This window comes from Girardinichthys multiradiatus, chromosome 7, assembly GCF_021462225.1.
Source record: "Girardinichthys multiradiatus isolate DD_20200921_A chromosome 7, DD_fGirMul_XY1, whole genome shotgun sequence".
Taxonomy (NCBI): Eukaryota; Metazoa; Chordata; class Actinopteri; order Cyprinodontiformes; family Goodeidae; genus Girardinichthys; species Girardinichthys multiradiatus.
This window is the reverse complement of record NC_061800.1, coordinates 49449732-49593420: the sequence shown is the minus strand read 5'-3', so window position 1 is coordinate 49593420 and position 143689 is coordinate 49449732. Positions and strand designations below refer to the sequence as shown.

At 43.2% G+C, this 143689-nt stretch overlaps 5 protein-coding genes and 2 non-coding genes across 41 annotated transcripts in view; 1 reads left to right on the top strand and 6 right to left on the bottom strand.

The window, feature by feature from the left end:
- The window catches only part of LOC124871560 (sterile alpha motif domain-containing protein 9-like), a 15565-nt gene extending 12757 nt beyond the window's left edge, over positions 1-2808 (bottom strand). The window contains exon 1 of the mRNA XM_047370957.1: positions 2523-2808. The gene's annotated coding sequence lies outside the window, so the exon portion shown is untranslated. The remainder of the gene's footprint in view (positions 1-2522) is intronic.
- A 473-nt stretch (positions 2809-3281) lies between these two features.
- On the bottom strand, positions 3282-21255 carry tfcp2l1 (transcription factor CP2-like 1). 8 transcript variants are annotated; one of them, XM_047370964.1, is made up of 14 exons: positions 19605-19745; positions 19400-19500; positions 16697-16778; positions 14811-14917; positions 14588-14740; positions 14404-14514; positions 13307-13410; positions 11595-11646; positions 11368-11461; positions 9688-9778; positions 9341-9438; positions 8591-8733; positions 5019-5070; positions 3282-4087 (listed from the first exon to the last, which is right to left on the bottom strand). In XM_047370964.1, exons 3-14 carry the CDS (start codon positions 16743-16745, stop codon positions 3756-3758), a joined length of 1386 nt encoding a protein of 461 aa, XP_047226920.1. In that variant the 5' UTR covers positions 16746-16778; positions 19400-19500; positions 19605-19745; the 3' UTR covers positions 3282-3755. The 8 variants fall into 8 exon arrangements, with proteins under 8 accessions (XP_047226920.1, XP_047226916.1, XP_047226917.1 ...); XM_047370967.1 differs by lacking the exons at positions 16697-16778; positions 19400-19500 and adding exons at positions 4846-4919; positions 20227-21255 and having other exon boundaries at positions 3962-4087; positions 19605-19753; XM_047370960.1 differs by lacking the exons at positions 16697-16778; positions 19400-19500 and adding an exon at positions 20227-21248 and having other exon boundaries at positions 19605-19753.
- A 2571-nt stretch (positions 21256-23826) lies between these two features.
- Positions 23827-122076, bottom strand: clasp1a (cytoplasmic linker associated protein 1a). 25 transcript variants are annotated; one of them, XM_047371313.1, is made up of 45 exons: positions 121938-122076; positions 115912-116541; positions 100818-100896; positions 99108-99211; positions 98273-98364; positions 98116-98191; positions 88232-88329; positions 87598-87668; positions 70501-70632; positions 70338-70411; positions 69886-69978; positions 69662-69807; positions 67541-67676; positions 67394-67464; positions 67102-67161; positions 66610-66687; positions 66361-66528; positions 66106-66152; positions 65851-66021; positions 64470-64493; positions 61650-61757; positions 61354-61380; positions 60799-60963; positions 59038-59142; positions 49746-49808; positions 49067-49170; positions 48899-48922; positions 48275-48519; positions 47235-47298; positions 47094-47096; positions 46851-47014; positions 45743-45821; positions 45517-45660; positions 43966-44061; positions 40984-41133; positions 40774-40880; positions 39236-39361; positions 38833-38980; positions 37461-37707; positions 34161-34217; positions 33638-33828; positions 33239-33367; positions 29516-29722; positions 29045-29161; positions 23827-25709 (listed from the first exon to the last, which is right to left on the bottom strand). In XM_047371313.1, the coding sequence occupies exons 2-45, from the start codon at positions 116107-116109 to the stop codon at positions 25623-25625; spliced, it is 4875 nt and encodes a 1624-aa protein (XP_047227269.1). In that variant the 5' UTR covers positions 116110-116541; positions 121938-122076; the 3' UTR covers positions 23827-25622. The 25 variants fall into 25 exon arrangements, with proteins under 25 accessions (XP_047227269.1, XP_047227273.1, XP_047227277.1 ...); XM_047371317.1 differs by lacking the exon at positions 34161-34217; XM_047371321.1 differs by lacking the exon at positions 39236-39361.
- Positions 122077-124294: 2218 nt separating this feature from the next.
- nifk (nucleolar protein interacting with the FHA domain of MKI67) lies at positions 124295-130161 on the bottom strand. 4 transcript variants are annotated; one of them, XM_047371641.1, is made up of 7 exons: positions 129727-129814; positions 129469-129604; positions 128036-128164; positions 126869-126977; positions 126507-126718; positions 126031-126093; positions 124295-125794 (listed from the first exon to the last, which is right to left on the bottom strand). In XM_047371641.1, the coding sequence occupies exons 2-7, from the start codon at positions 129487-129489 to the stop codon at positions 125633-125635; spliced, it is 696 nt and encodes a 231-aa protein (XP_047227597.1). In that variant the 5' UTR covers positions 129490-129604; positions 129727-129814; the 3' UTR covers positions 124295-125632. The 4 variants fall into 4 exon arrangements, with proteins under 4 accessions (XP_047227597.1, XP_047227599.1, XP_047227595.1 ...); XM_047371643.1 differs by having other exon boundaries at positions 129469-129600; positions 129727-129755; XM_047371639.1 differs by lacking the exons at positions 129469-129604; positions 129727-129814 and adding an exon at positions 129830-130161.
- On the bottom strand, positions 125873-126003 carry LOC124872005. The gene has a single exon (XR_007039178.1). It is a non-coding gene; the product is annotated as a small nucleolar RNA ACA64 (small nucleolar RNA).
- LOC124872008 lies at positions 127827-127958 on the bottom strand. The gene has a single exon (XR_007039181.1). It is a non-coding gene; the product is annotated as a small nucleolar RNA ACA64 (small nucleolar RNA).
- Positions 130162-130452: 291 nt separating the features above from the next.
- Positions 130453-140802, top strand: si:dkey-219c10.4 (high affinity cGMP-specific 3',5'-cyclic phosphodiesterase 9A). Its single transcript, XM_047371164.1, has 14 exons — positions 130453-130923; positions 134781-134942; positions 135023-135074; positions 135215-135317; positions 135784-135926; positions 136009-136068; positions 137550-137727; positions 137898-138020; positions 138432-138524; positions 138620-138687; positions 138768-138870; positions 139434-139538; positions 140066-140212; positions 140331-140802. Exons 1-14 carry the CDS (start codon positions 130632-130634, stop codon positions 140505-140507), a joined length of 1806 nt encoding a protein of 601 aa, XP_047227120.1. The 5' UTR covers positions 130453-130631; the 3' UTR covers positions 140508-140802.
- Positions 140803-143689: the final 2887 nt, after the last annotated feature.

Below are 143689 nucleotides of genomic sequence, written 5' to 3'. Positions count from 1 at the left end.
GGCAAAAAATGGCTGTTTGTCATTTCCTTTTCGGTTCTATTTGGTTCTGTTCGGTTTGTATTGACCATGAGTCAAACTATATTTACCTTCAAATATATTTTATTTCAACAACTTCAACAATTGACTAAGATCATTGTTACCAATAGAAACTGTTAGATCCAATATCCACTTAACTTAGAGTTGCTATTGCTGTCTGTCACTGTGGAGGTTCTGCCATTTTATGGGCTCAGTAAAAATGTCCTCAGTGCGTATTTCCATGACGATGAAGACCCGATTTAGCTGATGCTGAACAGAACAAGCAGAACATGCAGCTGCAGCAGAGAGACTACTGCACTGGGACACCATAATTAACTAGTTGAGATTCTGAATTTATGGAATAAAAGAAGTTGAACGATATTTACATATCGAGGGAGCGGCTGCAGCATTATTAGGAAACTATGTGAATGAAGATAAACTAAGAAAATCTGAGTCTGAACATAAAACCAGAACAGAGCTGCAGCATGTTCCACAGCCAATAAGCACTAATATCCTGACAAAGAAGGAGATGTTCCACCAAACACCATTTAGAGCAGCTATGTTCTTCACCAGCAATAAAGACATGGTCCAATTATTTGATCTGCATTTATATGGTGGAAGAAAAGATGTTCTTTACTCTTTCACTAAAAGTTACTCTGTTCTGTTATCAATAAGAAAATAACAATCAGATAAATTAGTGAAATATATTTAAAGAGATATTTGACTGTTTTATCTTTTCCATTCATATAAAACCGGGCTTTAGTGTTCCCATTATTCCAGGGGCCGATTCATTTCTATGTGTAACCAGCGCCACCTGCTGGTGCTCCAGCCCTCCGCCTGAGACAGGCAGATAACGGAGGTGGGTGTGATGCTTGTGTGTGTTCCTGTGTGTGTTCCTGTGTGTGTGTGTGTTCCTGTGTGTGTGTGTGTGTGTTCCTGTGTGTGTTCCTGTGTGTGTGTGTGTGTGTGTGTGATTTTAGGAAGATGCTTGTCTTCAGGTGCACTTGGGCGAGACGACGCGTCCGTCTCAGATGTCTACCTGGGCTGGTGTCCTGTAGACCAGAAGACCTGGAACAGCATCTTCTCAGGGGGACTAAATTCGTTCTTATGTCTTCAGTTCGTTCTCAGTTAAAACATAAAACGTCTTCTTGTTTCTGAAGCAGCTTCGTGATCTTGTTTAATACTGACATAAAAAACTGGAAACTCCAAGGCGCGGCGTTGGTGGTTTAGGGGTCAAGTGGCGACCTTATGTAGAGGCTATAATCATCGATGCGGCCGCGGAGGATTCCAGTCCAGGTGTTGCACCATATTCTGTGACCACAGTATGTTGTGACCATAGGGGGCGCTGTTGCATTTTACACCGTATCTTGTTCTAAAGTAGAGCGTTCTACGCCAACTGCGTAAGCTTAGCCGAAGAGAGTGGGGCAAACAAACGCAAAAAAATCCGAGCAAGCCCTGTCGTTTTTTGAAGAGGTGATTTACGTAGAAAATTATAAACTCAACTCTCACATGATGAGAGAACAACAGGACCAGTGCACAGAATATTGTGACCGTGTATATTTCAATAATAATCAGGATGTTTGTGGTTAAATGTTACTTTTCATTCATTATAGTAAGCAAAGAGCCACCAGAAACAGTTTGGTTCAATTATTTAGTCTTTTATTATAAGTTACAGTAACTATGGTTACAAGTAGAGATATCAGCTGTCATTATCTGACCGTCTGTATTTAATGTTACCTATTATGTCAGCACAAAACAACTACTGTAATACGTTTTAATAATAATAATAATACTAATGTAGATGAGCACTGGTCCTAAAACGCAACAGCGCCTCCTATGGTCATAACATACGAGGGTCACAGAATATGGTGCAACACCTTTACCGAATCTCTGCCCCTCTTTCCTGTGTGCCCACTGTTGAAAAATAAATGGCTCTAATGCCGAAAAAAACTAGAAACTCCTACAAATAAAGATCAGAGTTTCATCTTACTCTAGTAAATCATGTTTCTAATGTAAAATATAAGCGATTACTGAATAAATGAGAGATTTATCATGACTTTGAACCATTGTCACTTCATAAGCTTTTGATCGTAAAATCATCTGATCTGGAAGATGTTTTATTAATAATAAAAAATAAACGAAAACACGAAACTGGGTCAAAACAAACAACACGTTTTATTTATGGTTCTTTGTTATATTAGTGAAGATCCATGAATATGTTTAGGTATTAATGTGTAGCCTACTAACTACCGGCCTAGTTAGTAGTATTAACTAGTTTGTAGACGCAGTGAGCTGCTGGGTGATCAGAAAAACAGGAAGACGTTCAGATTTGTTTAAACTCATTTCCTTTAACTCACTTCAGTCATCAGTATATGAATCAGATCCAGATATTTATTCTGCTCCGGAACCATTTTCTGGCTTATTAAGCAGTTAGAACGGTTCGGAATAAAACGGAAACAGAAAGTTTAAGAGTAAAAGTTAAAAAGTGAGATAACTCGGTAACTTACCGACTGCAGATCACTTCCTGATCAACGCGGTCTTTCCTCCGGGTGTGGAGCTTTCCAAAAGTGTTTACAGCTAGAGGAAGGCCAGTCAGAAGGTCTTCTCCAGAAGAAAGTCTGCAGACATCAGCCTCCATGCAGATACAGTTCGGACTGCAGGAATCATTATTAAGGAAACGAAACCTAAGCAGTCCAGATCCCAGCCCTGCTTCCTGTCAGATGGTGCTTTGATTCAGCAACTGGACCAGAAGCTTTTCATCACTCTTAGCTTTTCCTTTCCACCTCAAGCTGTTTTTATTTGGGAAGTTATAGATGGACAACAGTCAGTGGAAATATGAAATGAAATGACTTCAACTAAATTAGGACAGATCTATATACAGGTTAGGTGTTTTAGTCTTGGTGGTGGTCCTGTTCATCATTAGATAGAAAGAATAAACAGAGGATCATCGGTTTATTACAGCAGAAAAGTCGTAGAAAACTTTAAGGCTCATTTCTAGACTTCCTGCTGTGTTCTTTGCCCTGCTTCAACCAAATCATTAGAACCCACATCTGTTTAAACAGGGTTCTAATGGGTTCTAACGGATCAGTTTATTATAGTGTTGTGTTCCTGACAAAAAGCAGCACAGTGAACAGTTTTTTATACAATATGCGCAGTTTATATGAATCATAAATGATTCAAATGAAAATAAGTCTTTAAACAGAGGAGCTAGTTGATGGATGTGGTCGGCATCTAATTTTATAATTAACAAAGAAAAACAACTGATAAACTGATTGTTCTTTAAATTTATTACATTCCTAAATATTCAATTGTTCAAATATTAAATGGAAACTGTAGATGCTAACAATGAGCCTACTTTCTTCCTAGCTTCCCTCCAAATGAAAGACTTGTACACATCTCCAGCACTCAAAATCAAGACATATTACAATAAATGAAGGAATCAAAATAAACTACAATCATGTACACAAATAATTGGTGTAAACCCTGAAGTTTTAAGAAACCGAGCAGAAATGGAGTTTTCCCACCATGTCTTTTAATGAGGTTTCCCGAGTTGTTTGGAACTATTGACATGAACTCGTAACCAAAGTGGTCCTAGCTCTCCTCACACTGCTGGGACTGTCGAGACGAGTCCCTCTGACCAGAGATTTCCCCCCAGCTCAGTTTTCATGGTGCATTCAAGAACATCTGCTAAATATCAAAACAACTCCAAGGAGATTTTACATTTTTTCAACCTCAAATGTCTAAACAGTCTTGTTTAAGAAAGTCATAAATGACAAAACCATTGGGCTGAGCGGTGGTGCAGTTGGTAGAACTGTTACTTTGCAGCAAGAAGGTCCTGGGTTCGATTCCCGGCTGGGGGTCTTTCTGCATGGAGTTTGCATGTTCTCCGCGTGCATGCCTGGGTTCTCTCTGGGTACTCCGGCTTCCTCCCACAGTCCAAAGACATGATTATTAGGTATGTGTGCTTGGTTGTGTGTCTCTGTGTGGCCCTGCGATGGACTGGTGACCTGTCCAGGGAGAACCCACCTCCCGCCCGTTGACTGCTGGAGGGCACCAGCTCCACCACAACCCACTATGGAAGAAGCAGTATAGAAGATGAATGAATGAATCAACTGACCTTTTCAAGTGGATTTATTGCTGTATCTTTCATTTATTCATCCATCCAGATCACAGTGGAACCAGTGTGTTTGAGCTGATTTAACTGGAATCTGTCGCTCCAACCAAATAATCTTTTTCACTTTAAAATAATAGACATAGGGTCACACCAGTGGTGAACATGAACAGAAATGGTTTTATTTTTGCCGTACATTCTTACATGACCAAAGATTTTTATTTTTATTTTATTAAATTTGTTACTTTTTGTTTTAATCCCTTTTGTTAAATTTAATAAAACTTCAGCATCAATTTCAGCAAAATAAAATAAAAATCATATTTCTAAAGTCATGCAAAATACAGCAAAAAAAACCCCTAAAAAACAGGCTAAATATTTGATTCAAAGTAAATAAAGGTCAGCAAATTCAAACAAGAGCAATTCCCTCGACTGGCCTGAAAATAAATACATGTTATGTTTCGGTACATTAATAAGAACCAAACAGAACACAAAGATCAGGGGATTAAAAACACACCAGCAGCTTTGTTCATCCATGTTTTCATTCTATTAGCATGATTATCATCATAAAATGCATTACGTTTTATTAAAATGTGAATATATGAAAGGATGAGGAGGAGTAATACAAAGCAGAACAACTGAAGCTGAACAGAAGCCTAAAATGAACATGAAACGTGTTTCACTGTAAAACCTAAATTTCAGGGTTTATGACATTTATTTACAGCCTGTACAGCTCCTCTGATGGACGTTCCTGCTGCTTATTTCAACACAACATGGTAACCATCAGAGTTTTCATCTGTTTAAAGGAGAACAGTGTCAGCTCATTTCAAAACATCAGTAGTTATCAGAAAGGTCTGAAGGTGGCGCTATTGAACGTCAACAGGAACATATTTACCTCTTATGGTGCTGATGATAAAACTTGCTTCTTCTCCTAAGTTCTGCACCATCTGAAACAAAACTAGTTATTTCCTCTATCATTAAGACATCTCAGCAAAAAAGAACCAAGAGGCCCACAGGCCCATAATTTGGAACCTCTTCATGTGAAAACTTTATGACTCTATGAACTGCAGTGAAACTATGGATCAGAACCCGCAAGCATAACAGCGTTCTTGTGAGGTAATTATTACCAACTAGGGCTGCAACTAAAAAAGTGTTTGTTAGAATCCATCTCTGCTTTCTGTGGGCCCGTCTCCTGTTCTCAGTAGCAGTACCAGTACATATTTACCGGACCATAAAAGGCTGCAAGTGTGTGCTGGCCTCTTTTATTTCTTCACTCCTGACCTGGAACTCCCATGAACTCACATGAATATCATGCATTCCCTGGTGGAAACAGAGGCTGGGGACTAGGGGTTGGATGAGATCCGCCCTGAGTACCTCAAGTCTCTGGATGTTGTAGGGCTGTCATGGTTGACACGCCTCTTCAACATTGCGTGGCGGTCGGGTGCCTCTGGACTGGCAGACTGGGGTGGTGGTCCCCATTCATAAGAAGGGGGACCGGAGGGTGTGTTCCAACTACAGGGAGATCACACTCCTCAGCCTCCCTGGTAAGGCCTACGCCAGGGTATTGGAGAGGAGAGTCCGACCGATAGTCAAACCTCGGATTCAGGAGGAGCAGTGTGGTTTTCGTCCCGGCCGTGGAACACAGGACGCTTCGGGGCCAACCGGTAGTCCTTCTCCAAGTCCGAGGCCATGGTTCTCGACCGGAAAAGGGTGGCTTGTCCTCTTCAGGTTGGAGGGGAGTTCCTGCCTCAAGTGGAGGAGTTTAAGTATCTCGGGGTCTTGTTCACGAGTGAGGGAAGAATGGAGCGGGAGATCAACAGACGGATTGGTGCGGCTGCCGCAGTAAAGGGGGCGCTGTGCCGGTCCGTTGTGGTGAAGAGAGAGCTGAGCCGAAAAGCAAAGCTCTCGATTTACGTTCCTACCCTCACCTATGGCCATGAACTTTGGGTCATGACCTAAAGTTCAATCAAACAAAAAACTAATCTCAATCAAAAAATATTAAGTTGTGATCAAAACTTTCAGAGTTTTTTCTCACAAAGAGAAAAAAGTTATTTGCAAAACATAAACTTTTATTTGCGCATGTCAAAAATCTTTGGTTACGAGTCTCTTGGTTTTGACGCTCTCTGTTTTTGGTTGAACTCAAAGAATTTTGAGTTCTGGAAACATGAACATCCTGGGCGGGGCCTAAAGATGAACGCTGTAAGACGTTTCCCTATTGGTTAGCGCTGACTAAAGCAGCAGACTCTGATCCCTCCACCTCTGAACTTCTGCTCCAACTGCAGGGTTTGCAGCGTCGCTTCAGTGAGGAGACATCAACTGTACAGAAGAAAACTGAGCCGACAGTCAGAAATACGCGGTGACGTCAGCTGACACCAGCTCTCTCTTAAAGATTAGCGTCACGCATAGAAGGTGTATTAATGGAGCAGAAAGGACCCGATCCTGGCAACGGTTGAGAAAATAAGAGGAAAACAGAAAAGTAACCTACAGAACATTTATATTAATTACATTTTTACAACTTTCACATTCATGTTTTATGTAAAAGAATAAATATTTAATATTTTACTGTACAGTTTTGGAGAAATATCTTGTCAAAATACCTCAAAATGCTCAACCATTATATGCATTGGTCCCACTTTCAGGAATTTATTTCTCCAAAACCAAGAGAGGTGACAACACAATCTCTTCAGATTATATTAGAGGGTCATCTATATTATAACCAGAATTAATATTTCATAATTTTACTGTAAAGGTTTGGAGAAATACACAACTACCCCAAGTGTAGTATAAAACAGAGTCCATGTCGGGCAGATGGCATCCCATAATCCTGTGTGTTGTCCTCACAACCCGTGAATCTTCCTGTCCTGTGCAGTTCCCACACCACACTGTCCTCCTGAGACACAGAGTGCTTTCCACCGTGGCCTGTAGATATCTGTAAGCAGCTGAGGAGATGAAGAAGAGCTGTTGTTGTACCTTCTTCAACAGGTGAGGGGCGTTTCTAGTCCAGGAGAGGTCAGAGGAGATCTGGATGCTCTTGAACTTTAACCTGTCCAGACCACTTCCCAGGACCTCATCGACCTCACCAAAAAGAAGCGTTTGTGGTACTTTGTTGGGGTAGTTGTGTATTTGACCAGAAACCTACAGTGAAATTATGAAATACTAATTCTGGTTATAATATAGATGACCCTCTAATATAATCTGAAGAGATTGTGTTGTCACCTCTCTTGGTTTTGGAGAAATAAATTCCTGAAAGTGGGACCAATGCATATAATGGTTGAGCATTTTGAGGTATTTTGACAAGATATTTCTCCAAAACTGTACAGTAAAATATTAAATATTTATTCTTTTACATAAAACATGAATGTGAAAGTTGTAAAAATGTAATTAATATAAATGTTCTGTAGGTTACTTTTCTGTTTTCCTCTTATTTTCTCAACCGTTGCCAGGATCTGGTCCTTTCTGCTCCATTAATACACCTTCTATGCGTGACGCTAATCTTTAAGAGAGAGCTGGTGTCAGCTGACGTCACCACGTATTTCTGACTGTCGGCTCAGTTTTCTTCTGTACAGTTGATGTCTCCTCACTGAAGCGACGCTGCAAACCCTGCAGTTGGAGCAGAAGTTCAGAGGTGGAGGGATCAGAGTCTGCTGCTTTAGTCAGCGCTAACCAATAGGGAAACGTCTTACAGCGTTCATCTTTAGGCCCCGCCCAGGATGTTCATGTTTCCAGAACTCAAAATTCTTTGAGTTCAACCAAAAACAGAGATCGTCAAAACCAAGAGAGTCGTAACCAAAGATTTTTGACATGCGCAAATAAAAGTTTATGTTTTGCAAATAACTTTTTTCTCTTTGTGAGAAAAAACTCTGAAAGTTTTGATCACAACTTAATATTTTTTGATTGAGATTAGTTTTTTGTTTGATTGAATAATATTGAGACAAATTGAACTCCATATTTTTATCCTTGTTTTTTTTTTCCTCCAAGTTTTATATATTTATACTTAATGTCCGGAAGATGTTCACACAATCTTGGCCAAAAAGCTGGTTATGATTCTGATTCTGAACAAGATCTTTGTTTCCTTAATAGTGCTTGCAGACAATACTGCCCACACAACTTCACTGCAGTTCTAAGAACAATGATGACGTGGTTCTGTATAACGAGCCAACATTGAAATCTGGGTTGATCATTAGTTGACCTCATCATCTGATCCTTGCAGTCAGAGAAGCTGCTGGTCTGCAGACATTGAAACAAGGAATATGACAGACAAACCACAGCACTCTGCTCTCCAAGGAGAAAGTTCTGGGATTAGCTTTTTGATCCATGAACTTTACTAAATGAAGGCAGCACACTGGTTAGTTTTCCCCAGCTGCTGAGGATTGGTTCTGTATATCAGAACTTATTCTGAATAAATCCATTTCTTCAGGTCTCACAGGCCTTTACAAAGGTCACTCTGGGTGCATGCTTGATAGGTACCTCATCAGATACCAAGATGTGGATGCCGGTGGTTTTTTGTCTGTAGATCTGTGTGATTTGTTGTGGAGTGATGTTGTAGAACCCAGCGATCTTCTCAGACAGGTCCAGTAGTGTCCGTTCCTCCAGGTACAGAGCGTGGTAGACTGCAGAGAAAACAGAGGGCAGAGTTATGGTAGAGCTTCATGTGTCATGAGAGCTTTCACATTTCATCACCTCATCAGTTTATGCTTCTCATATTAATATCACGACCATTACATGGATCCATTTAGAGGCATTCTTGTGACAAATCTATGTTTTAGGTCCAGTTGGGGAAACAGCTGAAGACAACTAATAAAGTAATAACAGGCAGGTGTGTCGACACCACTGTTTGTGCTCTTCGGTCTATCGCTTCCTTTAATGGTCACATGTTCATGTTCAACTAGCGTGGAGCTGTGGAGCATCATCAGCTGCTTGCAGAAACTTTGATTTGAAGAGCTGAACTTCATAGAGAAAATGTGGGTCGGTGGGTGGAGGGGTTGGATTTATGAATAGCAAGCAGTCTACTGTTGCTATGTGTGTTGCTGGGTAGATTCTGGTTAAACTGGCGGTTCCTCTGGCCCGATCCTAGCCATGTGCAGCGGATTAGTCTGAAACATTCCTGCTCTGCAGGTCCTTCAGCTGAGAAAATAGTAATGAGGAGTAAAAGTTCTGGGTTTTAGACTGTAACAAAGAATAAAATAAAATGTGTTTTATGAGTACGCTGAAAAATACAGCATGAGCTTTCACCGTCTCCACCGCCAGGTTTCATGGCAGCTTGGATTTGGGTCGGCTGCTGACACACATAGATGGTCAGACGGGGCTGGATACTCCTGGAAAACAGAGGCAACATGTTTATTTGTCGGGATGGACCAAATGGACTTCTAGCACAATGTTTTCTGGTATGTATTGTGACGCTAGTATAAGTGACACAACAGATGTCAGTTTGGCCATTCTGACAGGATCACTGAACACAATCTGGAACCTCACAAACAAACATGAAGCTCTCAAGATCAATGGTCTCGGTTCTTGGCTGTTTCACTGCTGCTACTGTTGCTTAGCTTAGCATTATGAAACCTCACCTTCCCTTCATCGCGTTGAAGAGCCGAATGCCGTCTGCTGGACCACAGATCTGGATCAGATCCTCCCTGCTCATCCTCAAGAGATCAGCTCCTGCAAAAGGAGCAAAGCTTCTAGCTCTGCCTGCAGCCCGGCTCAGTCTTTAAATGCTGACCTGCCCTGGACTTGGACGTGATCACCGTACAAACTACCTTTATTCTTCAGATTTTACAGAGAGATCCAGGGGAGATGCACCGATCAGGCTTTCCTGACTGATACCGATTTCTGGTTTTCTTTGATATCTGAACTGACGGTTCTCTTTCTGACTAGTTCTGATTTCTTTTTCTGTGGCTAAAACACAAAAATCAGATCAAATGTGCTGCAGGTTCTTTGAAAAAGGTTGCTGGTTTGAATCCAAGTGAAAATGAAGAAATGATCCTATTTATTCATCAAAGCCGATGTTCTCCTAGACTTAATCTGATATTTAAAAACTGAAAACGCATCAAAGCATGATTGTTGGTAGATACTGTATGTTTAAAATGGCAGCAGCTCTTTTCGTTTTTAACAAAAAGCAGAAAGAAGTATTTTAAATTTGACCTGCATATTGCCAATCAGAAGAGATCACGGTAGAACTGGCCCGTTGATTGGTGCATCTGCAACATTCAGGTTTTCTTGTGAAGCCCAGCTCCTGCCTGGTGGAAAATAAAGTGGAAATCTATTTGTTGGATTTCATATTTTGTGCTCTCAGGTTTGCAAAACTTTAAGCAAGGATTCCTAGACACAGTGGGTTCTGTATGAGAGCATGAAATGGACCGTTTCAGGCTCCACAGCTACATTTGGGAGGATTTTAAGTACAGGGGTCCTTTAGTTCCTACCTGAAGCATCAATTTCCTCTTCGCCAGAGAAAAGTAGATATTAGACTACAGGCTAAGTGGATTAAAAATAGGACACATTACATTGGTGTCTGTCCTCCTGACCTTTCGGGTCTAAAAGAACAGGTCCAGAAAGGGACACCAGACAGCTTTCTCCACAGGGATTTATCTGGCTCCTTGGTGTTCCTCACAAAATTTATGACAGGGAAGCCAAAAGAACAATGAGAAGAGTTGTCCAAGAGCCAAAGAGGTCCACAATGGCCTCTTTGCTCAGTTACTACGCAAGACTCCACTAATGAAGAAAGATTATGTTGAAGCTTGTTTAAAGTTTGTTGCAGAACATTTGGAGAAGGCTGTAAAACACTGGGACAAAAATGAAACTCTTTGGGTGAAACTGGATGCACCATGTTTAAAGGAGGAGCATCACACACCATACAGAGAGGCATGGAAGGGGGAATATTATGGCAGACTTCATATAACTGAAGAAACTGAAGAGACTTTTTGATCCAATCTGAGGATAAAACGCAGGTGGATGTTTCAGTAAGACAACGACAGCCCATGAGACTATAAGTTGGTTTCAGAGAAATAAAAATGGAGCTGCTTGTGTGGGAAGACGTGAACAATAGAGTGCAGAGATGCCCTCAGAACCTTCAAGATCTCAGAGTCCTTTGTGTGGAAGAATGGCTAAAAATCCTTGTTAGAGTTTGCAAAACCAAAAGTGCAGATTATAAAGTGATTGAATTAATTTGATTTCCACTTTTATTTTCCAGCCAGGCTCTCCAGTTTCCCACACTGTCCTGCACGTGCTTCCACATTTTACCTCCATTTTACCTGAGAAGCTGGAGAAGAGCCTAGAGAAAGGTGAGAACCTGCGACGGTGCAGCCACTGCTGAGTGTCCTGTGGTGAGGACAATGGCAGAAGATGCTACATGTCAAAAAGAAGAAGAGTCCTTGAAATGAGTATTGCTGCACAGCATCCACTGTCTCCAAATATTGGCCTAAAGGAGATAAGAGAGCAAGATTAGCACTTTAACACTGCACCGCTCCCCTTCACTTACATCTGAGCAGGCAGGCATGGACACCTCCGCGTGCCGGTTTGGAGAACAGTTGCTACAGAACATGCATGAGGAAGAAAAACACAGGGTGATGATTTACTTTTCCTGCTTTTGGCATAAAGGCTAACCTCTCCTAAAACTCTCCTGACATTCACATTGTAGACTTTAAAATCACAGGTCTAACTCCAGTTTAGTTGTTCAATAACTGCATGAAAATGAGAATAGTTTTGGGTTTTTACCTTTGGACAACCTTTAATAAGGACTGGACACGCCCCCTTGTGGCTCTGCAAGGTATTACTACATGAGCCGAGGAGGGAAAAATCAAATATTGACACTAAAAAGCTGTTCAGACATCAGGCTTCAGGTGTTCTAAACTAAATCTTTCGTTTACCAGTCATGTTAAATATCATGCATTATCTTTAAATAGTCAGTCAGTCATTTTCTACCGCTTATTCCATAGTGGGTCACGGGGGAGCTGGTGCCTATCTCCAGCAGTCTACGGGCGAGAGGCAGGGTCACCCTGAACAGGTCGCCAGTCCGTCACAGGGCAATCTTTAAATAGACTAAAGAAATTCTGATTACAAAGTACTGCAAACTTATTTATTTGATAGCCTTCAATAAAATCCACTGGAAAAAAACTGCCTTGAAAAGTCACCTAATCAGTGATCAGAGTCCAGCTGCGTGTCATTTAATCTGCAGAAGGCATGTTTCTGGCTTCTGAGGTTCCTTAGGGAACATTAGAGAACAACCAACTTCATGAAGACCAAGGAACCCAGCATACAGGTCAGACAGAAAGCTATGGAGAAGTTTAAAGCAGGGTTAGGTTCTACAACATCTCAAGCTTTGAACATCTCCCAGAGCTCTGATCAACCCATCATCTGAACATGGAGAGAGGATGGACCACCTGTAAAGCCAACAACCATAAACACACGGCAAAAGCTACAATGCAGTGCTTTAAATCAAAGTCTATTTATTTAAGTGTTAGAATGGCCTAGTCAAAGTCCTGATCATACATTGAGCTGTTTTGCAAAGAAGAATGCAAAGTAGCTGGGCTGCAGCGAAACGAGGTTTTAAAGGGACTGACTCGGGTGGCCTGAATATAAATGCAAGCCACACGTTTCAGATTTTTACAGGTGAACATTTTTCAAAATTAAGAATCTTTTTCTTCTTCAAAATTCTGCAAAACTTTGCCTGCCACCTAAAACTCAATAAAATATACTGAGGTTGGTTGTTTAAGGCAGTGAATTGAACCGTTCTTCACAACATCTAAAAAATGAAACATTAATGTTCATATTTAAACAAATATCATGTTCAGCAAAGCTGTTAAATCAAACTGAACCAGTTTCACCTTTTATTGGGCCTAAAACCTGAACACTGTCGGCTGATGGCAGTGAAGAAACACCCTAAAGTGCAGATCACTATTTTACAAGCAACACGGGCTCTAAGACAACCAAGTTAAAGAGAAAACCTCTTTCAGGAACACCGAGTCAGTACCATGTAGGTTCCACGGGTCAGCGTGGTTTGATACTAAACAATGGCATCATAAAAACTTGTGGGTAACGGGTCAGTGGATGGGTCCATTCTTTCAATACCGTCTACTTCTGACATGAAGCAAACAATTCAAAATCTGTTTGCAGAGACAAACACAGATCAAGGCCAACCTGGAGAAGAGAAGGTCCAAACTAAGGAGACACATAGTGTAAATGGAGACCTACCTCTCTGTGAAAAAACATGGTGTTGGTGAGCTGTGGTAAATGGGAGATGGAGTCCTGGCGTTGCTGTGGCTGCTGAGGCTTAAGGCATCAGGCCACGTGGAGCACTGAGACAGAAAACAAGGTTGAAAACATTTCAGAGATATCTGGACTCACAGTTTAAATCCCAAATGAAACAGCAATTAAAGAAATCCTGCATCTAAATCTTAATACTTGACTTTTAATATTATTTATTAAATATTGCAAGATATGTCTTTTTATGTCTAAGTTGAGTTCTGATTGGTTAACACCCTGCTGTTAGCTAGCTCAGGATAAGCACAATAAGTTTTACCAAGAAGGACTTCAGAGTAAAAGCTCATAGTAACAATAAGCCGGCATCAGTAATAATGGTGAAAATGATGTGATCTGGGTTATGTTCTGATAAGATGTTCCTCCTGTTAGATGGAGGCCATGGTCACAGCTGATCCAGGAGATGATGCTGAAGGTCACAGTCTAATCCATGCAGACGTATTTATTTGAAGGTCCCATCAGGCGGATGTTCTCAGGGCTCATCGGACCAAACAGTGAAACACAAGAACCTGCAGAACTAGTTTTCTACAAGACAATTATTTACGGTGTAGTTCCCCCAATCCATTGTGACCCAGTAAGGCCTGGTGCACAGTACTGAAGAGAAACTGGTGCCGCTCTGAATCCAGTACTGAAATCTCCATAACAATACCAGTTACATTGTTAAGAAGGTGATCATTCCTGAGCAACCCAGTTTCAGGACCAAAGGTTACTGCTGGTTTTACTGGTCCAGTCTAACATTACATAACATCCATCTCTGATCCAGTTAAATCTTAACCAGATTAACGGACTGATCCACTGCATGTCCAGAGACAGCAAAACATTTATGTGATGTGCAACAAAAGGTCCAATTATTGATGAACATGAGCCACAGTTGGGCTCAAGTGATCCATTAACATGATGATGATGCAATCCTGGTTTAAACTGAGACAAAACGGAGAGCGATCACTCTGACCCGCTGGTTCTGATCCGATAAAACATCCCAGGAGCAAAAGAATGTACTGCTGGGATCAATAAAGTTCAGCACACCTCACCTCCCTCAGCAAGGTGGTCTCATGAGACGGCTGGTACTTCTCCCTGTCCTGAGGCGTCTTTTTCTCCATCTTCTCCCTGTCGGTCTTCAGTTTGCGATCTGCTCCTTTAGGCTTTACAAACAGGACATTAAAGTTGGATGAACAGAGCTTGCATGTTCTTGCTCAGCAGGTAAAAAGGTCCTACCTTGAAGACCTTGACCTGGCAGCTGGATGAATGAACATGCTCCACATGTTCACCATGTTCATTGGAGCTGAAAGTGTCCACCTGGATTCGAAACGGTACCCCCTTCTCACCGCCGTGCTTCCTGGGGGTGAACTCGGTGCTAATGCAGTTGACCTGAGAAGACAAATAAAAAATGAAACCAAACCAAGAACACGGATGGCATTCGGTGAAAATCCATCTGTACCTGGATGGAGACAGAAGCATTCTTCAGGGGATCCCAGAGGAACTCAATGGTATTGAGGTGCAGAGGGTCTGAACGAGGTTCGATTATCCCCACTGAGAGTGGCACATCTGCAGGAATGACAGTCGACTCAGCTGTGCTTTAACAGCAGTTTAATAATCGCTCATTTTAAAGGTTTTATTTATCAGGTGAGAAATCTGATTCCTGACAGGCCTGAAGATCAGTCCCAAACATCATCATCACTGAGCACCTCAATGAAAGCAGAACACAGATAGCTTTGCTGCTCTGGAGCATGCAAGTATGTGTTAACACAAGGCCAGGGCAGAAAGACATCAGCAATGTCCTCAGGGGCACAACTACTGCTGCTCATCAATCTGGGCAGGGTTAGAAGGTCCAAACTATCTGAAGTCCATCATTCTGCAGAGAGAAAGCTCATTCCAAAGAGGAAAACATCTTCCAATCTTCCCAGGAGTGGACGCCCCAGCATGGACCATGACCTCCTCTGTACACCAAAGGATCTTGGGTGGGTCCTTCAGAGAGCTGTGCAGAAACCTCAATGAACTGAAGCAACGTTGCAAAGAAGACTGGACCAAAGTTCTTTCAAAGATGATGTTAGGGCCTGATAAAGTCAGACAGAACCACCTCTGATGGTTCTTGCTACTGAAGGAGGTTCTACAGGCTGATGGGTCAACATGTTGTGTGTCCATGTGAAGCTAGACTGACCTTATTTTGAAACCTGCAGAGAACCAAAGGAACCTGCTATTTATTGAGATTATTTTCCTACTTCTGACTGACGGCATCCAGGATGAACAAGAACATCTCTGTGTGTTGAAGCAGTAAGCTTTCAGGCAGTTTAACACGTTATTGTAGTGAACTGACCTATATCTAGGATCCGATCTCCAGGTCTGTTCCACCTCCATCCCTCCAGCTGCTGGTGCTCCATGTACTGCAGCAGACGGTCATGAAACACTATGCACACAATGCTCTGCAGAGAAGCAGGAGAAGGTTTCAGGCTGAAGAGCATCTGGCATCGACTGAAACAGGCTACATGTTTTCATTTAATTAAAATGCAACTAGAAGGCCTGCAAGAATGAAACAATGACAAGAACTTTCTTCATGTCTAACAGAGCTGCCATATTCATTCGTTATTAGGATTTCATCATCAATGATCTGATGGCTTCAAAGAGAAACCAGGCCTGAATACATCCAGTCAGGTTCTTAGAGCAAACATCAAACCTTCACCCAGATTTATCTGCAGCTTCTCTCTGAGGAAGCTCTGAACAGAGAAAGTCTTTGTCTTATTTCCTTGAACCACATCTGCTCTGAAAGGTGACTAACACAACCAGCTAAAGATTTGCTGCAGAGATGATCAAACAAATCAACAAATGAACTGATCAGCCTGCAAAAGCAAGCATCATGGAGATATTTATGGAAGAAGGCTTCATGCATGACTGAGAACCAGAAGTCAAACATCTCCTGATCCATCACGTCATATGTTTGCAAAGATGCCACCTGCCACATTTTTACAGTCCTAGAATGCTACAGCGAAAAGATCAGGGTGTGTGCAGCGGCGGCCTGGCGACGGAGGCACGTTGGGATGATCCACCCATACAGAAACCACCGAGCTGGACCTCCACTCACTCGTCAGGGTGGACCGACTAAAACCTCATCACTTTAACACAGTTTCAACACAAAGCAAGAACTGAAGAGCTGCTACTGGGTTTTATCCTCACACTGGCATCAAATGTTCTGAAGCTTTTAGAAATTCATTTATCTGATATCAATTAAGGAAACATTTGGTTGAACGTGTTGCTGAAGAAATCCCAGTAAGGCAGAGCAGAGCAGGATGAACCACAGACAGGCTGAAAGCTAAGTTTAGGTGATAGTACCGAGCTGTCCGAGGCTGGCACCCCACCCCCCGCAGGGGGAATGGTGCATTCAGGGACCTGCGACAAACCAGGAAAGTGGAGACTTGAAAACAGATGAGAGAAGAAAGGGAAGCAAAGAGAAGAAGATATGAAGGTCAACAAACAGACAAACATGATACCTTACACCTACCTTTACATATTTGCTGCTTATATCTGAATACTCCACTAGCTTTCTGTTAAGCATACGGATTTCGTAGGTCTGCCCTACATTTTAAAACATTAAAGAAAACCTGATAAAAATTTAGAAAACTGGAAATCAGTCAATCAGAAAACAGGGGCAGCGGAGATGGAAACTCAATCAATGATATGAAGGCCAGCCAACATTTTTATAACAGGTATGCTACATAAACCCCTAAACCCTGATATAAGGCCCCTTTCACACTGAACTGGGACCACTCTAAGGTCTCATGGACCTCCAAAATTGTTTAAACGTCACTGGATTGTCGCAGATAGGGAGACCTTCAGCGTAAAGGCAGTCATGACCTTACTGCCATCTTAGGTTAACATAGGTTTTGCCCTTCTGACCTTGCCACCCAGTTATCTGCAGTGGGATGTTGCCAACAATCTGGGCCGTTTCCCTTTGAATTTAAAAGGTTTCTGCACCTCCACCATCAGTGAAGGGGGAAACACCATCACTAACCTCATTAGCTTATTCATCAACATCAGAAGATCAGCTGAGCAATTGTGGAGAGCAGAACGTTGCACATGCTGAGCACAACAAGCACAATAATTGCACAAACATCTCGGTAAATGTAGTCAGGAGGCAACACAAAATCCTTTTTTACACTGATTTCTCTGAGCTGATCGCACCAAGACTTTCAAGTCTGATGTCGTGCTGCGACTATTTTAAAGTCCTTTTTGAAACCTTACGAGCTGCTTCTCATCCTCACCTCTGACCATGATGCCAGGGCTACTTTCTGCACATGACAAATGCATTTTGCAATACCAAAGTCTGAAAAACTCACAGCTTCTCTCTGTCTCCCTTCCAACAGCCTTTGCACAATTTGGAGGAGTGCGAGCTTCTGCCCAGCTAGGAGACCAATTCCCCTGGGGGTCCACTGCTGCATGGAGACAATGAGGGCTTGTTTCACCTGCTTTACGTTGCAGGCAGAGCAGTGCCTGGACCCAATTCACACAACTGAACCGGGCTCAAAATGAATGAGGTTAGTTGGAGTGCTGTCTGCCCAGTGTGGGGTGCCATTACTTTTTTGATGACTAAATCTTGCTGGTGCACACGGGGCCACACATCATGGATAAGCACTGCACTCCTGAGCCCAGGACCCAGATATAAGCTACCCTATAAGTTCTGGGTTCTGTTTTCATTGAGTTTTCTGTTCAAACTTATGAGGCTGCAGTACAGAATACTAACAGCGACAGAAACAATCACAAGTTCAGGAAACGACATAAAGTAGAAAATGGAAAAGTACAAAAATACAAAAACATCAAAAGCTTGAATTAGATTTTAAAATATCAATAAACAAACAAGCTCATGGTGCCTCCAAAAAGTTCTGGAGAACAAGGACTTAAAAGCGTCATGTAAATTAATCTGTAGATGTCTTGTAAGTTTTAGAAATGAACAAACAGCTGTAAAGATTTTCAAAACTGGGTGACAAGGTCAAAATTATACATAGTGTAGAGGCCAGATATTTATATCCCCCCCCCCACACACACACACTGATATTTGTTAAATGTCTGTTAATGAGTTGGACCTCAACCACCTGGCTCTGTAACTTCTTCTCTTTTATTAATTAGCGAGTTTTTTATCCACAGTTCACAAAATGTCCTCCTTGATCCATCTAAAAACCAGTTTGGACCGTTGTTCTGTTGCAACACCCAACTGTGTCAAAGTCAGGTCTAAATTAGGCTTCTGGATCAGCTCCGACGACAAGCTAGTTGGAATTTTATGGACCATGATTAAAGGTCGGTTCTGGCCCAGTAAACCCGCCAGTTTAAATGGTGTGAAATATCAGTGATGCCAGAAGGTTGTTGGAGGTTACAGAAGGAGAGGCGTCTCTCTGAAGCTTATTGAAGGACGTCAAAGCAGAAGTCAGTGGAGGTGTATGTATATATTTGGACCTCTAAGTAGACTTTCACATGTTGATCATTTGAGCCTCAAAACATCATTTGAAAGACTGAAGTTCATGCAGAACATATTCATATTTCATCAGGAACTAAAACTATTTTAACTCATTACAGGAACTTTATTCATTGGCAAAAGTTAAAGTTCAGATTTTTCTAAAATATATATTTTTTTTCACTAAAATGTATTTTTTGTTTAAAGTTGCATATTTTGCTATAAAGGCTAGACTGAAGTGCTTCCATATTAAATCACCATTAATATTATTAAATAATGATGAATTGTTGTTTTCAGAGCAAAGTATTAATTACATATTTAAAATGTGGCCTATTGGGAGCTGCAGCTGTTCATTAGTTGTGTTTCCTGTGATCTGTCTATAATTTTCATCAAGGGTTTAGAAGAGCAATTTGTTGCAGCTCAGAGTTCATTTGCAGCATCAGTGAACTGCTGACTGAGGCTGCAGGAAGTTGACCTTTAACCTGCTTCAGAGTAAAGCAGAGAGGCACCATATAAACATATAAGTTTAATAAAAAACAAAGTGGAACATATAATTTTACAGAATGAAACAAACATGTTTTTATTATTACTCTCAGCTGATCTTCATTTTGGATCATCATGATGCGTTTAATGATGGAAGATCAGAATCATCCAGCTGCCAACATCTCTAGTTTGATCAGCTCTGGGAATCCTGACCAGAGTTGAGTTCAAAAAGGTTTCATGTAACATTCCTGCAGCTAAAGTTCAATGAGTCCATCCAGCCACAGAAGGTCCTCAGGCAGGACAGACAGGTACCTTGGTTCAGGTAAGACAGCGTCTCCTCCTGCTGTTTGACAGCTGGCGACGTGGCTGCACACAGGACATACTGGAAGGGTGACCTCTGCACGCCGCTCGCCGCCCTGAGACGGGCTTCTTCGTTCTTCAGGAAAGGTGCCAGGGCCTCCCTGGAGGGGAGGACAGAGGAGACACACATCCTAACTGACTCATCTGAAGGCTTTCTCTGCTTGATCTGTGAATCATTATTGAGCTTTTAATCATCACTGTGGTTCCTATTTCCACATGCCAGATGGTCTGGTTCTGAATGCTGCGGTAACTGTTGGGTTGTTGAGGCGTAGTGGAGAGAACAGAGTCAGCCTGTGGGAACTTTGAGCAGATCGTTAGCTAAATCATGCTCCAATAACAGAAGGATAGTAAAGAGCAGATTAGGGCTATTGTCCAAGTATCTAATCAGCTCATCAAAGGAACAAAGGACCCAAATTCCAACATTCTCATGCAGAACAAATAAAACTGAAAACTTTGCTTGTTTTTAAATGAAATTCTTCTTTAAAGCACAGCTGAGAAATATTACATTCAAATCATTTCATCCATGAGAGTTCCTGCTACAGAAGCGTGAGGCCTCCACCCTCTGAGCCTTTACCTGATGTAGTTGGTTGAGTGCTGGTGGTAGGACTCGGGCTGAGGGTGGCAGAACAGCATGTTTTCCAGCTCTGTGTCAGCCTGTATGAAGGCAGAGACAAGCTTGGTCCCAGGCGGCTCCCTCCGGTTTCATAACTCACTGCCCGCCTCTTATACCGTCCAGCTGATGTCACCGCTGTCCTGCCTTAGTGACCTCTGAGAGGCGGGGTATGCTCACACACCTCCTGTTACGTCTGTCCTGCTCCTGCATGAGTTAAGTGGACATCCCCGGCTGCTAGGGGGCGAAGCATATCCATCCTGCCAGCAGCTATCTGACATTCTTACATGTTCTTGTTGTAATGTGTGACCTGAAACTCCTGCAGCAGCTGCTCTCAGGTCACTGACAGGACAGAGATGTCAAAGTCTACCCAGGTTAATGTTTATCTGCAGCCACTCAGCCTCCTGGACAACTGGTGCTCCTGAAAAAGGGACATGTCCAAAAAGGAAAATGCCTCCATGTTTTAACTCCTTTGAAAATATGACATTTATTTCAGAGCCAGACAAGGTTATCTTTGTCTGCTGTTAACAGCAGACAAAGATAACCTGAGGAAATACAAAAAGCAGTTTTCAAAAGATGATAACTATGTAACCCAAGCTGGTTCTGTGAAAAAGAATAACTCTCTAAACCCAAAACGTAGTTGTTCCTCCCTTGGCAGCAGCAGGTTCTATCAAGTGTTTCTGATACCTGGTAATGAGTCTTTAACATCACTGTAGACCAGTGGCGGATGCTGGTCTTTCAAAGAGAGGAAGCTCAATTTCAAGATCTCCGATTCGCTCATTTCACTGTCAATCAAAAAGGGATTCAGCCTCAGACAGATCATCCAATCATCATGCTGAAGCTGAGCGTCCGGGCCAGCCGAGGCCCGCCCACTGCCCCATAGACCCCCAGAGACGCTGAGCGTCTGATGGGCGGGACGAAGCCCAGCATTTCTGCTTCACTATTGAACTCACTGTGAAGCTGCGGGAATGAGTGAGAGGAAACCCACGTCGTTACCAGAGATAAGAAGCTGATTCTGAACAAACGTTGAGCACGTTGTAGCGCATATTTAGTCAATGACATGAACACACAACAGTTTATATTTGATCACTTATTTTTTGACATTTTAGGGGACACTGAGCTTCCCTTGCAGTCTTAGAGCAATCACCACAGCTGTAGACAAATCTGGACCCGCTCTGCTTTGCTGAATTGTTTTAATTCAGATACATTGGAGGGTTTTCCTGCAGGAATGGCCTGTTTAAAGTCACGCAGCAGCATCTCAATCAGATGTAGGTCTGGACATTCAGACGTGGACTTGCTGTTCGTTGGCTCATTGTTCTGCTGCAGAACCCAAGTCAGTCGTCCAGGTCCTGGAGCAGCAAAGCACCTGAACCGTAAATGCATCACCATATATGTAGATAATGTGTTGTCTGAATGCCTATTGTTGTAAACAATAAAGCGATTCCTTGACACAAACAACCTTCCTAATAGAAACAAGTCAAACATACATATGGCCATCTACTGGCAGCACAGGAAAACAACAGGGTGAGCACTCCTACTGTTCCCAAATGTCCAACATGCAGGAAATGTGGTGAAGGTTCATAAAAAGTAAGGGAGTGCAGAGCGAGGACTTCTTACACCCCACAATTAGCCTCTCTGTTGGAAACACTTTTCCCTTTAAGACAACACAGTTTATGCCACAACTAATCAGACTCGGCAGCCAGACCATCAAGGGGACTGCAGGTGTCTGTCAGCATGAGGCTTCTCTGGTAAGAGAACATGTGGTTTTACTGTGGGTTTTAGTTTTATCTGTTCACATCTGTGGATCATGTTATTAAATTAAATAAATAGTTCCTCCTGCATGTTTATGCACACTTATTAGCTGCTGCAGCAGCTTATTTTCTCTTATTCTGAGCCAAATGAACAACACTATCAGAACATTTGTTGCATTACCATGAATTCCTGTTTCATAGCCAAACTACATGCTGTTGGGAGAAAACGGACAGCCTTACACAGCACTGAGGTGTCCCCAGAAGAGTGTTAAACAGCTACATTACTGTAGTGCAGTTAAACGCTCATAAGTAAAACATACTGATTATGTGGAGAAAAGTGGGACTTTCAGCTGCTTCCATTCACTACCGCTGTGTTTTATGCTGTCACTACATGGCTCACTGATATATCAGCATGGAGAAATTAATTGGTACCTCTGCATGCCTTGAGAATGTAATAAAGTGAATAAATAAAAAGGTGAAAATAAGTTTTACTCAGGTGTGCTTGAACAGTTAGGACAGGTTTATTGGACCTCATTAAAGACCATTAATCCTGCATCAGTCATGTTTCATTCGCCGTATTTAAGGGGAACAAACATGCTGCTGGGTGGTTAGAACATGAAGAACAGAAAGGAGAGAACTGTCTGAGGAGCTCAGAAAGAAGGTCATAGATGAATCTAAAGTTTGGTGGTTGAGACTGAGACCCAGCATGTGGACCAACCCTAGGTTGATCCACCGGATCATGACAGGAGTTCATCCAAACCCATTTTAGCTGAACTCTAAGGTCACAGTACACCACCTTCTGATTAAACCATCAGTCGCACTACAATGGATCCTCCAAGTGGAAATTTACCTGAAGTAATTGATTCCAGCACCACAGCTGGGAGTGGACCTTATGACTCTGAAGGACAGAACATTTCCCTTGAAGAATCTGGATGTTCCGCTCCGTTTCTTATTGTTCATGTGTTTTCCTTTATTGCTGGTGCTGAGGGGTTCCTCTGGACTGGAAGAGATGCACCCTTGTGTGCAGCATCCCTGGAGACAGGAGGTTCTGATTGGGCAATACCAAGTGCTGCTTTATCAAGGGGAGTCGCTCCAAATGCCACATATTTTCTTCATTATATTGTGAGCAGACCGTTAGCTAGCTGGGAGTGTTTAGTTTACTACTAATTGTGTCCCATTTTGTGAGAGCGGTCTGATCAGCCAGAATTTAAATGCTCCTTTGTTGTTTAGGTCAGCTTTGTTCTGTGGACCAGTTAGTCTGATGTGAAGTTGCTGTTAAAGCTACACTTGAACCTCTCTGACATTTGATTTTTCAGTGTTTTGGGTAATTAAAGCCGACTGGGTCCATTGTGATGTTGCAGTCAGGGATCAAGTTAACCTGTGCTTCTGGGGGTATTTGTTTGCCAGGTGTTCTGTCTCCTGATTGGCTCAGCATTTGATGAACAAACATCAAAACTCGACTACCTTAACGTTCATCAGCAGCAGCAGGACTCTTTATGGTGAACACGAGGGTAAATGCTCTGCACCCTGCAGCATCTGAGACAAAGGTGAGGAAGTATATTCCCTGGTTCCAGCTGCAGGCTGATGTAAAACAGCTGATCTTACCTGCAGCCGTCAGCCGGAGGACCATCGAGTTCCACCCAACTCTGAGAAGAAGAGAGCTGCTTACAGCTTTCACACCATCCCATCGAGGGCTCCGTCTGAATCAAACACTACTTCCACACAACTACATTATCACAGATCTGACTTGCTGCTTCCATCATTTTAGAAATCTCTTTGGATCATAAACAGGAAACAGGAGGAAAACTTTAGATTCATTTCTCAATCTGTTTATTTCTGAGTAAACAGTTTCTTCACATCGCGGCAAATCTGTCACAGGTGGATGTTAACGAAAGAACTTCTGTACAGTTCAACGTAAGGACCACGTGAAATAAAACCTGATCAAATAAAATATATAAATACAAGTCTGAATATTGCATGAGTGCAGCAACAGGAAGCAATGAACAGGTTCAGCATAACGTCCCTTCTGCTGCCAGCAGGACTGCGAGAGTACAGATCTTCTTCTTCCTCCAAAATAACAAATAAATTAGGCCAGAATGAAGAGCAGTGAGGCGGTGCGCGTAGAGCTAAGAGCTGAAGTCCATTTCAGTACCGAACCAAAAGTTAACAATTCATTTCCTGTACAGTCATTCCTTAAATAAAAAGATCTGGTCCAACTCATTGACAACAAGAACTAAAACATGATGGACATCCTGAAATAAAATCTGATTATTAATCCGCAGCAAAAAGGTTTCTACTAAATCCTGGAGCTGGAGCTCGCAGCAGGTTCCAATGTTTCTCCAAATTAAACTACAAAACCGGGCTCGAGTCATTCTTCTGGAACTAGAACGTGGCCAATGTGATGAAGTGCACTTTATAGGAGACGGAGCCCACATGTGCTGCTGCTCACATGCAAGGTTACTTACTGACGTGCAAAAGTTAGTTAACACCATCGATGTTTATGTACAGAAGAGCTGTGAAGTCCAGAGATTGACCTTCTCTGAGCTGCTGTGTGGTTCCAGTCCTGGTTTCCAAACAGAAGCTGAACATGGTCACCAGTTAGAGTCAGATGAAGATGACCCGGCGTGGTTCTTCTAAACAAAACCATGAAAACAGCTCAACAGACTTTTTATGGTCACCATAATGAAGCTGGACCAGAACAAGCTGCAGATGATCTAACCAGGGATGGACCAATCAGAGAGCTTTCCTTCTGATGTTGTCGAGGTACAACCTACTGGGAGGAGACTCCAAGGGCGACCCAGAACTTCCTGGAAGGGCTGTATATCCCAGCTGTTCTGGGAACTCTGGGATCAATCTCTGGATCACCTTCACAACCCAGATGCTGTCTATTCCCCAAGTTAAGGCAACCAAACCATCTGCTCAGTGATTGGACAGTTTGATTTGTGACTCAGCTCGTATTGTCCAATCAGAGGGTCCAGAGATCTTCTGAACAAATAACTGCTTGATTTTTCCTAGAAGTCTTTCTTTTAAATAAAAGATTTTTGCTCGTGTCTTAATTTACGTCTCTAAACCCTGGAGTCAACACAGACTTTAAAAATTTTAAACTGTAATTTCAGTCCAGATCAGCTGATTTTCCCTGCTCTGGAAACAAAGTCACACTGAGCATGCTCAGACTAGCAGCACTTAGTTACTGACAGAGAAACGGAGCTTCAGCTCCAACTTTGTGTCCTGATTGTAAATTTGGGGACAGATGAGGATGGTCTGTCACTGCGCAGCGTCTCGTTTATGGGATTGTCCGTTCTGAAGCTCAGACCTTCCTGTCTGAGTGGAACCGACTGACTTCGTCTTTCTAACAAGTAAAAAACACAATCAATGCAGCGGCTTCAGGAAGCCAAATGGTGTATCACATGATGACAACGGTTCAGGGCATGGTGTGGCTCTAAGGGCAGATCTCCAGAGAATCTCCTGCTTCCCTCCAGGTGACACGGCTGATGGGGAAACTGCAGGAGGACCAACAGGCGGATGGGGTTGGTTCCACTTCAGGGGTAAAGCACAGCAGAAGGTGGGTTATGTTGGCGAGGAGACAGGAAACCCACCAACGTTCCCACATTAACTGTGTGATGAAACATCTGAGGAGCTGCTGCTGTTGCTGTTGGTGGTTTGGGCTCGCTTGATGTAGAGGTTCAGCAGCTTCATCTGCAAACACACAGAGACAAAACCAAAGTCCGACTCAGATCCAGACTGGACTCATCCCTCAGGTCTACAAACAGAGCAATTAAAGTATTTACCCCCCTACAGATTTATTCTGTTTTTCCATTTTTCTTGCCTACATGTTTCAGATCAAATCTTTTAATCAGACAAAGACAACCTGACTAAACACAAGAGGCCTCTGCCAGACCTGTAGAATTAAGAAATCACTTAAACAGAACCTGTCAGACAACACGAAGTAGGCTAACAGATCTCAGAGAGCAACACAGCATGCTTTGATTTGAAAGACAGATGAGGAGCAAAGTCTCTGACATCTATTAGTCTAGAGAGGGTTAAAAGTCCCGTCTAAGGCTTCAGGTCTCCAGAGGTGCAGAGAACCAATCAATGAGTGGATGAGCCACAACTTTCTTCAGCTGAGTGATGAAGAGTCAGCACGCAGCTTCAGGTTCTACAGCTAGAAACCACTGATCAGGCCTGAACTCTGGGTGTAGTGATGGACTCAGACCAGAACCTCCAGAACCACGTAAAGACAGTCACTGTTAGTTTCTAAGACACTGAATGACTTAGCACCAAAATACACTGAAGATCTATTGCTGTTGTATCAACCTTCTAGACCAGTCAGGTCTTCAGTCTACTCTGCAGAACCAGAACCAGAACCAAACATAGAGAAGCAGCATTTAATTCTTCTGCTCCACTGATCTAGAACAAACTTCCAGAAAACTGCAGAGATGCTGAATCCCTGAATTCTTTAAATCAAGGTTAAAGCCCATTATTTTCTACTGGGGTTAAAGGTTAATCAGGATCTTCCACCTTGGAACAGACAGCATAAAGGACCTCGCTGTCCACAGTGAGAAGCAGTCCACTGTAGAAGACCCCTGGATGAGCTGGGCTCTCCTAGAAGAAGCTACGAGGAAGGTACCAGGAAGTCTCTGACTCTTGGTCCAGACGTGGACCCCTTTTAAAAGGAATCTTCCCCCATTACTGAGATGCAGATTGGGTCAGAACAGTTCCGAGGAGTTGCCTCCTCCCCAAGGAGAACGTTTCATTTTATGGGCCTAAAAGCATGGTGTGCATTCATTAAGTTCAGTCTGTAGTCCAGCCTTTGTTCATCTGCATCATGTGAAGCACTGAATTACCTTGTTGCTGAAATGTGATGTATAAATAAAGTTGCTTTGCCACAGAACCTCAGGGAGAACCATCATCCACACATGGAGAAAACAAGGAACAGTGGAGAACCTTCCCAGGAGATGCCGACCTACCAAAATTACTCCAAGATCTCATCAATCACTTATCCAGGAGGTTCCAGAAGAACCTAGATCATCATCTAAAGCTTTGACAACCTCATTGAGCTAGTTAAGGTCGGAGGTCATGATTCAACAATAAGAAAGAGAGACTGGGCAAAAACGGTCTCCATGGGAGACCAGAACCACTGCTGACCCCCCCCAAAAAACCATCTGACGTTTACTTAAAAACATTGTGATGATCCTCAGGACATCTGGGAAAATATTCTGTGGACTGACGAGACAAAGTGGACCTTTCTGGAAGGTGTGTGTGTCCCATTACATCTGATGTAAAACTAACGCCGTTTCAGAACCAGAACATCACACCTAGGGTCAAGCATAGAGGTGGTAGTGTTATGGTCTGGGAGGCTTTGCTGTTCAATGACCTGAAGCTCACCAGAAAGTTCACCTCTGAATGGCTAAAAGGTCTGCGGTGGTCTAGTCAAAGTCTGGACTTAAATCTGATTGAGGTGCTGCAGCATGATCTGAAAGAGGCTTCTCTAGCCCCTGCTGGAGTGGGTCCAAACTCCTCCACAGTTTGTTAAAGAGTCGTTAGGAGTTATCAGCTGTTGCTGCAGAAGGTGGAACCAGGTATCAGATTTAGGGGGTAATTACTTTTTTCAAAGCTCTGTATTTTCCATCATCTGCAGCAGAAATCTACAGCTGCCTCAGTCTGAATGTACTGACAATGGTCCTTCTGTTCTGAAGACAGTCAGAACCTCTGGTGGAGATGAACAATGAGATCCAAACTCAACTGGATTATGGACTCACTGAAGGACACTGTGGTATAAAGGAGTGATGAACTCTGACCATACATCTATGGTCCATTCTGTCCCGCTTCAACCAAAAACATCAACGTGTCCAGACCAAAACAGCTCCAGATCAGTCAGCTTGGAAGTAGAACATCAGTGAAGATCACTTTGTAAGTCAGGCCACACATCATGGCAGCTTTAGGTAGACATCCATGTCTTGGTAGGTCTGCAGGTGGTCCATCCTCTCTCCATGTTCAGATGATGGATTGAACAGAGCTCTGGGAGATGTTCAAAGCTTGGGATGTTGTTGTAGAACCTGACCCTGCTTTAAACATCTCCAGAACCTCCTGCCTGGCCTGTCTGCTGTGGTCTCCTCTTCCTCCTCAGTTAGCTGCTACTTCCACCAAGGCAGGTTTAACACGACAAAATGTGAATTTGCTCCAGCCTGCTTCTGCAAGGCTCTATAATTACACAAAATGCAGAAGTAATCGGTAAAAAACTAAGTACACCCCCTGATCCAGCAGCTTGTAGAAGCTCGTCAAGCAGCAGAACAGAGCTGATGGAGGAACCTTGGTCCACTCATCTCTTCAATGCTGCTTCAGTTCAATATTGTTTGTGCTCAGCTCTCTGAAGGTCCCACTACAGCATTTCCATCAAGCTGAGGTCTGGACTTTAACTAGGCCATTGCAGCATTGTGATTCTTAGCATTTCCAGCCATTCAGTTGTGCATCAGCTGCTGTTTTTAAGATCATTGTTCTGCTGATGACCCAGTTTGGGTCACACTTCAGAGGACAGATGGACTCCCATATGACTCCACAATACTTTGGTGCAAAGTGGAGATCATGGCCCACTGCAAGGTGCCGAAATCATCCCCCCTCCACCACCGTGCTCGATCTGCTTTGTTTGGTTTTCTCTAACATGGTCCAGTCCAATCATCTCTACTTTGGTCTCATCTGTCCAGACATTGTCCCAGAGGTCTTGTGGTACCATTTTCTACATGATATTTCTGCATTTCAGTTGAATTTTTCCACTTTGCTTCCCTGAATACATGAGAGGTTTGGACAATTAGAACCTGACTATGGACCTGGATCTCAGGTGGACAGTAGGAGTGGTTGGGGGGAGGTGGACCTAACCTTAACAGCTAAACTTTTGACAACTGTAGAGAAAATGGGGGAAATCGGACCTTGACTTTTATTATTGGCTGTCTTGTTGGAACCAGCTGAGAAATAACAACATGGGAAGAAGATAAGGCTTTGCGTCTGTTCACAACATCCGCTCGTGTGTGTGTTACCTTGCTGCCTGTGAGCTGTGCCAGGTGGGGTTTGAGCTCCTCTCCAATGACAGAGTAGATGGCCACCAGACAGAACACGCTGGCCTTGCGAACGCTGCTCTCTGTGTTGTCATAGCCCTGCAGCAGAAACACAGCAGCATCAGGCGCCGAGCGCGCCAACACATGCACACACACACATGCACACACACACACATGCACACACACACACATGCACACACACGCAGGAGGTCGGCGGGAACGTGGGAGGAGAGCAGAGCAGAGAGCATGCAAACATTTACAGGGACAAATAAGGCAAATAATTCCCACTGTCCAAATAAGCCTTTCAGGAGGCGTCATGGAAGTTTCTACTCCCACTGACTCTTCTGACACCCAACAAACGATTGAAGAAACATTTTACACTTCAGTCTGCATGACCTAATTATGGTTACCCTGGAAACGGGTCAGCTTGCAGTGAAATAACTAAAACCCGACCTGCAGCAGTCCGGGGATGATGTCCGGCAGCAGCTGCAGCAGGGAGTCCTTGGTGATGCGTTCGATCACTTTGGTTTGCATCTTGATGGCGGCAAGGTTGATGGGATAGTCCGCGGTTTGGACGATGGGACACAGAACCTTGATGCACTGCTCTGGGTGGATGGACCCAGCCAGCGTGGATGCCGCCTCCTCGGCCGCTCGGACCACCTGAAACAGGAAGAGAACATTAGAATCTTTCAAAGATGTGGAGAAAGGCCAGATCTCCACTCAGGGTGCCAACCAATCACTGAGAGTTCTCATCTTAAGGTTCCTACTTAGTTTGTGGATGCATCAAGGCCCAAATTTCTCTCAAAGTTCCTTTTTTTCCAGATTTCTTTCCAGACTTCTACCGGCAAACTGGGATTTTCTTTGGGTTCTCTTTTTCCAAAGACCCAGATATCCGTTTGAATACGTTCCAGTTGATTCCATGTGTCAGTGTGATTGTTTCCTGTATACTGGACCAAGGTCAGGTTGGTATCTTCTACATCATCAGAACCACTAAACACACCAACAGACTGGATTTATTCAGGGCTGCAACAATGTTGCAACGATGTTTGCTTTGTAAGAACATATTTGGAGCAGATGGAGGATCTGCTAATCCAGACCAAACTCCAATCTAAAAGGAGGTAACTCTGGCATCCTTTTCCTACAATTAACCAGGCCTTGAAAATCCCAAAACCAAACTATTGCAATCTTTTCAAGACTTTAGAAGAACCGGAACATCTCGATGGATCAAAACAACATGAACAAAACAACAAAACCTGTTTTGTTGTTTTTACACACAGAACAGGAGGTGAGAAATAAAATTAGTCTGAAGTTTAAACAGGTGTTTTTTGGATGCCCCAGACCACACCACAGAACAGTACTCCAGGTGGGATAATAGCAACGACTGAACCACCAGGACTCTGGAAGCAGGGGTCAGCAGTGAGCTACATCTCTTTATATAAGACACATTTCTACCCATTTTCTTTAACATTGAACTTGTAGCAGCTGTAGATCAGACTGCAGTGTAAGTCTTAGCTCTGCCATATTCCTTGCAGCATAATAGACTATAGCGTCATCTGCATACAGAGTTGTACTACACCTTTTAAAAGACATGTGACATATCATTTATAAAAAGTGTGAAAAGTAATGGCCCTAAGCAGCTGCCCTGTGGCACACCACACTGTAAATATTCAGGAGAAGAAGAACTACCATGGAAAAATACAGATTGATACCTACAGGTTAAGTAACCTGTTCAGTGGTGTGTAAGAGAAACTATATGCAGAAAAGCAGCACTAAAATCTAGAAAAACTGCACCCACTATCGTTCTGTTGTCAACATTGGTCACCCACCAATCAATCATCTCTGCCAATGCAGTAGCTACTAGTTGAGTGACTTTTTCTTATATCCATGCTGTGATTCAAAAGCTATAGGAAGGATTAGCTCAAAATCGATGAGTGTAAACCAGACAAAATGGCAAATTTGATTAAAAATTACCAACTTTCTGTGAGGTTTGGACCATGGCTCCAAGAAATGTTTTTATAGGTCCTGATAAGTTACACACGTGTACCAGATTTCATAACCAAGGATGGCCAGGGGCTGATTTTTTTTTTTTACTTTTAGGGGGCACTGTGGAGAAATTAGGCCACGTCCACCAAATGATTCACTATATGTATTTAGGGAGGTGGACTAAGATCGATCATATTGAATTTGGTGAAGATCCGATGAGAAATTAGAAAATCAGAGGCAAACGTAGGGAAATTTCATGACGTCTCACATCGCCACGCTGCCACGGCCACACCATCCAGTGAAAACTCCCACTGTTAAAATCCAACTTAGACCTTTCCTTGTAGAAACTATAACAATTTCGATTTTCTTGGCGAGACGTCAAGTTTTGAGGTCTGGCCCCGCCCCTTTAGCATTCTCAAAAGCTCACGATTTTGATCACTTTTAACCCCCCATGACTTTAGGACCTACTGACCAAATTTGAAGTTGATAGCTGAAAACCCCTAGGAGGAGTTCGTCAAAGCTCGACATGTATGAAATGTCAAAAATGACCTTTTAACCCAAAATGGCCAACTTCCTGTTGGTTTTGGGCATGGGCGCTGCAACTGTGGGGATGTAAGATGGTTGAAAACCCTCACTTTTCCCACGGCGTTCCCAGTCTCTTCCTCCGTATTGCACTCACTGTATTCCCCCCTCCACCCCGTCCCTCTCCCTCCTATTGAAACCTGACACCTGCTGCTGATTGGCTGTCCCATTTTAAGTCGCCAGGCTTGTGTTTGTCTTACATTCAGTTCCTGCTGAGGAAACACTAGTATGTATGCTAACATATTGTTTCTATGGACCTGCAGCCTCTCTCTGTCCGTCAGATTCATGACTCCTTTTTGTCACTTAGTATAATTAAGATGCAGAAACGAAAGACAAGAGAAGATTAACAACTTTTTCAAGATTAACCATGTAAGTGATATTACTGTAAAAAGCTAAAACCCCATTTAGATGAAAAAATAACAAATCCATTTTTTTGGATTAAGCTTTTTTGTGTAAACTGAGCCTTAAAGTATTTAAATCATCCTGAGCCCAATCTGTACCACTGCAGCCTTCTTGTTCAGGACAGGTTAATTGCAGGAGGCATACGTCTCAGAGAGAGCACATGAAAGGTCAGAGGTCAGAAATTCAATAAATGTAGGTTTAAACTATTCTTTGTTTTAGTTACAGTTCGTGAAAGAGTCTAATTAGAAGCAGAGTGTGTGTGTGATGCTTGTTTCCATCCCAGGTGCATGTGTGTAAGGGTTTATAAAGGTCCCAGTTTTAAATGTTTTTAGGATGGATTTTAAGATGTGGCCAGGAGTGATGACGACAAAGAAGCACAGGGAATCACGTAAAAATAAAAATAGAAAACACCGAGCCATTAAGAATCTCAATTCACAGCCGATGCCCCCCCACAGACAAACATCCCCCACACTTTGGAAAAGCTTGCAACACTTCTGGTTTTAGGACACACCTGACTTTCCACTGACTTTTTTGCTTGGTTTGGAGTGTCCTACCTGTGTGCCACATTTCAAATCTACGTTATACTTGTAGGCCACAGTTCAGTTTAGGGGGCGCTGTTGAGCTATTTTTAATTGTAACTTTTTCAAAACCCTTAAAATATGTAATTTTACAGGTCAGAGGGCCCGGCGGGGCCGCTTCTGCCAGTCTGCCCCAGGGCAGCTGTGGCTACTATGTAACGTCCTACTGTCAGTGCCATACAACCATCCAGGTTCCCAACCCTCACTGATGGTCCTGAGGTATAGATAATGACTGAGAGAATGAGATTCTGGATGATGGATGAACAGATGGATGGATGGATGTCTTTACCCTACGTTCATTAGTAAGACAGGAGAGTTTCTGCAGCTCATGGTTAAACTGACTGATCAGCATTTATTGCGGACCTTCCTGGTTGGTGGACCAGTGGCCTAGTGGTTAGAGAGCAGGGCATTTGCATCCTGGAGAGGCCACAAGTACCATGGTTTGAATCCCACAGCCTGCCTCTCTGGGTCCCCTGACTGCTCCCCGGGCAGCAGCACAATGGCAGCCCACTGCCCCCTAAGGGATGGGTTCATTGCAGAGGATCATTTCTCCATTTTTAGATCAATTAAGTCTAAATTCTAAGTTTGATTATTTCACATAAAGTCACTCAAAGCTACTGCACCTGATTACCTCTTTATGAGAGTCTTTGTGGGCCTCCAAGGTCTTCATGATGGTCAGCTCAGCGTAGTTCCTGAAGCGAGCTGGCTGATTCCTCAGGATTTCCTTCAGCACGCGCAGAGCCAGAGCCCGGATGGTGTGCTGCTCGGAGACAGCAACAGAAATGTCCTTCCTCAGCACAAACACACACACCAAGAACTGGCCCAGAGAACTGATCCAGTCCTCATTTCTTTAGGGTTTCCCTCTGACAGGCTTTCTGAGAATGAGGGAAACTTTAGAGAGCCTGGACAGCTACTCCAAACCCAGAAAGGAGAACTGGATCAGGATCTCAGTTTCTTTAGTGTGGATTCAGCTTGAACCTTTAAGGATCAGCAGGAACCACCATTCAGGGACAGAAACCAGTTAACCTACATCTTTATCACACAGCGTCTCCAGCAGCAGCAGGAGGATGGTTTTAAAGTGTTCGTCCCACACCGCTGCACTGTCCTCTCGTGTGATCTTCAGCAGCTCCACCAGGGCTCCTTTACGCTCTTCCGAACGCTCGTTGTGATTGGACAGCTCCTTCAGCAGGTCGGCCACCAGGTCGGAGTGGTCCGGACCGACTGCTCGGAAAAACGGGAGGAGAGAGTAGAGTTACAGTTCGAGGTGGAAACAGTCATTCAAGGTGGATTTAAACACTGAAACTTCACTAAGATTGGAGTCCACTGAGTCAAAAATGTCCTGAAATGATTAAAGATCTCATGTCAGATGGTGGGAACACATCATCACTGAGTTAACGCAGAAATAATCTGATCCAACTGTTAGTAAAAACATCAACACAGCAGACAAATGTGCAGCGATGGAGGAAGTGGGTGGAGTCACAGGACCATGGAGAGATAAATGAGGGAAAACGGTGGAGGACCCAGGGAGCATCATTCAGGGAAAGTATGTTTACCCGGAGCAAAGCCTTTGGGAAGACTCGTCTTGTTTTCACCAGATTCCTGCCGCCGGCCTGCAGAGGAGGAGGAGGGTGGAAGAGAGATGAAGGTGGAGGATGGAGGTGGGGGAATGGGAGGGTGCAGAAAGAACAATGTGATGAATGCAACAGAAACACAAACTGGTAGATGTAGTAAACACTGGGAGCTTCCACACAAAACTGGAGGAGTTGAATGGAGACATCTTGTTTGGGTTTCAACATCTGGACTTTGTGTTGCCATAACGACAGAGATGCATCCCTGCTCAACCACACCTGAACCAAATGAATGGGTCAATACCAGGCCTCTGCAGAACTGCTGAGGAAGTAATTCAGTCATTTGATTCAGGTGTGTTGGAGCAGGGATGCATCTAAAAGCTGCAGGACTGGAGCAGGAGACCCCTGGTCTGAGGTCTAAATCTAAAACCAGCACATGTTCTTCACAGAATCAGCTGAGACCCAGCTGGCAGTCCATGGGACAGCTGAGCTTATCCTACCAGACCTGTTACATGGCTCCAAACATGAGAGATGAAGGAACATCATCTTGTCTTTGAAGTGTGATCTAAACGTCTTTGTTTTCCTACGAAAGGATCATCTGAGAATGAAATGTCAGTCCATGACTGCCCCCAGGTGGTCAGGTAAACATCACTGAGGAACCAGTTTCAACATTCCCAAGTTGGAGGTGAGTACAGCGTCTGTGTAGCGTAGCGTGAAATCACATTTTTGGGACATTGCTGCCACTTCTGAGTCACATGTGCTGACTGTAAAGGAGACAAGTCCACAAATCCCTGGTAGCCTGGCTTATCTGGAGTCATCTGGGCCTCACACTGTTCATGCTACAGTGATAAATGAACAGGGAGGTACATCCTCCACTGGACTTCTCAGTAGACAAGAGCTGCTGTTCCACATCTTCATCCAAGCAGACCCACCTAGGGTATGGTCTTACAGGTCCAGTTAAGGTCCCTGTGATGGTAGGACAGGATAGGCTTTTTCCAGACATGCCTCCTAAACAACCAGTTAGCATGTAGCTGGCATGTAATGGTTGTCATGGTGACGCTGCAGCAGATGCTTTCAGGTCTCTGATGGTCGTCCTCCCTGTGTTTGGTGGACCTCGTCTGGCCTGGTTTGTCCATGTTCCAGTTGGTACAGAACTCTGACTGCAGATGCGGGTCAGTTTAGGGCTGCAGCTTTTATATCAGTGGCTGAAGAGATTTTCAGCAGGTGAATAATCCACATCATGGAATACATTTTATAATTAACAAAGCAAAGATTAATTCAGATTAGTGTGCGATTTAAGATCCTGCTACATTGTGGTTGCCATGAACACACAGAACCAGCTGAGTGGGCCACATTTACAGCACTGTGCCAGGGATAAAGATGGCTCCCTTTGAGGTTGTAGGGTCAGAACTTAAGGGTTTTATGTTGCAGGTATGATAAGTAAAGCTACAAGGGGACCTGTTTAATAACACTGTTCTGTCTCTCAGCAGCTTCGCCATGACTATCAAATCTACAGTTATGGCTCCTGCCTACAGAAGGTCCAAAACTCTGCTACAGGAACGCTCAGCAAGATCTCACCTCTCCCAGGTCTGGACTTTCACCTGCCAGTCCTATTCAAGGTTCAGTCCAAAATCCTCCTTCTGATCTCCTGCTTACATCAGGTGACCTGGTAACTCCAAAGCTCCCATCAGACCTTGCAGGTCTTAAAATCAACATATTCTTCCTCTAAAATTTGGGTCGTTTCACTTTACATTGTGTGCAGCGCCTCCACATGGAGCCACGGAGTAGTGATTCTGGGCCCACCTTAACCTGTTAGGAGCAGCTACAGTGTGGAGAACAAGTATTTGATACGCTGCTCATTCTGCAGGTTTTCCACCTCCAAAGTTTCTAGAAGTCTTTCATTTTTTATCATAGATGCTCTTCAACTGTGAGCAACAGAATCTAAAACTAAAATCCAGAAAATTACATTGTGTGATTATTAAGTAATTAATGATCATTTTATTGCATGACCTCAGTAATGGATCCCCTAACAACCAGTAAGAATCCCAGCTCTCTCAGGCCTGTTGGTTCTTCTTCAAGAGGTCCTCCTGGTCTCCAGTTATTACCTGGATTAACTGCACCTGTTTGAACTCGTTATCTGTGTAAAAGACACCTGTCCACACACTCAATCAAACTCCAACCTCTCCACCATGACCAAGACCAGAGACCTGTGTGAGGACATCAGAGATAAAATAGTGGACCTGCACAAGAATGGGATGGACTACAGGAAAACAGTCCAGCAGCTTGTTGAGAAGACAACAACTGTTGGAGCAATTATAAGAAAATGGAAGAATCTCCCTCAGTCTGGGTCTCCATGCAAGATCTCACCTGGTGGGGCATCAATGATCATGAGGAAGGTGATGGATCAGACAAGAACTACATGGCAGGACCGGGTCAATGACCTGAAGAGAGCTGGGACCACAGTCTCAAAGAAGACCATCAGTAACACACTACGCCACCATGGATTAAAATCCTTGCGCTGCAAGGTCCTCCTGCTCAAGTCAGCGCAGGTCCAGGCCCGTCTGAAGTTAGCCAAGGACCATCTGGATGATCCAGAGGAGGAAGGGGAGAAGGTCAAGTGGTCTGAGGAGACAAAAATTGAGCTTTTTGGTCTAAACTCCCCTCACCGTGTTTGGAGGAAGAAGGATGAGGACAACCCCAAGGACACCATCCCTACCGTGAAGCACGGAGGTGGAAACGTCATTCTTTGGAGATACTTTTCTGCAAAGGGGACAGGACGACTGCATCGTACTGAGGGGAGGATGGATGGAGCCATGTCTCAGGAGATCTTAGGCAGCAACCTCCATCCCTCAATGAGGGCATTGAAGATGGGCCATGGCTGGGTCTTCCAGCAGGACAACGACCCGAAGCACACAGCTAGGGCAGCTAAGAAGTGGGTCCATAAGAAGCATCTCAAGGTCCTGGAGGGGCCTAGCCAGTCTCCAGGCCTGAACCCAATAAAAAACCAGAAGGATCTGGAGAAGATCTGTATGGAGGAGAGGCCCAAAATCCCTGCTGCAGTGTGTGACATCTACATACTTTGCAAGAGGGAATACCTGCAAACAGGGTATCAAACACTTTATAATGACCTCTTTGCCATATTAATAATCTGTGTGACTCCTGATTACAGGTAAAACCTGAAGACGGACCTGAGTCCAGGTCTGGACAGAGTTTGGAACTCTGCAGCAGGCCGTAATGTGTGGAAACCCTCTCTGTGACGTGCGTTTAGTGTTTGCAGAGACTCACAGTCCCGGAACTGCTCCACGTCGTCGTCGAACACGGCCTCCTTCAGCGCGCTCTTGTCATACGTGCAGATGGTGTCTCCGTATCCAAACGGGGAGAACTCGCGGCTCCTCGGCCCGGAGAAGGAGCGTGGTGACGGCGTGTTGAGCAAAGAGGTCTTATTGTCCAAAGCTGTGCGTCCGCCTTCCACCACGTCTAAACCCAGACGGGCATCAGAACCTGGAGACAATGCTACGCCTTCTCTTCCCACCTAATGGACGAGAAAGGAGGAAGTTCAGAAAGACTCCAAACCCGATCTCCAAGCTGTGAACAGAACCAGAACCATGAGAAAACAGACGTGAAGCACAAATGATCATTTATTTATCTGAGTAACGTCCAATAAAGGATTCTAAGACATGAGGAACACTGGGTTTTAACAATTTATTTCAATTTTTAAATAACGGGTTCATTTTTTCCACCTTTTACATATGAAGCAGTGTGAAACTTTCCTATCATGAGTTTCAGCAGCAGTGTTGGCATTTTCACTGGTAGCTGCAGCAGCTGTAATGTTTGTCATGATTCATCAGTCTGAATGTTTCTGGAGGAGATGTCTGAACACACATCCAGCACCACACCGGGGTTAATCAACACAGACGTTTTAATTATCTAACTGAAGGTCGGAGCATGGCTGAGGCTTTTATTGTGAAGGTTTGCTGAGTGGAGTCAGACCCTCAGATAAATCTGCTGGTAACCAGTTAAACCAGTTAACACCAGGGCTTCCCTGCTGAATGCAGAATCAGCTCCTCTGAACATCAGCCGTTTCTGCTGTGCGGAGAAAAGCCCAAACGCAGTGACGCTTCCACCTCTACGTCTCAGTAGAGCTTAGTTGCATCCAGGTTAAAGTTGAAATCCGTTGAACTTTGACCTTCCTATACTGTGAGTCGTGCAGCCAATAGAGACAAGATATGTTTCAAATTGCTCCAGGCTGAGCAGAAAGCAGGTGGGTGAACGTAGCCCAACACAGCAGGTGTATTTTACAGCTTAGCTCCACAGGGTTCAGCAGACTCCTGTCCCAGTACTCACCAGCTGCTGGAGGAGAGGGACACTCCTGTCCTTCCATCTGGACCCAGTGAGGACAGATGTTCCGTAAAAAACAATCTTTGGACTGTTGTAAAGTCCAAAATACAGCTAGATGTACCACTTGGTCCTCTGTGACGGTTTAGCTGGTTCTGCTCTACCTCACCGCCTCCTGCTCACATCTGCTGCAACGCGTCAGTAACGATCAACAAGCCTGCTTCTTTTTAAAAGCAGTTATTAAATATGGTTTTATGGGAATTCCCTTTTGAAATGATATCACAAGAGCATAAAGCTGCATTCTTCCAACTCAAAGACTTACGGCATCGTCCCTCTTGCCGTCCCGTCTGAGAGGCTCGTTCAGATCCTCCTGGCTCCGGTAGCTGAAGCTCTGGATGGCCTCGGTGACTCCTCGGAGGGAGCTGTAGATTTCCTCAGCGTTCATGTTCTCCGTGTCGTACTCCATCATGCTGCCGGATACAGAGAAGCAGAACATCGGGTCATAAAATGAATCTGAAGCAGAAACACAGTCACTCATCTGCATGCATGTGCAGTGTTTCTGCCTGCAGGTCAGATCTGAGCGTGCCAAACATGAGGCTGACGTGTTGCTGAATGATGTTTGCTTCCATCAGAAACGATGGAGAAAGGATCACTCAGCAAGAAACAGAAAAAAACTGGACTCAGGTGAGGCTTCATTGAGCTAATAATCTCAGGCTGCCTGTTACCTGGGTGAAAAGGCTCTGCGCAGGGCCCTGAGGCACGGGGCAGCAGGGGTGGAGTGAGGCAGAGGGGGTGGAGGAGGGGCGGGGGGGTGCTTTGACAGCCCTTCGACCCCCAAACCCCACAATCGACTGTTGCAACAGGAAGGAAGGATGGGCGGGTACAGGTGAAAGAGGGGGGCGGGAAAGTGGACGGAAACCAACGAGACGGGAAGAGAAACATGAGAGGGTGAAGAGAAGGAGGGACAACAGGAATGAAAGAGAAGAGACAAAAAGAAAGGAGTCTGAGCTGTGAGGTTCAGGGAAAGTGTTCGTACAAAGGACAGAAACTGATTTATAACACTGTTGTTGAACATTCAGGCTCACTGAGATCTGGCAGTTCTGACCAGAAACCTTTTAGTTAAGACCAGCAGCAAGAAAAGTCCAAATCAAATTCCCAACAAACCAACTGCTTCGAAGGGAAGGTTTTGGAGACCCTATTAGAAACTTCCAGGACAGTAAGGAAAACTTTTCCTGACCAGGAGTGTAGTTTATTTCATCAGTTCTGACCCGGTACTGACACCTGGTTCTCCTTCCTTTAGGATTTCTTGTACTGCAGGTTCTCTGATACGGGTCGTACTTTGAATAGTATAGAATTATGGAAAGATTATCCTCATAAAGCATAAATCCCCCTAACCTGTCTGATTATTAAAATGGTCAATTAATTATAATTCACTCTGAAAAAACATGTCAGTTTATTATCATTATCGTCATTAATAGGAAATCTAACACTCTAAGGAAGCAGCCTTATCAGTGATCTCTGATCCCTCAGAAGGTCCTACATCCAAAACCATGATCCAGCACCAGCTGATAGAACCTCATGGAGCAGGGATTACTTTGAAGAACCTTTGTCCAGAGTTAGCTTCACAGACTACACTGAGCAGAGAAGAAACCTGACGTTAACCTCAGAGGAGTCAACTTGTCTGGGACGGACCATCACCAGTGGGAACATGGATCAGATGCATCAGTTCTCCAGGTGTTTACTGGAAAAGGAGCATCTAGCCTGTTGTCAGGAACCAGCCCAATCAGCCAGGCTCAGATGGAAGGAGGTTCCATCATGGTATGGACTTGAACCATCTCGTCTTTTCTGATGGCAGCACTGATGCAGATAGTTTAGAGAAACATCAATGGAAAGCCACTTTAAAAAAGGCCTGGTGGAGGAAGAGGAGGGTACAGCTGCTGGGCTGACCTGATCCCAACAGAGAATGCTGGAGATATTAGAACTGGAAGTCCAGAGCAGTGGGCACCAGAAGATGTTTTTGTAGCAGGAACACCTCTTTGAGGGTTGCTATCTAAATGCCAGAAGGAAGTGTAGGAAGGAGGAGGAGGAAGGGGAACATTACAAAGTGAGGAAATCTGCAGCGAAACATCATTTTTCTGGAATGGGTTGCAGCCTGAAATGCTTCAGAACCAGTTGATTTGTTTGAGGTTCAGTCTGACTCAGCAGCAGCTGTTAAACCACAGTTATGCTGAGCAGAACCAGTTCTTATGTCATAGCTACCTACCTCGGGGACAGTCCTACATGGGAACAGTTGGTTGGAGAGGTCAGGGGGCTCGTTCTGCTGGCGGTGTGGCGCGGTGCCGTCCGTACGATGGTGTTACTTGGAGACCCCTGCAGAAACAGAACATCAGCTTTGGATCGGACAAACTCTTCAAGCATTGACTGGACCACAGCCCTGGATGGGTGCAAGGCTGTTCCATCTGGAAGGACTCACCACGTTGCTGCTGGTGTTGCTTGAGTTCTTCAGGTGGTTGTGCAGCAGTTTGGTGGCTCCATCCTGGAACGTTTTGGGCAGCGCTCCGAGCAGCATGGTAAACTCTGGCGTATTGAGTTCAAAAAGGGCGATCAGCACCACCTGGGCCGCCTGCAGACAGGGCAGTAGAACGGGTTAAAGAAGTCCAGAGCAACCGAAGAGACAGTTCAGATGGTTTGCCTGGTTTCAGAGACACCTGTAGTGATTGAGGCTGAGTGTTACATCTGCCAGCACCTATAAAAGCCCAGGAGAGAACCGTAGGTCAGAAACCAGGAAAACCACCTTTTCATCTCCACAGAGGGAAGTAACAGAACGAACCAAACCTGTGGAGAAACATTTGTTGGAAGGAGTGTTCACAGCTACATGCAAGGGAGCTCAGTAAGACAAGTCTGCAGAAAGAACCCAACAAAGAAGATTGATGTTCAGTAGAACCTCAGTAAGTTTAGTTAATTATTGTCGGAATTTATTTAGCAAGAGAATATCCTAAAACGTGTCTTTCTATTTTCCTCCAAAGCAGAAAGATCTACTTTTCTCCAGGAATCTGCTCATATCCCAACATCCTCCTGACACACCAACCCCCTGCATTTCTTCCTTCACTGGCAGAATCTCCAATCCTGTCTGGTCTGCCTTTCCTGGAGAAAATTGCTCAACGGACACATGAATCACCCTCCTGAGAAACGGCTTTATCATCAGCAAACCTGCTCTGGATTCAGGTGGAGAAAAGAGTCTAAAAGCCCAGAGTCTGTGTCTGCAGAGCTAATGACTGGAAATGTGCTCCTTCCCCAAGAAAAACGTTACAGCATCATCTCGTCGACCAGATTTAGGATTCGTGGCTGAAAACCACTTTCATGTCCATGATGGCTTCTCTGCAGGCCAGAGGGAGCTGGTTCTAGTTTGGTCTATTGTCCTCCAGCTGATTCCCTGCAGTTTGTTCACACTGACTGCTGTTTCTGCCTGTTTGTTCTGGATTTCTGCAGTTACGTGGTTTCTGTCCTGATTTCAATGTCTTCCTTGTTCTAATTGGATCCTTCATTTGAATATATGTGCAATTCCTCCGCTGTCCCTCCTCTGCACATGTCCAAACTATTTCAGAAGACCTCTCCAACAGATCAATGTTCTGAAAACACAACAAGTAATGCTAACATTGAGCTTAATGTAGTTCTTTATGGGCAAGACTACAGGTTCTGTAAAAACCACGCTGGGAACTTCATCTTTGTGCATGTGTAGATAGGAATGTAATTCACAGTGTGGTTTACAAGCACTAAATATTTATGACTGGAGTTTGTTCCCATAGTTCTTTATTGCTGATGTGGGACACCTGGTAAGGCTCTGCTTCTGACAGCCAGCTAACTTCTCTGCTCTCCTCCACAAGTATGCTGCTGTTTGCTTTCTAGGTTGTTACAACACTATATTCTCCTCTCATGCTCACTGATTTAACTGACTTTTGATTTACACCTTAGTTTGCATTGAATAAAACTATATTTTAGAACTTTTATTTGTGGTGTGACATCTAGAAGGGTCAGACTGAGCAGGCACATCTGTGGTGAAAACTAATACATCTGTAAACATCTGGGACTCCTGGTGCTTTTGAGGCTGAATGTGTTGGAAAATGATTTCTTCCACCATAGAAACAGATAAACAAGCATCAACATGCAGGGTTGTGATTGGACGGCAGGTTGTTAGTTGTGTCACACAGCAGTAACATAAACAGCATTCATATCCATGTCGAGCAGTGAAACACAGGTTTGCAGAAGTATTCACAGTCATTCAAACGTTTTCCCATTTTGTTAGGTTCCCGCCACTAACTAAGCTCTGGCTGTATGTTCTCAGCTGGAAGGTGAACCTCCAACCCAGTGTCAGGTCTTCGGCAGCCTCTAACAGGTTTTCTTCCAGGATTGTCCTGGATGTAGCTCCATCTATCATCCCATCAACTCTGACCATCTTCTCTGTCCCACAGCATGATTCTGCCACCATATGGGATGGAAGGGACAGGGTGTTGGTTTTCTACCAGACATAATGCTGTGCCTGTGCTCCCCTACTCTCAGAGCTCCTTCTTCCACATGTTTGCTGCATCTCCAACATGGCTTGTAGCAAAATGCAAACAAGACTTCTTCTGGTTTTCTTCTTGTCACTCCTTCACGAAGGTCAGATACACCACCAATATTTCTCCTGTGGGCAGATTGTCCCAACCTGAGTTTGAGGGATCTACATCTCCAGAGTTACCTTGGGTCTCTTGGCTGCTTCTCTGATTAATGCTCTCCTTGCCCAGCCTGTCAGTCTAGGTGGACCTTCATGTCTTGGTGGGTCTGCAGGTGGTCCATCCACTCTCCATGTTCAGATGATAGATTGAACAGAACTCTGGGAGGTTCTAAGCTCAGGATGTTGTTGCAGAACCTAACCTTGCTTTAAACTAAACCAGAACCTTCTCCCTGACCTGTCTGCTGTGGTCCTTGGTCTTCATGATGCTGGTTGTTCTCTAAGGAACCTCTGAGGCCAGAACCAGAACATCTGCAGATGAATGACACACAGCTGGACTCTGATTACTGATGACCTCTGCTCTAGACTGTATTTGGAGTTGTCAGAGTAAAGGGGGCTGGATCCACACACACAACCCCCTTTCGCACTACTTTGTGTTGTTCTATCAAATAAAAACCCAATAAAACACATTGAGGTTTGCAGTTGGAATGTGACAAAATGTGAAAAGGGGTGTAAATACTTAGCAAGACTCTGTGCCTCATGCATCATTTAAAGAACCAGCAAAGTGAAACATCAGTCCCTTCTGGTTGCATTAGAAGCCTGATCTGCATGGTGATGTGTTATTACAGTCAAACAGCAGCAGAACGGCGGTGAGTGACAGAACTCCCTGCAGCTCGGTGGTTAGGCTCCGACAGGCAAGCGTTGCGTGCTTGTTGTGTTGTGATTGGCTATCGGAGCGGGCTCTACCTGCTTACACCTTTCTTCCAGGTTACCCTCGGTGGGCAGAAGTGCTGCAGAGCTGGACCAGCCAGCCAGCTCCTCACTCACCCAGCTGTGAAGGGTCTGGGGCACATTACAATACGGCAGAGCAGGAGTTATGGGACGAAGCGGGTCGGTCACATGTAAACACAGAGGCAAACACTCAGAACGTTTAGTCCGGAGGGCCTGGAGATCCCGATTCACTGAGGAAGGAACAGCAGTGGAAAAACAAACAGCCGGGGCCACAGAGGCAGAACATGTTACCTTCTTTAGACACGGCAGAGATGATGGGCCGTGGACACAGAGAGAGCTCAGCAAACAGAACCGGCTGAGCAGTGGGACTGACAGAGATTAGAGCGTAAAGTGGTCATTTTAGCAACAGGCTTCCATTATTTATAAGTGAATCCGTCCAAGGAGCCACTTTGCATTTAATCTGTTTAAATGCTACTAACTTTTACGCAAGCATCATTTTTCAGATGTTCATATCAACCATTCCTGCATTTAGGCTGCAGCACATTCCAGAAAACGCTGCTTCGGTAAAACCTTCCCAGCTCTATAATGGTTTTATTCACTCACTCGGCCCCTCCACCAACATCTAGGATCCATCAGGCCAGGATGGGTTTAAGGCGACCTACTGTTCCATTCGCCCCGCAAACACATCTTCAGGTGTCCCACAGAACCATGTTGGAGACAGGTCGGGACTGCAGCTCTACCCTCCTCTTCCTCAGCCAGACCTTTGGAATGTGGTTTTCCATCATCTTGGTGAAATAAGGATGGATGTCCCTGGAGAAGATGTGGTGCTGAAAGCAGTAGATGTTTCTCTACAAGGTCTGCTGGACGTTCCTGCATCAATGCTGCCGTCAGAGCCCCATACCATGGTGCAGCAAGGTTAACATGAAGTGGACTTCAGCCCTGGATAGTTCCATCAAAAGCAACTGTTGGGTAGAGCCTAGCAATCCGTTTTGGCCCTGTTCTACTCAGGGGCACCAAATCTTCTGATGAAAGTATCTAGGGCAGCAGCTCCGTAGGCTGTGCTGTCTTGGTGCTCTTCCTATGTGCTAACGGTGCAAACGGACACAGTTCGGTAGGCGGGACGCACTGCAGCGTCCTTCTTAAGGCTTTTCTCTGCTCATTAATGTCTGGATGTAATCAAAGTTCTTCACAGTAATCCCTGCTCCATGTGGTTCCTTCAGCTGCTCATGAATGATGGTTCTTGATGTAGAACCATCTCAGAAATCACTGCTGTTCAACTAAAACTTGCTCCCTGAAATGTTCCAGATTCTTTGGATGGTTTCATGATGTTAGGGTTAGGGGTCCAATTGGAGAGCTTCAGAACATCTTTGATCCTGACACTAATTTCCAGGGATTCTGGTTTAGTAAGCATTTATCCTTAGATTAACCAGCTGGGAAAAACGATCTGCTATTGAAACTCTAATTTCAGCTTCGGTGGAAATGAGCTTCAGGCCAACAATGCAGGAATGGCTGAAAAGCAACAAACATTAATTATCTTCCAGCGTCTCAAAGTCAATGTTCTCTTACCTTCCTCACATCAGAGCTTTTGGGTTCAGTGGTCCATGTTATGATGCGAGAAACCGCAAGTCGGGTCTCGCTGGAGTTCACAAAGTCCGTTGGATCCATTTGTCGAGCCAGAGACTCGATGTACTTCAGTATGGCCACCTTCACCTGAGGACAACATGTCATTCATTTAATGCACTTCTGGCTGATAAAACCAGCAGCTGCTCAACAGAAACTCTTTCTGTTTCACCTTGAGGTTCGGTGTCTGCGTCTGGTCCACAATGAACCTCATCAAGATGTTGAACTGTTGGTCGAATGGGAACGACTCCCTAACACGAAGCAAGCAAAGAGATATGAGCTGTTACCATAAGATGCCCTCGTATCCAAACAGTGAAGCTGTGATCTGATTCACAGCACCTCGGTAAAGGGCTATTTCACCTTTTTTAAGAACGTACCTCTAGTTCAAAGGTTAAATTCTAAACTGGTCAAAGCTGGAGATCATTCTGCCGTCCTCACAGTTTAATTTTTATGAAGCCTTTATTACTTTACTGTTTTCACAGATAAGAAATGATATTTTTGGGAGAATATATTCAGAGTAGAATAATCCAGATCAGGTTTGATGAGTGTTTTAGTAAAGAAAACCTGCTCTAGGTTCTTCACTGCAGTCCAGATCCACCTGAAGCAGTGAAACAGCCCTTCACTGAAGCTCCAGTTCTGATACCAACTGACCCATTTATGTTTTTTCTTTGTATAGTTTATGCTCTCTCTGATCTCCCTTACAAGGCTTTTAATTAGGCTAATTTATTTAGTGGACCCCTGGGCGAAGTAGCCGGCTGCCTTCTATTCTCATTTAAATGGTCCTTTTTGTCCAGTTTATCTAGAACCACGGAGAACTACACCAACATTTCTGCACGAATGATACTTTGCTTTGCATGCCTGTAGAACCAACAACACCAGGAGCTCTACTGATCTTCCTAACAACTTGTTTGTCTGAAGTTAAATGCTGGATGACCAAGACTGTTTTCAAATAACGATCAAAAAGGAATTAGTCGTTTTGGCTCCGCAAACTCTCTGAGCACGTTGGTTTTAGGCTTGGTGGCATCTCCCAGGCCTTAGGAACCTAAAACCAACGATGGATCGTAAACTTTTCATGCCAGTATTGCGCATAATGTTCAGTCTGGGTGTTGAGCTTCAACAAATCTAAGAAAGTCATGTATTTGTTCCAGCTGCTCACCTCAGGGTCATCAGATCCACTTTAAAACTAACGTTCAGACTCTAATTTATATAAAAACGCAAGTGAAACACCGAATTGAACATATGTTCTCAGAGATGATTCATCATCATGTCTTATTTCTGACCTTGTGACATCCAGAGCCTTCTGGACTTTGGCCTGGACTGAGCCAAGCAGGTCTGCACCCATCTTCTTCAGAAGCTGTGTGAGCAGGAGAAAAAGCCAGTCCTGCAGGTCCTCCTTGTGCACCGTGACGAAGTCCACCAGAGTCTCCAAGAACATGCTGAACACCTGAGAGCAAAGGCACAGCTGTCAGCTTGTGATCTCTGTCTGATGGTGAAGAAAATTGAGTGAAAAACCAAACACTTACCCTCTGGTGTTAAAGCCACAGCAAGGCAGGCCATGCAACAGAAGACACACAATTAGTTCTAGAAACGTCACTCGTGTTCATGCATTTACAATGTAGGCGTGTGGACAAACTGCTTTTACTCTGGTGGTCAGTGTTGTCTACCTTACTGTGAGGATCTGCAAACATTCTTGTGAAGATCTCACAGAGTCTCTTCAGCTCCACTCGGCTGCACAGACAAGAATAATCAGCTCATCAGAACACATCCAGCAGGGACACCAACATTAGAAGCACTGGCAGTTCTTCTAACTAGTTGGTCTACATGCCAACTGTTTGTCAGGAAACAGGCTGTTCTGTCCTACCATCACAAACGTAAACTTTCCTGGGAATGACTGAGTTTCTGAGTAAAAGGACTCCTCAGCAGACATGAAATTAGCAATCCTCACTGAATAAATGGACTGAAATTATGCCTCGTTTCCATTCACGTTGCCAGCACCACACGGCCTCCCTCCGCTCGACCTCGCTCTGCTCAGCACCAAACTTGTTGGGTTTCTATTGACTCGCCCACGGCTGGATGTGTGGCCTGAAGCCCCGCCTCCAGCCATCAGCGTCGTGAGTTGTGCTTCCTAATCATGTGACCAACATGCGTTTGCCATTTTCCCGAGCCTTGAGACGACATGTGTTGTGAATTGGCGCTAAATAAATAAACTGAATTGAATTGAAAGTTTAAGTGGAGTGCAGATGTTGCTCTTACATTTTGTAATGTAAGACTATTTTGTGCCACTGCCTTCACTGCTGCTGAATACTGATGCCTCCTACGATGCACAGAAAAGCCTGGACCTCATCGTTACGCCGAGGTTTAGACGTGCAGGTTATGGCCTGTAGTGTAGCCAGTTCGGTTGTTTTTCTGCTCAGTGACTCATACAGCTGACCAGAGAGCAGTAGTCTGTTCACGTCAGATTTTGGGCCTGCTTATCCCCAATGAGACCTGGTGCTGAGGAGGTACCAAAAAATCCCAGTACTGAAAAAGCTAGTAATGAAAACGGTCGGAAAACAGGCTGAGAGGAATGCTAAACAAGAACCCGTGCAAAAGGGTCTTTGAAGGCTGGACTTTTCAAAGTAAAATCATGTTGCTGTAATCAATGATTTTAAGTCTTTTTCAACATCTTTATCCCTAAAAGCATGAGAGTGAAACCTGCTCCCACCTTAGGATTCTCTGGCTCTTCAGGAGGTTCTGCAGACCCAGCAGGCCCTCCTTCCTCTCCGACCAGTTGGAGCTGGCGCAGTGGTTCAGGACCTCAGCCACGTCCTCCGTCTGGCGGAGATAGTGAGGGATCCCTCCGTTCCTGGAGCTGTACGAGCGCTCTGAGCAGGCGCTGGAAGCATCGCTGTTGGCGTCGTCGTCAGAGTACATGCCAGGCGACTCGTAACGCCGCCTCAACGGCTTCCTCTGCAGCAAAGAAGAGAACAACGATCAGGCAGCATCGCACAAAAATCAGAAGTCAGCAATGAGAAATGAATCTTTAAAACAACATGCAGCACATTTCTACTAATAAATCCTGTTCTTTGGATGCTAAAGAATTTATCTGCAAAACAATAAACTTGTTTTCATTTGTTTTAATCTTAAACAGCAGGCAAGCAGCGCCACAATGAGGGACACATATAAAACTTGAACTATTGCGGAGAGGACGCAAAGGGAACTGTGAAATAAGACAGACAGACTGGAGGACAGTCATGAGCCAACGGGAGTGAAGCAGCCACAGACATTCCTGTGTTTTTATTAGTGTGTGACGGCATGGATACACAAACAACATGATTAATCAATCTACCTTGTTCCTGGAGTCTCCTAACAGCTGAAACAGGACCCAAAACATCCAGAAGGATGAGGAGACAGCGGATGTTTAAGAAAGGAACAGAAAACCAAACCATCAAGGATGTTTTCTCTATTTTTTCTTAATGTTACGCTTAACCTCATCTGGAAGCAACAGGTAACTCACCAGAGCATCTGCCACAGCTGCCTCCACCTCGGTACCGGTGTTCAGGACCCTCATGGCGTTCACTGACGCAGAAATTCTCGCTTGGTGAATCAAACTGTACCGATCTGGGAAAAGAACAAGGAAGCAGTAGGGAAAGCTGATTAATGAGGGAGAAAGGCTTCCTGAAACGTACCTTTCCTACTTTAGTGGCCAAAGTTAGACTTCTTGTTGGTTCACCGACCAACAAGGACAACCAGGAAGACCCAAATAGAAGAACATGAATCCCTCAGGCGAAAACCAAACATGCACTGAGTCTCTTTTCCTTGTTTTCCAAAAACAGGAACAATCCAGGCATAAAACACAGATAAAAACAACAAACATCACGTTCTGCATGAAATATGGCACATTTACAATAACCAAAAGTTTACTGCAACCAGTAACTAAATAAAAACTAAATATTTTTATTAGGAAGAAAGAAAAGTCAGAACAAACAGCCATGCTGGAATGAAAACTTCCTGCTTCTTACCTTCTCTGCTGGATAAAACTAAAAGACTGTTAAACGGTGCATCAAGAACAGAAAATAGCAAACGGATGGATTCTAGCTGCAGCCATGTTGGGATGAACATAACAGAAGCTTACTGGTTCACCTCTAAGACACAAACTGGTGGGACAATGAGTGGGGACGAGGCATGCAGGTCACCTGACTGGCCGTGGGGTTCTGGTGTGGAGAGAGCGCTGGTTGAACGGGAGTGACGTCGGGAGGCTGCAGGAGGACAACATCCGGACCAGGAAGTCAATGGTCCACACAAGACTACGGGTCTTCCTACTTCCTACTGTTAAGCCAAAACTCTGACTGGCTTGTAAACAATGATGATAACCCTAACCCAATTACCGGGTCAAATAGGATGGCAGCACATAAGATAGGACTAAGAGAGCCTGATAACCTTTAACCTCCTCCACTCTGAGTTGTGACATATTAGTTTCCTCCACTCTTGCTCTAGAGACTCTGATGTATAATTGTAGAAGCTGCTGACGATGATGATGGTGTCACCTCTTTACTAAACGTGTCAGTTTCATTAATTAGGGCAGCAATTTCAAATCAGCTTCTCTAAAGCCAGACAAGCATCATTAGAGCACACAGAGGACCACAGATTAGGTGGAGTCAGGGTCAAAGAAGATACAGCCCCTTTTCGTTCTAAGGTTTTACTCGGAGAGCGGCCGAAACTACAGAGGAGGTCATACCACATACCCCTTTTTCCACCAGCGCGGTTCGGAGCCCGTTCCGGTTCCCTAACGTGATTCCGTGGGCCGGTGACATCACGGTTCCCGCACAAAAAACAAGTATTCTGCAGTACCAGAGTTGGACCAGAGCTCGCAGCCTGGAACCTTTTTTTTGTATTGTTAAAGCTTTATTTATACAAGTAAAAGTTTATTTATATAGCACCTTTCACAGACATTAAAGGTCACAAGGTGCTTTACAGAAGTGCACAATTATACATTAAGATAAAACAATAAAAGCACAAAACATTTTATAAAAACCATCACTATGAGGGTAGTTGTGAATATAATAGTCACAAGCCTATAGTAGCATAACTACATCCAACGCACTGGAACCTTTAAAAAGACTTGGAAAAGACCTAGGTTTTAAGTTTGCTCTTAAAAACGTCCACAGAATCAAGAGAACGTAACGAGAGCGGGAGATCATTCCAAAGCTTTGGCGCAACGGCCTGGAAGGAACGATCTCCTCTAGTCTTAAAACGGGTGTAAGAGACATTAAGAAGATTCTGATCCAATGACCTTGGCCTTCGAGAAGGGATATACGGACACAACGGGGCTCTAATATATAAGGGAGCCTGACCATGGAGAGCTTTTAAAGTCAGAACCAGGATTTTGAAGTTAAAGCAAAAAACCACTGGAAGCCAATGGAGAGATTTTAAAATTGGGGTAATATGAGCCCTTCTGTTGGTGCGAGTCAGCACCCTAGCCACCGCATTTTGGACCTGCTGCAGAAGAGACAGCTCCTTTTTGTTAAAACAAGAAAAAAGGCTATTGCAATAGTCTAAACGAGAAGACACAAAAGCATGAATGATCATCTTTGGAAACAAATCTTAGTTTCAAAATATTCCTGAGTTGGAAAAAATCAGTTCCTAGTGAGCTGCTTTGAATGATGCTCAAGTGACATCTCTATCAAAAATCACGCCCAGATTTCTTATGCTTGGTTTAGCAGACGACCTCAAGTCACCCAAATACTGGTTGATTCCAGGAATGACATCGTCTGGAGCAATCACCAGCCCCTCAGTCTTATCGGAGTTTAACTGCAGAGAGTTATCGCCAAGCCACTGTTTAATTTTCACAAGGCAGTTCTTTAAAGAGTCCAGTTTATGAATCCCAGTGGGCTTAAAGGAGCAATATAGCTGGATATCATCTACATAAAGATGATAGGAGACATCAGCAAACTCTTGAAAAATATTACCCAGGGGAAAAACATATAACAAATATAGAATAGGTCCCAACATAGAACCCCGGGGCACTCCACACACCAAATCTGCAGAGTCAGAAATAAACTGATTAGTCGAGACACTAAAACTCCTACCAGACAAATAAGACGAGAACCATGCTAGTACAGATCCTGTTAGACCGACCAGATCAAGCAATCTTCTCAACAGGATTTCATGAACTACAGTGTCAAATGCCGAAGAGAGGTCCAGCAAGACCAAAACAGTGCATTTCCCAGCATCCGCAGCCATCATAATGTCACTTGATACTTTGATCAGGACAGTTTCTGTAGAATGGTGCTTACGGAAACCAGATTGAAAATGGTCAAAAATCTTAGAACACAATAAATTGTTCAGAGACACCTTCTCCAAAAGTTTGGACAAAAACGGAAGTTTTGAAATAGGGCGGAAATTACCTAACACAGTAGGGTCCAAATTGGGTTTTTTAAGAAGAGGTTCCACGAAGGCATGCTTAAAAAAGCTGGGAAATACGCCAGAACATAATGACAAATTTATTAACTTGGTAACCCAGGGGTCAGCAACATCAAATACTTTTAAAAATAGTCCAAAATGAAGAGCATCTGAAGGACAAGAAGAAGGCTTCATCTTGGCTACCAGGCCTAAGATATCAGCCTGAGATACAGGCTTAAAAGAGGATCAGTTATGACAAGCAGGCTCAACAGCAGCAGTGCTAAGCATAGACTGAGTTGGAGGTGAAAATGTAATATTCTGGCTTTTGGAGACAAAAAACCTTAAAAGTCCATTACTGTCTACTTTGCAAAAAACGGGGGTAACAGGAACAATGGGACACACAATAGAGCTGATGGTATCAAACAAAACCTGTGGTCTCCTCTTATTCAAAATGATCAGCTGGTGAAAATAATCAGATCTAGAGTTTTTAATGGTTTCATTTAAAGAAGACATAAGTTCCTTAAGGTGCAATCTGTGGACCTTAAGTCTAGTGGACTTCCACAAACGCTCGGTTCTACGGCATAAACGCTTTAGCTCCCGAATGGTGTCATTGGTCCAAGTGCGTATGGTCTTCCTAGTCGCCAAATTAGATCTAACAGGAGCAACTTGATCCAAAATGGCCTCACAATGACTGTTAAAAGTAAGAAGAAAACTGTCCACATCATGACATTCCACAAACAATTTTGGATCAAATATAGAAGAAAACCTAGTAGCTGAATTGTCAGAGATAATACACCTCTGCGACCTAATTAAAGTAGGCTTAGGATCTGGAGAAAAGAATACATCAAACAAAACACAACAATGATCCCTTATAAGGACATCATCCACAGATAGATCGGCAATATTTAGGCCAAGAGAAAAAACTAAATCAAGGGTATGGCCTTTTTGGTGGGTGGGACCAGAGACATGTTGCACAAAATTAAACGTTTCAGTCAATGTTAAAAATTCCAATGCTTCACTAGAAGCACTATTATCAATATGAATATTAAAATCACCAATTAATACAACATTATCCAACTTAATTATCGAGGATAAAAAGTCACTAAAATCCTTTAAAAAGACAGCTGCATGACCAGGAGGGCGATAGACCAGCACACAGTGGAAATAGTCTTTGGAGCCCACGTTGACCATCATGAATTCAAACGAAGAAAAGGACTGCATATTCATCATCTTACAGGTGAAACTGTCTCTGAATACCACCGCAAGACCCCCTCCACGGCGCGAGGGGCGGGGTAACCCGAAGACTGAGCATCCATCAGGACAGAGTCCCCTTCTCTCTGCCAAGTCTCCGTAAGAAACAAGAAATCAAGGTCTCTTCTGCTAATAAGTGCATTCAATAAAAATGATTTATTTGCAACTGAACGGACATTTAGAAGACCAATGCGAGGCGATGATGACGTCACAATCTTCGCATCAACAGGACACAGCGGGATCGGTCGAAGGCACGTGGCACTGTCACACAGTCTCCAGCTGGGTCGGGAAAACAGCTGTTGTATGGCTGCCATGGACACGGGAAAGCACGTCCCCGGAGCATCCCACCAGTCGCAATCCCAGCATTTCACTGGCTCCTGAGCATCAGCTGCGGGTCTCCCAGATGACAGCGGTGAGGGTGTGCCACCACAACACACATCGAGGAGAGGAATCCACCGCAGCCACCTGGCACGTTGGTAGGGACCGGGACTAAAGCATGTCTGCATTTTACCTGGACGCCGGACCTGGAGCCACGTTTCCTCCCAGGTGCCCGAAACAGCAACAAGTACTCAGGTGAGTCGGGCGAAACAACAAAAGGAGGAGGAAAGGTTTGATTGTACTTTCCCCAATCACTGAAAAGAGATTCCATAGACTCTTTTATACCAAAAAGAGAGCTACGATCATAGAAATGTAGAGCAGAAACATATCCAGGTGAAAATCGTGCTAATGTGACCACAAATATTGCTGTAACAGTACAAAAAACTTGCAAAGGAGACGAGCAACGACAGTGGCGTGGCCAAACACAGGCGGCATCTTGCCAATTCTAAGGAAACCCTGCAGATTGAAACAAGTCAGTGAACCAAGTCGAGAGAAGAGTTTGTGTTTATTTTGTGCAAGAATTATTTATCTATCAAAACAAGGTCGAAGTTCTCCCACCTTTGGTGAAGCGGTTGAATAAACAGTGACATTTCGTGGTTCTGGTTAATAATTATCAATTATTAATGACGAATAGCTAATTGAAATTATTAAGAGCTTTGAGCCCATAATCACAACACCTGAGGACATCTCTGATTTCTATTTGTAAGTAATGATTTTGGTTAAGAAATTATTTTCCTGAATTCTGATTTTAAATTATAATTTTTGATAAATATTAATTAATCAATAATCATAATCCTTACACTCTCCTGTCATGACCTTTAACCTGCTATCTGAGGCCTGTAGAGTCTTTAGGTTGTTTCTGCCTCCCTCATCTGTTCATCCAGAGTTCTTATTACTGACATTTTGTGTACAGTGGGATGTTCTGATGTCCAGGGTCATCTCTTCTTCATGTGTGACTTAGATTTTTCCTCCATCATCCATGATGTTGAGATAATCTGTTTTCCATTGTGGGTGTCCTTATTTGAATTTATTCAGGATATCATCAACATATTGCTTCCATGGGGTTAGTCGGCAGCGCTCTGGTGCAGATGATTGCTTTTTTTCTCCAGACTTTCCATGAAAAAAATGGCAAATAATGGCTGATAACGCATCCCCCATTCTGTCAGTACATGGTGTTTCTGAATTGGAAGCATGTGGATGTCGCCACAAGTTGAAGTAACTGAGAAATGTCCTGTGCAGTGAGATTGTGCGTTTCTTAAGAGTTTTAAACATGTCAGGTATGTCCTCAGAGACAAAACAATCGAGTGAATTCCTCATCCAACTTGCAAAGCACTAAAACCACTTCTGTTTGTTGTTTTGTACCGTCCACCAGGCCCTTACTCTCAATTTTTAGATCAGTTTTCACACCTTTTATCTGATTTAGTGTTAAATACAGATAAAGTTATTATAGTGGGGGATTTTAACATTCATGTTGACACTGAAAGTGATAGCCTAAATATAGCATTTAATGCTATCTTAGACTCAATTGGCTTTGCTCAAAACATTAACAAACCTACCCACCTTTGTCTTCATTCTCTGGACCTTGTGCTGACATATGGCATTGAGTGTAAAGACATAACAATTTTCTCTCATAACCCTGTCCTGTCTGACCATTTCTTAATAACCTTTGAGTTTAATTTAACCGAGTACTCCACACCTGAAAGAAAATGTCATTATAGTAGATCATTATCAGACAATCCTGTAACAACCTTTAAAGAATCTGTTCCATTTTTTATTTTCTCATCACAGAAAAACACAGTGGAGGGCAATAATTTTGTTTCTGCCCCTTCACAAATTGATTCTTTTGTTCATAGTGTTTCTTCATCATTGCGTGATGCATTAGACAATGCAGCCCCCTTGAAAAAGAAGGTAATCATTCATAGGAGGCTAGCTCCTTGGTTTAATTCAGAGCTGCGTACTTTAAAGCACAATGTTAGAAAATTGGAGAGAAAATGGCGCTCTACACACGTAGAGGATTCCTACTTAATCTGGAAAAATAGCCTACTGTTGTATAAAAAGACACTTCGCAAAGCTAGAACAGCTTATTTCTCATCATTAATAGAAGAGAACAAGAATAATCCTAGGTTTCTCTTTAGTACAGTTGCTAAACTTACACAGAGTCATAGCTCTGTTGAGCCATCCATTCCCTTAGCTCTCAGCAGTCATGACTTTATGGGATTCTTCTTAAATAAAATTGATTCTATTAAAAAGAAAATCTTTGACATACTCCTGAAGATGATTACTTCATCCTCAGCAAGTGAGACAACATTGGAAATAACTGTAGAACCTGATCTGTGTTTGGACTGTTTTGATCCTGTGGAGCTTCCTGAGTTATCAGAAATATTAGCTTCATCTAAACCTTCAACTTGTATGTTAGACCCAATCCCAACCAAATTATTTAAGGAAGTGTTCCCTCTGATTACCAGCCCCATTTTAGATATGATTAATCTATCTTTAGTAAATGGATCAGAACCACAGGCTTTTAAGTTAGCTGTAATTAAACCTTTACTTAAGAAACCTTCGGTGATCGAGATGACTTGAAAAATTACAGACCTATATCCAATCTTCCATTCTTATCTAAAATTCTTGAGAAAATAGTTGCTAATCAAATATGTGAACATTTATACAGCAATGACCTGTTTGAAGAGTTTCAGTCAGGTTTCAGAGCTCATCATAGCACTGAAACAGCTCTGCTGAAAGTCACTAATGATATTCTTATAGCCTCAGATAATGGACTTGTGTCTGTTCTGGTTCTGTTAGATCTCAGTGTTGCATTTGATCCAGTCGACCATAATATTCTCTTAGAAAGGCTGGAATATGCTGTAGGGATCAGGGGAATAGCGCTAGGCTGGTTTAAATCTTATCTGTCTGACAGATTCCACTTTGTTCATGTAAATGATAAATCATCTTTAAACTCCAGGGTTAATTGTGGAGTACCACAGGGTTCAGTACTTGGGCCAATTCTCTTTACTATATATATGCTTCCAATAGGTCAAATTATCAGGCAGCATAGAATAGATTTTCACTGTTACGCTGAAGATACTCAACTTTACTTATCCATGAATCCTGATGAACCCAACCAGTTAGATAGACTACAAGCATGTCTTGAAGATATAAAAACTTGGATGACGTTAAATTTTTTGCTTCTAAATTCAGACAAGACAGAAGTTGTCGTCTTTGGACCGGAGTCTTTAAAAAAGAAACTTCTTAGTCAATCACTTAACCTGGATGGCATTAAATTGACCTCTGATAATAAAGTAAAAAACCTTGGTGTTATTTTTGACTAGGACATGTCATTTAAATCCCATATTAAACAGGTTTCTAGGATTTCCTTCTTTCATCTCCAGAACATCTCACAAAATTAGAAATATCCTGTCCAGGAGTGACGCTGAAAAACTAGACCATGCATTTGTTACTTCAAGGCTGGACTATTGTAATTCTTTACTATCAGGATGTCCACAAAATGCAGTTAAAAACCTTCAGCTGATTCAAAATGCTGCAGCAAGAGTTCTGATAAAAATTAAAAAGAGAGATCATATTTCTCCTATTTTAGCTTCCCTTCATTGACTCCCTGTTAAATCCAGAATATAATTTAAAATTCTCCTCCTCACATATAAAGCCCTTAATGATCTAGCTCCATCATACATCAGAGATCTGATTGTTCCATATGTTCCTAACAGAGCACTTGGTTCTCAGACTGCAGGTTTACTGGTGGTTCCTAGAGTCTCTAGAAGTAGAATGGGAGGCAGATCCTTTAGTTATCAGGCTCCTCTCCTGTGGAACCAGCTCCCAGTTTTAGTCCGTGAGGCAGACACCCTGTCTACTTTTAAGGCTAGGCTTAAAACTTTCCTTTTTGATAAAGCTTATAGTTAGAGTGGCTTAGGTTATCAGGGTGGGAGCCTTCCTTCCTCCCTGTTGGTTGGAGTAAAGGGGAGTCAGGTTTAGCCTAAACTGCTCAGTTATGGATGAGGTGCAAACACACCCTCCATTTCTGCTACCTGTATGACCTCCTTCTCTTTTCCAATGGTTATAATCAGTCTGACAGAGAGAGGTATCCCAATCCTTGTGGTTTTTAGTATAACAATGACCATCAGTGGGACCCTTTGTGAGGTTCCTTGAGACAACATTGTTGTAAATAAGCGCCGTTTAACTAAATAATCTGAACTGAAACTATCTCTGTAGTTATGCTGCTATAGGCTTAGGCTGCTGGAGGACATAATGACCACTTTCACCCTCTTCGCTACATTCTCATACTACTCTCCAATTCTGCATTATTTGCTGTTATTTCAGCTTCTAACTTTATGTTCTCTCTTTTCTCTTCCTAGAAGCTACACCTGGCCTGACTCTGTGTCTACCTGTGACACCTTTCTGGAGAGGGGCATCATCCGAGCTTCTGCAACAACTTAATGCTCACCTTCTACAGATGATCCACATGGCCCTGTCTTTCAGTGTTTAACCCTTTCTCTCTCCTAGACATGGCTACTGACTGAGCTTCTACTGTAACTAACTCTATGTTCTCTCTTTCAGACTCTAACCTTGAAAACTGGATCAGAGTTTATCTGTTCTTTCTTTCTAGATGAAACGACTAAAGGAGCTACATCCATTAACATTTACTTTTCCTTCCCATAGAAAGTACTCCTGGATCAGTGCTTCTTTGTTCTCTTTGTGTCTCTGCTCTGTTCTCTCAAACCCCCAGTCGGTCGTGGCAGATGGCCGCTCACACTGAGCCTGGTTCTGGTTCTGCTGGAGGTTTCTTCTTGTTAAAAGGGAGTTTTTCCTCTCCACTGTCGCTACATGCATGCTCAGTATGAGGGATTGCTGCAAAGTCAACGCCAGTGACTGTCCACTGTCTCTACGTGCTCATCCAGGAGGAGGGAATGCTGCAAGTCACTGACTGGATGCAATCTGCTGGGTTTCCTTAGATAGAAAAACTTTTTATCCAGTTTGAATAAATAACTGAATCTGACTGTTTAATAGTTAGGATTAACTGGAATGGATGAACCTGACTTTTGTGAAGTTGCTTGAGACGACATGTGTTGTGAATTGGCGCTATATAAATAAATTGAATTGAATTGAACTTAAAGACCATGTTGTATACAGACACAATGAACATTTTTGGAATATGAGGCCTGCAGAGCCTGTAATGGAGCTCTTTGGTTTTCGGTCACAGCTTCTGTGGTTTGGTTGAGTTAAATAATGACACATGCATAATGTAGTTTGCTGTTTATCTAGGAAACAGTTTTGAATATGTTCTGGGTAAAACCTTTAAAATGAAATGGTGTGCAACTTCTTTTTACCCCAAAGAACAACAAGGGCAGGCATTAGATGAAGCTGCATGCTAATGTAAGCAGGTTGGATAAATTTTCTCGGCTCAATGGGAAAGACAGTTGGCACAGCGATCATCTCAGCCGTACTCACCCAGAGAAGCGAAGCCCCGAGCGGGGCTAGTGTCGCGGCTGCTCTCACGACTCGTGTCGCGACTGCAGCCCTGACTCATGCTGGGACGGGGAATGCGGCTCCGGGCTAGCGTGCAGTAGGGAAGAACAGCAGGAAGAAGAGCTTTACCACACAGGCTGGCAGTCAGAACAACAAGTTAGGTGTGAACATCAGCATGCAGTTGAAGAGGATGGAGGTGAGATCCAGACAGTTAGCAGAGACATGACAATGTTAGAGAATGGGAGTTAAGCTAATAACAAAGCCCTGGTTCTGGAAGGTTTTCCCTGAGCTCCAGACAGACTGTACCAGGAAACAGACTGGACATCGTCAGTTCTTCTGACTGGTCCAGTAAATAACCACCGTGCTACTCTAAAAGGCCACCTTGGAAGATGCTAAAATGTGTTGATGTGAGCAGAATAGCTGACAGAATGGTCACTAAAAGCTTTTTCACTGAGGAGTAAAAATATTCTTTCCAGAAAACTTTCTGAATAACCTGATAACATTCCTCTGAACTGACGAAGAGTTTCCTGCAGCATGTACGAAGAAAGAACTGTTGGTAGACATGAGCTGTTAACCCTTGATGAGTGACAAATAAATCCTGTCTAGAAAGAAACGACCCCAAATATGGACCAAAATATGGACGAGACGTCAGAAAAACACACGGAGGGACTCATTCTGATGCACACTGCTGGTCAGCTGACTGAAAGAAGGCCATGACACTCCTCTGACAAATGCAGCTGTCTGTAGTTTTTTCTAGTGTGGACATTACCGGAGAACTTCATTAGATCTTTAAGATGTTCTGTTAATATGATTGAACAGTAATATGTTCCTGCAAGTTATCATAGTGTAAGAATCTGGGGCTGGACCGAGCTGGAGAACAACTACAGAGAGCAAAATGGCCTCCAGCATCTGGAAAATGGCTGCAGGAAATCTGAGCTTTGCAGCATAACACAAACCTTCATGTCTGCATCAGGAAACTGAGACAGAAAAATCCAGTTTGATACGCTGACCCGAACCTTTTTAATGACTGGTTGGTCTTGCTTTGCACACTGGCTGCACTTCTGCTCTCTGTAATAAGGTTCCTAAACAGTTCTGGTGGCAATGTTAAAGAACTCTACAAATGTACATTTCCAGAGTTCTCAGTCATAAATAGAAAACTTCAACCTGATGGTACATACTTTGGATAGGCTGTAAAAATGGACCTGGAAAAATCAGAAAGAGACAGACAGCGGTTCGGATGAATAAGAGATCATATTTCTCCTATTTCAGCTTCCCTTCATTGGCTCCCTGTTAAATCCAGAATAGAATTTAAAATTCTCCTCCTCACATATAAAGCCCTTAATGATCTAGCTCCATCATACATCAGAGATCTGATTGGTCCATATGTTCCTAACAGAGCACTTTGTTCTCAGACTGCAGGTTTACTGGTGGTTCCTAGAGTCTCTAGAAGTAGAATGGGAGGCAGATCCTTTAGTTATCAGGCTCCTCTCCTGTGGAACCAGCTCCCAGTTTTAGTCCGTGAGGCAGACACCCTGTCTACTTTTAAGGCTAGGCTTAAAACTTTCCTTTTTGATAAAGCTTTTAGTTAGAGTGGCTTAGTTTATCCTGAACTATCTCTGTAGTTATGCTGCTATAGGCTTAGACTGCTGGATGGATGGGTGGATGGATGACGCTTCTCCGGGTTGTTGTTGTTCCAGGAGAAGCAAACATGGCGGCTGTGTTATGTGAGAGCTCTGGTCCTACCGAGGCCAAGGCGGCTGGGGCTGGTCTCTCGGCTGCAGCCCTGGCTGCGAGGGATTCTGTTGCGTTTGTCTGCCGGCGTGCTGGAAGCCGATGCCATGGCTCTGGGGATCCGACCGTAGCTGCTCTGCCCCAGCAGCTTTCCTGGAGAACTGGAGCGACTGCCGGCTGTTGGGGCGACACAACAAATACTCAGCTGTTTGACAGTAGATGGATGCTTTAAATCTCAGGGCTGTGCAGCAACACTAAGGCAGACAGACTGTTTTGTCTTCTCCTTTAGAGAAACACCCAGTGACAGTGTGGAGATACATGGAACTCTAAGTATGCAGTGGAACCAGTGTGAACATAAAATGGCTGCAACAACAAGAAAAGAAGAACTGAACTCTTGTCTCAGACTGAAGGAACGTAATCCTAAACAAGCATGTGAACAGTGACTGAATCATGCAGCTGCTGGTGACACAAACAGCTAGAGGAGCAGGAAGACGTGCACAGTTTGGTTTATGTGAGGGCAGGTTTAAGGATGAGGCTCTAGCTGATTGGATGAAGCTGAGGCCTTACCGATGATGGGATTGGCTGATCTGGATCCTGGATGATGAAGGCAACAGGCAGGAGGACAGGATGGAAATTGAGAATGGTCAAAAAGAGACAAAGGGTCTTATGTTTGTTGAGTTTTACCCAGCATGCAGACTGGGTTGGTGTGGTGCTGTTCATCACCCAGACTTTAATAAAACACACACACACACATGAAGTGCTGTGCATGCATGGTGCATAAATAAATAAGAATCAGGTGAGAAACATGTTCAGTAAAAGATAGAGAGAACATCAGAGCAGATCTTTATTTTATACAGACTTACGTTGAGACTGGGAGACCACTTTAGCTCGACTTCGCCCCCTGCTGTCCACCACTGACGGACTAGCTCCGCCCACGCTGCCAGAGCTTTGTCTTCTCGTACGAACACGACCTAGATGACGAACCAGGAGACACACAAGAGAAGAGCTTTTCACCTTTGACCTGTAAGAGATGCTGGACCAGACTAGAGACATCTTGGGAGGCAGGATGAGAAAGACCTTCATGAGGAGAGGAAGACAGACAAACCTGGGGCTTTGTGTACTAAAACAGCTTTCATGAAAACATCCAACCAGAGATGGATCTCAGGCATACAACCACAGACTGACTGAAACAGATTTGATGTTTTATCCAACAGCTCAACATTCTGGCTGCGAAAAATACAAGAAAATATATTTAAGATTCAGTAAAAAGGAAAAAACGGAGTTCAGCTTCTAGTCGACCAAGCTGTAAGATGTAAGCAGCTGACTGACGGGAAACGAGCCCTGAGCAGAGAGGAGAAGAACACCCAGAGTCCAGAGACATCTGGAGCATCTTCTACCAAAACTTTCAGCTTGTAACGAGGAACATCTGCTGGATCTAAACAAGCTGAGATAGGGGAACCTGAAGAAGAACACGTGATATCTGTGGGTGAGGCAAAGAAAGAGCGCTGCCACCTCACCTTTGTATCGAAATTACCCTGAACTGCAAGCAGGAAGTGAAAACTAGACAATAAGATTAGTGTTATCCTGCTAAACTACATTCACCGGCCACTTTATGAGGTACACCTTGCTTGTACCGGATTGGACCCCCTTTTGCCTTCAGAACCGCCTTAATCCTTGGTGGCATAGATTCAACAAGGTACTGGAAACATTCCTCAGAGAGTTTGGTCCATATTGACATGATAGCATCACACAGATGCTGCAGATTTGTCGGCTGCATCCATGATGTGAATCTCCCGTACCACCACATCCTAAAGCTGCTCTATTGGATTGAGATCTGGTGACTGGAGACCATTTGAGTCCAGTGAACTCATTGTCATGTTCAAGAAACCAGTCTGAGATGATTCGTGCTTTATGATATGGTGGGTTATCCTGCTGGAAGTAACCATCAGAAGATGGTTACACTGTGGTCATAAAGGGATGGACATGGTCAGCAACAATACTCAGGTAGACTGTGGCGTTGACACGATGCTCAATTGGTACCAAGGGGCCCAAAGTGTGCCAAGAAAATATCCCCCACACCATTACACCACCACCACCAGCCTGAACCGTTGATACAAGGCAGGATGGATCCATGCTTTCATGTTGCTGACACCAGATTCTGACCCTACCATCCGAATGTTGCAGCAGAAATCAAGACTCATCAGACCAGGCCACGTTTTTCCAATCTTCCATTGTCCAGTTTTGGTGAGTCTGTGTGAATTGTAGCCTCAGTTTCCTGTTCTTAGCTGACAGGAGTGGTACCCGGTGTGGCCTTCTGCTGCTGTAGCCCATCCACCTCAAGGTTCAACGTGTTGTGTGTTCAGAGATGCTCTTCTGCATGCCTTGGTTGTAACGAGAGGTTATTTGAATTACTGTTGCCTTTCTATCAGCTCAAACCAGTCTGGCCATTCTCCTCTGACCTCTGGCATCAACAAGGCATTTGTGTCCACAGAACTGGATCACTGGATATTTTCTCTTTTTCAGACCATTCTCTGTAAACCCTAGAGATGGTAGTGGGTTAAAATCCCAGTAGATCAGCAGTTTCTGAAATACTCAGACCAGCCCGTCTGGCACCAACAACCATGCCACGTTCAAAGTCACTTAAATCACCTTTCTTCCCCATTCTGATGCTCGGTGTGAACTGCAGCAGATCGTCTTGACCATGTCTACATGCCTAAATGCATTGAGTTGCTGCCATGTGATTGGATGATTAGAAATCTGCGTTAACGAGCAGTTGGACAGGTGTACCTAATAAAGTGGCCGGTGAGTGTATGAGACTACAACCAGCTCACAGTGCAGAACTACTTTCTTCATGAGCATCCCCCTTAGAGATGTAGCAGGAGGTCTGACATCTAAACGCTCAGGTCCGTCATCAGACTCTCACTTCCTGTCGTGGTGTCACTAAACACAGATACAAAACTGCATTATTATAGCTTCAGATCAGAGGAATATTAGAGTAGGAAATAAAACAGAGTTCAAACTGTTCTGTTCTGGGCTCAGCCTAATCAATGTGCTTGATTCACCTCACTGTTCAGGTCTGATCCTAGATTAGGAACGAGCTGCTGCAGCCAGAACATTTAAGGTGGACTGGAGGAGGTCACCTTACCCGGAACACCTAAGGCAGAATACTGCACAACAAGCCAGGAATAGCTTCTGGTGACAGAGATAATGGCTTGTAGAGCCAAAAATAAGTCACATTGAGGCGAAAATGGAGCAATTACAGCAGCGTTTTATCAGCTCAATAGAAGCTGCTGCGGGTTGTCGGTCTGTCCTAATCCAATCCTTATTTATTGAAACTTTTAGGTTTCTCTGGACCTTGGCTGTTTTAATTAAACAGAATCCATCCAGATGACGCCGCTGTGAGGATTGAAGGCACCAAACACCATCCTCACGGCGTCAAACAACATCACTGGACCCCATCGCTGTGCGAGGAACAGAACTGGAAAGGTTACAGAGGAGGAAATCCATGCAGACAGTCCATGCAGAGGTCCACAGAACCAACAACAGCTTTGAGGGATCAAAAGGGGTGAAGAGAAGACAAATGAAGTGAACACAGAAGGTTAGAATGTTCAACAAAGACAGACTAGTACGTCTCTACGTTCATGCTCTCTCCGCCTCCAAACACACAGACACAGGATCCTTACCATCACTTTTACCAGGAGCGCCGTCTTTTTAAGAAGGCAGAGCAGCAGAGAGCAGGAGAAGAGGTGTAGAGGCGAGATGTTAGCAGCAGTTGAAGCAGAATTGGAGGAAGTGGGTAAGCAAGAGGTGTAATGGTTATTATCAATCCACTGCAGGGAAACGGGAGGGAGACAGGCATCTTAATGGGAAAACTGGGAGCTTCATTAGCTTAGACTGCTGCTAGAAACCATCCTGAACAGTTTTATGGGTTTCCATCACTCCAAGGAGGCCACGCAGACTCATTAAATGTATTTATCAAATGTGTCAGTGTGGGATTTAAACAGTTCCTGTTGACAGAGCAGTCTAATAACGCCAAGAATCATTAATATTCCAAGTCAGGCCCATAAAAGCCACTGATTACGGGAGAAATGTCCTCATACTTCATGGTGACCAGGAGTTAAGGTGAGCAGGCATGGCCCAAAGTTCTGCAGTTCCAGTTACCATTGTTTTACATGAATGTGCAGAATGATCAGATGAATCTGCTGCAAGGCGTTTATGAGCTACAAGGTTTAGGTCATAGAAAAACATGCAGCTTTCATCACTTTGCATCAAAGTGGGAACTTTAGCTGCAGTGAATGAAGGCTTCAGGACATCCAAAAGGATCCAGCAAGCTCTAAGACTAAAATCAGATTACCACCAGTGCAGAGCTTGCTCAACGCTGGCAGCAGGCAGGTGGGTGTGAGTTCATCTACAGGATGTAGAGCAAGATGGTCAGAAATGAATCCACTTCTGCCCAAGATAACCTTCAAGGATAAAGTCTGCAGGAAGAAGGACAGCAGGACCAAAGCCAACGTCTTATGTCTGATGATTCCTCCAGAGTGCTTGGGACTTTCTGGAGAAGAGAAGCTAAGAGCTGCCATGAGTTCTTTGTGGAGCCAACAGGGAAGCATCCTGATCCAATCCATATGCTGGGTTGGTTCATCTCCAAGAGGGCGGTCTTCTGTGGTTCAAAGGTCAGAAGATTTAAAGGAAATATTCTGATAGCTGCTCATCCTTCTAGCCGTGTCTGCAGTTTCCAACCATTCTGATACAATAGATTCAGTGACATCGGGAACCAGGACGTCAGGAAAATTTTGAACAAAAATGACAAACACTGAGCAGGAAGCGTTCCTTTCTTCAGAATACTTCAGAGTTTTCAAATAATCAGAGCAACACATTTAATTAGATCCTTTGGCTAGGATTAACAACTAAAAGGCCTAAATCAGCACCGTTTATTGCAACTGATCCCAGGTCCCTTAATATAACAACACACTATTAATTCTAGGAGTGGTCAGGCCGGCTGATTTTGCACAAATCCCAGCATCTGGTCAGAGATGGCTGTAGGGAAAAAGATGGACGGTTTACCTAAAGAGGCGTAGGATCCTGGGGGGAGGGCGGCAGCAGAACTGAACGGCGAGGAGGCGGGAACGCTGGAGAGGCGAGACTTGGCACTGGAGGCGGCGTTCACGTCGATGTCGCTACGGGAACGCTGGAGGGAGCCTGGTGTGGTGGAAACCCTGGTGCTCACCAGTTTACCTGGACAGGGACAGAGAGGAGACACTTAAAGCCACTGCTGTGGAAGACACCGTTCTGGACAGGTTCTAGTCCAAACAGACGTACTTCTTGTTATGCTGCCTCCAATGACGCTCCTCACAGATAAAGGTCGGCTGGAATAAAGCAAAATGGAAGTTTATTAACATGGAAAAATATGAGGGAATGTCTGGATTTACTTTGCAGAAATCAAACTGTAAATATATCTGAGTTATCAGGAAACAATATTAATAATAAAAAACTGTAATGACTTTATAAAAACCAGAAGGGACGGGGGGAGGAAAACAAACAGGACAGATAGAACCTGGACCTCTTGGTTCTTACTTTAGGCTCTCCTGTGAAGATGAGGAGGACCGGTCCGACTGTGGCAGAGACACAATGCTGTCCGAGCTCTTCAGGTGAGACTGGAGCGCCTTCTGATAGGTCGACTCCAGCGCGTGGAACAGATGCTCGGCCTCCCGGCTGTAGTGACCATGAAAACCCCAGTAACACCTGAGACGGAAAACAGATGAGTAAGAGGCTTCCTCCATCTTCTTACACCAAACACCAAACTCACGCTGGAAACGCACATACCTCCTTGCAATGGATCTTGCCTCTGAGTCAGCATCGTGTATTCCTTTCCTGATAGTCTCCGTCAGAACAGCAACATGTCTGGGATAATAGGGAAACATGATGAGGAAATCCGTAAAGATCAAATCTCAGTTTAGGATCAAAATAAATGGAGTAAAACACCAAATCCTGCAGAATCCCACTTTATTCCCACCATGATCTGCAGTCAGTGTGGCCACCCTCTGGGCTTTCTTCGTGCTTTTTAATGTCTCCCCTCCCGTTGTCATGGTTACGGGAATGGTTACGGCTGGAAGACCCAATGATGAAGGCTCCCGCAGGATTCAGAAATAAATCTTGGCTCATCAGGAGCTCACTGAATCGATGCTTAACTGACTCAAATGTCATCATGGGAGAGGAGGGAGGAGAGGGGGCCAAAAGCCTCCACTCCCTTTAATCCAAACTCCTGAAGGATGTGAATATATGGAGCATTATTCCAAAAGCTCATGCAGAACTTACCTCTCCAGCGTGTTTGTGTGCCATTCCTGCAGCATGAGATCTAGGAACTCATAACAGCGCCTGGAAGGAGGATAAAAGCAAACATGAAGACCTCCAGAGCAGATGAGGAGCTGAATACTTTGTTTAACCCAACACCAGTTAATTAGAAAGCTGGGTCACCACACAGTTACAGCTACTAAGAGCTTCCAAGTAAGTAAGTAAGGAAGGAAGGAGAAAAACGTATGGAATGCTCCAGGGAGTGCTGATGAGAAGATCGTTTATTGAAAGGAAGGCAGTGAAAAGGAGCTCTTACCTCCTGACCGCCACAGACTTGGAGGTGCAGTTACTGGTGATGATGGGGATGAGACGTGGGTAGTGGGTGTGCTGGAAGAGAACAACACAGGTGTAAGTGTCCACATCTACAGGCTTGACACTGCCTCCTGGTGGACCGGAGTCTCACCCTGAGGATGAGGCGGATGGCAGCCATTCCTGACGTGGCCATGACTTTGGCGCTGTTGGGTACCAGGTTCAGCAGGATCGGCATGACGCTCTCCGCTCCATGGTCAAACTTGTTCTGCAGGACTGAAGACAAATGTCTGATGGAGACAGAAACACAACAGTGTTTAATAACATCAGTGCTGCAGTGCAGGTCGGGATTTACCGGGGAAATTAAAGTTGGGATGAATCCTAAAAGTCTATAATTACAATGCAATAAACTGGACTTAATAACAGAATGAATGAAGCAGCACGATCCAAACACACATGAACCCATCACCTGGCTAATCAAAGCAAAGGCTGCAGGTTTCCCTTAAGGCTGGATTGATTCTAGCTCCAGTCCTCATGATCCGACACAAAGCTGCAGACATCTGTGAGCTGTTACTTTACTCAGCTGAGGCAGATTCAAAAAGCACTCTGAGAGAGACTCTGCTTCTCTAAAGTCCCTCTCAGTCCTTCCATCTGTGGTCTGCAAATGTTGTGGATCAGCGAGACGAGATACAGCATCCAAGCTGACCCACTGCTGTTAGGCTAGACTGAGATGTTACGTGAGCTGAATCGCAGACTGGATGTGATCCTTATACAGGATCGCAGACAGGTTGCGGTTCCTGGACTCAGTGGAAATGGGATAAATCTTGGAGAAAGTTGTTCGCTCGGATCTGGCGAAAGACCAGGAATTTGGCTGTTTGGATTCGCCTTTGAGAAGAACCAGCGAGACTCTCAAGGCTGATGGAAAATTAAGAGTCAGTTTAACCCAAATAATTATTGTTTTTCTGAATCTGGCTCCCCTGCACGGCCTTGATGGCTGGCTATCTTCAACTTCTCCTAGAAGTTATGTAACCATGACGCTCTGCTCCCTCTGCCCCCTCCCTTCCCTGAGAACCTCTGTGGACCTGCTCAGAACTTTGTGGCCAGTTGATGAACATTCCAACGTACCATCAAGGACAATGGCCTCTGGGACAGTGCTTCATGGACTTACTTGCACACACACACTTACACACACACACATGCTCAAGATAAACATATGCACCCCTCACACCACCTTCACCGTTCCCAGCATGATGTTGTTTTGTCAACTTGTTGCTTCTTTGTTCTGAGGTTTTTTACAATCTCAAACTGTATCCTGCTAAGGATAAAGTGTGAAATATGATTTATTTCCTCTACTTTCCTAATGTGGTCTCTTTTCTCATCTAGCAAGGGCAGCGCCTGTGAGTGGGCAGCAAAGCCTCGGTGACCCGTCTCCCATTGTCTTATGTCATGATGTCTGTTTGGATGGGTTCTACTGGACTTCTAATGTCCCCTCGGGGATCAATAAAGTATCTTTGAATTGAATTGAATTCAGAACAGAACCGTCTGTGGGTGGAACCAGACAGCAGAGCAACCTGCAGATCTGAGAAACCCGTGGATCAGCAGAATCTGACAGAACATGAGGGAGATGCACCGCCAGTCTGCAAGAATGCATTCAGAGCCAGATGAGGAGATCAGTCAGGTATACCAGCTACAGGAGTTCCAGCCACACCCAGGTGGTTCCTCAACTCCAGCTGCATGCTCTGAAAGCACACTCCTGTGATCTCTCTGGATGGATGGGTGGGTGACAGGAAGGAAAGCAAGAGGAATCAGGAAAAGTGAACTCTTGACTTGTTTTCAGAGTGAATTCCTAGTTTTCTTTGTGATGCAGCTAGCATTCTGTACGTCTGCAGATTCTTCATACCCAGTCTGGACCCAGTCCAGTCTGTAATGTTTCTAGATGACTTAAACATGAAGCTGTGGTGATAGCAGGATACATGTAGCTGATCAATTCATCAAGCAGCTGCTCTTTAGATGCATATCTGCTCGGTTCCACCTCATCTGGGTTCTATTAGAATCTTGATGATGGATGCATTTAGGTTGTTTGACTCGCGAGCAGCACGAATTTTCAAGCAAAGCAAAACCTAATCAGTTCCAGACCCCTGGTTAATGTCAGCCCTGGCACAAAAGGAACATCAATTAATGACACATGATAATCCATTCATCAGATAGTTCATTTCTCCGGCTGAAATCATTTTAATGCAGCAGAGTCTGTTTAAAGGTGCCCCCCTCTTCTTACCCCAGGGTGATGCAGGCTTCACGGACCACCTGGGAGCGCAGGTCTTTAGCAGACAGCTTTAAGGACCCCTCCAGCAGCCGCAGCTGCTGAGGAAAGCCTTCATAGTCAGTAGCTCCGGCCAAGATGAGTGAACGAACCTTCTTCAGCTGCAACAGAGAAGAATGTAACTCAGCTGTGGATTCATCAACACAAGGTGTATGCTGGATGAAGAAGAGCTGCCTTACTGCAACCACCCGGTGCTCCCAGTCGTGTTTATCATCAGACAGAACTTCTCTGATCTTGGTCAGCTGATCCTCCATCTCTCTGTTGGAGTAGATCTGCACAGCAAACAGAACCAGAAGGCCCACAGATTGTCATTTATCTCAAATATCTTGTTGACTTTCAGCTTTCAGTGGACTTTCTGTCCACCATATTAACACTGAATAAAATGGGTTGTTTTAAGGTCACTGGGTTGGACCAGTGACCTCAAAACAGTTGAAATATGCTGGACTTCAGATCTCCGTAGGATGTAACAGGTATTAGGTCCCTCTGAATCATTGCTGAATCAATGCTCTCAACATGGTAACATATTTTATTACATCATTTCAGGTCAGGATTGCCCATAAAATCAACCAATTCCATATTTAAAAGTACCAGACAAAAGTATGAAGTAGGTCACTATCATTGGTCAACATACCTGGATTGATGGCACATCTTCAAACGCTTTAATGAAATCCTCTTCATCAACAGCTCCAGCGCCTGCTTCTTTACCTTCACATACAAGATGTTTGAAAGAATGATCCTTAGCTTCTTTTTCCTGAGCCTAATTTACAAAGTGCAGCCCTGAGCCTGTCCCTCACCTGTGGGCTTTGTAGACGAAGCAGAACTGGGTCTTTTTACAGAGCTTATCACCGTCCTCCTCCCACCAGGAGGCGCTTTGGAAGAGGAGGAGGAGGACCTGCCTCCATCGTCTTCATCCTCAAAGTTTTTATCTGCAGAAGAAGAAGCTGATTTAGAGGTAGAATAACTGATGATTAGGGTGATGGTTCCATTTCACAGACCTGACTGCTCCATGATCCATCTGACTTTAATCAGGACTGACTATGTTCATTGTTGGGATTATGATTATTGATTGGATAATCTTGATCAATAATTATAATTACAAATCATAATCTGACAAAATCAATTTCTTAACCATAAATCCTCATTTACGAATCGAGACCAGAGAGGTTTCTGGTGTTGTAATTGTGGCTCGACGCCTCTGACAATTACAACCGTTAAATACTCCGTAATAGTTAATAACTATTAACGGAGATGTCACTGTTTAATCGACCGTTTCTGCCGAAACGTGTGGAACTTGAACCTTATTTTGACTGACACATCACTTTTTGCACACAATGAAACACCAAACGCTCTCTCTTTATCTATGTGAATATTTATTAATTTTCACCTACTCAACATGCAAAATTCTACAAACACAGGGGTAAACAACATCTAAATAAGCAAAATCAACAAACGGTAGTGGGTATGTATGGAGTCAACCAGCAGTTTATGGCACAACAGAGGAAAGGAGAAGATATGAAAAGGGGGGTGTGGTGATGACTGGTGGGGGGTTGGAGTGCAGCTTAGAGTCTTTTTTTATGATCTTCTGATCATAAAACTTCCCCCCTTTACTCCTGAAACAAAGGATTGATAACTTTTGGCGGCAAGCTAGCACAGTGAGATTGAAGACAAAGGTAAAATGGAAAATTTTACCATGAGGTCGTTTTAACAGTCCAGTCTTGCAACGCACCTGCGTTCAGATAGTAAACACAGACAGCTCTGGGGAACACGGCGGATCCCGATATTACATAACACATCAAAGTTTCAAACAAGCAAGGTTACATGCACATATTATTCAGAACACATGAGATCCTAACCAGCGATTCTGATCGCTTCTACAACCTCTGACCCTGCCCAGGCCTTCTAATAAAGAAATAAAAAAAAGAAATGGGTTTTACTTGTGTCGTCTTCTTTCTGAGTGAGGGAATTCGAGCGAGGAAACGTGGGGTTGAGTTAATTGTGCGTCCACAATTAACTTCAGGGGAACAGTCAGTCTTTGTCCTTTGGTCTTCTTGACAAAAAGGAAAAATATGATCTGACCATCAAAGTCGACTTGAAAATGAAACACGGTAGCGGTTCGTCTCTCCGAAACTCCGTGTCTCCAGTTACGTGTTAACTCACGTCTTCGATCGGCAAAAGTGAAATCTCTGGCCTTCTTAGTCCAAAAACTTCAGTTATGAATAGTTCGTTGTCCAACGAGAGAGAATGAATGAAACTCTGGACAGAGTTCTTCTCTTAAAGTGACGCTCTTCGATCCCTGGATGTGGTTTCCAGCAGAAGGCAGTGTTTCAAACATGAGCGCCTCCTATATAGCATCCTGTGACGTCAGACTGGGGATGCCCAGTCATATCAGTCGCAATGCTTGATGGGATATGTAGGAGTGGGCTGTCCTGGGTACAAAATGGCCGATGCCATTGGAGGGGCACAGTGACGTCCAACAACGGGCAGATAATCCAATACTCAGCAAACAAGTGGTCCAACATTCCCCCCTAGGTTCAAAGGGTGAGATGAATCGCAGTCTTTGAAGCTACTGGGACCATTCTGTCCTTTGCTGAGCAATCAGTGATCCGTGGCGAAGCAGAACAAAACAAAATTGTCTCTGTGTTACTCAAAACCTACGACTGGGCAGGATAGAGGTTAGCCTGGGCAGGACTAACTCTGACTAAACTCATTCCTTTCTACATTGTTCAATGAGACAAATACAGGACAATACATTCACATTATCATTACATTCTTTGGTCATCAGCTTTGGTAATCCTGAGACAAAGTGAAACAATAACAGATATCGTACATATATATGTATATATAAGAATAAAAGGAACAAACAAAATCATGGTTCATAGCTTATTCATCCAACTTCTATTAGGCACTGGACCCTGGCTGTGTCGTTGGCAAAGGCGGTGCTATGAACCGTGAGGGAATGAATGTGAGGGCATCAATCCTGACCTGTAAACGCTTAACCTGCTGGTATGCGGTGTATAATCTAAAACGAATGGTTAAAACAGGTTTAGGCTTAAACCATTGGCTCTTCCGGATGATGATGGGTTTTAATAGGACTCCTGTCTCTAAACTATCTAGATGTGGAAAGAGGGAGAAAAGAATAAACGAATTGCAGTATTTAGGCTATAAGCCAGGTGTGTTTGTGGAGGTTGCAAGGTGTCTGTCGTGGTGGACTTAGGATTTCTCTACTAAGTTCAGCAGAACTAGGTCAATGGGTATCTGTGCCTCGGTGGGACTGTCTATAGATGAACCAACCTCCTTTAACACGATTTTGTATGAAATCTCGGGCAGCATGGGTGTGTCCATTACATCATTCTTAAACACTTTTGTGAGGTCTGCTGTGCATACAGTGTTATGGAAAATTATCGTTTCAACTTACAGTTTAAGACTGTGTCCTAGAAGGTAGTTATATGTTTAACTGTTTCTGTTGAAGAAAGTTGTTAGTGATTAGTGCATGTTAGTGTGAGTTAATGAAACATGCACCTATTTAACTAGTCCTACGCACTGGCCTCTCCTTTCCCGGACATTGAGACAAGCTCTGTTCTTGGGGAGGAGAGTTCGATGTAGGACTTCATCTGGTTCAGCTAAAGAGCAGCAGCTGGGATGATGGTGTCAACCTTTTCTGACAAGCATCCAACCCACTTGATGAAGCTGCATGTCGCAGTTAGGAGGAATTTGTTACCTCCTGTTAATTTTGGAGCTGGTTCGACCCAGTTGGTCTGAAGGTGGAACCAAGGTAATGTAACCCCCCTTTGCTGAAGCGGAGGTTTACTGGTTGGCTGGGATGGCTGAAACTGGCAGCAGGTTAAACATCCTTTGATGTAGACCTGGGTGTCGTGAGACCTTGGAGGCCAGTGCGCCATCTGCTGGAGGGTGTGGAGTGTGGCTTTGTAGCTCCTATGGCACCCTACAGGAGAGTAATGGGCGTCGGATAACGTGACCCCCCTTTGGTCTGTTGGAACAATGTCCACAGCATGGGAGAGCTGTTTGATGCCAATCTGCACACTGGCTGTCTTGAGGAGAGGGCGGAGCCCGTCTACTAAAAGGAGTGTGTGGCTGTGTTGTGCCTCAGTTACAAAGGGGTCTTTTTGGCACAAACGGTCATACAGCTCTCTAATGGTTGACGGATGTCCCAGCCAGAATGCTAGTAGCACTTCTGGTGTGAACCTGGTTTCCAGGTGTACATCTTCCACCACTTTGGGGTTGTAAGTGTCCACACCTGGGTTCTTTAAAGAGCCAAGCAATGCATGACCGCCTATGATGGGAGTTTCCTGGATGGCTGGGTGCAGCTGTGTCTCGGAGGTGCACATGACCGGCTCTGATGAGGGCCTGAGAGGTCCTTCGGGCTCCTCTAAGCTGCTGACCTGATTGGTCACAACGAATCGTTCGCTGCGTGCACCCCATGGGTTTTGCACCTCCGCCTGGACCCAGAGTTGGTCCTGGTAGCCGTCAATGAGTGGGGCCAGCCTGTCCAGCAGGTCCTGGCCACCAAGACAAAGGTCTTTGTTTAATGTGCACCTATAGATGGGGTGCACCAGAGCCGTGTCTTCGGGTGTAATGTCCAGCTCCACCCAATTAGTGATGCATGATCGGTTTTGGGTGCAGCTGGTGATACTTACATCACGAAATTCAGCCTGAAGTGGTTTACTGAGGGAGAGCATGGCTCTACTCGCCTCCTCAAACGAGACCGAGAACCACAGGCTGATCTCTGATCCTGTTTTAAAATGGAACCTCAGTTTGACCTGTCCTCCTATACTAGTGAGATAGTGTAGGTAACCTATATGTTCATTATGGTTCAGTTTACCTAAGAACCTTGGAGCAATGATTTGTGGTGTTTCTCCTGGAGAAGTCCCAAGGGGTTCTTGGAGTTTCCCACGTTTGTCTCCCCATCCGATCAGGTAGACTCTGATGGCTGTGGAGACTGGGTCCACGCCTAGTCATGCTGACGGGAAGTTTGGGTCTGGTTTAACTAGGTCCGCTTCCTGTTTCAAGGGTTGTGGGGGCATGGTGGCCTGACGCACCGCTTCCATCACCATCTTACGCAAGGCCTCCTCCATCTCTTTCCCCATAATTCCCTCTGCAGGTCGGTCCCACCCCTTTCCATCAGTCTTACCTTTCGGCCTCGCTTGGTAGTCAGGGCGCCTGTTGGACCTAGGGTTATCAGATTTACCAGGCTTTGGGTACCGTTCATTGCCACCCCCCCGGTCCTGCGGACTAACCCTACGTTGTTCCCTGAACCGGTTCTTGGCGTGGGTTACTGCTGGAGGTATTTCCTGACCTTCTAACGCGAGGCTGTTTCTGTCAGTTTGGACCCGTAAAACCCTAGCCTCGCTCTCCGATCCCTTGGTCGGGCGAGCACGTGTTTCCCACGCCATCTGAGCATATTTGCGGATCTCTTGCATGCTCATGGCCTTGGTCCTGCAATACATAGTAACTTCGTGTCGCACACTTTCATGAAGGCTGTGGAGGAACAGGGATTTAAAAGCATGTTCCTCCTCAATGCCTGGCGCATTGCGTCCTTGGAAGTAAACGGCTCTCAAGCGCCGGTAATACTCCCTGGGTGCTTCGCTTTTCTTTTGCTGGATCGTGAAAGCACCAAGTGTGGCTGAGGCCCGGTCCGTGTACACAGAATATTCCTCCCTTAAAGCTTCGCAAAGGGTTGAATAACGGTCTCGGACTGCGGGTGTCAGGCTCTCCAAGAAAACATGGACGCTCCTGGACGTTGTCTTCCAGATGAGCTTCAGTTTCTCCCGTGCTGATGGGCAGTACAAATCTAGAAGACAGCGTTCCACTTCCCTAAGGTAATCATCAATGTTTGATTCTGCCTTATTAGGGTCGAAACGCTCTATGTCTTTAGCAAGGGACTCAAGCTGGCGGGTGCGCAATCCACTTTCAGGGATTGGTCCTGGCCCATCTGAGTCATCATCGGAGAGTTCACTCCGGTTGCACTCAGAGGGTATCGGTGCATCACGCCTCATCCTCGGAGGAGGCAGTGGAGGCTGCTCCCGGTATAACTGTGGGCCCTGTGCTTCCCGGACTTCCCTTAATTAGCTGCACACAACAGGCTAAGCTGTTCAGTGATTAAGGATTGCTAAACTTAATTAGCTGCACACAACAGGCTAAGCTGTTCAGTGATTAGGGATTGCTAAACTTAATTAGCTGCCCACAACAGGCCAAGCTGTTCAGCTAGCTGTCTGATTCATACCTGTCTCTTCCAGGTGTATGGGTTTGCTTAAAATGGGCACACAGGTTTGACCGTTCAAACTGTGGCTTACCCAAGTCTATGCATTCATGGGGTTAATCAAGCAAACATGCAAAAAAAAAAAAAAAAAAAAAGGAAAAAGGGAAAGAATGTTTTTGAAATAACCCAGATGAGCTTCAGAAACAACTGTAATTACGCTCAGTGGCCACTGGGGCAGGTCTGCTGCTTATCAGCGCTGGTTTTTACAGCTGCAGCAGCAGGCTGGCGACTGGAAATTAACTTTAACTTTTCCACAAGATAAACCAACTTTCACCTTGCATCCACAACAAACACCTCTGAAAGCTAATGTTATCCTTTGCAGTAGAACTGAGCACAACCTAATCGAAATCCCCTAATTCACAAACGTTCTGTGCGAAACTCAAGTCTCCCAATAACGTCTAGTTAACGGGGATCACAACTGTTCGTTCATTCTGTGCAACAGTGATTTGATGTCTGTCTTTTTAAGGCCCACCCAGGGACGCCATATGTTGGGAGTATGATTATTGATTGGATAATCTTGATCAATAATTATAATTACAAATCATAATCTGACAAAATCAATTTCTTAACCATAAATCCTCATTTACGAATCGAGACCAGAGAGGTTTCTGGTGTTGTAATTGTGGCTCGACGCCTCTGACAATTACAACCGTTAAATACTCTATAATAGTTAATAACTATTAACGGAGATGTCACTGTTTAATCGACCGTTTCTGCCGAAACGTGTGGAACTTGAACCTTATTTTGACTGACACATCACTTTTTGCACACAATGAAACACCAAACGCTCTCTCTTTATCTATGTGAATATTTATTAATTTTCACCTACTCAACATGCAAAATTCTACATACACAGGGGTAAACAACATCTAAATAAACAAAATCAACAAACGGTAGTGGGTATGTATGGAGTCAACCAGCAGTTTATGGCACAACAGAGGAAAGGACAAGATATGAAAAGGGGGGTGTGGTGATGACTGGTGGGGGGTTGAAGTGCAGCTTAGAGTATTTTTTTATGATCTTCTGATCATAAAACTTCCCCCCTTTACTCCTGAAACAAAGGATTGATAACTTTTGGCGGCAAGCTAGCACAGTGAGATTGAAGACAAAAGTAAAATGGAGAATTTTACCATGAGGTCGTTTTAACAGTCCAGTTTTGCAACGCACCTGCGTTCAGATAGTAAACACAGACAGCTCTGGGGAACACGGCGGATCCCGATATTACATAACACATCAAAGTTTCAAACAAGCAAGGTTACATGCACATATTATTCAGAACACATGAGATCCTAACCAGCGATTCTGATCGCTTCTACAACCTCTGACCCTGCCCAGGCCTTCTAATAAAGAAATTAAAAAAAAGAAATGGATTTTACTTGTGTCGTCTTCTTCCTGAGCGAGGGAATTCGAGCGAGGAAAAGTGGGGTTAAGTTAATGTGCGTCCACAATTAACTTCAGGGGAACAGTCAGTCTTTGTCCTTTGGTCTTCTTGACAAAAAGGAAAAATATGATCTGACCATCAAAGTCGACTTGAAAATGAAACACGGTAGCGGTTCGTCTCTCCGAAACTCCGTGTCTCCAGTTACGTGTTAACTCACGTCTTCGATCGGCAAGTGAAAAAAAGTGAAATCTCTGGCCTTCTTAGTCCAAAAACTTCAGTTATGAATAGTTCGTTGTCCAACGAGAGAGAATGAATGAAACTCTGGACAGAGTTCTTCTCTTAAAGTGACGCTCTTCGATCCCTGGGTGTGGTTTCCAGCAGAAGGCAGTGTTTCAAACATGAGCGCCTCCTATATAGCATCCTGTGACGTCAGACTGGGGACGCCCAGTCATATCAGTTGCAATGCTTGATGGGATATGTAGGAGCGGGCTGTCCTGGGTACAAAATGGCCGATGCCATTGGAGGGGCACAGTGACGTCCAACAACGGGCAGATAATCCAATATTCAGCAAACAAGTGGTCCAACATCATGGATACACATCACCTGCCCAACGTGACCATTCACACGAGGGATCACCCAGAGAAACATCTAACACTACAGGATGGTTTCCACCAGCTGACTCACAGAGGCAAAGGAAAAGCTCTCAGCTGCAACTACCCTGTAAATCTGAGGACGTTCCTGACCAGCCTGACTGAAGAAACGCTCCTCTCTGAAAAGCCCAGCTGACAAGAATAAAGAAACAGCACCTCTGATGACTCTGCACGAGACAGAGATGCAAAGAGCAGAAATTACAGGTCCAGACAGGAGGACATGATGGGAACACATGGAGAGAGGAAGGAGAGACTGAAACATTGTTCTTACGAGGGCAGAGTCTCCTGCACATCAGCTTCTTCAGCATGTCTCCGCTGCACCGTCTGACATCGCTGTCAGACAGGGTGTGTGTGAGTGTGGTCCGTCGCAGATTAGCCAAAGTTTCAGCCTCCTCTGTGTGTGTGTGTGTGATGATGATGATGATGAAGCAGCAGAGTGAGTGGACTGATGCTGTTGGACGGTAAAGACTCTCCTGATGAGAACAGGGCGGGGTCTATTGCTCTGAGGTCACCTGATTCATCTCTTCTGTGAACGTCTACAGCAGCTCAATGTCTCCAATATATGAAATAAACATGATTTCACATAAATATCCCACAACAAATCAACATTTACCAGGGTTTAATCTCCTTCTCAGCAGGGAGTGACTGTCTCTCACGTCCTTCAGGAGTTTTGGTCCACTCTTCTGTCCAACGTTGCCTACATACATTTGTTTCTGCGCAGATCTCTGAAGGTTTTCCAAGGCCTCGGAGGATCTGAAGTTCCTCCACTGGGTTCTGGCCTCACAGGTTCTCTTTTCAATGAGAAGTACCTTGAGAGGCAGCTGATCTCAGATACAGAGCTCAGCCACCCTGCAGAGGAATTCACTCTAGATTATTTTTGGTAAAAAGAAGATATCCTGGTCCAATCAGACTGCACAGGTCCTTCAGCTGCAGAACAAGCCCATATCATCATCCCTCCATCGCTGTGCTAGGCAGTTGGTATGAGGTGCTTCTGCTAATATTCTGTGTTTGGTTTTCTCCAAACATGGAGCTGGTCAGACATCTCTACTTTGGTCTCAGCTGTACAGAGGACATCGTCCAGAAGGGTTGTCCTTCATCCAGATGCAGCTTTGCAACCTAAGGCCCGCTGCCATCTTGTTTTTAGAGAGAAGAGGCTTACTCCTTCCAGGCAGATGGAATCAGTAACGATGGATTTAATTTTCTTATCAGACTTGAGTTCAGACTGCAGAGAGCTGGGAGAAGGTCAGTATTACATCACCATTACTTTAGTTGAATAGCCAACTGGTTTGGACTGGTTTGGCTTTCATTCATGCAGCCTTCAAGCAGCTTCTGCATGAAGAATCAAGCTAAACATGAACAAACATGTAAACAGTCGAGAGAAAACGACTGTGCTTCATCTGCTTTAAAGCTTGTGGAAAGACATGAGGAGACTCAGAGGAGACATGTGAGGAGGATATGAACTGACTTTAACATGGAGCATAAAGAAGTATTGATCACAGCTGTTGTCAGCTGCAGCGGTACTGACAACCCTAAATTACATCCAACTAGAACCAGTGACCCATGTTTTAGAACTTGATCCTGTTTGGGATTGGTCAGGTTTCCCTCGCTCGCCTTCAGCAGGATGAAGAGGAATTTCCCCACTAATGTGGGAACATTTCCATGAAATTAAATTTAACCAGGTACTTTAAAGAGGTTCTGATGCTGGGGGACGGTGTCATTAATTGTGTGGGTTAATACACCTAACAACTGACCCGAACTTCTCCTCTTTCAGTTTTGGCATACTTGAGCGTGGACTACAAAATCACAGTGAGAAATAAATATGGCGGACACATGAAATTGATCAGCCCGAGGTCCATGACCTTGGTTAGCAGCAAACACTGAGACATAACAGATGAAAAATGTAACAGATGAGAGAGAGAACTGACCAGACTGAAAAATACGACCCAAACAGAAAATAATGACATCTGCAGCACCTGGAGGCTAAATTCAGCTCTTCTGCTCTCCTACAGACTCCACGTACACAACAACATGGATTTAAAGGATAAATACAAAAGTGGATTTTGCACCAAATGTTCCCTTTAATGTATCACAACACTGAACTGTCCCTCCAACTTCAGTAGTGCTGCTCTATACTACAGCAACGGCTTGAACTTCATCTGGTCGTCCAAATAAAACACAAAGGCTCACAGAAAAACATTTTATTGGTTTGACCTGAATTACAAACAGCTCCTGGATCCAAGTACAGGTCCTTCTCAAAATATTAGCATATTGTGATAAAGTTCATTATTTTCCATAATGTCATGATGAAAATTTAACATTCATATATTTTAGATTCATTGCACACTAACTGAAATATTTCAGGTCTTTTATTGTCTTAATACGGATGATTTTGGCATACAGCTCATGAAAACCCAAAATTCATATCTCACAAAATTAGCATATCATGAAAAGGGTCTCTAAACGAGCTATGAACCTAATCATCTGAATCAACGAGTTAACTCTAAACACCTGCAAAAGATTCCTGAAGCCTTTAAAACTCCCAGCCTGGTTCATCACTCAAAACCCCAATCATGGGTAAGACTGCCGACCTGACTGCTGTCCAGAAGGCCACTATTGACACCCTCAAGCAAGAGGGTAAGACACAGAAAGAAATTTCTGAACGAATAGGCTGTTCCCAGAGTGCTGTATCAAGGCACCTCAGTGGGAAGTCTGTGGGAAGGAAAAAGTGTGGCAGAAAACGCTGCACAACGAGAAGAGGTGACCGGACCCTGAAGAAGATTGTGGAGAAGGGCCGATTCCAGACGTTGGGGGACCTGCGGAAGCAGTGGACTGAGTCTGGAGTAGAAACATCCAGAACCACCGTGCACAGGCGTGTGCAGGAAATGGGCTACAGGTGCCGCATTCCCCAGACCTGGGCTACAGAGAAGCAGCACTGGACTGTTGCTCAGTGGTCCAAAGTACTTTTATCGGATGAAAGCAAATTCTGCATGTCATTCAGAAATCAAGGTGCCAGAGTCTGGAGGAAGACTGGGGAGAAGGAAATGCCAAAATGCCAGAAGTCCAGTGTCAAGTACCCACAGTCAGTGATGGTCTGGGGTGCCGTGTCAGCTGCTGGTGTTGGTCCACTGTGTTTTATCAAGGGCAGGGTCAATGCAGCTAGCTATCAGGAGATTTTGGAGCACTTCATGCTTCCATCTGCTGAAAAGCTTTATGGAGATGAAGATTTCATTTTTCAGCACGACCTGGCACCTGCTCACAGTGCCAAAACCACTGGTAAATGGTTTACTGACCATGGTATCACTGTGCTCAATTGGCCTGCCAACTCTCCTGACCTGAACCCCATAGAGAATCTGTGGGATATTGTGAAGAGAACGTTGAGAGACTCAAGACCCAACACTCTGGATGAGCTAAAGGCCGCTATCGAAGCATCCTGAACCTCCATAAGACCTCAGCAGTGCCACAGGCTGATTGCCTCCATGCCACGCCGCATTGAAGCAGTCATTTCTGCCAAAGGATTCCCGACCAAGTATTGAGTGCATAACTGTACATGATTATTTGAAGGTTGACGTTTTTTGTATTAAAAACACTTTTCTTTTATTGGTCGGATGAAATATGCTAATTTTGTGAGATAGGAATTTTGGGTTTTCATGAGCTGTATGCCAAAATCATCCGTATTAAGACAATAAAAGACCTGAAATATTTCAGTTAGTGTGCAATGAATCTAAAATATATGAATGTTAAATTTTCATCATGACATTATGGAAAATAATGAACTTTATCACAATATGCTAATATTTTGAGAAGGACCTGTAAAAGACCAGCTGTTATAAGCGCTGAGAGAACTCCAGACCCAAACTGTTCCTGAACACACCAGTTCATGACCTCAGTAAACTGGGAGCCATTCTAAAACCAGGGGAAGTCAATGTTAGATTGTATTCTCTTTTCATGCCTAAAGATTCTTTCAGATAATAAAACAAATTTTTCATAAATGTGCCAGTATTGCTACAAACCGGAGTGATTGATCCATCTCGGCTGTGCTACAGTTTATGTTCACCAGGTGTCAGGATTCACAAGGAAACACTGGAAATGTTCTGAAGCTGCTCTGGAATCTGCAAAGTCATCAAGGTTCTGATTCTGCAAACACATTTATATAACGAGCAGGATTTTCTCTCCACTGAGATGCATGAAGGTGTAGAAGAGGTTTCTATTGTCCGCTCTGATTCTGCCATGTCTGCTGGCTCGGTGTTCCCCTGAAGCTCCCAGGAATGTGGTGCACGTTTCCTTCAGACTGCTGAGGTTCCTGCTGTATATTTTCTGTCAGCTTCTGCTTTACTAACACAAATTTAATAGAGAAATAACTTATTTAAGACTCACTGAGTAGCAGGAGAGCATCTCTGTAGAGTAACAGGAAGTAACCGGCAACACTGCTGAAGGTAAAAATCACTACGGTGCATCAGCTCCTCAGCTGCTGCTGCTATGTTAGACGTTAATGTGGAACGATGCAGCTCAGCAGGAACATGTTAGAGGAAACGTCTGAAAATGCTGCAGCTTCTAACCTACAGTACAGACCAAAGGTTTGGACACACCTTCTCATTCAAAGAGTTTCCTTTATTTTCATGACTATGAATATTGTAGCTTCACACTGAAGGCATGAAAACTATGAATTAACACATGTGGAATTATATACTGAACAAAAAAGTGTGAAACAACTGAAAATATGTCTTATATTCTAGGTTCTTCAAAGTAGCCACTTTTTACTTTGATTGCTGCTCCGCACACTCTTGGTATTCTGTTGATGAGCTTCAAGAGGTAGTCACCTGAAATGGTTTTCCAACAGTCTTGAAGGAGTTCCCAGAGATGCTTAGCACTTGTTGGACCTTTTTGCCTTCACTCTGCGGTCCAGCTCACCCCAAACCATCTCGATTGGGTTCAGGTCCGGTGACTGTGGAGGCCAGGTCATCTGGCGCAGCATCCCATCACTCTCCTTCTTGGTCAAATAACCCTTACACAGCCTGGAGGTGTGTTTGGGGTCATTGTTCTGTTGAAAAATAAATGATGGTCCAACTAAACGCAAACCGGATAGAATAGCATGCTGCTGCAAGATGCTGTGGTAGCCATGCTGGTTCAGTATGCCTTCAATTTTGAATAAATCCCCAACAGTGTCACCAGCAAAGCACCCCCACACCATCACACCTCCTCCTCCATGTTTCACGGTGGGAACCAGGCATGTAGAGTCTATCCGTTCACCTCTTCTGTGCCGCACAAAGACATGGTGGTTGGAACCAAAGATCTCAAACTTGGACTCATCAGACCAAAGCACAGATTTCCACTGGTCTAATGTCCATTCCTTGTGTTCTTTAGCCCAAACAAGTCTCTTCTGCTTGTTGCCTGTCCTCAGCAGTGGTTTCCTAGCAGCTATTTGACCATGAAGGCCTGATTCACACAGTCTCCTCTTAACAGTTGTTCTAGAGATGTGTCTGCTGCTAGAACTCTGTGTGGCATTGACCTGTTCTCTAATCAGAGCTGCTGTTAACCTGCGATTTCTGAGGCTGGTGACTCGGATGAACTTATCGTCTGCAGCAGAGGTGACTCTTGGTCTTCCTTTCCTGGGGCGGTCCTCATGTGAGCCAGTTTCTTTGTAGCGCTTGATGGTTTTTGCGACTGCACTTGGGGACACTTTCAAAGTTTTCCCAATTGTTTGGACTGACTGACCTTCATTTCTTAAAGTAATGATGGCCACTCGTTTTTCTTTACTTAGCTGCTTTTTTCTTGCCATAATACAAATTGTAACAGTCTATTCAGTAGGACTATCAGCTGTGTACTGTATCCACCTTCTGCACAACACAACTGATGGTCCCAACCCCATTTATAAGGCTTGAAATCCCACTTATTAAACCTGACAGGGCACACCTGTGAAGTGAAAACCATTTCAGGTGACTACCTCTTGAAGCTCATCAACAGAATACCAAGAGTGTGTGGAGCAGTAATCAAAGCAAAAGGTGGCTACTTTGAAGAACCTAGAATATAAGACATATTTTCAGTTGTTTCACACTTTTTTGTTCAGTATATAATTCCACATGTGTTAATTCATAGTTTTGATGCCTTCAGTGTGAAGCTACAATATTCATAGTCATGAAAATAAAGACAACTCTTTGAATGAGAAGGTGTGTCCAACCTTTTGGTCTGTACTGTATATGCCTAGATAATGACTCCAGAGGCAGGAGTGCGATCACGCTTGCTGACGTCACACTGAAGAACGAAGCAGATTCTAACACTGGTTGGCTCCTCTTCCCTGTAAAAACATCTAAAACTGATCCGGTTCTGCTAATTAAGGGGAAAAACCAACAAACTCCAGCGTTGTGAGAATTTACTGAATGTGTTGATGAGGAACACTGAGCGAAATGGAAGGAATAAAACGCCCTGGTTGGTGAGAGTACAGAACAACATCCCTGTTCGTTATGTTGCAGGAGAAACATCTTAAATAATGTGGTTTAATGTCCCTCTTGCATGAGAGCTGATAGAGGACGAGTCGCCAGTCTTACCTTCCTCAGCCGTCATGTCTCTGCAGTCAGCCGCTCTGAGCAGGAGGAACAGTGCTGCCTCACTGTTAAATCTCTGTTTACCTCTGGCTGCTGCGACAGAGACGGCTGTTTGGTTCTGATCCCAATCCCTCCCACCCTCTGCTCCAATGGCCACTCTCCAAACCGAACGTCTCACCATCCTCCAGCTCTCTCTGTCCTTACTGCCAGAACCCTCCCACTGCTTCCATTCAAACTGGAAGAGCTGAACTCAGCTGCAGAACGTGTGCCTTCAGCTGATCCTTGAACAAACTGGGTTTCTGAGGGTTTCAGCCCGGATATGAAAGTCGGGTCGCTTCCAAGCAGAAAAAAGGGGAATAATTCCCCCCCCGCTGGGATCACTGGGAAGAAGATGCAGACTAAATTCTCATCACCCACAACACTCGTACATGTGTTCACGTGTTATTAAAGGCAGAAACATACAGAACCATCAGTGCTGTGGGTCAGAGATGTAGAACCACGAACATTTCATATCTGCAGACTCATTGCAGATATTACACCTAACATTATGAGAAGAAATGTCAGCCTGCAGGTAAGGATGAGATCAGCGTGCATCGCCACTTTTACCCATGAGTCAGTTTTCTGTCCAAAGAAGTAGACAGGAAACTGCAGCTATAGAAACCTGCGCTGAGTGCTGCTCTGGGCTCAGTTAGCTGAGGCTGACTTATGGGTAAATACTGATGGTTCTGTTTAAGGGTCAGCTGGAGAACCTTGGAACAACCAGATCAGTTGTCATAAAAAAGAGCCCTAAAGTCAGGTCTGAAAACAGAGCCTTGGTGCTGCAAACACCAACCAAACTAAGTCAGAGAACTTTCCACATGTTCATCTCTCTGAACAGAAGAAGTTGTCCACAACACTTTATTATCTGAGGAAAAAGGATTCCAGCTCATACGAGCCATCGGCCGCAAATCAGCTTCAGAGCAGCTTGTGAGAGATCCAGTTGGAGCCAGAGGGCAGATCATGACTGCTCTACACCTTCCTGCCAGATGTCTATTCCTATATGACCTCACAGGAGCTTCCAGCAGCTCCATGAGGATAAACAGGAAAAAAAACAAAGTTCAAGAGATCTTCTGCTGTGGCAAAATCAGTCAAAGTTCATAAAGGAACCACTGGAAGGAATCTGTAGATTTCTCCCTCAGCAAAGAAGAACATCATGAAACCTTTGAAGGGATCTAGAGGAATTTCATGGAGAAGCTTCAGCTGGACATCAGTGATCTCTGGTCTCTAAAACGTTCTGTATCTAGAACCATGATCCATCACCAGCTGATAGAACTTTGAAGAACCTTTGTCCAGCTCTATAATCCAGAGTTAGCTCCACAGACTTCACTGAGCAGAGAAGAAACCTGACGTTAACCTCAGAGGAGGAGTCAGCTTGTCTGGGACGGACCACCACCCAGTGGGAACATGGATCAGATGCATCAGTTCTCCAGATGTTTACTGGATAAGGAGCATCCAGCCTGTTGTCAGGAACCAGCCCGTGCAGGTGGGCTCTGATGGTAGGAGGTTCCATCATGGAATAGGCTTGGATCATCTCCTTTTCTCTGATGGCAGCACTGATACAGAAACATCCAGCAGAAATTTTAGACAAACATCTGGTATCTTCAGGACCACATCTTTTCCAGGGACCTCCATCATTTTCCTCCAAAACGATGGAAAACCACATTAAAAAGGCCTGGCTGAGAAGAAGAGGGTACAGCCGCTGGACCGGCCTGATCCCCAGGATGTTTGCCTTCTGCAGCATGTGTTGCTGCAGCAGTAACAACAGTGCCGACCCTGTCAGGAGGAGGCGCGTCCAACTAACTAACCAGTCCATAACCAGGTTGAGTTAGGACAGGGATTACACTACAAGCCTCCAAACATCTCCTCCTTTCTCAGCTGGTTGCTTTTCGGAGAAAATCAGGATTTGCAGACATAAAATCTGAAAGAAAAACCCCTAATGGAGAATTTAAGCATAGGTGAACATCTAAGCATACTTCAATCAGGTTGCATAATCTGGCCAACCTGGCGAGCACAGCTGAGACTAAATGAAAGTCACTGTGTCTCAAAGTTTCATTTAAAAATAAATCTCTCAAGTAAAGTTGACTCTTACCACATAATAAAGATCCAACAGAAGAGACATTTCTAAATCATTCCAGTTAGCTTGGCTTCATCATAAATGTTCATGTAATTATTCGCAGCATGTCCTCCATACTAGATTATTATTATCATTTTTAGACCTTATCAGGGATAAATTACTGTGTTTCAGCCTGATTATGGGATTAAAGCTCAGAAAGCTCTTATTATGAAGGTACTGACCCAATGAAACGCAGCAGTCGAGGAGAAGGCTGCTGGTTTATGATCTGAACTTTCTCTGCTTCCATCTGAGCCAAAATGTTCAATGGTCAATCCAAAAACTCTGGTTTCAAGAGCGCCATGACCAAATAAGGTCTTATAGTTCATTTCATCTTTAATACTAATTAAACATTAAGACTAAATTTGACCAAGGTAATCATTAAAGCCAGTAATCATTTCTTCACTGCAGCCTAAAGGTTAATTCAAGGAGCTGAAGGAACAAAACATGGGAACGTGTCTGCAGCTCCATCCTGCTTTCATGCTTTTTCTATTTTTAGCTGGTTTTGGCTCCAAAGAGGAGCATCTGATAGATCCAGTGGACGTCTATGTCCTGCAGGGAAAACTCATCTCCTCCAGCCACAGGCTCTCCGTCTGGCCTGAGGCCAAGCTTCTCATCTAGACATCTAGATCCAAACACACAGGCTTAAAGGAGCTGATGAAGGTGATGGAAAAAAGGAGAAACTTGGACTGAAAGACACAATGAAAGTAAAGCCCTGAAAGAACAGACTAGAGTCCTAAACTCAGGCCTGCAGCTGTCCTCTCTGCCCCCCACTGAAGCTTTCCACATTTCACCAATCTGCTGCAGGGACATGATCAGAGACTCGTCTCCATACCACAGGAAACAACAGGCAGCGGCGCTGAGCAATGAGGGGCAAACCCAAACAGGAACTCACCTGAGCCAGAACATGGGATCATGTTCCCAGATCTTTGGACTTCATCAAATTTGCAGAAGATAACATTCAACCTATCAAAGAGAACAGAGACAAGAAAACAGATAAATTGTCTGATAAAGGGACGGATACAGAGAGAAAATACTGATTTCTGCTCGTCTTTGTAAACTTGATTCTGTTTCCAACCAGATCACAAAGATCAATATTTTCCTGTTTTATTCCTGAGGGACGCAGGCACCTAAACCTGGAAACATCTTCTCCCTTCATATGCTAAAGTGAAGTGAGAAAAATGAAACCTGAAATATCCAGAACCTCACAAAAGTATTCACACCCTTTGGCATTTTCCACAGTTTGTCCCATTCCAACCACAAACCTCTTTAGGATTTAATGTGACAGACCAACAGAGCAGAGCGTTGAAATGCAACAAAGGGGATTCTCTGTAGTTCATTCAGACCCAAACTGCTTCTTTTTGCTGCAGTATACAATACTTCCACTAGGGGGAGCCTGAATATGGGGACTGGCCTTTCAGAGCACCATCAGGTTATAGAGCGATGTGAGAGAACAAGCTGAAGCCCAACAGGAAGGAGAGAAAACCTGACAACATAGAGAGACAGACGGCAACCCGCCTGTACCGTACCGTGACTGAGGAAGACCCTTCTTGCTGAGGTCCAGTCTCACCCTCTCCCCCACATGTCTGTAGATCTCCACCAAACAGCACATGGCTCCATCTCGGACCTGATGATCAAGCCCAAAGGACATCCATGAGATCAGGCTACTATAATGTACTAGCAGGTGTTAGTTCTGATCTTCCTGCTAACCCCTTCATGTTCTCTGTGAATGTTCTTCAAGACAGAAACCAGAGGTTAGGCTTTAAGGCTGCAGAACTTCACATTTACAGGAAAATCTCAGAAAGTTAGCAAACCATGAAAAAGTTCTGCATTTTTGTCCCTCATTTCAGAAAGAGAAACTCTTATTATATAGATTTATTCCACATAGAAAGATTCTGGCTGACAGATAACTAAAACACAAATTTCAGTGTTTCAGAACATTCGAATATTGTGAAAAAGTGAAACATTAGAAACTCATGGTGTCCCACTCTAATCAGCTAATTAACTCCAAGCACCTGCAAAAGCTTCACGAGCCTGCAGATGGTCTCTCAGTCCGGGTCAATAGACCACACAACCATGAGAAGGCCTGCTGACTGGACAGATGTCCAGAAGACAGTCATAGACACCCTCCACAAGGAGAGGAAGCTATAAAAGGTCATTGCTAAAAAAGCTTGTTGTTCACAGAATGTTGTATCCAAGCATATTCATAGAAAGTTGAGTGAAAGGAAAAAGTGTGGTAGAATTTGGTGGAGCTTCACAAGGACTGAACTGAGGCTGGAGTCAGCGCATCAGGATCCACTACACACAGATGGGTGCTACTCATGGGCTACGACCATCTTACCCAAATCATCACAGTGAGTGATGATTTGGGGTGCCATGTCATCTGCTGGTTCTGATCCACTGGGTTTTATCAGGTCCAAAGTCAGCACAGCCATCTACCAGGACATTTTAGAGCATATCATGCCTCCTTCTGCTGACAAGCTCTGTGGAAATACAGACTTAGCACCAGCGGGTATTGGTACCAAGGTACCAATACAAGCTGTAATTGCCATGGTAACACAAGCAAGCTGGCCTGACCCAAACCCCAGAGAGAATCTATGGGCTGTTGCCAAGAGGAAGGTGAGACACCAGAACCAATAATGCACACAAAGCTGAAGGCTCAGCTGAAACAGGGGCAGAACCACAGACTGATCTCCTCCATGCCACGACGCAATCATGCAGTAATTCAAGCAAAACGAGCCCAGACAAGGTACTGAGTTCATAGAAATGAGCATAGTTTTCAGAACCCTGACATTTCTGTTTAAAAGATCCCTTTCATGGTTCTGATGTAATATTCTGATGTTCTGAGATTTTAGGGGTTATTTTCTCTGGAAGCCCCCTCCTTGAACCGCCACCTTAACGTGGTGGAGGGGTTTGAGTGCTCGAATGATCCTAGAGGCTATGTTGTCTGGGGCTTAAATGCCCCTGGTAGGGTCTCCCATGGCAAACAGGCTCTAGGTGATGGGTCAGACAAAGAGCGGTTCAAGACACCCTCAGGAGGACCATTATATTGAGGCACGTGATGTGGCTTGTCCTCTTCAGGTTGGATGGGAGTTCGAGTATCTCTGGGTCTTTTTCACAAGTGAGTGAAGAATGGAGCAGGAGATCGACAGACGGATCGGTGCGGCTGCCACATTAATGGGGACTCTGTGCCGGTCCGTTGTGGTGAAGAGAGAGCTGAGCCGAAAAGCGAAGCTCTCAATTTACCGGTCGGTCTACGTTCATACCCTCATCTATGGCCATGAACTTTGGGTCATGACCGAAAGAACGAGATCCCGGATACAAGCGGCTGAAATGAGCTTCTTCCGTAGGGTGGCCGGGCACTCCCTTAGAGATAGGGTGAGGAGCTCAGAGTAGAACCGCTGCTCCTCCACATCGAGAGGAGCCAGTTGAGGTGGCTCGGGGATCTATACCGGATGCCTCCTGGACGCCTTCCTCTGGAAGTGTTCCAGGCACGTCCCACTGGGAGGAGGCCCAGGGGACGGCCCAGGACATGCTGGAGGGACTATGTCTCTCGGCTGGCCTGGGAACGCCTTGGGCTCCACCCGGAGGAGCTGCGCTTTTTTTTTTCTCTTGCTCTCGGTGGAAGACACGCGTTTTCTCCCCCTCCCTCCCTGCTGATCCCTGCTTCTTGTCTGTATTTTTGTCAGAGCCTCGCTTTGCATATCCTCCAAACTTGTAAATTGTGGATTTTACTATCAGGATGTCCACAAAATGCAGTTAAAAGCCTTCAGCTGATTCAAAATGCTGCAGCAAGAGTTCTGATGAAAATTAAAAAGAGAGATCATATTTCTCCTATTTTAGCTTCCCTTCATTGGCTCCCTGTTAAATCCAGAATAGAATTTAAAATTCTCCTCCTCACATATAAAGCCCTTAATGATCTAGCTCCATCATACATCAGAGATCTGATTGGTCCATATGTTCCTAACAGAGCACTTTGTTCTCAGACTGCAGGTTTACTGGTGGTTCCTAGAGTCTCTAGAAGTAGAATGGGAGGCAGATCCTTTAGTTATCAGGCTCCTCTCCTGTGGAACCAGCTCCCAGTTTTAGTCCGTGAGGCAGACACCCTGTCTACTTTTAAGGCTAGGCTTAAAACTTTCCTTTTTGATAAAGCTTATAGTTAGAGTGGCTTAGTTTATCCTGAGCTATCTCTGTAGTTATGCTGCTATAGGCTTAGGCTGCTGGAGGACATAATGACCTCTTTCACCCTCTTTGCTACATTCTCATACTACTCTCCAATTTTGCATTGTTTGCTGTTATTTCAGCTTCTAACTTTATGTTGTCTCTCTTTTCTCTTCCTAGAAGCTACACCTGGCCTGACTCTGTGTCTACCTGTGACACCTTCCTGGAGAGGGGCATCATCCGAGCTTCTGCAACAACTTAATGCTCACCTTCTACAGATGATCCACATGGTCCTGTCTTTCAGTGTTTAACCCTTTCTCTCTCCTAGACATGGATACTGACTGAGCTTCTACTGTAACTAACTCTATGTTCTCTCTTTCAGACTCTAACCTTGAAAACTGGATCAGAGTTTATCTGTTCTTTCTTTCTAGATGAAACGACTAAAGGAGCTACATCCATTAACATTTACTTTTCCTTCCCATAGAAAGTACTCCTGGATCAGTGCTTCTTTGTTCTCTTTGTGTCTCTGCTCTGTTCTCTCAAACCTCCAGTCGGTCGTGGCAGATGGCCGCTCACACTGAGCCTGGTTCTGGTTCTGCTGGAGGTTTCTTCCTGTTAAAAGGGAGTTTTTCCTCTCCACTGTCGCTACATGCATGCTCAGTATGAGGGATTGCTGCAAAGTCAACACCAGTGACTGTCCACTGTCTCTACCTGCTCATCCAGGAGGAGTGAATGCTGCAAGTCACTGACTGGATGCAATCTGCTGGGTTTCCTTAGATAGAAAAACTTTTTATCCAATTTGAATAAATAACTGAATCTGACTGAACTGTTCAATGGTTACGATTAATTGGAATGTATGAACCTGACTGTTGTGAAGAGCCTTGAGACAACATGTGTTGTGAATTGGTGCTATATAAATAAAACTGAATTGAATTGATTTGGTCAGCTGGTCTCTCAGCGTAATTGATCACATTTTTTCTTTTCAACGGGTAAAGACTGGGTAAAGGAGACCCTCTAGTCCAGGCGAGACGTTCTTCTGTGGATACAGAATAGATTCTTGGCAGCAGTGGAAGATTGTGTTCCCGACTACGATGTCGATCGAGGACGTAGAAAATGCCTACATATTTGGACTTTTGACAACAGGATTTCTGCTTTTTGGAGTTGGTGGTTACCTGGCTTATCGAGTGATTCACAAAACGTGGGCGGCTGTTCAAAGCATTCGAAAGCTTCCTGCGATGTTAGATGGAGTCTGTAGAGCGATCAACATTCGGACTGAAATGTTAAGAGAGCAGAATCACAAGCTGGACACGATTCTTGAACAGAATCGCAGCCTGGCAGCGGTTGGACTCAGAGGTTAAAGGATATAATCTTGGAGAAGTTGTACGCTCCAGATCTGCGGAAAATACCAGAAATTTGGCTATTTGGATTTGCAATTGAGACATACCAGTAAAACTCTTAAGGTGGTTGGAAATTCACAACTGCCTGAACCACAACATTTATTGTTTTTCTAAATCTGGCATCCCATGTGGCCTTGGCAACTTCTGCTAAATGGCTATCGACAAAATATCTCCTGGATGTTATATAAACACGTCGCTCTTCCCCAGCACTCCCCTACCAGCTGTATGCTGATAGGACTATGATTGATAAAACTTCCACCTCTCTTCTCAAGGACAATGGTGCTTCTATCAGCGTTGACAGACTAATTCTTGAAAACACACTCAGACTTATATATATTCACACCCTCAAGATTCCACCGTACCCTTGCTGAATCTTTATTTATGTGTGTGTTGATTACCCCCTGCTGAGGTTTTTTTGTATTGTTTCAGACTCTATTCTGCTAAGAATACAGTCTGAAATATGATTTTTTTTTTCTCCCATCTTACTTTACCTAAATGTGTGATTTCATTACTTTTCATAGATTTTCAGATTTCTCAGAAGGATTACCAGCAAAAGCCAAATATTATTAGTATTTGAAAATTTGAACTAAAGCTGTTTTTATACCAATGACCAAAGATTTTTAGATTTCTTAGAAGGATTGTATTACAACTATTTCATACCAGTGACAGCCAAACATTATTAGTATTAAAAAGTTTGGACCTACCAGTGACCCAGCTTCTCTACTTGGACTTCAGTGAGTGCCCATGACAGTTACTATTTGAATGATGGGACCACAGCTGCCTCATACCAGCAACCTCAAGGATTAATATTATAATTTTTCTTCTAGCACCAGATGAATTCCTACCACAGAGGACTTAATGAGCTAATTACCTCTATTAGAAAGATTGGATTAGAACCAGCTCTTACCAGCAAAATCCCAAGGATTATTAATGTCATTTGATTTATTTTTCTGTGTTTGACTTTCTGCCTCATTGTAATGTTTTTCCTCATGTACAACGCTTTGAGTGCCTTGTTGCTGAAAAGCGCTATATAAATAAACTTGACTTGGAGGAGGTGTCTAGGGGTCTCTGCTAAGTCTCCTGCCCCCGCGACCCGGTCCCGGATAAAGCGGAAGACGATGAGTACGAGTATTCTCTGGAAGCCATAACCGTCAAAATGCCAAGAAATAAAGGTCTGAAAGATTTCCTCTAGGGGGCACTGTGCCGGTCCATTGTGGTGAAGAGAGAGATGAGCCGAAAAGCAAAGCTCTCGATTTACCGGTCGGTCTACCTTCCTACCCTCACCTATGGCCATGAACTTTGGGTCATGACCTAAAGAACGAGATCCCGGATACAAGCGGCTGAAATGAGCTTCCTCTGTAGGGTGGCCGGGCACTCCCTTAGAGATAGGGTGAGGAGCTCGGAGTAGAGCCGCTGCTCCTACACATCAAGAGGAGCCAGTTGAGGTGGCTCGGGCATCTATACCGGATGCCCTCTGGACGCCTTCCTTGGGAGGTGTTCCAGGCACGTCCCACCAGGAGGAGGCCCAGGACAGGCTGGAGGGACTATGTCTCTCGGCTGGCCTGGGAATGCCTTGGGCTCCCCCCAGAGGAGCTGGAGGAAGTGTCTGGGGAGAGGGACGTCTGGGCGTCTCTGCTGAGTCTCTAATTGTTATTCTATGTGGGACAAATCTATATCATATATATAATCTAGACTCTAATATTTATTCTATGTGGGATAAATCTATATCATGTATATAATCTAGACTCTAATATTTATTCTATGTGGGATTAATCTATATCATATTTATAATCTAGACTCTAATATTTATTCTATGTGGGATTAATCTATATCATATATATAATCTAGACTCTAATATTTATTCTATGTGGGATTAATCTATATCATATATATAATCTAGACTCTAATATTTATTCTATGTGGGATTAATCTATATCATATATATAATCTAGACTCTAATATTTATTCTATGTGGGATTAATCTATATCATATATATAATCTAGACTCTAATATTTATTCTATGTGGGATTAATCTATATCATATATATAATCTAGACTCTAATATGTATTCTATGTGGGATTAATCTATATCATATATATAATCTAGACTCTAATATTTATTCTATGTGGGATTAATCTATATCATATATATAATCTAGACTCTAATATTTATTCTATGTGGGATTAATCTATATCATATATATAATCTAGACTCTAATATGTATTCTATGTGGGATTAATCTATATCATATATATAATCTAGACTCTAATATTTATTCTATGTGGGATTAATCTATATCATATATATAATCTAGACTCTAATATTTATTCTATGTGGGATTAATCTACATCATATATATAATCTAGACGCTAATAATTATTCTATGTGGGATTAATCTATATCAAATATATAATCTAGACTCTAATATGTATTCTATGTGGGATTAATCTATATCATATATATAATCTAGACTCTAATATTTATTCTATGTGGGATAAATCTATATCATATATATAATCTAGACTCTAATATGTATTCTATGTGGGATTAATCTATATCATATATATAATCTAGACTCTAATATTTATTCTATGTGGGATTAATCTATATCATGTATATAATCTAGACTCTAATATTTATTCTATGTGGGATTAATCTATATCATATATATAATCTAGACTCTAATATTTATTCTATGTGGGATTAATCTATATCATATATATAATCTAGACTCTAATATTTATTCTATGTGGGATAAATCTATATCATATATATAATCTAGACTCTAATATTTATTCTATGTGGGATTAATCTATATCATATATATAATCTAGACTCTAATATTTATTCTATGTGGGATTAATCTATATCATATATATAATCTAGACTCTAATATTTATTCTATGTGGGATTAATCTATATCATATATATAATCTAGACTCTAATATTTATTCTATGTGGGATTAATCTATATCATATATATAATCTAGACTCTAATATGTATTCTATGTGGGATTAATCTATATCATATATATAATCTAGACTCTAATATTTATTCTATGTGGGATTAATCTATATCATATATATAATCTAGACTCTAATATTTATTCTATGTGGGATTAATCTATATCATATATATAATCTAGACTCTAATATTTATTCTATGTGGGATTAATCTATATCATATATATAATCTAGACTCTAATATGTATTCTATGTGGGATTAATCTATATCATATATATAATCTAGACTCTAATATTTATTCTATGTGGGATTAATCTATATCATATATAATCTAGACTCTAATATTTATTCTATGTGGGATTAATCTATATCATATATATAATCTAGACGCTAATATGTATTCTATGTGGGATTAATCTATATCATATATATAATCTAGACTCTAATATTTATTCTATGTGGGATTAATCTATATCATATATATAATCTAGACTCTAATATTTATTCTATGTGGGATTAATCTATATCATATATATAATCTAGACTCTAATATTTATTCTATGTGGGATTAATCTACATCATATATATAATCTAGACGCTAATAATTATTCTATGTGGGATTAATCTATATCAAATATATAATCTAGACTCTAATATGTATTCTATGTGGGATTAATCTATATCATATATATAATCTAGACTCTAATATTTATTCTATGTGGGATTAATCTATATCATATATATAATCTAGACTCTAATATTTATTCTATGTGGGATAAATCTATATCATATATATAATCTAGACTCTAATATTTATTCTATGTGGGATTAATCTATATCATATATATAATCTAGACTCTAATATTTATTCTATGTGGGATTAATCTATATCATGTATATAATCTAGACTCTAATATTTATTCTATGTGGGATTAATCTATATCATATATATAATCTAGACTCTAATATGTATTCTATGTGGGATTAATCTATATCATGTATATAATCTAGACTCTAATATGTATTCTATGTGGGATTAATCTATATCATATATATAATCTAGACTCTAATATTTATTCTATGTGGGATTAATCTATATCATATATATAATCTAGACTCTAATATTTATTCTATGTGGGATTAATCTATATCATATATATAATCTAGACTCTAATATTTATTCTATGTGGGATTAATCTATATCAAATATATAATCTAGACGCTAATATTTATTCTATGTGGGATTAATCTATATCAAATATATAATCTAGACTCTAATATTTATTCTATGTGGGATTAATCTATATCATGTATATAATCTAGACTCTAATATTTATTCTATGTGGGATTAATCTATATCATATATATAATCTAGACTCTAATATTTATTCTATGTGGGATTAATCTATATCATATATATAATCTAGACTCTAATATTTATTCTATGTGGGATAAATCTATATCATATATATAATCTAGACTCTAATATTTATTCTATGTGGGATTAATCTATATCATATATAATCTAGACTCTAATATTTATTCTATGTGGGATTAATCTATATCATATATATAATCTAGACGCTAATATTTATTCTATGTGGGATTAATCTATATCAAATATATAATCTAGACTCTAATATGTATTCTATGTGGGATTAATCTATATCATATATATAATCTAGACTCTAATATTTATTCTATGTGGGATTAATCTATATCATATATATAATCTAGACGCTAATATGTATTCTATGTGGGATTAATCTATATCATATATATAATCTAGACTCTAATATTTATTCTATGTGGGATTAATCTATATCATATATATAATCTAGACGCTAATATGTATTCTATGTGGGATTAATCTATATCATGTATATAATCTAGACTCTAATATGTATTCTATGTGGGATTAATCTATATCATGTATATAATCTAGACTCTAATATGTATTCTATGTGGGATTAATCTATATCAAATATATAATCTAGACTCTAATATGTATTCTATGTGGGATTAATCTATATCATATATATAATCTAGACTCTAATATTTATTCTATGTGGGATTAATCTATATCATATATATAATCTAGACGCTAATATGTATTCTATGTGGGATTAATCTATATCATGTATATAATCTAGACTCTAATATGTATTCTATGTGGGATTAATCTATATCATGTATATAATCTAGACTCTAATATGTATTCTATGTGGGATTAATCTATATCATATATATAATCTAGACTCTAATATTTATTCTATGTGGGATTAATCTATATCATATATATAATCTAGACTAATATTTATTCTATGTGGGATTAATCTATATCATGTATATAATCTAGACTCTAATATGTATTCTATGTGGGATTAATCTATATCATGTATATAATCTAGACTCTAATATGTATTCTATGTGGGATTAATCTATATCATATATATAATCTAGACTCTAATATTTATTCTATGTGGGATTAATCTATATCATGTATGAGTTTCACTTTCTGAAATGAGGGACAAAGATATTGAAGTTTTTCATGATATTTTAGTTTTTGGAGATGTGCCTGTTTATTATATATTGGAAATGAATGACAGTTTGGAAGTTTAAATCCGAAAGGTTCTGAATATCTCACCGGGTCAGAACCATCGATACACTGTGTAGGAAAATTTGAACAAATCCTCCAATTTAAACTGTGATTGTGGAAAAATTATCAAAATGATAACCAGGTCAGGAAAAGTCCAACTCCCTTGACCCATTTAAACTTTGAATGATGGTTCTGATGGAAGGGCTGGCTGAGCTGTACAGATGGAAATGTTCTGAGGATCTTTATCATTTTATCAAAGCAAACAGTGGGATCTTATCAACAGGTTTACCTGACTGGTGGGATCCCCCAGCAGGTTACAGATGTGAGGAACGATTTTACTTAACGTCAGGCCTTGAGCTCCATATCTGAAACAAATAAACACATTAATTCTGTTTTTTTATTCAAATCAGACAACAAATGAAAGCCATGGAGGGTGTCTGGCTCACGTGTTCAACGTGGCGATGAGACAAAGGCACACTCCTTCTCTGGTCCGGTTGTTTTTATGTTTGAAGCCTCCCAGCATTCGGTCCCACACGTACTGAGACAAGAACAAAACCCACAAAGCTCCACAGGTTAAACACAAACACCCTGGACTTTACTAGAATATGTCTGAACGGACTGAGAAAGTCCAGCAGAACCCAACCAGCACACTATGGATCCTTTTCAGTGAGACGCTGATCACAGAGGAATACCCATGAGGCATTCAGGGAACCTTCAATCTAAATCTTTGTGCTTTGGCATTAACTGTTAATAATTACTCAATGTACTCATCACACTTCAGAACATTTATTTAAAATGCAGGACCTAGAATCAGAACCAGCTTTATTGGCCAAGGCACAAACATGGAATTTGACTTAGGTTCAGATGCTCACAGCATCCAGACATCAAGTATAAAGATATAAACTTTAGAGGACATAAAGGAAGGATAAAGGAGCAGTACGTACTGCCATTTATTTACTGTAAAGGCTGGTTGTGATGGAGAAAATACGCTGACTTAGTTCCAGCAGAGGAGCTGACTACTCAGGCTGTGAGGTGTTCATGGTGTCCATCAGAGAAACAGACTCTGTGGAGGCTGGCCTCTGCTAACAAGAAGCTGTTGATCCACTGACAGGTGGAGACCGGGACTGGGATGGACATTTTAACCATGCATACCACCGGAAAACTGATCGTTTCCTCCAACCATTAAATCACGAGGAACAAAAAACCTGCTCATCATTCAGACCAGTCTAATTCAAAGCTTGAAATCAGTTTATTAAAGAAAGAAACAGAATCCTGAAATACCTGTGGAGAGGCAGCTTGGTCCATTATCTTTAGCAGCAAAGTTTGGTCTTGTTCTCGAACTTGATCTTTGGCGTCTCCCAAACGATCAATAAGGCTGGGCAGAACTGACAGAAGAAACAGAGAGAGGAGCGTCTTGTAGTAAAACAGCAAAATAATCAGCACCTCTGGTACAGATGTGTCTTATTACAGCAGCAAAATCTCACCCTGAATATTTCAGAATAATCCAACATTTAATCTGAGGATTTTCAGTCAGTGGGAGAAAATCAAGATAACAACTGGCGTCATATTTATTAGCACCTGAAAGAAATCATATAAACCTCTGATGAATGGATTGAATTCCTGAAGCTTTATTTAGTCCCACCGACCACTCAGAATGCTTCACACTACAGTCACGTTCACCCAGTCACACTAACACACATTCAGACACGGATGTGCATCAGTAGGCAACCAGGGTGCCTTGCCCAGGGGCACATCAACATGTGGCAGGAGGAAGATGGAATCAAACCCACAACTTTTGGACTGCGTTTCCCAGTGAGCCGCAGTCGCCTTGATGAGTGGAGAGGATAACGAGGGAGGGGAAACCATCTCCAAAGAGTGGCCTCATGGGGTCAGCAGGTCTCCATACTAACCATCAGACTCTATCTACATGCATGATTATTACTGTGACACTAGAGGCCTTTATTTTGTAGGCTGACCGACAGGAAATGGGGTAAAGAGAGAGGGGAAGACATGCAGCAACAGTCAACGGGCCGGGATGCGAACCCGTGACGGGTGCATCGAAGACTGTAGCCGTTGTACATGGGTCACACGCTTCACCTCTGCACCACCGCTGCGCCTCAGGAAAGTCTTTTCTATGACAAACAAGAACTCTACTGGACCTGTGAGCCTTAATCGGATCTGACTCAGTTGAAACCTTTCAGCAGTGAACCCTCCAGATAGGTCTGCTGGTAAAAAAAGGATGAAGATGTGGGAAAGCACCTGATGCCTACTGATAAGTATGGTGGAGGAGGTGGGATGCTGTGGGCCTGTTGCCCTGGGAACCGTGTTGGAGTGCATAGCTTCGTAAACCCCAGACATTTGAAACAAGTTCAGCAGGACAGTGGTCCAAAACGTGGTCTCATCAACACAGAGACGGTTCAGGAGACTTCCCTCCTGGACCTAAATCCTGTAGCGGGCCTGCAGGCTGAGCTGAAGACCATCAGAGAGGACCAGAACTCTGGACCATCTATAGAGGTGTAAGATCCTTCTCTTTGGATGCTCCAGGCTAGGGCGATGCTACAGAAGACTGCTGTCCTGTTGGCAACAGGGTGAAGAACAAGGGTTTACCAGCAGAGGGGAGAAGTGTGGAACCACACATTTGGATAAAGTGAGTCTGTTTCCTCCTCAGAACTGGTGCTGCTTATATAAACCATACATTTCATGCATATTTCTGATGAGCAGCAGGAAGAAGGTTCAGAGAGATTGATGAAATCTTAGAAAAAGTCTAAATTCATTTCTTTAACTTTACTTGAGACTCATAAACTTCAGGGTATCCAGAACCACAGTACCAGGCCCACAGGCAGAGGAAAAGAAGAACAGAGATGGAATTTCATTTCAGGATTTAAGGAGAACAAAGAAAAACAGCATCTGAAACTCAGGCCAGACAGAAACTTGGTCAGGAAATCCCATAATATTCAGTGTTAAATAAAATCTGATCAAAGTGAGTCTTACCTGTTCCTAACTGAGCCCTGAATCTGTCCTGTAACCTGGTCACCAAGGCTGAGAGGAGGTCCAAGCCGAGCAGATTCACCTACAAACAAACCAAAGCAAACATCTAAAAGGGGTGACCTTTAATTTAAAACATCTGTGTCAACAAGTCCATGAAAAGTTGTTAAAGCTTCTAATGTTTAATGAGGACTGGGGTCATCTGCTAATCACTTATCAAACAATTCAAAACTGAACAAAACATTTAGATGCTCTCCAAAGCTTCCTGATGATGAGGTGAAAGAGCTGCTGAGTGAACCTGGACATTTCTTCAGTGCCTGGTGCCACTCTGCCGCCCTCTAGTGGACTATGACAGTTCAACCATCACATGCACACCACACAGAAGCTCAGATTAAACCGTTCTATGTTTGTCCATTATATCCAACTTCCGGCTAGGGAGTGAAGCAGATCTAGTTTGTGTTATCTGCAGAGAGTCAGAAATGAACCTGATGGCTCTGAAACCAGAACCAGACTGGAAATCCTGTAAGAAGGTCTGGTTCCACCTAAAGATGAAAGCTTTCTGTGCTGATGTTAATCCAGTTCAAGACAAATGTGGAGATGATCCTGCTTGTTCCCAGTTCGGATTGGACCTTTCCAGGCTGCGTCTGGTCCCTGATCCAGTTTGTGGTGTTCATTGTCAGGATATCAGGGCGTAGTCATGTCTGGTTTAGGAACCTCAGGGTCTTCACTTTTTGCAGATGATGTTGTTCTGTTGGATTGTTCCAAGTCTTGAACTTCTGTGGTTCAAAGCTTTGCTTCTTTGAGTCTGAGGTCATGGTCCTCATCCGTGGACTGCTCCCTCTGGGTCAGAGGTCAGTCTCTGTACTGCTAATCCAAGACCAATTTGCAGTGGTATATTTTAAGAAGGGACCTCCAGCCTATCTGCGAGGCCCGTTGAGATGACACACCACAATAAATCAGTCCTGAGCCTGCCTCAAGAGGGGACATATCTATAGGTTTCCCCACAGCAAGATCTCCAGAAGGTCTCCTACCAAACGCCCTAATGACCTCAGCTAATTCACCCAGTTCTACTTTAAAGATACTGTTCCAACCATGTAAAGGCAGGGTTGGGCCCAAGCAGCCTCCACCTGGATCCAGTAACAGTAACTGGATGAGTAATCCTAATATCATTCCAGTATTTGGGAACAGCGGGTGAGATTAGCCAGCTGTGATCACAGAGTGACTCAGCTTCATTCAGCAGGGAGCAGGATGGAAACGTAGGATCCAGTTACAGTTCAATAAAAGCATGAAAACAGGCCGTGCAGACAAGACACACTTCACAGGAAAGGCTTCATGCTCGAGTTGTTTGAGTGAAAACTGAAATCTGAACATCCTGCTGCCTGCAGACAAGCTGCTGCAGGTACCATCATGGCTCTTGTGCTTCACTTTAGTGTAAAAACAAGCATCAACCTACAGCAGGAAGGGTCAGGGTTCACATATTCAGGAGTAATGAGCCTCCCAAGCAGATTCAGAGGTTCTTACTGCACATACGAACCTACAACATAAGTACTGGAAGAAGGATTGGTCCACAACTGGTCCGTTCATGTTTTTAGGATAAGTGCTGATTGTAAGGTCTAAGAATAAACATCAAAAAATGAAGGAAGATCTGAACTTCTTTTGCCTTCAAACATATAGTTCATCATCCACCCTTTAAGCACACAGAGGCACACTGCACACACTGGTGGTTCCAAAACACACTTCAGTGTTCCCAAGAAAGTTCTCCACAGCTTGAAAGAACTTTCTGGGTTTGGATTTGAATCAATCTCAACATGATTCCCAACAGATCTGGAGGAGAAGCAGTCCCAAAACAACACATCAGGCTGATCTACAGAAATTCAACATCACATGAGCTGAGCAGAGCTTTAATAGAAGCACAACTGTCTCCATGTTTCTGACTCCACTGTGTCCTAGAGGTAGAGACGAGGTCCGTCCGATGGAAACCACGAGACGGGCCATGACGTGAGCCGAAGCGCTCCTGAGGCCCCTTCGCCACAGGCTGATGACTAAAAACAGCAGCAGTGAAAACACTGAAACCAAACAAGATTCAGCTAAGTGCCACCCAGCCTCTAAACTCTGCTGTCAGCGTAGAAACGCTGAGCAGGACAGAAACAGTGGATGTCTTCAATCAGAAGAAAGACGGATGACTTCATGAGGGACAACTGAGCCTCAGCAGCACAGAGAAATGAGAGGCATGAAGAAGTTCTCCACAATGTTTGGGACAAAATAAAGTTCAGAATATTAGAGCTTATCCCAGCATGTAATGACTGCTTCAAGTTGGTGATTCAAAGACATCAGTAGTGCTGATGATCCTCTGCTTGGATGCTCTGGAGATCTGCTGTCAACCTTCACCTCCTGTTCTTCTGAGAGGTTGGCCATTTAAATGTCTGACACACCTCCGTGTTCGCACAGGTTGCCTGGATCCAACGGTCCTGTTCATATTTACTGGTAGACCTACAGCTTTCACTGCATCCTCCCAGGGGACGATAACGCGCTGGTTTATACACTGTTTACTCAGAGGAGACGAAGAACCAAATGGAAGTCTAAAGTGGTTCCAGACCAGAATCTCCGTGTTGTTTCTGAGATCTGAATGATCCACACTGATGAAAAAAGCAGATCTTTCCTCCCTGGGTTTCCTTTAAAACAAGCCTAGTTGTTGCTTTTCTTCTTCTCCTCATGGTCTGACCACAGTTTTTCATCTGCTGTGTATCTGGCGCCACTCACTGACTGACGTTATTATTGTCCCTGCCAGCATATACAGACAAAGCAGAGCCAACAACGCAGACGTCCACAGTGATCCCTGGTGGGCTCTACATCACACAGGGTTTACAGTGGAGCACGCTAGGAGGTAGGAACTAGGCTTAATCTCCACCAGATGGATTTAAATTAGTCGACTTAAATCAACTTTCTATGTGTGAGCTTTAGGAAACTCCTGGTTCTTTCAGCAGGATGTTTGGGATCATTATATTGTTGCAGGGAGAAGCTCTTTCCACTGAGTTAAGGGAAATGTCCTGGAACTTCAGCCAGTTTGTCCACCTCAGAATGATTCAGCAGCTTCTTCATCAATGAAGATCAGTAATCCAGAAACTGTGGCAGCCATATCTGCCTGAGCCATAACACTCCTACCACCATGTTGAACAGATGGTTGGATCCTGACCATTTTTCCACACTTTCCTCTATTTGGTTCTGATCCAGGTTTATCTTGGAGAAAAATGACTGGGCGGATGGACGGAGACGAGACGCAACAATAATAAATATTTTTCGAGACGTTTTCTTTACTTATCCAGACTTGGGTTAGGTTTAGGGATGGTGTTAGATCTTAAAATCCAACCATCTTGCTGGAGTCTGTCTGAGGAGAACTGTGTATAAACAGAAAGGCAGATACCAAGTTCTAACGAGGACAGATATCACTCTGACAATCTCTGGTCTGCAGAAATCTCTTAACCAGATTTGGCTGCCTCTTAGTTCACTAAAAACCTGGAGGGTCACCTTTCAGGAAGATTTAGGTCCGGTTGGTCTACAAAGAGACGTTGGACAGCAGGAACCCAAACCCACGTTCCTGTGGGGCTGATTCATAAGTTAACAGCATTCTTGTGCTCTGGGGTCAGAGAGCCCAAACATTACTGTTAAGCTGTGATGGTACCTCAGCCAGTAAGACCATATTTAACTGGGTTCTGGAGCATGAGATACATACATCCACAACAATAAAATAATGCCAAACGCCTATAATATGACGTATTACTGTCTCCTGTCTACAACAGGAGAAACTCCTCTCAGACATGACCTGCTCTCCTTCCTGGTACTGAAGTCTCCTCTAACAGGTAGAATGAAAGGATCTGATAGGACTGCATGCTGCCTCGGCTCATGGTGTAACCCAGAGGAGGCTGCAGCGCCACGGAGTTCCTGAGTTCCTCTGATAGACAGCAGAGGAAGACTCAAAGTGTGGAAACATGAAGAAGGACGTGGAGAATAAATCCAGCTGCCTGGGAGAGGTTCATGAGAAATCTGTGGTCAATGATTTACCAGGTAAATCCAGTCAAACCACAAATGATTGAGATAGTTTCAGTTTAGAGCTTTCAAAGAAGCTGGAACACCTGCTGGTTTCTTCTTCTTGTTTAAGAAAGCCAACGTTAACAAGTGCAGCAGAAAATAAAACAACACTTCGCAATGAATGAAGACATTTAAAGTTTTGGGACAGTAAGTCCACATCAGCATCCAGCAGCTTGTAGAACCTCCTTCAGCATCAGGAACTCTGGGAACACAGTGGTTCTCAGTCTCTCAGTGTTGTGGAGGAGATACTTGCTGGCCTTGGGCTGAACCTGCTGGGACGTCCACTACTGGGCAGCTGTCTGAAACGCTTTCAACTGTAGATGATTTGGAAATGACCTTCTAACCCTTCACAGGTTCATAGGCAGCTGCTTCCCTACAGTCATTGCTGATGTCTTCACGCCCTGGAGCTGTTAATCAATGCCATTTAGCAGTTGCTACATCAGGAGTAGGTGGCAGCTAGTGCCACTAATTGTAGTTTTCCATGTTCTGTCTGGTGATGAATGATCCATTTTAAACCAGAACTATTTAAACAGTTGACGAGATTTCTGCTGAAACAGAAGCATAAACAACAAACATAAAAATGAGTTTATTCCAACAATGTGACCCACAAGCCCTCAGAAAGTGTTTAAAACTAGGATGTTTGGCTACAAGGCTCAGCTGGTTGATGAGAACCGAACCCACAGGAACTCTCAGCGGATCGATGCCTGCAGGAGAAAAATGTTCCTTTCCTTTAAGGGATGAGTTCCCACCTGGACTGCAGGTATAGATGATTACGGAGCAGCAAAACATATGAGACAAACATGACATTGCAATAATATTGGACTGTGATGAAGCCACATTTTTCTTCTTCCGTGATCACAGTGTCCCTGTTAATCTCTGAATTTTAGAGGAATGAGGTATACCAGGTTTGGGAATAAAGAACAGGTAAAGTCTCTAGAGACAAGATGGCGCCGCAGATGGTCGCCTCGGCGTGTTGGTGCACATTGTTTAGTTTTTTGCTTTAAAACGGTCTTCTGTGATGGTACCCGGAGCTCTCTCACCAGAGAAGAACTCATGAACATCAGGGCTACTACACCAGAGGAGTTATTTCCAACTTTTCTGCCTACTGCTCTGGAATATTTGGACATCCTGGTCAAAGGTTCGCTCACCTTTGTTCACTCGGTGAAACGCCGGAAGAGAGGGAAACGGGCTGGGGTGCTGGTACATCTTCGCCAGCGTGGACTACGAACACCGTTACCTGGAATATTTCTCTCTAACGTGCGCTCACTTCCCAACAAAATGGAGGAACTACAACTGTTGTTGGGGAAAAACAGGGACTTTTATTCACCGTCAGTTTTGTGCTTCACGGAGACGTGGCTGTGTGGATTAATACCGGACTCTGCGCTGCAGCTGGCAGGATTCCAGCTCTACAGAGCGGACAGAGACACGGAACTCTCCGGCAAAGCGAAAGGTGGAGGAATCTGTTTTTACCTCAACAGTGGTTGGTGCAACGACGTGACAGTGATTCAGCAGCACTGTTCTCCAGACCTGGAATCCTTCATCTTAAACTGTAAGCCTTTCTATTCCCCCCGTGAGTTCGCTTCGTTCATCCTGGTCGGTGTTTACATCCCACCGCAAGCTAACGTGCAGGTCGCACAGCGCATGCTCGCCGACCAGATACTGAGTGTGGAGCGGACCAACCCGGACTCCTTAGTAATCGTCGTTGGTGACTTTAACAAAGGTAATCTGACCCACGAACTCCCCAAATACAGACAGTTTATAAAATGTCCGACCAGAGAGGACAACATTCTGGATCACTGTTACACCACCATCAGAGACGCTTATCACGCCGTCCCACGTGCTGCACTGGGCCAATCCGACCACATCATGGTCCACCTGATTCCTGCATACAGGCAGAAACTAAAGCTCTGCAAACCTGTTGTGAGGACGACAAGGAAGTGGAGCAGTGAGGCTGTGGAGAATCTCCAGGCGTGTTTAGGCTGTACAGACTGGGATGTGTTCAGGACTACTACCAACAGTCTGGACGAGTACACAGAGGCTGTGACTTCCTACATCAGCTTCTGTGAGGACAGCTGTGTACCATCATGCACCAGGGTGAGTTACAACAACGACAAACCCTGGTTCACAGCTAAACTCAGAAGGTTAAGACTGGATAAGGAAGAGGCCTTCAGGAGTGGGGAAAAAGACATATACAGAGAGGCAAAGTACAAGTTTGGCAAGGCAGTGAAAGAGGCCAAACGACTGTACTCTGAGAAGCTCCAAAACCAGTTCTCAGCCAACGACTCTGCGTCTGTCTGGAAAGGGCTCAAGCAAATCACCAACTACAAGCCGAAAGCCCCCCACTCCATCAACGACCGACGCCTCGCCGACGACCTGAACGAGTTCTACTGCCGCTTTGAAAGACAAAGGGACAGTCCTGCAACCATCTCCCACGACGCCCCCCAACAGCTGCAGCCACAATCCACCACCCCCACCTCCCCAACCTCAAGAGGGGCCTTGGCACCTCCAACCCCCACCCTGAAGTTCCCCCCCACCAGCCCCCTACCCACGCCGAGGACGGCTCTTTCCATCCAGGAGAGGGACGTCAACAAACTCTTCAGGAGACAGAACCCCCGGAAAGCTGCTGGTCCGGATTCTGTCTCACCAGCCAGCCTGAAGCACTGCGCTGATCAGCTGTCTCCAGTCTTCACAGACATTTTTAACACCTCACTGGAGACATGTCATGTGCCAGCCTGCTTCAAGTCCTCCACCATCGTCCCTGTTCCCAAGAAGCCAAGGACCACAGGGCTTAATGACTTCAGACCCGTCGCCCTGACCTCTGTGGTGATGAAGTCCTTTGAGCGCCTTGTGCTCTCACACCTAAAAGACATCACCGACCCCCTCCTGGACCCCCTGCAGTTTGCCTACAGAGCCAACAGGTCTGTAGATGATGCAGTCAACCTAGCCCTTCACTTCATCCTCCGGCACCTGGACTCCACAGGAACCTACGCCAGGATCCTGTTTGTGGATTTCAGCTCTGCTTTCAACACCATCGTCCCAGTTCTGCTCCAGGAGAAACTCTCCCAGCTGAGTGTGCCCGACTCCACCTGCAGGTGGATCACTGACTTCCTGTCTGACAGGAAGCAGCGCGTGAGGCTGGGGAAGCATGTCTCTGACTCCCTGACCATCAGCACCGGTTCCCCCCAAGGCTGTGTTCTTTCTCCTCTGCTCTTCTCCCTGTACACCAACAGCTGCACCTCCAGTCACCAGTCTGTCAAGCTTCTGAAGTTTGCGGACGACACCACCCTGATCGGACTCATCTCTGATGGTGACGAGTCCGCGTACAGATGGGAGGTGGACCATCTGTTGGACTGGTGCAGCCAGAACAACCTTGAGCTCAACGCTCTAAAGACAGTGGAGATGGTTGTGAACTTCAGGCAGAACCCAGCCCCACCTGCCCCCATCACCCTCTGTGACTCCACAATTGACACTGTGGAATCTTTCCGCTTCCTGGGAACCATCATCTCCCAGGATCTCAAGTGGGAGCCAAACATCAGCTCCCTCATCAAGAAAGCCCAGCAGAGGATGTTCTTCCTGCGGCAGCTGAAGAAATTCAACCTGCCAAAGACTATGATGGTGCACTTCTACACAGCCATCATTGAGTCCATCCTCACCTCCTCCATCACCATCTGGTACGCCGCTGCTACAGCCAAGGATAAGGGCAGGATGCAGCGTGTCATTCGGTCTGCTGAGAAGGTGATTGGCTGCAGTCTACTGTCGCTCCAGGAACTGTACACCTCCAGGACCCTGAAGCGGGCAGGGAAGATTCTGGCTGATCCCTCCCACCCCGGTCACAGACTCTTTGAAACTCTCCCCTCTGGCAGGAGGCTGCGGTCCATCCGGACCAAAACCTCACGCCACAAGAACAGTTTTTTCCCATCTGCCACCAGCCTGGTTAACAAAGCCCAGAAACCACCCTGACACTCTCCCTTTCACCTGTAACCTGCAACTCTATGAGTTACATTAACGCTCAGCTTGGACTCCTGCTTTACTTGATGAATGATCATCTGCACTGTTGTATTGCTCTTGCATCTTATACTGCTCTATATTTACTCTCACTCACTTAAAACTGTGCACATATATTTATATTATATTGTAGATATGTTTATACTGTTTAATTTGTACTGTATTGCACCGACTACGCCAAAACAAATTCCTTGTATGTCCAAAAACATACTTGGCAATAAAGCTTTTCTGATTCTGATTCTGAAAAAAGTCCTTCCAAGCAAAGTTAATGTAAAGTGAAATATTGTAGCCTGCCAGATATTGGTGCTTAGCAATTCATTGTTTTCTGCAAAACTAGATGGACATTAAGAAATAGGACTTTGTTGGAGTTTATTCTGTCTGCAGTGTAATCAAAGTAAAACACGCTGTGACTCATGCTGAAAGACCAGAATATATTCCTAATCTACTCAAACTGTCTGGCATCCAAGCACACAGTTGATTAGAATAATCTGACCCTCATTTATCTGAAACAGTCTGGTAGTACACTTCACAGTCTCACAGTCATCACATCAATGGCCGACTGAACTTTTACTGAACAGAACCAGAAGTTCAAACCCACTGACAAGGTTCAAGAATGAACCACATTATAATTTATATTCAAATAAAACAATTCAGGCCCCACTCATCCCAAACTAAAGATATGAGATATTGGAATTATACCAAACATGGGCATAAGAAGGGCACGTATGTGAATAAGATTAGATTAAAGCAGATTATGAGGAGTCGGGCTCCACCTCTGGACAGATTTCTTCTGGCAGTGTGCGGGTTCCTTACAATCTGGTCTGTAAATATGCCAGGAAAACAGCAGGCTTCGAAAGGTTAAAGACCAAAACCAATAATGGATGAAGACCCTTAGATGATGGGAAAAGACAGCCAGACCGTGGGGAATGAAGAAGTCCTGGTAAATCCTGGTAAGTCCTGGTAAACATGTGTAACCAGCCCAAAAATAAACAATCTTTTATTGCAGCAGCTTAATCTCATTCTGATGAAAGGACAAAAGTCAAATTTTTAGAATCTGATTTCAGGAAAATCACCAGAACCATAATTATTGGCACCCCTGCTGTTAACATTTTGTACAACCCCCTTTTGCCAATAAGGTAGCAGCTAGCATGCAGGGCCTTTAGAAGAGAAACAGACCCACAGCATGACAGATCCTCCTCCATACTCATCAGTGGGCATGAGGTGTTTTCCTACATGTTCATCCATTGTTTCACAGCAGACCCTCCAGGACTTTTAAAGTTCAATTATCAGCCTCTTACAAAACCTTTCCATCAACAACCCACGAAGACGAGCTCCCTCTGAGCTCCATCTGGTCATTAATAAACTAGAGGTGGACACGGAGACAACCTGCACGCCCCCTTATCTGACCAGTTAAAGTCCCAGTAAAGGTCAATTACCTCCATGCTTACGTTTGTGATGGTAGGACACAAAGTAAGCTTTGCCTTGTAGATGGCATCTAAGGTTGTCATGGAGACTTGGTTTCCTCCAATTCACCAACAGTGAGCTTTGGGAAACAGAAGACCATGAATTATTAATTAGATGTTCCAAGAAACTCTGATCAATTATCTAAAAGATAAAGAAAATAATCTTTAAAGAGATTCTTAGAGGTACTAATCGTGGGACTTTTATCCCCACTGAAAACATTTACTCCAATAAAAGGTTTCTACACATCTTTACCAGAGCAGCCAGTAAATGAGGTCAGAGCTGTACGAACAGAAACTAATGCTGATGAAAATATTTGAACCCTTTCAACACTGTCAGTTGTTGTCTCCATAGAAACAACCTGCCAGACCCTAAGGTCACAAAGCTGCAGAAATGTGCTGCATAGCTCAGACCCCTCATCCTGCTGCTGGTGTGGTCAGAATGCCTCCGGCATGTTGCCAGTCCCTCCATGTCAGCCTGGTTTTCTGATTGAATCAGATCAGCACCGGACTGTCAGGTCCAGTTTCCACTCTGAGGAGAGCAGAGGTGACGGCTCGGACAACATGGAGCCACCTGTGATGGTGGCCCAGAGAGGTTAGCCGATACGCAGCCAGAATATCTTCTAGACTTTCATTGTTTTTTCCTTCCAGTCAAACGCATCTTCAGTTTGTTCTGGTCAACAGTTCTCCAGACTTCCTGACAGTCTGTCAGAACTGTTCTGTGGACTGGCTGACTATTAAAATGTTTTTATTTGTGTTTTATTTCTCTTTTCTCCTTCTCTACCTTTGACCTTTTTGCCCCATCTCTCTTTCTTGCTTCTCGTTTCCGTCTCCGTCTCCACTGCATTTGAAATCATCCCAAAGCAGTTTCTAATAAAGTTTCTTTTATAAATATCAAGCAGAGCAATAAAGCGTTGGCCGTAAAGCTCCACTTGTGAAAGTAAATCTGTTGGGCTTCTTCTTGGCACTCTGCCCTGCTGAACAGGACAAGCTAAAAAAATAGGAACAGATATATTCCTTCGGTCTTTTCTAGGAACGAAACATAAAAGTGGATTTTTTTCATTTACAAATATGCAACTATAGCCTGAAATCTGAAACAGTAGGGAAGGTATGGAAACTGTACATGAATAACAAATGGACATTTAGGATGTGATTCTGTCCAAACGTATCCACCACCAACAACTACACATTTCACACCCAACAAACCTGACCTTTATGGAAGAGCTGCAAGAAGAAAGACAGAAGACGTCCAGCTTATCAGAAGCCATGTAGGAGACACCAAAAACATGTGGAGGGAGCTCTGACCAACCTAGCTTTTGACCTAAGTGCAAAACGCTATCTGTGGAGGAAGACTAACACTGCACATATCCCTGAACACATCGTCCCCACAGAAAAACATGGTGGTGGCAGCATCATGCTGTGGGGTGCTATTCTTTAGTAGGGACAGGGAAACTAGTCAGAGTTGATGAGAAGACGGATGGAGCTAAATACAGGACAATCCTGGAAGAAAACCTGTTAGAGGCTGCAGAAGACCTGAGACTGAGGTGGAGTTTCACCTTCCAGAAGGAGAACCACCCTGAACATCACATCTGACTCCACCCTCAAACCGTTGGGCTGGATAGTCACTTCTCCTTCCCTCCAAATGTCCGCATTGACTCCTTCAGTTAGGCTGGATGTTAGTTTTATGTTGGATACTCTGCAGACATTTTGTCTCCTAGTCGACTGCAGGCAGCGTTTGCTCTGCAGAGAGGCTGAATAGCAGGACTCCGTGTCCTCGTTGGTGAACCAGTGGTTCACTGAGGGACCATCAATAAATTACAGTCGATAAACTCATTTGACCCAAACTGTCAGAATCAAGGCTGAGTTGTGTTACAACACTAGACTAATGAGACGTAGCAGATATCATGACATTTTCATTGAGCTTCCATTTTATATTTAAGTTTTTACAGAAGATTGTTTTTTTTGGCAGTTTTTTTATTATTTTTTATGGTGCTTGCCCTCCTACAGATTTCTTTCTGCACTGAAATGTATCAGATATAGGAATAAATCGTTTATGTTGGACAAACCTAATTTATTTGACTTAATAAACACAAAAACATTTTTTTTCAATTATTGTAGATCTTCAAGAAAATAATCCCTAAAACCAGTCAGGAATTCTGGCCTTCAGCCACATTGGCGAGTTTTCCAGAAGATCAAACTCCAGCATCTCACCAGGTTTTAATTCTAGGCTTTGACTTTTAGGCATTCAGAGGTGAACTTAAATCTTGTCTGTCTGACAGATTCCAGTTTGTTCATGTAAATGATAAATCATCTTTAAACTCCAGGGTTAATTGTGGAGTACCACAGGGTTCAGTACTTGGGCCAATTCTCTTTACTATGTATATGCTTCCAATAGGTCAAATTATCAGGCAGCATAGAATAGATTTTCAATGTTACGCTGAAGATACTCAGCTTTACTTATCCATAAATCCTGATGAGTCCAACCAGTTAGATAGACTACAAGCATGTCTTGAAGATATAAAAACTTGGATGACTTTAAATTTTCTGCTTCTAAATTCAGACAAGACAGAAGTTGTCGTCTTTGGACCGGAGTCTTTAAAAAAGAAACTACTTAGTCAATCACTTAACCTGGATGGCATTAAATTGACCTCCAGTAATAAAGTAAAAAACCTTGGTGTTAACTTTGACTAGGACATGTCATTTAAATCCCATATTAAACAGGTTTCTAGGATTTCCTTCTTTCACCTCCAGAACATTGCCAAAATTAGAAATATCCTGTCCAGGAGTGACGCTGAAAAACTAGTCCATGCATTTGTTACTTCAAGGCTGGACTATTGTAATTCTTTACTATCAGGATGTCCACAAAATGCAGTTAAAAGCCTTCAGCTGATTCAAAATGCTGCAGCAAGAGTTCTGATGAAAATTAAAAAGATAGATCATATTTCTCCTATTTTAGCTTCCCTTCATTGGCTGCCTGTTAAATCCAGAATATAATTTTAAATTCTCCTCCTTAGACAGAAAAACTTTTTATCCAATTTGAATAAATAACTGAATCTGACTGAACTGATCAGTGATTAGGATTAATTGGAATGTATGAACCTGACTGTTGTGAAGAACCTTGAGACGACATGTGTTGTGAATTGGTGCTATAGAAATAAACTGAATTGAATTGAACTTGCTGGTGTGCTTTAGACCAGCGTGCTGCTGTATCATCCAATTGGACCTGAGAATAAGGCGAAGAACTGATGCTGGGACATTCTCCTTCAAGATGAAGGTTACATCAAGAGCAAGTTGTCTTTGTCCTGAAGCTGCAAAGAGTAAACAGACTACCACACTGCCACCACCGTGTTTTACTATAGTATAGTATGTCCTGTAATGAAGTGATGCAAAAAAACAGTCAGCATGACACAGAGACACATTAAAGGGAAGCTCTCTTTACTTAGTTTAATTTGGCCACATAGAAACCTCTTGGGGACATTTGATTAATTATTTCTTTAAAAATATTAATATAAAAGAGCAAAATAATAAATTGATAGAATCTGGTACGTCCAAGTCTAGTGTTGTAAAATAACTCCGTCTTGATTCCAAGTGTTTGGAAGTCATTAATTTGTGGGGTTTTTAGTTCACACGTGTTTATCGACTGTAATTTATTGATGGTCCCTCAGTGAACCACTGGTTCACCAACGAGGACACGGAGTCCTGCTATTCAGCCTCTCTGCAGAGCAAACGCTGCCTGCAGTCGACTAGGAGACAAAATGTCTGCAGAGTATCCAACTTACCCCCATACCACCTTAAAGAGACCAGTCCAGCACCAACTTAAAGTTTCATGTAAACTTGTTTAATTCTGCAATATTTGTCCTAAAACAGTCTCAGTGCTGCCCTCTTGGGGTGTAACGGTGGCTACTGCAGTTGAAGTTTCCTATTGGTTGAAACGGTCCAGCTTGGTCCATGTCTAAACCATAGCCCCGCGTTCAGGTATAAAACCATCTCACTCAGACACGCCCTCGTAGCGAGTCAGGAGGAGAACCTGTCAGCATTGATCGTACCGTTTTATGCTTTATACCTCCAATCAGATGCTTTACTGGAGAGAATATAAATCTACATGTAAATGTAAACCGTCTGACAGTCTGTTACTGCTTTGAACATTAGCCCATGTTAGCTATGATGCAGCTAACATCACTTTACCACTCGGAAACTGGACCCGTTCTGTCCTCCACTGCCTTGGCAGCACCAGCTTTGGGCATTGGTGAGCCCCATACTACCAGAGAACTCAGCAATAACAGATCAGCACTGCAGCATGCATGCTGTGGGATGGATGCTGCGGGATGCAGGATGCAGGACGCAGCATGCAGCTTAGGACTTGGCTCAGTTCTGGCATAGATCTGACATTTTCAGCATGCCCAGCTAAAACAGCAAATAATGCAGTGAAATCAGAGCTTTAAACAATGAGTTCTTACAGCTGCCTCAGATAAAGAAAGCAGTGTTTGAGCAGGAAAATAACTGCTGATGTAATCACGCTTTCAGGGTCAGATAAGCCGGTGACCTAAATTTAACTCCAAAATAACACACAATCAATCAGAGAGGAGGACTGTGATCCAGGGCCTGCCAAACCTAACCATAATAGAACACACAGCAAAAACCGGGAATTCATCAAACCCTCAAAGAAATATTCACCATTATTGGTCTAATTTAATCTTAACTACTTGACTTGTTAAAATCAGCAATATCCTCTACAAACTGGAGTTTATCTTTGCTAGAAAAAGCTGTAACTAAGTCATTTCACTGGAAACTTTCTCCTTCAGCCCTTCCAAGCAGTCATACTGGTCCAGTGTCCTGACCTTTAACCTGCTAACTGATGCCCGTAGAGTCTGAGATGGAGCTCTTGGGTTTCTGGTCATTTCTCTGAGCTTCACGCTCTGACCTTGGCCTGAATCTGCTGGGAGCTCCACTCCTGGGAAGACTGGCAGCTGTCAGTTTACTCTGGGGAATGATCTTTCTCTCTGTAGAACGATGGACTTCAGAGAGTTTGGACATGACCTTATAACTCCTCCCAGACTCATCAGGCAGCAACAGGAGTGTCTCTGAGGGCATTCCACCTTGGTATTGTCTATGCTCCGGAGCAGCAAAGCAACCAAACTCCTGCTTCTATAGAGGTTCTCAGATTGATGATGATCAGTTAATCAGTGGACCTGATCAGCAGCTCTTGATGTTTGTGTGAGAAACACTGTTAACCTCTCCTGGTATAACCTCATGAGATAACACCTACGATGTGGAGATAAAGGTTAACTGTAAAGTCACAGAGAAGACATCTGGAAAACTCCGAGCTCTGTGTGTCTGAGAGGTATATCAGTGGGTGGTAGACGTGTTGGTAAGCTGAACCAGAACAACCAGAATGCAGGAACAAGTTTTGGCTAAATTCAAACAGCATATCTGAAACCAGAACAATGCATATTTATGAGAATATGCAGATGAGTAGAGATTCTCTGGCCATAAATCAGAAACCTTCCTCCTAACGCCCAACACCCCCATCCATCTCTACCTGTACTTACTTTAAAATTGCTTGAGTTGACCCAGGAGCTGGCGATGCCATCAACCATCTTGTCCAGCGCCGTCTGGTCCTGCTCTAAGTCGTGGGACTTGTCCTTGTCCAAAATGTAATCAATGATCTCCTGGCCCACCTGCAGCCGTCGGCCCACGTCCTTCTGCAGGACCTGGGCCAGGCAGTTCTCCATGCTGGGCTCCATCATCCCAAAGTCTGATATCCACCTCCTCTGGTCCCCTTCTGGATGCTCTATGATGAGGGATATCACAGCTCCAAAAGCAGCTTCTGACCTGGAGGAGGAGGACTACACGAAGGAGCCTCTTACTGTTATTCCTCTGTGCCAACTGCTAGCTCACACGGGGGATAGTGGTTGTGCCTTTGGAACAGACAGCAAGAAATTTGGGAATGGCAGCAATGCAGCATGTGTGTGTCTGGACAGCAGCTGGGAAAGGTTTACTATTCCCTCCTACTTGGGTTGTTTTCCTTCTTCTGCTTCCCTCAGAGGAGTATGAGCCAAACCCCAGCAGGGGAGGGAGAGCTGGTTTTGGGGAGCAATGAGACAAGGCAGCAGATGGAGATGGGTGGACAGGTTGGCTTAGGGCTCCATGTCTTCTTCCTGCATCGGTCCAGAGTTGTCCTAGATGAATGGAAATGACAACAGGACATAGTCAATTCAGGTACGGCAGTCAGGATTTAAGTACCAGTTTGGGAACCAGGTGTAAACCGATCAATCAATCAATCAATCAAAGCTCATTTATAGATCACTTCTGAAACAGTCAGGTTAACACAAAGTGCTGTTTTGTTGGGATTTAATGTGACAGATGAGCACAAAGGATTTCGGAACGTTGAAGTAGAAGAAAATGATTCATGGTTTTCAACATTTTTCATAAATAAAGATCTGTGGTCTGTATTTAGCCCCGAGTCAGAACTCTGTAGAACCACATCTGGATGCAGCTTCAAACATCTACAGGTTTTCTCCATTCTTCTTTGTATCACCGCTCAAGCTCAGTCAGGATGGACAGAAAACATCAGTTTTAGGACTTACCACTGATTCTTAGCTGGATTTATAACTGACTTTGACTAAACCTTTCTAACAAATATGCTTTGGCCTAACCTGTCATATTGTACTCTACTACATGGCTTGTGACAAACTGAAAACATGACATCTTCTGGCTTTCTTCTTGCCACTCTTCCAAAAAGGTCAGATTAGTTGAGTGCATAACTGATAGTTGTCCTGTTCACAGATTGTCACACCTGAGCTGTGGATCTCTGTGGCTCCTCCAGAGTTTGGTTAATGCTTTCTTAGTCCAGCCTGTCAGTCTAGGTGGATGTCCACATCTTGGTTGGTCTGCAGGTGGTCCATCCTCTCTCCATGTTCAGATGATGGGTTGAACAGAACTCTGGGAGATGTTCAAACCTTGGATACTGTTGTAGAACCTAACCCTGCTTTAAACTGAACCAGAACTTTCTCCCTGATCTGTCTGCTGTGGTCTTTGGTCTTTATGATGCTGGTTGTTCTCTAATGTTCCGTAAGAAACCTTTGAGATCAGAAACAGAACATCTGCAGTTAGACTCAGATTAGATTACACACATCTGGACTCTGGTTAATGATTTCTCTAGTTTTTATTTAGTTAGAGTGAAGAGGGCTGAATATGAAGAAGTTGAGGAGCATGAATCATTTTCAATGATCTACTACGTGGTGTCGGTCTGTCACATGAAAGACAAATTAGGAAAGCTCAATGGGTGTAAATACTTTTGCCAGACTTTAAAACATGATAACACTAGTGTGGAACATTTGGATTGAAGAGATCCATTTTTCTCTGGATACACGATGGAGGATTGTGTGTCAGTCGAGGATGTGGAAGATGTGTAAATAATTGGATGTTTGATATCAGGATTTCTGCTTTTTGGAGTCAGCGGTTACCTGGAATATCGAGAAATTCAGAGAATGTCAGCAGCTGTTCTGACCATTATGAGGCTGCCTGGCATGTATGATGAGATCTTCACTCAGACTGAGATGTTACGTGAGCTGAATCACAGACTGGATGAGATCCTTAGGATTTCAGGCAGGTTGTGGTTCCTGGACTCATAGCCTGTTTCCTTGTGATAAATAAGCATTTTCACATGGGGTAATAAAATGGTGGGATATACTTTTCCAACAGAATTCCTTCCAGATTTAGGATTTTTTAACCTCCAAGTTGATGCATATATTTTTGTTCCTATTCTTCATCAGTTATAACAAGTCCTGCTTCATTTTCCAACTGACCCTTGATATATCTAGTTGAATGGGTATTAAAATTAGTAACAATCTTGTTTATTTGTGATATTATTCCTCCAGCAAGTTTTGATCTGTAAGCTTTTGTTAGTAGTTCAATCAGTGAATTATATTGGTCTGTGTCATGTTTGATTTCCTGATTATATTCAATTTCTTATTTGTAGGTATCTATAGTAATCTTTTTCTAAATTAAAGCTTTTCTGTAATGTGTCAAAGCTTTCCATTTGATTATCTTTTACAATCTGAAAAATGACTTTTATACCTTTTGTTATCCAGGTCTTAAATATTATTTGGTAAAAAGCTTTTACCATATGCTAACCAACTTAGTGTTTTTATTTCTTTACTCAGTTTATTGGTTTTAACACTTCTCTCCAAGTTGTTAGGGTCAATTCTACCCACATATTTTCTAATTTATCTATTGAGTCAAGTGGTTTTGTGTCTGCTAGCATTACCTGTAAAACAGCATCTGAACTTGAGCTGAGATTAAGTCATTTTTGAGATTTGGGAGGCCCCAGCCACATTTCTTCTTTGATAATTGTATTTTTTAACAAATACGGGTACTTTTTCCTTTAATTTGTAACCTGACATCAGTTCTGGCAACGAGTTTTATGGTTCTAATAAGAATAAGATGATGTCATCTGTATAGCATTTGATTTTGTGTTCCATTCCATTCATTATGATACCTCGGATCGTTTTTGTTCGTCTAGTATGTTGGGCTATTGGTTCCAGGTACAATGAAAAAAGGAGTGGAGACCAGGCACACCCATCTTACTCCTCTCGCTAATGTAAGTAAGTGACTGTTAGGTAGCCATTTATCCTTATTTTGGATGTTGTATTGTTGCAAAGGGCCTTAACATTATCTACTATTAAATCACCTATTTAAAATTTCTTTAGCACTTTAAACAGGTAGATCCAATTAACTGAGTCAAAAGCCTTTTCAGCATCTAGACTGATAATAATAGCCTTCCTTTATGTTTATGTCTACAACTCAATATGTTTAGGGCATGCCTAATATTGTCCTGACTTTGTCTTTTGCTAATAAATCCTGTTTGATCATTATTTATAAGATTTGGTATAACACTCTTCCATTCTCTTAGACATTATTGAGCTGTAGATATAATGATCAACATTAAGAATTAAAATACAGTAGGTCCATATTAATAGTAAAGAACGGGACAACACTTCCCAGTGGAGTGTATACATTGATTAATGTATCCACATTTCCATTTTATATTTCCTTTAATTAATCTATATCAGCCTTCTTTATCTTTAAGTTTAAAAGTCCTTTCAAAGATCACTTTACCTGATATCAATATCGTCACACCTTTTATGTCTTCCTATGTAGGTTGAGTAATATAGTTTAGTATATCCATATTTGGTTAGTTTTTGATTTTCTGAATGGTTTAAATGTGTTTCTTGTAGGTTAATAATTCTACGTTTTCCCTCTTAACTTTTGTCAATATCTTTATACGTTTAATTGGAATTAAGATGCGTTAACATTAAAGGATGCCACTTTTAACCTTTCAGACAGCAGTTGTTTGTGTAACGGAAGTACAACAAAACTCTCTGGACCAACTTAAAGAACTGGGATAAAGTAATAAGACGTTTTCATTACATTGTGACTACTGTGGTTCCAATGTGAAGGTAGCTAGATAATGCCTTACCTGACCTAGAATGGGGTCAGGAGGGAAGTCCTTTTCAGAAGTGAAAAAGAGAAGGGACCACCATGGCAGCCTAGAATGAGCATCCATAACTTTTTATAAGTCCTCCAAATATTTACAAAATCAAAGGGAAACAGATGAATAAAGACATTATTGGAATTGAGAAAAAGTCTATTTCCTGCCTGCGGTGCACCATGGCTCCGTGTCCTGTAGGGTTAACAGGTCTTGTCGTGGTAGGATCACCCATACCTCAGTCCTTCATGTCTTTCGTTGCCTTATGAGCCATTTGATAGAGGTGTGTCTTGTCCTTGTAAGAAGATACGAAGCCTGGAATCGGATCCTCTGTTCCCTAAGAATCCGCTTTGTTTGGTTGTATTCCTTACGACAGTTGAGAATTGTGGTAGAATAATCATGGTCGAAGTATGTCCTCTGGTTGTTCACGTAGATTTCTTTCTTTTCCCACGCCTTTCTCAGCATTTCCTTCTTTGTTCGGTACCACAGGAACGGGGCTACAGTCAATCTGGGTTTTATTGCTCCCATAGGTTTCAGTGCTAGAGTTCTGTGCGCTCCCTCAAGGTTGAGTTCAGGAGTTCAAGGAATCAGGAATGTCCAATTTCTCTCTGAGTAACGTTCCACCTATTCGTTCATCGATTTACCTGGTCCTTCATTCTCCGGTATGTTAAAGATCCTGAAATTCTTCCTCCTTGCTCTTGCTTCGTCAACTAGTTTGTCTTCGTTTTGTGTCTGGCATTTTAGCAAGTAGCTTCATCTTCTCTAGCTTAGCCTCCAATGCCCCGGTGCCGTCTTCTGCTTCTGTAATTCTTTTGTTTGCTTAATTAATATCTTCTCTATTGAGGTCAAGGTGTTGCTTATTTTCCAGTCTGAACTCTTGCATCTCTCATTGTATCATTGTATCATGTTTCACTACCTTTTGGTCTTCCGGTGCCATTCTTTATGTTAGTGTGGCTATCTTTGTGTTGTGGTTCATCATCGACTTCAGCCTTTTCTACAATGCTCAGCTGGAAGGGTTTTCTAAGATCTTTTAGAAGGAACGTGTTTCTTATGCTGCCATCTCAGTCGAGACCAGAACCGACAAAACTGCTTAATCTTAATACACCAATTACAAAAAATGTTTGTGTGTCTACTTCCACCTCAACATGAACTTTGATGACATCCTGGTCTTAATCTCTACAGTCCAGTTTGTTGATGGACCACCGCTACCAACAGTAGCAACTTGAACTATTCTGTAAACATCTTCCAAGGTTTGGGAGTTTCTTTATACTTAGAGAAAACCAGAACTGCAGCCTCCACTCTGATTCATCCAAAAAGGTGTTCAAGAAGGTTGAGATCAGGACTCTGAGCAGGCCAGTCAAGGTTCTCCCAACCTGCAGCTGTGGACTGTCGTTGAACATCGAAAGTGTCGACTGGTAGTGTGTGTTATTAAGTATCCCTTTTGGATTAAATCACAGAAATCAACATAAACCTGGTGATGCAGGCCACATTGATCCATGTGTAAATATGGTCTTTCCTCTGTGTGTGAGTTCAACCCTGATGTCTTTCCTTCCTGGCATGGTGTTAACACACACCTGCAAGCTTCAGAGCAGCTGATAATGCACCTGATCAGCAGAAGATGATTGTTACCTGAGAATTCAGGAACAAATCTTGGCTCATTGTTGTGAAATGAATCATGATGCAGTGTCATGAGTTGCTGTGTATCTGAGGTTTTACTGAGGAGCTTTATCCTGGTTTCTGTCCCGGTGTAAATCACAGCGACCCTTCCCTTCCCTTCCCTCTGCTTTGTCCAGGGTTAGCCCGGCTCCAGCTAGCAGCAAGCTGACAGCTCCCTCCCAGACTCCGCTCCCAGCAAACTAAAGCGGCCCCTCTGTCTGCTATGGGAGGCTGTAGAAAACCTTCCGTGTCTTTATTCAGCCTCTGATACAGCGGAACGGCCTCTCCGTTGACAAACACACGGAATATGCAGGAATTACAGCTACAGCTAGCTCCCTTTGAATGAAACGTCAGTTCGCAGCAACAAAAGAAGAAAACTGGAAGAGAAAAACGGAAAGAAACACCTTCATCATCCGTGTTAACACTCACCATATCCCGCTGCAGACTCTCCGGACATTCAGCTCTTCGTTTCTGCGTGAAAAGGTTCGGTCTGCGGCCCCAAATCGCTCCTATTTTCTCTTTCTTTCTGTCAACACTCTCCAACAGGAATGCTGCCTGAAGGACAAGAATGGGGATTGTTGTGCGCAGGCGCAGTCCATCCAGAGATGATGGCACTTGGAAAAACTGTCGCATGGAGAAACGGCTGCTCGGCAACTCGATCTCTGGCGACATCTAGTGGTCAGGGCGGGACTGCGCATGTGTGGGTCTCAGCTTGTAAAGGACTTAAAACAATATAACAAACTAAACAATACCTGAAACTACAGGGGTTGGACAATGAAAGTGAAACACCTGGTTTTAGACCTCAATAATTTATTAGTATGGTGTAGGGCCTCCTTTTGCAGCCAATACAGCATCAATTCGTCTTGGGAATGACATCTACAAGTCCTGCACAGTGGTCAGAGGGATTTTAAGCCATTCTTCTTGCAGGATAGTGGCCAGGTCACTACGTGATACTGGTGGAGGAAAACGTTTCCTGACTCGCTCCTCCAAAACACCCCAAAGTGGCTCAATAATATTTAGATATGGTGACTGTGCAGGCCATGGGAGATGTTCAACTTCACTTTCATGTTCATCAAACCAATCTTTCACCAGTCTTGCTGTGTGTATTGGTGCATTGTCATCCTGATACACGACACCGCCTTCAGGATACAATGTTTGAACCATTGGATGCACATGGTCCTCAAGAATGGTTCGGTAGTCCTTGGCAGTGACGCGCCCATCTAGCACAAGTATTGGGCCAAGGGAATGCCATGATATGACAGCCCAAACCATCACTGATCCACCCCCATGCTTCACTCTGGGCATGCAACAGTCTGGGTGGTACGCTTCTTTGGGGCTTCTCCACACCGTAAGTCTCCTGGATGTGGGGAAAACAGTAAAGGTGGACTCATCAGAGAACAATACATGTTTCACCTTGTCCACAGCCCAAGATTTGCACTCCTTGCACCATTGAAACCGATGTTTGGCATTGGCATGAGTGACCAAAGGTTTGGCTATAGCAGCCCGGCCGTGTATATTGACCCTGTGGAGCTCCTGACGGACAGTTCTGGTGGAAACAGGAGAGTTGAGGTGCACATTTAATTCTGCCGTGATTTGGGCAGCCGTGGTTTTATGTTTTTTGGATACAATCCAGGTTAGCACCAGAACATCCCTTTCAGACAGCTTCCTCTTGCGTCCACAGTTAATCCTGTTGGATGTGGTTCGTCCTTCTTGGTGGTATGCTGACATTACCCTGGATACCGTGGCTCTTGATACATCACAAAGACTTGCTGTCTTAGTCACAGATGCGCCAGCAAGACGTGCACCAACAATTTGTCCTCTTTTGAACTCTGGTATGTCACCCATAATGTTGTGTGCATTTCAATATTTTGAGTAAAACTGTGCTCTTACCCTGCTAATTGAACCTTCACACTCTGCTCTTACTGGTGCAATGTGCAATCAATGAAGACTGGCTACCAGGCTGGTCCAATTTAGCCATGAAACCTCCCACACTAAAATGACAGGTGTTTCAGTTTCATTGTCCATCCTCTGTATTTTACTGACTGAATATCCCATGTCTTGGTACCTCTTACTGTTAGCTATATTAGAAACGTAGAACCCACTCGGTACCGTAAGGAACAGAATCAGAAAATGACTCCCACCTGTAACAGCAGGTTGGAGAAGAGCCCACAGCACCACTGTTAATCACAGACAAAGAGACAAAAATATGATATTTGGAGCTTGCATATTTTCCTAATCAGACATGAATTCCCACTGGGAAACATGGAGTCTGAAAAGGAATCGAGTTCACAACCCAATATGGCTGCCATACATAAAAAATACAGCATTTATTAGAAACATGTAGTTTGTATCAATTTAAGTGTTATACAACCTCTAGGTGACTGTGGCTCAGTAGGAAGAGTAGTCGTCTTGCAATCAGAAGGTTGTGGGTTTGATTTCAACTTCCTCCTACCATATGTCAATGTGCCCCTGGGCAAGGCACTTAACCTCAAGTTGCCTACCGATCTGTGTATTGGTGTATGAATGTGTGAGTGTTAGTGAGAGCGATTGGGTGAATGTGGCTCTAGTGTAAAGCGCTTTGAGCAGAAAGGCGCTATATAAGTTCAGTCCATTTAGTTGAAATGGAGAGAAATACATTATGTGCTTGTAGTGCTAATAGTAGCTAGCACCAAAATGAGCAAATCCCAGTTTTTTGATGAGCAACTAACTCCAGAGTGACATTGCCATCATTGTTGTAGCCACACCTGTTCAATTTTATGTATCTGCAGCATTTAATGAGGATGTTCTGACGGGTTAAAGAGCGTCTTTATTTCCTGGTTGAAACAAAAAATTGATGACATATGATTTAAACCAGCTTCAGTGCGCTCTGGCATGGTTACACATTAAACTACAGCTGTGGGACACACTGGCTGGAAGCAGATAAACATGTTTTGATGTATGAACTGTACCTGTGGAGAGATGTTTGGTCAAACTGCTTCAATCCTTAACTGGACCGTTTTAAAACAGCTTCATCCAGTTGAGGCTGCCATGACAACCAGCCAAAGGTTCTCCGTACCCAGCAGTGTGATATTTTGGACCATCACTTCACATTTCTGCAGTTTTTAAAAACATGTTCATCTGCCCACATGAAACCTGTATTAAATGAGGAAACTGACATTTCACAGCTGATCATCTCTTCACATTGCTTCATCACAGCTAACTTGAGCGTGCAGAGTTTAAAACATCCCATCTGAGTTTATACAAAAGGTCAGGACATTTCTGAGCACAAAGTTTCTCTGATGGTCCAGTTCCAGAAGGTTTTTTAACAATTTAAGGTTCACTTCAGCCTCATTTTCTAATTCAAGTCCCAGTTCAGCACCACATGAACGATCCATCATTTGTTCCACACACAGATCGGTGATTTGGGTTACGTGGAGCCGCCACCTCTAGAATAGCCACCAGAGGGCAGAAGTGTCGGGAGAACCAGATAAGCAGATTACAGGCAGTTCCTGGAGCACCTGACAGAGCGGCGAGTGAAGGCCTTGTAGGGTTCATCAGAACTTGATGAGGGCCACTTGTAAGCTTGCATGAGATCAACTGGTCAACATGTGGGGTGGACAGATGTCCCACAGGCCTCATGGTTGAACCATGTAGTGTTCATCCCACGACGATGTAAATGCCTGTAATTCTGTCTAATGTGTTGGTCTTCACTGTTGGATGCTCCAGCAGCTGCCTGATGGCACCACTTCTGCTCTTTGGCGCTCGCTCCATCACTGGTCTACAAATGGACAAACTGTCCCCATCAGACCTGTTCTTCTGGGGCAGCAACAGTACCTCCCCCTTTCCTGTCGGGTTCCAGGGAATGTTTGTTCAAATTCACTCAGATTACGGATATAAACCAATTTTTAATTATAATAAAAGCAGAAAGTTGACCAGAGTTGGGTAGATGTGTTTAAAAGCAAAGGCGGTGCTGCTGCATCTTTAGGACACTACTGTTGCTGATCAGACCGGTTCTGTTAGAGTTGGGCCTAAAACATTCAGCAGCAGAAGGTAAACCAGTTTATTCTGTGGAAGCGGTTCAGGCTGGACGCTCCGACACAAGAGGAACGTTAAAAGTCCAAATTCACTTTAAACACTGAAGACATTTACTGGGTCTCTGTGTCCTCTTCAGAGCTCTCTGAATAGTCTTCTTCATCCTCTTCCACAGTTGGCATCTTGATGATGATCTCGCTGTCCTCTTCGTCATCAATGACCACCGTGGACTTCCTCTTCTCCAGGAAGGACGGCGTACAGACGGGCGTGGTGTCCTGAGGAGGTGGAACAGAACAATGATTAATGCTGACACGGGTCGCTGAGAGCTTTCTACTCGGCTTTCACAGCAGAGTTCATGTTGGACCGTGGGTTTCATCACGGCGTCACAGTCTGACGCGCAATAAGCTTTACGAGCCCATGTTTACTGTAGGCCCGGTTATTTGACCCAACACCACTGACACGCATCGGGTCATTTTCAGTCTGAGCCAGAGGAACAATGAGAACATCTTACGTCACTGCATGAAGACACGTTCATGGCATCTGTGGACATCTTCTTCCGAGGCACCTGAGCCGCCTGGAACAAAACAGGAAAGAACCCGTTAGAAATAAATCAGTACATTCTGCCAGAACTGTTCTAAACTGTAAGGTTCCTATAGCTTCTCCATTTAGAAATTCCTTTCCAGACTCAAGTTTCCACATTTTTCCATCAATCTTATAAGAATCGTTGGCCCAGTTGGGTTTTATGATCCATCTCTGAAGCTGCCTTCAGAACCAGTAAACGAACCACTGTCTCAGTTTAAAACCCTGATCCAATGATCTGCAGGGTTTCTGAAGAACTTTATTTAAACATAAATCATAAGTCAGTGTTACTCCAAGAAATATTCTCCAAACTCAGATTCTCTCACAGCCACACTAATCCAGACCTGGAAAATGACCAAATCAAATTCCAGACTTTTCCAGGCTGAGCTGTAACCTTGGATCACTTACAAATCCTGGGAAGTCGTAGTCGACTCCCTGTTCTGCAAGCTTCTTGCGGAGCTTGGACTCCTTGCTCAGGAGCCGCTCGGTCATCTTGGAGACCTCCTCTGCTGAACGCTTCCTGTTGTAGCGAGCTACAGCGGGATTGGACGGCCTTTTAAACCTCCTCAGGGAGCCGACGAACAGCTTCTCATGGACCTTCTCTGGGGGAATGACCTGACCTGGAGAACAGGACGACAACGATATCAGTCAGGAAACCCAGACATGAATCTGGATCCTAACAGGAGCTGCGTTGGAATGCTCCTTCTCCACCGAACACACAAACAGGCGTGTTTTAGGCGTGATGTAGGTTCAGGCTGAATAATACTCACATTTGATGAGTCTCTCTCCCATCAGATAATTGTTCATGGTCTCTGCAACGATCTTTGCGACTTCATCACACTCAAACTCTACAAAAGCATAACCTTTGCTTCCACCGGTCTGCAGCAGAGTGGGAAATAAGATGGAAATCACACATGGATCATCTTCTGCAGGAACATGCATGTTTCTATGGTTACCAGGAGAACAAGAAGACTTGATGGTACAAACATGACATTTATCCTCAGATAAATGAAACTTGTCTAATTCTCATGGACCTCCTGGAAATCACCTTCTGGACCAAATCCTGACTGATGTGGTCAGACCCATTCAAGTCCGACCTCCGGTTCTCAGTGGGGTTAGGACCTGGGGAGCCTCTAGACCACAGGTCCAACATTTCAGTGTTCTGATCTTTGAGCCACTTTGTTATCACTCTAGCTTTGGGACCCGACGCTTTATCATCCACAGATCCTTCAGCCTGGATTGTTGGAAGAGGTTTTTCTTGGAGGACCTTTGGATCCAACTCGTTCTTCATGGCAGAGATCTTGAGCAGATTTGGAAGGAAGCCCACACTCAATAGAGAAGAAGCAACCCCACACGTGGATAGAATCAGGATGCTTCATTGTTGGACCCACATAGGTTGCTCTCAGCTTTTCTTCTACACATTTCTTAAACAGTCAGAAGAAGAGAGAACGCCGTTGCTCCATCCTTGTTTAACTCTGTTCTTGATTGTTCTTCATGGTTCTTCGTGTCTCTGCTGAAACCTTTTCTCCCTTTTCTTTAAGACATGACCTTACACAACGTTTTCAGGTCTAACATTTCTTCTTCTGTTCTCCACAGTCCAGTTCCATTATTTGAAGAACATTCACTGAGATGTGCTCAGTTTGTAGCTACTAGCTAAAAAGAAAAGCCCAAAGAAACCTTGAAGAGGACCTCAGAGAGACCACTTTAATAGAAGATAACCTGAGGCAGGATTGTTGGTACATGGGTTTTATCAGGCTGCTGGCAGACAGAGCAGGTGATAAGCTTAATGTACCAGAGTTCTGTTGGCCCAGTTTTCTGACCTCAGAACACTGTTAGAACCTGAGGTCATTTTCAGTCTGAGCCCATAAAAAGAAAGGAGCATCACAGAGCATCTCCACAGGGCTGTCCCACAGAGATGTCCCCTTTTGCTTTGTTACCTTCTTGCTTCTGGAGAGTCGGAGTCGCAGGACTTTCCCAAACTGTTCGAAGTAGGACCGGAGCTGCGGCTCAAACAGCCCGAGAGGAAGATGGCCGACATACACCACACCTGGAGTCAGACGGTTCCCCTGGAGAAGAAACAAACAGGAGGACACGGTGCTGTTACAGAGCATTTATGAGCCACTTAAAACATCTAAGCTGCTCACAGAGATCTGAGCTAAAATCAGCCTACAGCCAGCCCAGGAGTCATCATTTTGTAGAAACCCCACTCCTCAACCCTAACCTAGTCTTCCAGATGCCTATTTTCCTCACAGATGTATATGAAACACGCCTAGCAGTGTGAGGGAGATGTTCCCTCTGCAGCCTTCTCCTCCAGGGAGGCTCCTGGCCCTTGGTTTCATAGCAGGATCTCAGGATGTAGCTGAGGAGAGGGATGTGTTTGGTTTGGAGAATTCAAGGTTCTCATCTTTGCTTCCACAGAAGATGTGGTTCTATTGGAATCTTCAGGCCATGTGCTTCAGTGTGAACTGAAATGGTTCCAGGCCGACTGAAGATCAGAGTCCGATCCTCTCAGAATGAGGGCATGGTTCCCAACCAGAAAAAAGTGGACAGCTCCCATGAGATATGGACCATCAGCTAAAGAATGAAATCTTGGATGCAAACAGCTGAAATAAGTGCTTCTGTAAGGGTGGCTGGGTTCTGCCTTGGAGTAGAGATGAGCAGATCCACCACTGTGGGCCGCATGGAATAGAGCTGCTGTTCCCTGAAAGCAGGGTGGGTTCCTAGTCAGGCCATCAAACATTGGAGATCACTGACCCAGAACTCACTTCAAGGACCTTCTACGCATGTTGCCTCAAAACCTTTGAGATCCCTCAGGAGGAGATCTAGTGTCACTGGGAGGAAAAATGTCCAAGTTTTTCTCTTGGACACAGTACCAGTATGATCTTTGATAAGCTGAAGACAATATATGGTTGGATGGATGGATGGATGTTGGTTGGATGGATGGATGTTGGTTGGATGGATGGATGGATGTTGGTTGGATGGATGGATGGATGGTTGGATGGATGTTGGTTGGATGGAGGTTGGTTGGATGGATGTTGGTTGGATGGAGGTTGGATGGATGGATGTTGGTTGGATGGATGGATGTTGGTTGGATGGATGGATGGATGTTGGTTGGATGGATGGATGGATGGTTGGATGGATGTTGGTTGGATGGATGTTGGTTGGATGGATGTTGGTTGGATGGATGGATAGATGGACGGTTGGATGGATGTTGGTTGGATAGATGGTTGGATGGATGATGGTTGGATGGATGGATGTTGGTTTGATGGATGTTGGTTTGATGGATGTTGGTTGGATGGATGGTTGGATGGTTGGATGTTGGTTGGATGGATGATGGTTGGATGGTGCTGAGGCTTTGCTGCCAACCTACAGTCTTGCTTCCTGTCCACATCGACCAACTGCTCTATCTTCAAATTCAGCTCCTGTTTTCTTTTGAGTTTGAAACCGACCCGCGAGATGTTTTGGACCCATGATGGAAGCTCAGGTTCTCTGGGATTCGAACCTGGCTTAAAAACATCAGAGGATCAGAATCAGGTTTGCTTCAAAGAACAAATAAAGACTTCGGTTTGTGGCGAGAACTTATCCGGAGGTCGTCAGGACTAAGAGCTGCAGCTTCACTCTGACCCACCATGAAGAACCAGTCCTCCTCGGTGAGTCCAACATCGGCCTGTTTAACAGTCCAGTTCCTAGAAATATGGAACGGAAAAAAATTAAAGCCGTTTTTTCCTTACCTTTCTGTTCCGGTTCTTCTTCTTCACCTCGTGGACCTTCTTCTTAAACTCGGTCTCCTGTTCCGGGTTTAAAGCCAGCAGCTCTTTGGGTCGGTTCGAGGCACACTCCGCTTCTGTCATTTTCAGCAACGTAATCCCATCGATTAGAAACGTGAAGTCGGTTCCGTAGGTCCGTTCCCCACGCTGGTCCTGAACATGTGCTGACAACCAAGGAGAAGCGAGAAGAAGCGCTGTCTGTGTCGCAGGTGTCTCACAGCGCCCTCCGCAGGCGTGGAGTGTGACTGCTCTCCTTCAGCTGCGATATGTGAACTTTATTTTTAAAACATCATGCTAATGTCCTCTCATTGATGTTAAAACAGGTTTCTAAAAACATCTCCTGTGGAATTTTATCCATAAATAAATGAGAAATATGAAAGCTCTGATCTACAGCGGGCTGACGGCGCAAAAACGTCACTGCGCGTGATCACGTGTTTCTGACGTAGATCCGCATCTAGAGGAGCCCCTCCCACCTCCCTCTCAAATTAATAATTTGTGAAAAACCGGAGAGGAGATGACATGAATTTCACGCTTAAAGATGAGTGTGAGGTTCTCATAGATCATGCGTGAAGAGGCTGTATGTTCCTTCAATGTTCACTGACGATCTGAACATACTTTATAATTCATTACATCACCTGCATGTCGAATTATTTGCAAATTTAGGTCACTGGTTTTGCATTTTAAATCAAAATAAATACAAATAATACAAATAAGGTTAAGGATATACCTGAAGATAACCAATAAAATATGTAGAAATAAACAATAAATGGACAACAGAACATGTAACAATAAAAACAGGTATTTAACTCTTTCATTTTTTAGTTGCTGTGAGGAATGGAGGAGAGGAGGGGGAGGGGGAGAGGATAAAAACAAAAGAGATGGAGTGTTTCTCTGTGGAATAATGAGGGAAGCAATCATTAGAAGTAGATCAGACGCTCACACAGCTACTGCATCATATCAACTCATCGACATGGCATCAAAAATTATTTACTTCACTGTGAACGGGATCCCTGAGCGGGCCGAGTTCCCAGGAGACTGTCCAGCTCAGGACCTCAAAGGTAAGTCACTACATTGCTGTAGTTTACACAGAATTGCAATTAAAGTGCTGGAAGTTAATAAATACTTTTTATCTTTTTATGATGCTGCAATTTTTCTTTTGTTCTGCTTGATTTAGTTATTTAAAAACATTAAAACTGTACCTAAAATAGTTGGAACAGACTAAACCGTAACCGACTTAAAAATTGGCAGCTTCATTTATCAAACGCAAATACAATCAACCTGCTAAAAGCCTGGTTTAAGATCATCGAAATAATGATAAAGAGCAAACAGAGGCAGTCTGAGGAGGATGCAGTTCTGGTCCAGCTGCTGCTGGAAGCTTCCTCCTTGTTTCATCAGTCCGAGCCCTTTAGTTGTGCTTCTTTGATTATTGTTCCAGATACATAAAGGAGGCATTTTATATATTTTATTGCATTACAGAAACACAACATATTACTTTAAAAGCAGAATGTATAATATAAACACAAGAAAAAGAACTTTCCAACATCAATAAGTTTCAAAATTGTCTATTAAATAAAGAATTTTTACTCACAATAAATCTTGTACCTTCAAAATCTGGTAATCAGACGCTTACTTCACTTTCTATTTAAAAAATGCTTCTATAAGGTTCATTCCTAAAAATATGCATCTGGAATTTCCTTTGTGAAATTTTCAAATGTTAGTAAGTGTGAGGAAATATGGAGGACCGATCCTGACAAAATTAAAAATAAAAGCAGAAATATATATATTTTATTTTTCCTTTTCCTTACACATGCCTTTGTTCTTTTGACATTTCCTCGTTTCTCTTTTTCCTTTACTGTATGCATTTCTGCTTCATTATCCAAATGAGGGGGGCTGCCTTCTTCTCTCCAGCTCCTCTCCTATTGGTCAATATACAGGAAGGAGGAGGATCCATGTGCAGGCCGAGGGTGTGTCCCAATTCAGGGGCTGGATCCTTCCAAGTCCGTACTTGTGGGCTGATTACGTCACAGCGCTGCGCATAATGTCTGTCAGATGCTGCCGACAAATGTGTCCTTCTTTTGCCCGATTTGAAGAATGCGTTGTGAGTATCCTTCGCGGTCCATCTTTTCCCATGATTCATTGCGGGTCGAAGTGGTTTGGTCAAACAGGGGAAGCCATGGCGGACCATAGTGGCAAAAGCTGTGAGTAAACTGTGAAAAATTATACTTTCTGTGACACAAATGAACTTTTACAATGTTTTTAGTGCGGGAATATAACTATGTAGATGTGAAAAATCTGCTTGATTTATCAAGACATCGCTTAATTTCAAACGTGCTCCAACGTGTTCGGAGTTTTCCGCTCCCACCGTAGTAACTGCCGGCTTACTTCACCAGCCCTACCGGCGGTGGAGCGAGCTAGACCCGGTAGAGATCTGACCGGACTATTGGTACTGAGCTCCTGCTGCCAGTCATCACAGTGAACGTTAAACACAAGTGATTTCTAACAGTTTATGTTAGTATTATTTTAATGTATTGTGTCATTTGTTCATGTAAGTTGATTTAACATTACAGGTGATATTAAGGTTAACCTGAATAAATGGACAATTTTATGTAATCTTACTGTATCGCTGGTAAGAGTGTGATTGAGAATAAATATGCTTTTAAATATTCATTTTTGATGAAGAAATATGCTATATGTGTTTTTAAAAGTATATTTATAATTCAGCTAGCATTATAATTCGTGATTCCAGGTACAGCTGAAGAGAAATATACTTTCAAATGTAAGTGAATCTCAGTAAAGAAGTGAAAAGTTTGAAAAAGCTTCTTTTAGGCAGTTGCATAGAAATATTTTAATATGTTCTGTAAATTAAGACAAATGTAAAATTTAAAAAAAGACTTTTTTTACACTGATATTAAGCAAGATGTTTTTTTTTTGTTGTTTTTATTGTTTAGGGACAAAGGAGCAGACGGGTCAGTTTATGAAGCTCAGGGATGAGAACCACCACCTTTTTACTGGAGCTAAAAACTCAGCCATCGTGGCTTGGAGGTACAATAACAACATTCTTTACAGTCAGTTTCTGTCCAGTTTCAATAACTTCTATCTTTCTAACTTTCATAAATATCCATCCATTGATTAACATACTTCTTTTGGTTTTCCCTCTTTCTTTTTGCTTGTTTAGGACAATTCTGGAGAAGATGGTCCAACAGGTGAAGGTCAGCCCTTTGCAGGCCAAAAAAAAGTGGGACAATATTAAAAAGAAATATAAAGTTTGTTCAGAAGTTCTCATGTCACACAAATAAAAAAATATTTCTAAAAGTCTTGTTGGTTTCTCTGTTTAGTCAACTCTTCTTTTATTCCATCTAACTTTAGGATTGTAAGTATCCAGGGTCAGGAGAGGGAGTCAGTGAAAAGCCCACTGCTGCTACTTGGACCTGGTTTGTCCTTATGGATGAGATGTTGGGTCAGAGGTCTTCTACAACACCTCCTGTCCTGATGACCTCCATCCCTGAGGACACTCCAGGGCCAAGCGGAGCGGTGGACAACCAGATGGAGAAGGAAGACAGTGAACCAGCAGGAAGGGGTCAGAAAAGAAAGAGGGACAGAGATGATGGAGATGATCAGGGAGGACATGAAGGTACAGAGAATGGACAGACTGTTTTCCATCTTAGAAAGAATGGTACTGAAATAAGGTGCTATATAAGAAATAAATGAATATGTTTTGTTCAGATAGTTTCTTAAAGTTTTAAGCTGTTGTAATAAATTTTAATATTGTTTTTATTTATTCTCAATCACACTCTTACCAGCGATACAGTAAGATTACATAAAATTGTCCATTTATTCAGGTTAACCTTAATATCACCTGTAATGTTAAATCAACTTACATGAACAAATGACACAATACATTAAAATAATACTAACATAAACTGTTAGAAATCACTTGTGTTTAACGTTCACTGTGATGACTGGCAGCAGGAGCTCAGTACCAATAGTCCGGTCAGATCTCTACCGGGTCTAGCTCGCTCCACCGCCGGTAGGGCTGGTGAAGTAAGCCAGCAGTTACTACGGTGGGAGCGGAAAACTCCGAACACGTCGGAGCACGTTTGAAATTAAGCGATGTCTTGATAAATCAAGCAGATTTTTCAAATCTACATAGTTATATTCCCGCACTAAAAACATTGTAAAAGTTCATTTGTGTCACAGAAAGTATAATTTTTCACAGTTTACTCACAGCTTTTGCCACTATGGTCCGCCATGGCTTCCCCTGTTTGATCAAACCGCTTCGACCTGCAATGAATCATGGGAAAAGATGGACCGCGAAGGATACTCACAACGCATTCTTCAAATCGGGCAAAAGAAGGACACATTTGTCGGCAGCATCTGACAGACATTACGCGCAGCGCTGTGACGTAATCAGCCCACAAGTACGGACTTGGAAGGATCCAGCCCCTGAATTGGGACACACCCTCGGCCTGCACATGGATCCTCCTCCTTCCTGTATATTGACCAATAGGAGAGGAGCTGGAGAGAAGAAGGCAGCCCTCCTCATTTGCATAATGAAGCAGAAATGCATACAGTAAAGGAAAAAGAGAAACGAGGAAATGTCAAAAGAACAAAGGCATGTGTAAGGAAAAGGAAAAACAATATATATATATTTCTGCTTTTATTTTTAATTTTGTCAGGATCGGTCCTCCATAAGGAAAAGCACCTGCATATATTCTGTTTTCACCTACATACCGTAGGTAGGTAAATAAAAATAACACTGAATAAGTTGCTTTTGACCTTTCACCTCCCTATCAGATTTTACCCTGGATGCAAAGCCTTACTTACATCTTTTCCCAGAACGTTGCTCAGAGGAAAAAACTGAGGAGAACATCAGAACCAAAGAATAAATGTCATCTGATCTCAGCTGCTTTTTCAGATCTGTTCCGCTCTGCAGCAGAGGCCGGACCCCATGACATTCTGAAACTGTATAACCCCAAAGGGAACATCATCAACATCTCCCCAAGCCTGGAACCCAACAGTCCCACCTCCTGCTACAAGCTGGAGGTGGTAGCTGCTGACTACAACAGTGAGCCGTTAGGTATCTCTAAGTTAGCACCAAGAGACTCTCACTGCTCACAGTGCAGTAAAAACTCTTGACAGTCTTTCTCATCGTTTCAGGCGCAGAGCTCACTGGTGCACTCGGATTCAATCTCTCATCCATGGAAAAAAGGTATAGGACCCACATGATCTTCCAGTATGGAACGCTGTAGTTTTACACATTTTAAATTATCTGGGATTGTGGGTCTAACTGGATGTCAGCTAGAGACAACATTAGTATAAATCAACAGCTAATGTGGTGCCCTGCTCCAGACTGCAGGGCCTGGAGAAGAAAATCCTCTTTGAGGCCGGAGAGACGCCTGTAGTCGTGTATGAGATGAAGAAGCAGGTGGATTCTTTCCGGGAGAAGTTGGAGGTATGACCACAACTGTACAATTTTCTGTACTGGAAGAAAAACCTCATCCAGTTCAACCCGGCATGAATCTGGTGTGTCAGGTTTCTAACCTTTGAATCTGCTAGTTTTTTGATCTGTCCTGACTGTTCAGTGTTTGGGCTGGTTTGAGTTCTGCTTTTAAAGACTTAGGTTGGGTCCTGTTTCCAAGGGTTGCTTGTTCTCATGGATCCCAGGTGTTCTGTTGGGTTCAGGGTATGTTCCAGCATGTCTGTGTTGTAGGAGGAGGACAATGTTCTGAAAAACAAAGAACATCTAGCGGAAACAAATGGCCATGAGTTGCACTTACAAAGAGTATTTTTCTGTTAAACTATTTTTATTGGAACAATAACCACATATTTTTTGTTTTTTCTAGTCTTGCAATGTGTTACATTTGTGGTATTATCCCTAAAAAAGAAATAATCTTTTTGCAACCAACAATATGTTTCAGAATGTTGAGCATCTAAGCTGGCTGGGCTTCTTCAAAAACCTTTCAGAAGGACCTAACAAGCTGTCCCCATTCTACCACAAGAGAACCTTACATAAGACCAGGGAGGAGTGTGAACACGTTCGGGAGAAGTTCTTGCAGACGAGGTGAGGTCTGCATGAAAAAGTGACAGTCAGAAAGCAGATTCTGGCCTCTATTGTCCTCCCCTCAGCTGTTTCTCACCGGCAGCTCTCTGGAGGTCTCGGAGGAATTGAGGCAGTACCTGAAGACCCCGACCTTTGATAACTGGTGAGCTTTGGATCAGTGTTACACTGTTAAATGTGGAATGAATCCTCATGATGATGATGCTGGGTGTCTTTGTGATCGCTAACAAAACAGTGCAGCTGTTTTCTGTGGCAGCTAATGATAAGCAGATCCTTTTCTTCTGATCTACATGTTTATCTCAATATGAATAGGCCTTCAGAGGGACCTGCATAACAAAAGAAGGTCTTCATAAAAGGATTCATCAACATGCAGGTTTGAAGTGAAGCCTGCATTCACAGGTAGACGGCAGTGGAAACACATCAGGTTATTGTTCAGAAAAAGACCTGAAGCTTTGGAGGTTAACGTCAGTGAAGAAGAACCCAGATTCCTCTGAGACTCTGGAAAGATGTGATTTCAGTATCGTAGAAGGAGCCAGTTCACTGCTTTCATCAAATTATTATTAAAGGACCAAAACTAACATGATGTTGATCTTATCCATCCATCCATCATCCATCCATCCATCCATCATCCATCCATCATCCATCCATCCATCCATCATCCATCATCCATCCAGTCAGTGACTTGCAGCATTCACTCCTCCTGGATGAGCATGTAGAGACAGTGGACAGTCACTGGTGTTGACTTTGCAGCAATCCCTCATACTGAGCATGCATGTAGCAACAGTGGAGAGGAAAAACTCCCTTTTAACAGGAAGAAACCTCCAGCAGAACCAGAACCAGGCTCAGTGTGAGCTATCTATCTATCTATCTATCTATCTATCTATCTATCTATCTATCTATCTATCTATCTATCTATCTATCTATCTATCTATCTATCTATCTATCTATCTATCTATCTATCTATCTATCTATCTATCTATCTATCTATCTATCTATCTATCTATCTATCTATCTATCTATCTATCTATCTATCTATCTATCTGTCTGTCTGTCTGTCTGTCTGTCTGTCTGTCTGTCTGTCTGTCTGTCTGTCTGTCTGTCTGTCTGTCTGTCTGTCTGTCTGTCTGTCTGTCTGTCTGTCTGTCTGTCTGTCTGTCTGTCTGTCTGTCTGTCTGTAGAAGACAGATGATCAGCTGAGCTGTGAAAAGTATTTACTTCCTGACAGATTTATATTTTTGCTTTTTCTTCAAACTTGCGTGTTTCTGATCATGAAACAAAATGTAATATTAAAGAAAACTTGAATAAATATCAAAGACAGTTTCAATCTAGAGAAAGACTTAGCTGTGACTGACCACATGTGTTGGTTCAGTTTCACCAGCCACTCACAGGCATGATCACTGCCTGACTTACATCCAGGAAATCAGCTAAATACTACCTGTCTGACAACATGAAGTTGGCTAAAAGTTGATCTACAGTAATTCAAGGTTTCATGCTTTGGTTGGGACGTTCTTTTTCACATCTGTAGGTGGTGCACTTGTTTTAACTCACACTGACTCAAGTCTGGATTGATGTTTTGGACCTCTTGGGTTTGTAGCATCATGTATGTTCTTGTTTGTGTCTCTTCAGGCAGTGGGAGGACGCAGAGATCATGGTTCTCCTGCAGGTCATGTACACAGATTTAGATTTTATTGCCACCTTCAACATCGAGCCTGAAGTTCTGCAACAGTTCCTGTTCGAGGCGTACCGACATTACAACAACATCCCGTTTCACAACTTCAAACACTGCTTCTGCGTCACCCAGATGGTGAGAACCTGTGTGATGACGATAAGGAAAATACAAGGGATTCTGGAGTCAGTGGACTGTTGTAGAGCTCAAACGGTTTCCATGGAGGTGGTTTAGATTCTGGTCTGTCTTAGAAAGATCTGGTGCTTCAGGTTTACAGTTTTTCAGATTTTCCTGTTCTCTCTGATCAGATGTACGGTTTGATCTGGCTGACTGACCTGAAGAGTAAAATGGAGAACATCGACCTACTGATCATGCTGACGTCTGCCGTATGCCACGACCTCGACCACACTGGATACAACAATGCATATCAGGTGGATCCCTCTCCAACCCTTTCAGCATTAGAGGAAGACTCTGTGCTGTGAAGGTCATACCTTCTTGATCAGCAGAAATATCTCACACTAAACTCCATCACCGAAGGTTCTGGAGTTTCTGTTACACTAAATTCTCCAGAAAGGACCTAATTATCTCAGCTCATCTGCAGAACCTGTTGTTTTGATGATGCTTGATGTTATCAATGCAGAGTCCTCCTCACCATCAGCAGTAAATCTACAGAGTTTATGAACTTAAGAGGCGTTTTACTTGTTAACAACGTTCATTTATATTTTCTTTACATATTTTCTTCTGTATTTAGTAATTAGTGAGTTGCACTAATGCGAAAGCTGCAGATTTCAGCTGAACATTTTGCTTTCTGTATAATTTTGGACTTTTTTGAGCGTTTTCAGATAAATGCCCAAACTGAACTCGCTCTGCGATATAACGACATCTCTCCACTGGAAAACCACCACTGTGCTGTAGCTTTTGAGATTCTGGAGACGGTGAGAACAGCTTTTCTCTGAGAAAACATGGAAATATTCTTGATTTAATTACTTGGAGTCAGTTGTCAATAACCGGATAATTCTTTGTTTCATAGAGAGAGAGCAACATCTTCAGGAACCTGTCCTCGGATCAGTACAAACGGATAAGGGAGGGAATAATCAAGTGAGATCATCTCCTCTAGGAGCTCATTAATATTTACGTGTCCATTGCAGCGTCTGCTTTAGATTCTGTTTTAATTGCAGATGCATTCTGGCCACCGACATGACGAGGCACAACGAGATTCTTAACAAGTTCAAGTCCATCCTGTCTGGTTTTGACTTCACCAACAAGGAGCACAAAGACCTGGTGAGACAACATCTGTACAGGACACAGCGGGAACAATGAGACAAGAAAAAAGTCCTGGATGGTTATGATCTAAAAGCTGGATGGATTGTCCAAGAGAAATGTTATCCTTCTGTGGAAAGTTTCTGACTCAGCAGTTCTAGGAGACAGAAAACCCTTCATTAAATATGTTGATTTTTCATCCACCAAGAGAAACAAGGAAACATGAATGTAGTTTAAAACTTTATGCAATATGGATGAAAATGTATTTTGGTTTTTGAAAAATGAGATCTGAAGTCTCTGCACACCGACTCACAGCTGAAACCAGAGCAGAAGCATTTATTTCACAAACAAATATTTACAACAATTATTTCTAGATAAAAATGGTTTGTTTGTGCATGACTTAGTTTAACTGGATAAAAGCTGGGAGGCTAACTAACTGCATTATAAGGTTTCTGTACTGTTTGCAGTGATGTTTTTATCCCAAATGAATCTTAAGTGTTTCATACTAACAGAAAACATTTAAACATCTGAAAATATAGGAACAACTTTCAAAATAACTTCAAATGTTTGCTTTTATTCTGCAGCTCATGATGGTCCTGATCAAAGTGAGCGACATTTCCAACGAAGCCCGGCCCATGGAGGTGGCCGAGCCCTGGTTAGACTGTCTGTTACAGGAATTCTTCAACCAGGTACCAACAGATGGTCCGCAGAACATTTCATCCTGTTTTTCTTCAGCCGAAGACCAGATTAGCTTCAGGTAACAATGACTGGCATTAATGTGCAAAACAAAAGTCAGTCACATCTCACTTGGTTTTAAATGTAAATCTCCTAGCAGCCAGACTTGCTGCTGCCTTAGTTCTCCAGGCTTCCTGGAGCAAAGATGAAACAGTCAGGTAGGCTTCATTAGGATAAACTGGGTTTAGCTAAGCTAGAGTAACCTGAGGATAGAGAGGCTGAAGTAGTTAAGCCAGGAAACCCAATGATTAGCCGAATGAAGCTAACGTACGATAAACGTAACTAATTTAATAAAGTTAAAAGAAAATAATCTTAGGTAACGCAGAATAAATAATGAGTTTATATGAATAAGTCTGCTGGTATCCCACAGGGCTTTAGCCTGGGATATGTTCTGTTTATATGTGCTTCTTCTTTAATCCAGAAACATGACTGCTGGACGATGAGGTAAACTGAACTGTAACTGAAGTATTTTTGTCCTAAGAGTGACATGGAGAAGTTGGAGGGTCTTCCAGTCAGTCCCTTCATGGACAGAGACAAAGTAACTAAACCTTCATCTCAAATCGGCTTCATCAGATTCGTCCTTCTGCCACTTTTCATTGAGCTCGCCAACCTCTTCCCCTGCCTGGAGGTAATAAAATTCAAACATTTGTTGAAAGATAATTCTCCATAAACTGAAGATTGTAGGAGATCTAGATCCCAGGATAAATTCAGATTGAAACATAAACCAATTTGCATCTGTCCCACAGCAACACATTATCGACCCAGTGCGAAAAGCCCTCGACTATTACACTGAGATGGAGAAAGCTCTGGACAAAGAGAAACAGAACTGGTCTCAGAGTGAGAGTGGAGCCAAGAACAAGGAGGCAGCTGATCTTCAACCAGAAGCCTCAAAACCAGAGACACAGTCACCCACAGTTGGCTGATGACACCTGAACACCACAGACTTTATACAACCTGTTAGAAGACCTTAGGTGAAGTTGTTTTAAATTTTGTAAAAACATCTAGATTTTTATTTTGTTTCTTTGTTCAACTAAACATAAACACTGTATGATTATTTTAAGGAAGAACGTTTAACAAGAGTTGGCATTTAATCCTAGCCTTAAAAGTAGACAGGGTGTCTGCCTCACGGACTAAAACTGGGAGCTGGTTCCACAGGAGAGGAGCCTGATAACTAAAGGATCTGCCTCCCATTCTACTTCTAGAGACTCTAGGAACCACCAGTAAACCTGCAGTCTGAGAACAAAGTGCTCTGTTAGGAACATATGGACCAATCAGATCTCTGATGTATGATGGAGCTAGATCATTAAGGGCTTTATATGTGAGGAGGAGAATTTTAAATTATATTCTGGATTTAACAGGGAGCCAATGAAGGGAAGCTAAAATAGGAGAAATATGATCTCTCTTTTTAATTTTTATCAGAACTCTTGCTGCAGCATTTTGAATCAGCTGAATGCTTTTAACTGCATTTTGTGGACATCCTGATAGTAAAGAATTACAATAGTCCAGCCTTGAAGTAACAAATGCATGGACTAGTTTTTGCTCTAATTTTGGCAATGTTCCGGAGATGAAAGAAGGAAATCCTAGAAATCTGTTTAATATGGGATTTAAATAACATGTCCTAGTCAAAGTTAACACCAAGGTTTTTTACTTTATTATCGGAGGTCAATTTAATGCCATCCAGGTTAAGTGATTGACTCTTCAAGTCTGGGAAGAAAGAGATCTTATGTTCAGTAAACCAAATTTAATTGTTGTATTTTTCTTTTTAGTCTGAGTTGTGTTTATTTTCATTAGATTTTCCTGATTTCCTCCTTTTATATTATTTTTTAATCTATACAATTTTGGGCGAGACACTGTCTTAATAGGGTAATGGGTGGTAACAGTACAGAAGCTGCAGAGAGGAGTGTTAAACTACGACCCTGCTTCCTGGTCTGAACTCTGGGTTGTCAGAGTTCTGGAGAACTAATAAATTCATCCAGATTCCTAGAAAGAAGAGCAGCTCCATCCAAAGTGGGATGGATGCCGTCTCTCCGGATCAGACCAGGTTTTCCCCAAAATGTTCTACAGATATCAATTTGATAAAGCTTGAGTAGTTTATGTTATCCTGAGCAATCCGTGCAGATGGCTGCTCACATTGAACCTGGTTCTGGTTCTGCTGGAGGTTTCTTCCTGTTCAAGGGGAGGTTTCCTCTCCACTGTCACCACATGCATGCTTCAGTAGGGATTGCTGCAAAGTCAACGACTCAATGAACTCTGCTGGGTTTCCTTAGATGGGAAACATTTGAGCCAATTTAATAATCATCTGAAGTCGACTGCATTATTTGACAACTAGAATCAAAGTAGAACTGGTTAACCTGAATCAGTCTGCATGATTGGATTGAACTGACTTAGTTTTTTTGGACAGTGTTTGATGACATTTGTAGTAAATCAGCGTTATATAAATAAACTGAATAGAACTGAAACTGCTGGTCCGATTGTGTTAAATAAATTGTATATAGGGGGTCTATGCTCAGTGTTATATCAAACTAACAACCTGTTTAGCCCTCTGAGTTTTATGTGGACTCATCAATTGATCAATATCATCATAAACAGCTCAGAACCCATCAGAATCACATCTTTTATAAGCAGTGTTAGTATGTTACTGATGGCATCTAAACAAAGGCTTCTTCTGCACCAATCTGAAGCATTGATAAGAGGAAGGTTCACCCTCAACTGCTGAGAAAGCCCGTATTATTGTGCTGATCTGCTGTGTCTGGTTTCCTCCATCATGGTTCTGTCCATTGGGGTCAAACATCTCCACTTTGGTCTCATCTCCACCAGAGGATCTTGTCCTTCATCCAGATGCAGCTTTGCTAGCCTAAGTCCTGCTACCATCTTGTTTTTAGAGAGAAGATGCTCTTTCTTTAACCCTTCCAAACAGCCATTCTGGGTCGGTGTCATGACCTTTGACCTGCTAAATGTGGCCTGTAGAGTCTGAGATGGAGCTCTTTGGGTTTTGGTCATTTCTCTGAGCTTCTTATATGCACCAGAGCAGCTAACTCTGCTTTTATAGAGATGCTAACACTGATGATCAGCAGCTCCTGGCTTCACCCTTAAATCCAGTAAGGGTGTACTTAGTTTTGTTGCTTGTTTCTGTTTAACACAGCTTTTGGATTTTGGCTCGGTCTTTGTTTAATGAATAACAACAGTTTAGGATGTATTTTCTGTCTTTGTAAACTTGTGGTTAGATTGTTCTATCACACTCTGATGTATAAAACTAGAATTGTGTTTATTGATTTATTTAATTTTCTTTGAACATTTCTGATGTTTTTCTTGAAAAAACATTTCTTTATTTCATTTGGAAGATGTTTTTTTACTCTTATACCTTCACTTAAAATGGTTTAATAACCATCACAAAATGATTTTACACACAGATCCTAGATGTCGGACGGGCTACTGGACAGTAGAGGGCATTAAGACACCAGAAATCTGTTCTCTGGGATTATTATAAATTATGTAGTCAAGTTTGAAATTTAAAGAAGAAAGGTTTCCATCTAGTTAAACCCAAATATGATGACATACCAGTGGGGTCATCATGTTATAGGCCTCGCAGGAGATCCCTGAAATAAATAAACTGGTTCTGTATCTTAATGCAATCTGACTGCAGGATTTGTTAAAGCAGCAGCCTCAGATGTTGCTCTGGAGCTTCTTCTGTCTTTATCACCTGTAACAACAAGCTCCAAAATTAGAAACCTGCTTTAAGTTTCTGTAGAGCAGAGCAGTGATGATGATGAAGCTGTCATAACTGTTCTCTGTTGTCTCATAATATTTTTGTTCCTAAACCAAAAGGAATGAATATTTCAGCTCAAAACTACAATAAAATGTATTATTTTCTAAAGAAAAAGCAGGTTGTTTGTACTGAAGGCTGTTTCTAGGGTTGTCATGTTTGGTTGATGAAGGACCCAGGTGCAGATTAAACTGGCAGAAAATCTCTTAAATGACAACACTGAAAAACATATAGATGATATAGAACAAGGAGGTCAGAACATCCAGCTGAGAAACAGGCAGAAAAATGGAGCACATGACAGGAGAGTCCAGTGGAAGAAACCATCAATGAGTTATGACCAGC

Coding starts and splice junctions, on each gene's coding strand:
- clasp1a (XM_047371313.1), bottom strand. CDS start 116,109: ATGATGGAGCCCAGCATGGAGAACTGCCTGGCCCAGGTCCTGCAGAAG. Junction 38,981..39,235: donor CGCAGAGCCTTTTCACCCAG/GTAACAGGCAGC, acceptor TGTATCCGGCAG/CATGATGGAGTACGACACGG. Junction 33,829..34,160: donor TCCCAAAGGCTTTGCTCCGG/GTAAACATACTT, acceptor TTTTCCGAGCAG/TCGGTCCGGACCACTCCGAC.
- nifk (XM_047371639.1), bottom strand. CDS start 129,949: ATGACAGAAGCGGAGTGTGCCTCGAACCGACCCAAAGAGCTGCTGGCT. Junction 126,719..126,868: donor GGGAGAGAGACTCATCAAAT/GTGAGTATTATT, acceptor CCTGTTCTCCAG/GTCAGGTCATTCCCCCAGAG. Junction 125,795..126,030: donor ACGTGTCTTCATGCAGTGAC/GTAAGATGTTCT, acceptor CCACCTCCTCAG/GACACCACGCCCGTCTGTAC.
- si:dkey-219c10.4 (XM_047371164.1), top strand. CDS start 130,632: ATGGACAACAGAACATGTAACAATAAAAACAGGTATTTAACTCTTTCA. Junction 138,688..138,767: donor ATAAGGGAGGGAATAATCAA/GTGAGATCATCT, acceptor TTTTAATTGCAG/ATGCATTCTGGCCACCGACA. Junction 139,539..140,065: donor TACAGGAATTCTTCAACCAG/GTACCAACAGAT, acceptor TTTTGTCCTAAG/AGTGACATGGAGAAGTTGGA.
- tfcp2l1 (XM_047370960.1), bottom strand. CDS start 20,285: ATGCTGTTCTGCCACCCTCAGCCCGAGTCCTACCACCAGCACTCAACC. Junction 14,515..14,587: donor GCCAGGTCAAGGTCTTCAAG/GTAGGACCTTTT, acceptor CTGTTTGTAAAG/CCTAAAGGAGCAGATCGCAA. Junction 4,088..5,018: donor TATCATCAGCACCATAAGAG/GTAAATATGTTC, acceptor CTTCTTCCATAG/TGGGTTGTGGTGGAGCTGGT.